The following is a 144,179-nucleotide window of genomic DNA, read 5'->3' on the forward strand; positions in this document are numbered from 1 at the left end:
CTGGTTCCTCTGCCTTTTCTAAAACCAGCTTGAACATCAGGAAGTTCACAGTTCACATATTGCTGAAGCCTGGCTTGGAGAATTTTGAGCATGACTTTACTAGCGTGTGAGATGAGTGCAACTGTGCGGTAGTTTGAGCAGTCTTTGGCATTGCCTTTCTTTGGGATTGGAATGAAAACTGACCTTTTCCAGTCCTGTGGCGACTGCTGAGTTTTCCAAATTTGCTGGCATATTGAGTGCACCACTTTCACGGCATCATCTTTCAGGATTTGGAATAGCTCAACTGGAATTCTGTCACCTCCACTACAATACCTTCCCACAAATTCTAGCTGTCTAGATTTTCTTAAGCTGATCTATCACTAAAATGCAATAAGATCACTAGGCTCAGCTTTGGTTTTTCCTGCCTGTAACCTGGAAACTGCCACCAGGAAGGAAATCGTATAATCACAAACCTTACATCATTTGTTAACCTTCTGTTATGATTTACAGGCCTGGACTATCTATTGCCCAATATTTTAAAATAGCTGTTCCATAGATATTGTTTGATGTTCCAGTTCTTTATGATTCAAAGGCAATTCCTGTAGTAATTCATTCTTATGGGAGAAAGTGGAGGTCTTAACACATTTTAATAACAAGCCAGCTTTCACATTTTGTGGTCTGCCTTCATTTGTAAAGAAATCTGGTTTTAACAACTAAAGGTGATGATATGAAGATAGTTGATCCCTTTTCCAGGCTTCCCCGGTGGCGCTAGTGGTAAAGAACTCCCCTGTCAGTGAGGGAGACGTGAGAGATGCGGGTCTGATCCCTGGGTCAGGAAGATCCCCTGGAGGAGGGCATGGCAACCCACTCCATTATTCTTGCCTAGAGAATCCCCATGTATAGAGAACCCTGGCAGGCTATAGCCCATAGGGTTGCAAAGAATCGGACAAACTGAAGCAACCTAGGATGCACACGTGTACAATCCCTTCTTCAGAGCCAAGCCTACATGTAATGCAAGCACCCAGAAGATCTGAGCCAGTTTGATACACTTAGTTTCTTCCTCCCACCTGCAAAAACAACCCCTCAACTTAAATAATTTCTCCCAGCTCTACTCCCTCCTATTCAATATTCTAAATTGTCTTAAATCTATCTTAATGTCTCCAGTTTCTGTCTTGTGCCATATCCCTATTCTCCACTTCTCAGATCAACTCTCTCAGTCTGATGTACCATTTGACCTATCCTCTAGCTTAAGTTCTTTCCTTACCCTTTGTATCAGGTGGCACGCATTACAAGTGACATAAAATCCAACTGAAATTAGCTTTCAAAACAGATTTTACTGACTCTGTTTATTGACTCAAAGTCTGATGGTAGGTCAGGATTCTCAGTTACCTGAGTCAGTGACTGAAAGATGACCTCATTCTTTTTCCCCCAGCTGTATTGAGATATAATTGATAAATTATATATACAAAAGGTATACAACATGATGGTTTGATATACCTGTTCATTGTGAAATGACTACCACAGTCAAGTTAATTTACATGTCTATCACTTCACATAGTTCCTTTTTGGATTTGTGATTGTTTTTTGGTGTGGTGAGAACACTTAAAAACTCTTCTCTGTCTTTGTTTTCTCTTGCATGATATCAGCTTTATGCTAAGGCCGACTTCACTCGTAAGAGCTGTGTGACAGCAGCACTTCCAGGCTTCTCATCTAAACAAAACAGGTTGGAAAAGGAGAAAGCTAAAGAGATAGTCTTTCTTAGATGTTGCCAGAAAATATCTTTTTCAGTATCTTTCGTCCAAATCAGTCCATCTTTTACCTCTGAACTAAAGTCTTGGCCAGTCCATGGGGTTGCAAAGAGTCGGACACACCTGTGCAACTGAACAACAACAACAAAGCCTTGGCCGGTGATAGGATTAAGCTGCCGCATATGCAATCCCTTGCCTAAAGACAAGAGTGAAGCCAAGTTCTCAAAAACACACGGCTGAGTCAAAGGAGTAGGTACTCAAATGAAACTCAGGTAACCAAGAGAAGGGGGAATGGATGTCAAGGAAGCAGGCTCAGTATCTCCAGTACTTCCTGAACTTTGCTTTTCAGAGCTCCCTTGGTTCCATGTTCTGAAACTCATTGGCCATATTCAAGCCTCTCCAATATAACTTCAGAGTCTGACCCCAGACAAGAAGCGGGTTTTAGAATAAATAATATCTTGGAAATAAATTTATTTCATGACATTTCTCTACAGGGAGCTACATATATCTGTAATGTACTATGTATCATCACTGAGCTGAAAACTTTCATAATACTTACATGAGTACTTAGTTAATTTATCCTCTTTGTGTCTCACTTTCCTTCTTTAAAAAATGAGAGTAATAATTGTACTTATTTATGGAATTTCAGAATAAAATAAGCTTAAATGTATTAGTACACATAAAACATTGAAACATACCTAAATGTAGGAAACATTCGATAAATGTTCATTACTTGTTATTTTATATTATTATTTTTTCATCGCAGCTATACTATTAGTATGAATATTTGAATACATGACAATATAAAGGTCCATTCATGATGTGACTCAATTACAATTACTCTTCCTATATTTATCCCTTAGGCATATCATCCCTTTATCATTTCAAAACATATACATATTACTATTCCCAAAGAATATATATCCATGCCAACTTTGTTTCCCTAGAAATTTACAAGCTAAAATAAATTATGTTGAGACAGGAGGTATATAAAAGGGCCTTTTTGGTTAGACAAAATTGTGAAAACATCTTCTGCTGCTGCTGCTGCTGCTAAGTTGCTTCAGTCCTGTCCGACTCTGTGCGACCCCATAGATGGCAGCCCACCAGGCTCCCCTGTCCCTGGGATTCTCGAGGCAAGAACACTGGAGTGGGTTGCCATTTCCTTCTCCAATGCATGAAAGTGAAAAGTGAAAGTGAAGTCGCTCAGTCATGTCCAACTCTTCGCAATCCCATGGACTGCAGCCCACCAGGCTCCTTCATCCATGGGATTTTCCAAGCAAGAGTACTGGAGTGGGGTGCCATTGCCTTCTCCAGTGAAAACATCTAACAATGTCTTAATCATAAAAATGGTCTATAATAGTTACTTAAAATTAATTTTCAGTTAGTCACTCAGTTCAGTCACTCAGTCATGTTGACTCTTTATGACCCCACAGACTGCAGCATCCCAGGCTTCCCTGTCCATCACCAACTCTCAGAGCTTGCTCAAACTCATGTCCATCGAGTCGGTGATGCCATCCAACCATCTCTATCCTCTGTTGTCCCCTTCTCCCCCTGCCTTTAATCTTTCCCAGCATCAGGGTCTTTTCAAATGAGTCAGTTCTTTGCATCAGGTGGCCAAAGTATTTGGATTAATTTTAGTGTTATATAAAATAAATAAAGCACATAAGTGGCACATCCCAAACAGACCTTGATATGGGAAATCTCCAACTCATTCCTAGTATTTGAGGCAAAGATTCCTGAGAAGGTGGGTTTCAAAAAACCTGAGATGACAGTAAGAAGGCAGCTCAATAAGTAGAGGAAATCAGATAAGCCAAATTTGGACAAGGTGGTAAGCCTAGGGAATTTTTTTTTTTTTTTTTTAATTTTTGAAAAGGAAGGGAAAAGGAGAGAAGGGAAAGGGAAGGGAGGAATATACAACATCCAGGGGGAAAAGATCTGGATGTGTTCCCTCAATCTGCCCCCTACTAGCTATGTACTCTTGGGCAAATAACCCTCCTGATTCAATTTATGCACTCTTAAAATAATAAAAATAATGGTACCTATTGTTGTGTTTTATCAGTTCTAACATTTTAACATCTCTGAAATGAGAAAAAGTATGTCTTATAATCTAAGGGATCTTAGACTCAATGAAATGTGGTATGCTATGATGAGCACTGACTAAGATACTGCATGTAAAGCACCTAGCACAGTATGAGGGCAACTTTCTTATTTAATTTCTTTGTCTACTCCTGTAATTTTTTAAATTAGAAAATACAAAGTTATACCTCATAATTTAAGCAACTTGTCCAGTGTAAAAACCAAATTCTGAAGAAAGAATATCAAAAAGTCTACTAAACATTAATGAAATTAGATCAACAAGAATTAGGAAAGTAAGCTTTAAAATTGATTGCAAAGAGAATTAAGAATATAACTCCATTGGAAATAAATAATATGACAAAAAAAAAAAAAGAATGCAAGGAACTGGGACTATATGTCCTCAGTTTAAAAGGGAAAAAAATGTATTTAAAAAAAATTCTAGGTAACTTTAGAATCCAAGTACCTATGCTCCCTGACCAAATCCAGATAACCACCTGTTTTTTGCATGTAAAGTTTTATGGGAACCCCTCCAAGGTTTTTGTTACATATTGTCTATGGCGGATTTCCTGCTACAATGGCAGAGTTGAGTAGTAGGGCAGAGACAATGGGGTCCACAATGCTTAAAATAATTACCTGGCCCTTCATAGAAAATGTTTGCTGACCTCTCCTTTAGAAAAGAGTTGTGATAGTGATTGTGATAATTTTTCAGGTCAACTTGACTGACCATGACACTGTCAACTTGACAATTATTACTTATTTCTGAGTGTGTCTATGAAAGTGTTTCTGAATGAGATTAGCATTTGAATCAGTGGACTCAGTAATGCAGGTGGACATCACTCAATCCCTTGAGGGCCTTAAAAGAACAAAGGCAGAGGAAGGAAGTATTAGTCCCTTTTTTCTTGTTAGTACATCTCATCTCATCTTCCCTGGTCCCTGGACTGGGATTTAAACCATTAGCTCCCCTGGTTCTTGATTCCCTCAGACTTGAGTGAATTACATCATTGGCTTTCTGGGTCTCCAGTTTGCAGACAGCAATTAAGGTAGTGGAATTTCTTAACTTTCGTAACTGCATGAGCCATTTCCTCATTTTTATGTACACATACTAAATATCTTCTATTGGTTCCATTTTTCTAAAGAACCTGACTAATACAACAACATTTTGACGATATACCCTCAAGCTGAAGCTACAAAAGGAACTACAAACAAATCTTGAACTCTATTTAGTTGAGGTTTTAAATCTTATTTATTTATTTTTGGCTATGCTGAGAGTTTGTTGCTGTGTGCAGGCTTTCTCTAGTCATAGTGAGAAGGGAGCTACTCTCTAGTTTGTGGGCTTCTCATTGCAGTGGTTCTATCACTGCAGAGCACAGGCTCCAGGATGTGTGGGCTTCAGTAGTTGTGCCACATGAACTCAAAAATTGCAGCTGAAGGGCTCTAGAGCATGGGCCCAGTAGTTGTGGTGCATGGGTTTAGTTGCCCTGTAGCATGTGGAATCTTCCTGGACCAGGGATTTAAGCTGTGTTCCCTGAATTAGCAGGTGGATTCCTAACCACGGGACCACCAGGGAAGTCCCTATTTAAATATTCCCCAATTAAATGAATCAAGACTCTCTGAAGAAATGGCAGATTCCACAGCAGGAGAAGAAAAAATATAGTAAGATGAAACTGAAACATCTTATTGTGCAACAAAGTTTAAATTGCTCAAAAATCAATGAGATGTTAAAGTAACCAAGAGCCAGGTCTAAAAGGTTCTCACTAGCCAAATCTTAGAAAAACTGAGAATTAAAAATAACATTTAGAGAAAGAACTGATTTGAGGGCTGGAGAAGGAAAATACAACATCAGCCTGGAGCATTTTGTGATGCTAGGAAGTAGGAAATTCTGGGCTGGGGAGGAACATATGAAAAAGACTCAGAAGCCAACCTGAGAGAACCACAAACGGCTAAGACTGGAACAATTTGAGCAAAACATAATAATAATATAGTATTGGATTATAACCCAAATTATCAAATAAATATGAGTGAATCAATACCAACATAACCAATGATTTAATAAATAAATGAATGTGAACAAATTGAATGGGACAAATATTCCTTACATAAGAAACAATATCTTACATAAGAAGCAATATCTCAACCAATGTATGTGGATATTCCCTCCTTCAAGAAGTGGAGCTTAATTTAAATCCACTTGAGAGTGGTCTTCTTTCCAAAGAAGAGTGTTTAGCTTCTAAAGAATAGAGAAAGGAAAGGGAAAAATAGAAATCTGACAAACACTACCTTAAGCAAATGATCAAAGTTAATGTCATCAGTGATGAGTCAGGTTAATATCAAGTACTACCTAAATACAGTGCAATGAGAAAAGCATCTTACCTCTGTGGTATCCTTCCCCTAAACCCATAACTGCAGTCTAATAATGAGAAAATATAACACAAACCCAAAGTGAAGGACTATCTACAAAACACTGACAAGTAATTTGCAAAATTATCAAGGTGATCAAAAGAAGGAAAGACTGAGAATCCACTCCATATCAGAAGAAGCAAAGGAACTATATTGTCTAAATGAACTGTGGCACCCTGGGTTGGATTCTAGAAAAATTTGTGAAAGGCAAATAAAGTCTCTAATTAATAGCAATATTTCAAAGTTAGTGCTTTATTAGTGTAAGAGGCTAACATCAGGGGAAACTGAGTAAGGAGTATATAGGAACTCACTCTATACTACCTTCACAATTTTTCTATATGCCTAAATTATTCTAAAATTAAAAGTTTATTTTAATAAAGACTGATAATAACAAAGATTTATAACCCATTTAAGAAAACAAGAATGCAAGAGTATATACTGATAGTCAACATAAATGAACACATGAGTGAATGAATAAATAAGAAAGAAGGAAAAGCTCATTCTAACTGCAGAATACCAACTGATACATATAAAAAGAATGATAGCTAGAAAATTTAATTTTACAACCATCAAGGAAATAACTCAAGCGAAACCCAGAAAAAGATGTTATAACTATTGGGTAATATTTCAAGAAGCAAAGGACACTCACACAGTGTCAGAAGATATTCCCACATATTAATAATTTCCAAGGGAAAATGGTTAATATCACCAGTAGTAGGACAACTGTCGTCACCTAACCTCTAATATAATGCACTGAGAAGGACATAACATCACTTATATAATTTTCCTATTAAAAATTTCTAGCCTGGACTTACTCATAAAGAAATAGGCAGACCCAACTGAGAGATATTCTGGAAAACAACTGGCAGATATTTTCCAAAAGCATCTATGGCACGAAAGAAAAAGAAAGATCAAGGAACTACTACAAGTTAAAGGAGACTACAGAAGCATAACAACTAAAGGGCAATGCATAATCATAAATTGAATTTGGGTTGGAAAGGGAAAATATTATATTACTAATGGTAATAAACCATTCACTCTACATCCATTTGTAACTTAATTAGTTATGCCATATATGATGTAGAAAACAGAAAATTATGCTCAAGAATTCTAGGAATTCTATCAAATTACCAATGGTATTTTCACAGAATTAGAATGAAAAAACTCAACATTTGCATGGAGACACAAAAAACTCTGAATAGCTAATGCAATCTTGAGAAAGAAAAATAGAGCAGGAGGAATCAGACTCCCTGACTTAAGATTACACTGCAAAGCTACAGTCATCAGAACAGTATGGTACTGGCACAAAAATAGAAATATAGACCAATGGAATAAGATAGAAATCCCAGAAATAAACCCATGCACCTATGGGTACCTTATTTTTGACAAAGGAGGCAAGATACACAATGGGGCAAAGACAGCCTCTTCAATAAATGGTGCTGGGAAAACTGGACAGCTACATGTAAAAGAAGGAAATTAAAACACTTCCTAACACCATACACAAAGATAAACTCAAAATGTGCTAAAAACCTAAATGTAAGACCAGAAACTATAAAACTCTTAGAGGAAAACATAGGCAGAAAACTCAATGACATAAATTAAAGCAAGATCCTCTATCACCCATCTCCTAGAGTAACAGAAATAAAAACAAAAGTAAAAAGTGGAACCTGATACACTTAAAATCTTTTGCACAGCAAAAGAAACTATAAGCAAGGTGAAAAGACAGCCCTCAAAATGGGAGAAAATAATAGCAAATGAAACAACTGATAAAGGATTAATTTCCAAAATATCCAAGCAGCTCATACAACTCAATGCCAGAAAAACAAATAACCCAATCAAAAAGTGGGAAAAAGACCTAAACAGACATTTCTCCAAAGAAGATATACAGATGGCTAACAAACACTGAAAAGATGCTCAACATTGCTCATTATTAGAGAAATGCAAATCAAAACCACAATAAGATATCACCTTACACCAGTCAGAATGAACATCATCAAAAAATCAAAAAATCCACAAACAATAAGTGCTGGAGAGGGTGTGGAGAAAAGGGAACACTCTTGCACTGTTGGTGGGAATGTAAATCAATATAGTCACTATGGAAGACAGTATGGAGATTCCTTAAAAAACTAGGAATAAAACCACCATATGACCCCACAATCCCACTCCTAGGCATACACTCTGAGAAAACCAAAACTGAAATAGACATATGTATCCCATTGTTCATTACAGCACTATTTATAATAGCTAGAACATGGAAGTGAAGTCGCTCAATCGTATCTGACTCTTTGTAACCCCGTGGACTGTAGCTTACCAGGCTCCTCCATCCATGGGATTCTCCAGGCAAGAATACTGGAGTGGGTTGCCATTTCCTTCTCCAAGAACATGGAAGCAACACAGATGTCCATCGACAGATGAATGGATAAAGAAGTTGTGGTACATATATACAATGGAATATTACTCAGCCATAAAAAGGAATGTATTTGAGTCAGTTCTGACGTGGTGGATGAACCTAGAACCTATTATACAGAGTGAAGTGGGTTAGAAAGAGAAAGATAAATATCATATTCTAACACACATATACATAATCTAGAAAAATGGTACTGAAGAATTTATTTACAGGGCAGCAATGGAGAAACAGACATAGAGAATAGATTTATGGACATGGGGAGAGGGGAGGAGAGGGTGAGATGTATGGAAAGAGTAACATGGAAACTTACATTACCACATGTAAAATAGATAGCCAATAGGAATTTGTTGTATGGCTCAGGAAACTCAAACAGGAGCTCTGTATCAACCTAAAAGGGTGGGATGGGGAGGAGATTGGAGAGAGGTTCAAAAGGGAGGTGATATATGTATACCTATGGCTGATTCATGTTAAGGTTTGACAGAAAACAATAAAATTCTGTAAAGCAATTATCCTTCAATAAAAAAAGAAAAAGAAAAAAATAGTGGCTTACTCATGATATAAATTTCTCCCTTCTTACATTTTTCTCTATTTGCTACATGAATGAATATTATTTTTATAACAATAAAAGACATTATTATTTTTAAAAAAAACTACAATGAGATATCACCTCACACCAGCCAGAATGACTATCATCAAAAAATCCACAAACAATAAATACTGGAGAGGGTGTAGCGAGAAGTGAACCCTCCTGCACTGTTGGTGGGAATGTAAATTGATATGGTCACTATGGACAACAGTGTGGAGATTCCTTAAAAAACTAAAAATAGAGCTATCAAATCATATGACCCTGCAATTCCACTCCTGAGCATATATCCAGAAGGAAAAAAAAGATCTAAAAAGCTACATGCACCCACTGTTCAGTGTGGCACTGTTTACAATTGCCAAGACATGGAAGCAACCTAAATGTGCTTCAACAGAGAAATGAACAAAGAAGATGTGATACATATATACTATGGAATATTACTCAGTCATTAAAAAGAATGAAATAATGCCATTTGCAGCAACATGGATGGACCTAGAGATTTTCATACTGAGTGAAGTAAGTCAGAGAAGGAGAAATATCATATGACATCCCTTATATGTGGAATCTAAAAAAGAAATTATATAAATCAACTTACTTACAAAGTAGAAAGAGACTCACAGAGAACACACTTATGGTTGCCAGGGTAGGTGGGGGAGGGCAGGGGGAAGGGACAGTTAAAGAGTTTGGGATGGACATGTACACGCTGTTATATTTAAAATGGATAGCCAACAAGGACCCACTGTATAGCACATGGAACTCTGATCAATGTTATGTGGTTGCCTGAATGAGAGGGGAGTTTGGGGGACAATGGATGTATACGTGTGTGTGTGTGTGTGTGTGTATGGCTGAGTTCCTTCACTGTTCACCTGAAACTATGGCAACACTGCTTGATAATTGGCTATATCTCAATACAAAATTAAAAGTTTCAAAAAGAATTCTAGGAATTAATACCAAAGAATACTCCAAAGAATTAACAATGTGAAGATACTCACTGTAACATCATTTATAACAGACAAAATTTTGAAAATAACTTAAATGCCTGTATTTAGAGTTCTTTAGGTTGCAACTGACCAAGAACTCAACTTATAAGGATTTAAACAAAAAGAAAATGCACTGGCTCTTGTAACTAAAACAGAGAGAGAGAGAAGCAGGCTTTAAGGCTGTCTTCAGGTTCCAATAATGTCACCAGAATGAATCTTTTGAGTCTGCTTATTCTGAGAGTCGGCTTCACCTTCTAACTGGTCTACTTAATGGTCATCATTTGAACACCACCAAATCCAGAGCATGAAAATCTGTTTTCCTAGAAGTCCTAACAAATGTGTTCTTGCATTATGTTAGTTCTAACTTGGTTACATATCCACCCTGATCCTGATTATATGGCTTTGCAAGAGCAATCTCATGTAAACCATATGGCTAACAATTGGGTAGTAGGAGTTTACAATAGAAATGTGGGGTACAATTGTCACTAACAGGAAGAATTGATACTATGCAATGGACTGGGATTTGCCATGACTTCTAGTGATAAGCCATTGCTTAAATATATTGCAATACATACATTAAATCTATGTTGAAGAAGAATATTTTTACATGGAAAAATTGCCACAATATATTGTTAAGACAGAACAAGTACTAACTAAAAGAATGGAAAACAATTACAACAAAATATTAATAGTGGTTATTTCTGAGTAGAGTGAGTTCATAAATCCTCTCAACTCATAAGCAAAATTTTGTGTGTAAAAGCCATTTAGTATAAATAGGTTTCATAGTATTCATCTAGCTCTCAAAGAGTTATGTAGTTCACAAAAAAAGATCAGACTAAATGATTAGCGCATCCTCGCAGTACTGAAGATGAGAAAACTGGGGTTCAGAGAGGCTAAATGCTCTCCTCTTGGTCACAACAGGAACAGGGTACCAGCTTCAGATCCCTGAACAGACGCTCTTCCCATTTTGCCATGATGCCTTAATTTAGCTGGTCAGGTGACATGGCCCAGGTTGCAACTTCTTGCAAACTAAAATTCTACTAAAAGTTGTGAACTAGATAAGTGAAAGTGTTAGTCAATCAGTCATGTCCGACTGTTTGTGACCCCATGAACTGTAGCCCACCAGGCTTCTCTGTCTATGGGATTCTCCAGGAAAGAATACTGGAGTGGGTTGCCATTCCCTTCTCCAGGGGATCTTCCCCATCCAAGAATCAAACCTGGGTCTCCTACATTGCAGGCAGATTCTTTGCCTTCTGAGCCACCAGGGAACTAGATAAACTATCCTATTTTTAAATGTATTGCAAAAGTTAGGAAGTTTATATGTAAAAGAAGGAAACTAAAGAGAGCAAGCTTTCTCAACTTTGGAACCAAAGATCTCTTAAAAATGTGTTGATCTTTGTAAGGATCAACAAGTTTCTTATGGCAATATTTTTATTATAACATAAAATTAATATTCTAATTCATCCTGATGATTCTTAGCAGGATATGAGCTCTGCAAGGACAGAGCCTTTTTCATTTTTATTCATTGCAGTATTCCCAGTGCAGAGAACAGGGCCTAGCACATAAAAGTATCTGGTATAAGAATTACTAATGAACAAATAAATAATTAATTTCTGCCACATAACTTCTGTGCTAATGCTTGTGTTATATTTACACTGGCCCTAAGTTGTACAGCTTTAATTATTAAAAGCTAAAAAGAAATGGGAAAGGTAGGTTAAGTAAGTAAATGATATGCTTGTGCTTCAGTTCAGTTCAGTTCAGTTCAGTCATTCGGTCGTGTCTGACTCTTGTGACCCATGGACTACAGCATGCCAGGCCTCCCTGTCCATCACCAACTCCCGAAGCCTACTCAAACTCATGTCCATCGCATCAGTGATGTCATCCAACCATCTCATCCTCTGTTGTCTCCTTCTCCCCCTGCCTTCAATCTTTCCCAGCATCCAGGTCTTTTCCAATGAGTCAGCTCTTCGCATCAAGTGGCCAAAGTATTGGAGTTTCAGCTTCAGCATCAGTCCTTCCAATGAACATTCAGAACTGATTTCCTTTAGAATTGACTGATTGGATCCTTGCAGTCCAAGGGACTCTCAAGAGTCTTCTCCAACACCATAGTTGAAAAGCATCAATTCTTCGGTGCTCAGCTTTCTTTATAGTCCAACTCTCACATCCATACATGACTACTGGAAAAACCATAGCTTTGACTAGACAGACCTTTGTTGGTAAAGAAATGTCTCTGCTTTTTAAAACGCTGTCTAGGTTGGTCATAGCTTTTCTTCCAAGGAGCAAGCGTCTTTTAATTTCATGGCTGTAATCACTGTCTGCAGTGATTTTGGAGCCCAAAAAAATAAAGTCTCTCACTGTTTCCATGTTTCCCCATCTATTTACCATGAAATGATGGGACTGGATGCCATGATCTTAGTTTTCTGAATGTTGAGTTTTAAGCCAAATTTTTCACTCTCCTCCTTCACTTTTATCAAGAGGCTCTTTAGCTCTTCTTTGCTTTCTGCCATGAGGGTGGTGTCATTTACGTATCTGAGGCTATTGATATTTCTCCTGGCAATCTTGATTCCGGCTTTTGCTTCATCCAGCCTAGCGTTTCTCATGATGTACCCTGCATATAAGTTAAATAAGCAGGGTGACAATATACAGCCTTGATGTACTCTTTTCACGATTTGGAACCAGTCTGTTGTTCCATGTCCAGTTCTAACTGTTGCTTGCACTTAGTCGAGGCCAAATAATATCCCCATTTACTGTGCAAATAAATAAAGGAAACTGGCTAAACAGTTGAGTCATGACATGGGATTATTAATTAGGTGAGCCAAATTCAAAGACACCCATCCCATAACAAACAAAATCAAATGTAATATTCAATAGATGATTTGGTTTCAGCAAAACAACATCTTCCAGCTTATTGAGTTCAATTTCTAGGTTTTTTATGTTTATTGATTTCCTTCAATTTTGTAGAAACTTAAGCATGAGATATATGCCTGATTTCATATTCTTAAATATTCACCTAATTCCCAATAAACAATTTGTTAACATCAGGAGTCTAAAATATCTTTTCCTCTAAAAATTATCTTTGTATTATTCAAGTTTTAAAGCCAATAAAATAGAACAAATCAAGAATTGGGAATTCAAATCAGTTTTGTAGGACCTACTGTATAACCCTGAGTTTCAAACACCACTGTGGTTCCTTTTTTTTTTTTTTTTTTTTGTGGTTCCTTTTTAATTCATAAAAGTGGGATTAACTTGAAAAGTATTCAGCAGAATATTTATATTAATCAAAAAGTTAAGAATCTGAAATAACCTGGAAAAATATCGAATCCAACCCCTCCAGAGGTATTAGGATGACTTGCCCAAGGTCACATAATAAGCTACGGTAAGAGTGGGCTGAGAACCTAGATCTAATCATTGCATCTACTGAAAAAATGCCAAGCATTGTAAAAATACCTCTTAATGATAATGATGCTTTAACTCAACAGCCTATTGTTCTTAAATTGATTCCTGGGCACTGTTCTCGTTACATTCTTTACGTACAGTGAAAAGCAGCATACTGTTCTGGATTTATACAATCAGGTTTGAGGGCTGACATTAGTGTAATTACTTGGTCCTTGAGTCAGCTGGCAGTGCATCGACCATTAAAATGAATAGCATGTAAGGAAGCAGGAAGATCTTGGCAGGGTATAAATGCACTTAGTAAGAAAAGTCAAATTTGAACCTATCAACCTTGGCAGTTTTCCTTTAAGAGAACACAGAAAAGCCTCAGTGACCATGGAAATTAAAATCGTATTCTAAATGAATGAGAGATGCTGCAAAAATGAGGAGCTGAGAATAATAAGCAGTTGAAGCCTCTATATACCAATCAGGGTTTTTAAGATACAGTTGGGATTCCATATAATAGACGAAGTATTTGTGTGAATAGTAAGACCAAACTATAAGAAAAATTCTCTTCTCCTCATCTTAGACCAATCAATGTGATAGTATACAATTTATATTTAAATGTAAATCTCAAAACTAATTATGATTTCCAAATAGCAGATGGTAATTCACTTAGAAATACAATCAAAAAAAAAAAAAAAGATTCATTTAGCTTGCTTAAAATGTTTTAGCAAACAGGTTGAAAAAGAAAGTTCATACCAGTCATGGGATTCAAAGTACACTGGAAACTGTGGACTCCTCATGGATATTCTAATCAGTTAAATTTACTTAAGGTCCCAAACGAACCAGAATTTTCTGGTTTCTTGCTGAAGTACTCTGAAGACTTACAGACTACCCATGTCAACCCATCCCCATAGTAGTTCCTCTCCAAGAACAGTTCAGCCAGTAAACAATAACCTGGATTCTTTTGCCAAGCATCCGAGGCCTGTCTTTATAGGTACCATATACTATATCATATATCCTAGATGTGTTTCTCTGTCCATGGGATTCTCCAGGTAAGAATACTGGAGTGGGTTGTCATGCCTTCCTCCAGGAGATATTCCTGACCCAAGGATCAAACCCATGTCTCTTACATCTCTGGCATTAGCACTAGGGCCACCTGGGACTGTGGCCTGCCAGGCTCCTCTGTCCATGGAATCTTCCAGGCAAGAACACTGGAATGGGTTGCCATTCCCTTCTCCAGGGGATCTTCCCCACCCAGGGATCAAACCCAGATCTCCGGTAATACAGGTAGATTCTCTACTGTCTGAACCACCAAGGAAGCCCCCTAGGTAATATATATATATATATATATATATATATATATATCCCTAAAATTGAAAACAATTATTCAAACAAATTCTTGTATATGAATATCTCTAGCATCTCTATTCATAGTACCTAAAAGTAGAAACAACTCTAATAGCTACCAGCTGATGAAAGGACAAACAAAACATGGCATATTGATATAGTAAAATATTATTCAGACATAAAAACAGAATGAAATACTCATACATGCTCAACATGAATTAATTTTAAAAACATAATGTTAAGTGAAAGAAGCCAAACATAAAAGGTCACATGATTGTATTATTCATATATTTATGTGGAATATCCATGGAGAAAGAATGCAGATTAGTGATTTCCAGGGATGAGGGCAGGGAGGAATGGAAAGTGAGTGATCAACTAGTGCTGGTTTTCTTTTGGGATAATGAATATGTTCTGGAACAAGATAGTGCCGAGAGGGACTTTTCTGAGATATCGACTTCCCTGAGATAGGGACTTCCCTGACGGTCCAGTGGTTGAGACTTCAGGCTCCCATTGCAGGGGTCCTGGTTGGGGAACTCAGATTGCACATGCCACAGAGCAACTAAGTCTGTACACTGCAACTACTGAGCCCACATACCACAGCTAAAGAGCCAGCACAATGCAACAACAATCCAACGCAGCCAAGTAAAATATAATAATAATAAATTAGTTCAGTTCAGTTCAGTCGCTCAGTCATGTCCGACTCTTTGCGACCCCATGAATCGCAGCACGCCAGGCCTCCCTGTCCATCACCAACTCCCGGAGTTCACTCAGACTCACGTCCATCGAGTCAGTGATGCCATCCAGCCATCTCATCCTCTGTCGTCCCCTTCTCCTCCTGCTCTCAATCCCTTCCAGCATCAGTCTTTTCCAATGAGTCAACTCTTCGCATGAGGTGGCCAAAATACTGGAGTTTCAGCTTTAGCATCATTCCTTCCAAAGAAATCCCAGGGCTGATCTTCAGAATGAACTGGTTGGAATAAATTAGTTAATTAAAAAAAAAAAAAAAGACTTTATGGAAGGCCCAAAGATAGGAAGTTCAACACAGAATGTGGCTTAGCTCTTAGAGGTCTGAAGGTACCATTTGACTTTGAATCAATGCCTGGCTCCTTCAAGAACCACTTGTGAAACAAAAACCATTCCACTCACATCAGTGGAATCTCTATGTAATCCTTTATCTCTGACTCTGTTCAATACTCCTTCAGTCCTAATTAAAGGAGAAAAGGAAAATAAACAAAAATTGTCCTTTCTCCAGTTCAAGTGGAAAAAATCTATTTCCTTCAAGAAAACCCCATCTTACTGCACCAGATCATTTCCATACATTGCAGGCAGATTCTTTACTGTCTGAGGCACCAGGAAGCCCATGATTTCCATAGGTTACCTACTTTTTAAACTAGAATCCATGTTTCCTAACTGCAATCCCAATATTCTTTCCACTGCTGTGTTGAGTGTGTATCATTCAAACAGTAGCTCAGAGAACTGTGATTTGTTTCAATGCACACAAACACACAGATTGGCCTTGGCAACTAATTGGGAAGCTACTGTGATAATCCAGCCAAATGTTGATGAGGACCTAAACTAAGGCATTAATTCAAACCTATAGATAGCAAAATGTAATGACCAATTAAATGTGAAAACTGAGGGGAAAGATAACAAGACAGAGAAGACAAGGAGCTGATAGCACTGAGGCTCTGTTTAGACCAGAGAGACTAGTTATCAAAAGATTATCACCACAAAGTCAAAATAAGGATAAGGTAAAATTACCGTGTGTTCAGACGAGAATTCAAAGTTCAAAACTCATGGTAGGTAGGCAGGAATGGACACAGTTCTTATTAAACCACCTAGTCATAGATGTGTCCTTCTGGCAGAGTGGACAGTAGAAAATCTTAGATAAAAGAAGACTAACCTAGGTAAACCAGGAGACTATGGAATTAAGCAGGGGTGGAAGCCAGAGTAGCTCCTAAACAGTGTCTTCCAGTAACAGATATACGACTAAACGACATACTAAGGAAATGAACTCAACCTAAAGTGAGGGCTACATGAAACAAAGCCCAATGCTAAACAATAGAGCCTACGGAAACTTAGCAAGGAAGTCAAAGTCCCAGGAGAAGCTATCCTGACCAAACACTGGCCAATGACAAGGTGATGTTTTAATTCTATGGGCCTGTAGCTAGTAGGGATGTTCTGAAGTGAGCAGAGATGGGGGGAAAAAAGAAACAAAGAGATTTAAATTTCAGTGCCTCAGAAGTTCTTAACCCTGTTTGTACCATAGACTCTTTTGCCTGTCTGTTGAATCATATGGACTCCTCAGAATAAAGTTTTTAAATATGTAAAATAAAATACATAGAATTACAAATGAAACAAATTACATTGAATGTAATAAATGAAATAAAGCCATTGAAAAATTTTTAAATTTGTAGTATGTAATAATAAGTATGCTTTATTAACCCATTAAACAAGAAGAGTCATTTCAAAGTATTCTACTTTTAAGTATGTGGTGGTTTAGTCACTCCATCGTGTCCAACTCTTGCAACTCTATGGACTGTAGCCTGCCAGGCTCCTCTGTTCATGGGATTTCCCAGGCAAGAATACTGGAGTGGATTGCCATTTCCTTCTTCAAGGGATCTTCCCAACACAGGAATTGAACCTGGGTCTCCTGCATTGCAGGTAGATTCTTTACTGACTGAGATACGAGGGAAGCCCCAACTTTAAATATGGTAAGTATAAATGATATTTTAAGATTTATTATAAATTCAGTGTGCTAGAAAAATATCTGATTTCTACTGATGACAAAGTTACAGGTACTACTAATATTATGGTGTGGTGTTTCACTGCCTACATTCACAATTGAAGGAAATGATAAATTTCAATAAGAAGTTAGTGAAAATTACAATGTAAGTTTTCTTTCATTCAAGTTCACAGGCCCTTTGCCTGCTGAGAACTCCTGATTAAGGATACTCGTATGGTTAAAAACAGATCACAGTCTGCTTGATGAAACATAGATCTAACGCAGGAGCCAGGGAATGCAGAAGGAAAGGAAAATGTTCTGGAACATCAGCAAAGTATAGGCCCAACCCTACCTGTTGTGGGGCCTGGGGCAAAAGTGCAAATGGAGGCTCCCAGCTGTGCAGGACGCACCCACCCACTTCCATCTTCTCTTCCACTATTGCCCGTTTTTCTGCTTCTTTAGAGACCTCAGTTTGAGTGTTCCCAGTGTGTGATCTAGAAAGGGAAATACAGTCTCCAAGCAAGCATATCTCCTGGGTCCCACAAACTCATCACCAATCAGGAGAGGCACAGCCAGAGAAGGGCCAGATTAGAGCACTCCAAAGCACTGGACTTTAGGCAGAGTCCTGGATGCCAGGGTGGAAGGGCATTCCTGAGCAGATGTGTCTTATCTTCAAAGAAAGCAGGTATGCAATGCATGGGCATCATTAAACACTTAAAGGGTCGAGGAGCTGCAAACTTCTGAAATTTTGTCTTTGCTCTTATTCTTATATTCTCCAGGAACCTAAATGGAATTGTTTTCCCATTTCCTCATTTTTCATTATATTCTTCACCTTTCACCAAAAATACTGACTTGCCAACTTTTATTTGTGTCAAATTCTCTATTTCAACTCTCCATATCTCTATACCTTCCCCTTCAGTGACTACACCTAGCTCTGATAATCTTAAAACAGCATTAGAAACATTTAAAAGCCTTATCTAATACATGGCCATTTCTTGACTACTTTTATCTCCACATAGAGAGTATATATCTTCACCATTCATGTATTTAGACAGGCCTGAATTCTCCGCCTACCTTTGTCCCACCTCATCTTCACCAGGAGGGTGGAACAGGGTTCACTTTCCTTTCTCTCTTTCATCCTGCCCCATACTTACACCAGGGGGAAAAGGAGATAATTCGCCATAAAAATACATTAACTGTGCACCAGGAGAGGTTTGTGCATCTGATAGGTCTTCACTGTGGAGAGTGTGAAGATCTAGAGCAAGCTAGGAGCCTACTAGGAGGATTGCATAGAATGACGGAGAACAGAAGGGAAGCAGAATTCCTGTTCTACAGGAAGTGAACTCCCACTTTCTGAAAGGGGACCTGAGGAGAGAAAGAAAATGAAGTCTACAGAAATCATTCAAGGCCAAGTTCATCCTGATTCATTTGGTGAATGCATTCTGGTATTGAGACTAAGCCCATATCTAACTACTGCAATTACTTTACTGTAAACCACATTCCAGCATGCAAAGGGTAACTGAAAGAAAATTGGTATAGGTATACATACTAAGATTAGAAAATAAAACTTTAAAGCAAGAATTATTGTTGGAAATAAAATATATTTCATAAGGATAAAAGATCAATTCAACAGGAAGATATAATAATTCTGAATTTCTTTGCATACTACATAGTCTCTAAACACATAAGGCAAAAATAAAAAAAAAAAGCTGAAATGGTGAAATCCATAGTTAACAGTAGAATTTTTTTTCTACCTCTTTTAGAATGTGATAGAACAAACAGACAAATAATAAGATATATGATTTGAACATTAATCTTGTTCAAATTAATGATTATATATTGAGCAATGGCAGAGTAGATATCTCTTTCAAATATACATGAAATACTTATTAAAAGTGACAATATCCTGGGCCATAAAGCAAGTCTCATGAAATTTCAAACAGATCAATAATATAGAATACTTTCTGACACACTGCAATTAAGCAAGAATTCAATTTTTTAAAGTAACTTAAGACTCCATAAGTTTAAAAATGAATAAATTCACTTCTGTACAACCAATGGATCAAAGACAAAATCTCAATAGAAATCAGGAAAATTTGGAACTGAATGATAATAAAAATTCTACATATAAAAATTTGTGGGATATAGCTAAAGCATTGTTTAGAGGGGAATTTATAGTCTTAAATGCATGCATTAAGAGGAAATGCATGCATTACAAAAGAGGAAAGGCTGAAAATTAATAATTTAAGCAAACATCATACAAAGTTAGAATATGAAGAGAAAAATAAACTCAAATAAAAGAAAGGAAATAGCAAAAAATATGAGCAGAAATCTGGGCTGGAAGAAGCACAAGCTAGAATCAAGATAGCCAGGAGAAATATCAATAACATCAGATATGCAGATGACACCACCCTTATGGCAGAAAGTGAAGAGGAACTAAAAAGCTTCTTGATGAAAGTGAAAGTGGAGAGTGAAAAAGTTGGCTTAAAGCTCAACATTCAGAAAACGAAGATCATGGCATCTGGTCCTGTCACTTCATAGCAAATAGATGGGGAAACAGTGGAAACAGTGTCAGATTTTATTTTTCTGGGCTCCAAAATCACTGCAGATGGTGACTGCAGCCATGAAATTAAAAGACGCTTACTCCTTGGGAGGAAAGTTATGACCAACCTAGATAGCATATTGAAAAGCAGAGACATTACTTTGCCAACAAAGGTCTGTCTAGTCAAGGCTATCGTTTTTCCTGTGGTCATGTATGAATGTGAGAGTTGGACTGTGAAGAAGGCTGAGCGCTGAAGGATTGATGCTTTTGAACTGTGGTGTTGGAGAAGACTCTTGAGAGTCCCTTGGACTGCAAGGAGATCCAACCAGTCCATTCTGCAGGAGATCAGCCCTGGGATTTCTTTGGAAGGAATGATGCTGAAGCTGAAACTCCAGTATTTTGGCCACCTCATATGAAGAGTTGACTCATTGGAAAAGACTCTGATGCTGGGAGGGATTGGGGGCAGGAGGAGAAGGGGACGACAGAGGATGAGATGGCTGGATGGCATCACTGACTCGATGGACGTGAGTCTGAGTGAACTCCGGGAGTTGGTGATGGACAGGGAGGCCTGGCATGCTGTGATTCATGGGGTTGCAGAGTCAGACACGACTGAGCAACTGAACTGAACTGAAACTATTATATAGTGCAGGAGTTCTCAACCCAAATCATTTTCCCTGCCACCAGGGGACTTTGACAAACTACACAAGCTTTAACCCCACCCTTGGAGATTTATAGGTATAGGAGCCACTATTCTGATGGAGAGAGAGCACATTCTTCAGGTGTATTGTTCATGGATATATAGTGGGGGAAAGGGGTTAGAATCATTGGAAGAATAATGTAACAAAGATAAAAATATAAATGCATGAAGCATAAATATATAAATACACTAATTTCCCTTTCCCATGATATTTTTAGACTTTATTACATAAATCAAATTAAAGTATTTGTTTTCTATCGTCGTATTAATATAATAAGTTATCACAAATGTATTGGATTATTGCAACATGTGTTATCTCACTAGGTCAGAAGTCTAGGTATATTGTATCTAAATTCTAGTCCCAGGGTCTTGCAAGACTGAAATCAAGGTGCCAGGCAGGGCTGCAATCTCATCTGAGGGTTCGGGGTCTCTTCCAATCTCACTGAAGTTGGGACAATTCAGTTCTTGCAGTCATAGAACCAAAGCTATCAGCTCTCTGCTGTCAGCTCCTAGAGGCCACCTTTAGGTCCTAGCCACAAGGCTTTTTAAAATATGACAGCTTACTTCCTCAAAGCAAGCAGGAGACTCTCACTCCAGTCTGTTACCATGGTGTCTTACATAAAGTAGTGTAACAACAGATGTGAACTATCACATCACCTTTGCCACTTTGATGTAATCAACCGAGAGGGCCATATTCCCACCATATTCGCAGGTCCAGCCCATACTTGAGGGGACAAAATCATACAGGGGGTGTACACTAGTGCTTGGGAATCTTGGCAGCTATCTAAGCATCTGACCTACCACAGTGTACACTGCAGAAAGGGAGAGAATATAAAAGAATGGGAAAAACTTGAATGGGCAGAGAGTAACTGGACAAGAGGATCGAATTGATTGAGGAGTGAAGGAAAGAGGAGAAAGAGCTGGGCAAACAGTACTAGGGGATAATTGGAGAGTAAAGAGTTTTTTCTGGCAATGGACTTGATGTGAGGCAGACAGAAAGATACAATAAAGAAAGAGGGCTGTAAGGAATTTCTTCAATTAAAAACTTATTCTGCTTGTTGATATTTTCTTTAGAGATTGCCATAAAATATCTTAATTTCTTTCATATTTTTTGTAAGTTGTTTTTCTTACATATTTTTAATTTTTTGCTTTGCTGTCATTCAGTTGTTTTTCTTACATATTTTTAAGTTTTTGCTTTGCTGTCATTCAGTTCAAAGCAAATTCATGCTCAGAATGAAACTCAACATGATCCAACAATATTTTGATTACATTGTAAAGATGAGGCTTAAGATACAAACAAAACTTAAGTCAAATCTGCTGCTGCTAAGTCACTTCAGTCATGTCTGACTCTGTGTGATCCCACAGACGGCAGCCACCAGGCTCTCCCGTCCCCGGGATTCTCCAGGCAAGAACACTGGAGTGGGTTGCCATTTCCTTCTCCAATGCATGAAAGTGAAAAGTGAAAGGGAAGTAGCTCAGTCGTGCCCGACTCTTAGCGACCCCATGGATTGCAGCCTACCAGGCTCCTCCATCCATGGGATTTTCCAGGCAAAGTACTGGAGTGGGGTGCCATTACCTTTATTTACTAAGTCAGTTATTTTTTTAAACCATGACCAATTATTGGCAGCTTCCCTGGTGGCTCAGATAGTAAAGAATCTGCCTGCAATGCAGGAGACCCAGGTTTCATCCCTGGATCAGGAAGATCCCCTGGAGAAGAGCATGGCAACCCCCTCCAGTATTCTTGCCTGGAGAAGTCCATGGATAGAGGAATATGGAGGCTACAATCCATGGGGTCACAAAGAGTTGGACATGACTGAGTGACTGAGCACCTGTAAGAAAACAATTATTCAGCATTATATGCCTAGTCTAAATGATGTTGCTTACTTTAGCTTGTGATCAAGATATTGCCTCTAGTTGACTGACTTGTGTCCTTTTATCTGGTTAATTGACAACTGTGATCACCAGTTTATCCAGATTAACAACAAAATAAATAACTGCAGTTAGTTGCTTTATTAATTTCCTTAAGTGGTTGTACATATTAAAATGGATTCCTATAACTATCTAAGGTAAACAATCAATGTCAGCTTCTGCTGTTATAATTTTATTGTTTCTTGCACCCTGGCAAACCAAGTAGCAAAATAATATTAAGTAAACGATCTGAAAAACCAGGAAAGTAAAATTGAGATATATCAGGAGAAGAGCTAGTATTAAGATCATGCTTCTCAGCCTAGACTGCAAAGTGCCACAGGAGCTATCTTATCCACTGATGTTTTCTCAGAGATTTGCATGTAAAAAGTGCTGAGTGATTCAGTTCAGTTTAGTCACTAAGTTGTGTCCTACTCTTTACAACCCCATGGACTGCAGCATGCCAGGCTTCCCTGTCCATCACCAGCTCCTGGAGTTTACTCACACTCATGTCCATTGAGTCGGTGATGCTATCCAACCATCTCATCCTCTGTTGCCTCCTTCTCCTCCCCCTTCAATCTTTCCCAGCATCAGGGTCTTTTCCAATGAGTCAGTTCTTTGCATCAGGTGATCAAAATATTGGAGTTTCAGCTTCACCATCAGTCCTTCCAATGAATATTCAGGACTGATTTCCTTTAGGATGGACTGGTTGGATCCTCCCAGTCCAAGGGACTCTCAAGAGTCTTCTCCAACACCACAGTTCAAAAGCATCGATTCTTCGGTGCTCAGCTTTCTTTATAGTCCAACTCTCACATCCACACATGACTACTGGAAAAACCATGGCTTTAACTAGATGGACCTTTGTTGGTAACGAAATGTCTCTGCTTTTTAAAATGCTGCCTAGGTTGGTCATAGCTTTTCTTCCAAGGAGCAAGCGTCTTTTAATTTAATGGCTGCAGAGACCATCTATACTGATTTTGGAGCCCAAGAAAATAATGTCTCTCACTGTTTCCATTGTTTCCCCATCTATTTGCCATGAAGTGATGGGACTGGATGCCATGATCTTAGTTTTCTGAATGTTGAGTTTTAAGCCAACTTTTTCACTCTTCTCTTTCACTTTCATCAAGAGGCTCTTTAGTTTTTCTTTGCTTTCTGCCATAAGTGTGGTGTCATCTGTGTATCTGAGGTTATTGATATTTCTCCCAGCTACAATGTTTAATAAATGAAAACAATATTCTATGTCTAATTACCAGTTCCACTTATGGTGCTCATGGCCATATTAATAGTTCAGGATCTGAGTAGAGGTAGAAGACCTACCTATCAGAAAATTAAGGGCTTGGAAGAGTTGTTGGGAAATAAGTTATGTTCTTGCTGGGAGATCATTTAAATAATTTATGCTTTCATTTAATAAATACCGTTTGAGTACTTTCTGTGTTCAGATACCATAATAGATGTTGCAGGGGATAAAGTACACAAGATATGATTTATACTCTCAAGAATCTTTAGTTCAATAGAGAAGATACTTGTATACCAACAATTTTTATACAAGGCTAGGCATGGTAAGTGGTATATATAATACAAATGAAATTGTACAGAACTTTTAGAGAGAGCAGAGACCACTCTAGACCACAGATTGGCTAACTATGGTCCATGAACCAAATTTACCCTGAGGCCTATTTTTAAATGGACAGTGAGCTAAGGATAGTTTTCACATTTCAATAAAACAGGAAAGAATACAGAGGCTGTATATGACAAAGCCTAGAATTCTACCGTTACTTTACATAAAAAGTTTGTGGATGCCTATTGCAGACAAATGAACAAAGAAGACTTCACAGAAGGCACATTTAGTCTGGGCTTTCAACTGACAGACAGAGCTGGGATGGGGGAAGGGCACTTGGAATGGAGGGAATTACTTTTACTCAAGTCCAAGGGGCAGTGGACTGCAGGACATATCTGGAGAATAATGGTGACAAGTCCGTTTGGCAGGACTGTGAGTTTTATAAATGAAGAAGTGGAGGAGTCTGGAAGGGTTGTTTGTGATGAGTGGACTTTGGTACTTGACTATTCATTTACTGAGGACAGCACAGTAGCCAGAAAGAATTTTATGCAGTTTTTGCAATGGCCTCTTTTCAAGAATTTTAATGATGGAAATGATTATTTTTCATAGTAGAACACTACCATAATGTAACTTCTATGACAGTTAACCAGAGTGGAATCTCATTTTTCACTCCAGCTACCAAAGAACTCATGACAGCAATGCATATTCTCTGAACTATAGCCAAGGTCACACTGAAACTCCCAACTAGTTGCTTAAAGACACCTTGCTTTATTATTTCTCATCTCCTCCACCAGCTAGCTCCCTGAAAGTGTAATTTAAAATGGGATTTCAGAAAGACCCAGTGTAGCTTTGTTTCACATGACACTATGCTATTAATGCATGACACTATATTATTAATAATATTCACCAACAAGTCTCAGACCCACTATTTCACCCTCATTTAGTGGCAATCTCCAGCAATCAAATAATTGCACTTGTCTGTCTGGCCCAAGCACAAGACACATTTACACAGACTGTTCTGTTGGTCAGTTCCATTTGCTGACAGCTCAGCAGGAAGGGTTCGCTTTATTCAACACATAAAGCTGCTGCATACAAGTGGAAATCTGGATAGGGAAGGGAGTAAAGAACTGAGAAAGGCAATGGAAAAAGATGTGCAACAATGGAATGAAATAGAGGGTTGGCTGGGAAATCTCCATTATCTAGTCTTTACCCCAATTTCCAACTTTCCCCTGAAATCCTGAGTGCCTCAATTTTCTTCCCTACAGCCTGAGAAGATAGCAGAGTCTTTATCTAGAAATACATGCCATTACTCCAGTCAAACATATTGCAATTCTTCGGTCCTCCCCTCCACTTACATTCTCTGGACTTTATTAATTAGGACAATGGTTCATGTAATTAGAAAGGAAAGTAGGAAGTCAGACTAAAACAGAAGCAGTGAGGAAAAAATAAAGCAAGATAAAGAAAAAGGAAAGAAAATCACAAGAGAAATAGTTATAAATTATTTTATAACAGGCACAAGGGAGGGTGGGATCACCTGACTTGGATGCAAATGAATCCAACAGGAGGAAAGGGTGGCTGGACTTCAGCCTTCTGATTTTCCAGCATCCCCTCCGCTTCCCCACTGCCCTAGGCCCTCACATTCCTACCCAGACCTGTCCTCCATCTCACTTACTCTAAATTATCTCCTTTCTTCCATCCATTCTGTACCAGCATTAGAACATTCCTTTTACTAGTTATAACAGCAAAAGAGACTCTTAAAACACTTCATGAAGGAGTCTGTTGATCACAGCTCAGTATGATAATTATACTAAGAATATTGACTTCCAAACAGGGGAAAACAGGATGAATTCCCAGTGGTATATTGTCAGATCATGGTAGGATCACTGGAGATAAACAGGAAGAGGATAAAAAGGGATAGAATGAAGAAGGGAAAGGAACTAAATATTTACTGAGTGCTATTTAGTTTTACATACAGCATTGTATGAGCAGCTGTCTACAAGAGAAAGTGAAAGTGAGGCTCTCAGTCGCATCCTACTCTTTGTGACCCTATGGACTATACCATCCATGGAATTCTCCAGGCCAGGAGTAGGTAGCCTTTCCCTTCTCCAGGGGATCTGCCCAACCCAGGGTTCGAATCCAGGTGTCCCACATTGCAGGTGGATTTTTTACCAGCTGAGCCACGAGGGAAGCCCATCTACAAGAGAATCATGGGTTAAATGGCTGCTAGTCAGGAACTTGGACTCCATTGACCCAGATGTGAGTAAACTCCTAAAGTGTGGTAAGGAAATACAGGGAAAGGCAATTCTATGACCCTCTTATGACCCCAATATTATATACATCTGGAAAGTGGACAATAAGGATACGCAATTACTGGACACTATCAGGGCTTTGGAAAAGTTAGTCTGCCATTTTGAAGCTCAGTTTCTTCATTTATAAAACAAAGCTGTTGTGGGGAAAATGATCTCTATATTTTCTTCTCATTCTTAAATTAGATGATTCAATGAATTTGGTCCAATTTTTTCCCTCTGTAAGATCATTTCTATAGCAGGTAAACATGCTTTTATTTCTTCCATCTGAAAAAAAAAAAACAAAAGCAGAAAAACCATTCTTAAACTGCTTCTCTCTCTGAGTACTGTCATATTTCTCTAATTCCCTTTTCAGCAAAAATCCTTGGAAGAGATGTCTTATGATCCATATCTCCACTCTTTCTCTTTCCATCCTCTCTTGAATCCACTCCAGTCAGACTTTTGTCCCCATCATGTTGCAGAAACTCTTCTCATAAGTATCACCAATGATGTCTAGTAGTCAATTCTCAGTTGTTTTTTATTGTGGCTATTAGCAGCATTGCAATGGCAACCCACTCCAGTACTCTTGCCTGGAAAATCGCATGGGAGGAGCTTCGTAGGCTGCAGTCCATGGAGTCGCTAAGAGTTGGACACGACTGAGTGGCTTCACTTTCACTTTTCACTTTCATGCATTGGAGAAGGAAATGGCAACCCACTCCAGTGTTCCTGCCTGGAGAATCCCAGAGATGGGGGAGCCTGGTGGGCTACCGTCTATGGGGTCGCACAGAGTTGGACACGACTGAAGTGACTTAGTAGCAGCAACAGCATTTTATACAGTTCCTCCACTGAATAATGTCTTCACTAGGCTTCCAGGACACCACACTCACCTGTTTCTGGTTAACCATTTTCAGTCTAATTTTCTGGCTTTTCTTCATCTCCCAAAATTTCAAATATGAAAGATATCAAAACAGCACTTATCCCTCTTCTTTTCTCTCCACTCATCCAATGGATGATTTCGTTTGTTTCATGGTCTTAAAGATCATCTATGGACTGATGACTCTCAGATCTCTCTCCTGACACAGGACTTGCATATCCAAATGCCTACCTAAAACTTTTTGGATATCTAGTTGATATTTCAAACTTAACAGAACAAAATCTCCCACCCCCTACTTGCTCTCCCTGAAGTGTCTCCAGGCCCATTAAGTGGCAACTTCAGCCTTCCAACAACCCAAGCCTACTGCTTGGGAATCATTCTTGAATCCTTTCTTTCTCTCACATACTACATCTCATTCATCAGAAAATCCTATCAGTTCTTCCTTCAAAATATCAGCAGGAGTCCAGCCACTTTCTTCCACTTCCACGGCTACTATCATCTCCTGCTTGACTGTAGCAATCTCTTATAACAGTCACCATTCATGCTGGAAAGAGATGGCATCCCCCAATGGAGTAACTAAAGAAATTTTAATTAGGGACTGTTAACCAGGATACAGACAGGATTAAGGGAAATTAGCAAATAATGATCAAGTGCTTAGTGTCCAGCATGGCTTTGGGGGCCAATGGAATCATTATTACCCTTAGACATACCTGAAAGAACAAGGAGTGGGAGTAATTACCTAAAGACACACACAACAGGAACTGTACTCTTCAATGGACAAACTCAGCCAGCCTTTGGCAACCACCAGAAAGGAAGAGGGAGAAATGAAGACCATGAACTCACTCTCCTCCTGCTTTCTGATCTGCTGATCAGACATAACTAAACCCCAAGCTAGAAGACAAGGGAGTCCATTGATGTAGTTCATTAACTTCAGCCTCCTAGCCTCTTATGCTCCTCTGGGAAACAGAGCAGAATGGAAAACAATAGAGAGGGATCTTGGGGGGTGGGGAACAAATGTATTTGGCAAAATATCCTCATCTGCAAAACAGAAATAAATATTACTGTTATGAAGTGAAATAATCAACATGAAGCATTTAGCACAATGTCTGGCACATGGATTTTGGGAAAGAAGAAATTTTATATGCCTGGCATTAATTTCCAAAGGTGGATTTTCATGGATTGATGTTTCCCAAACTTCAGATTATGACCAATTAGTGGACTGCAAACTTAATGGGTTTTCTGGACTTTTTTTTTTTTTTTTTGAATAGGAAAGACGAGCATACATCTCAGGAAGCAAATGCAAGTACTATCTCAAAAACATCAATTTCCATTAAGTTCAATTTAAATTCACATTAAATTCAATGTGTGTGTGTGCACATGCACATTCAAATATGTATTTGTTTCCTAGAGTCACAAGCTAAAATATATTTCTTACTATTAATAAGAGTTATGGTCAAAAAGTGTTTGAAAGTCACAATTCAAGACTACTTCTAGATACTCCCTCTAATCTCTCACTTATTCCTCGCCCAAAAGTGACTTACTTGGTCGACAAAATTTGAGAGGAGAAATTGAGTAGATGTGCTTGAGACTTTTCTCACTATTTGGTCATTCCAAGTCCCCTCTACTGTCTTCTCTTATTCTCTATGGTAGCCTAAATAATAACCCCCAAAGATACCAAGTCCTAAAGCCTGGAACCTGTGAATATTACCTTATATGACAAAATCTTTGCAGCTATGATTAACTTAAGGATCTTAAAATGGGGATATTATCCTGGATTTATACAGGTGGGGCCTACATGCAATTATATGTATACTTTAAAGGGGAGGCTGTGAAGATTCAGAGAGGAGAAAGGCAACATAAAGACAGAATAGAAAGGGATTTCAAGATACAGACCTTTCTTGAAGATTGAAGTTATGCAGTCACAAGTCAAGGTATGCTAGCAGATACCACAGGCTAGAAGAAACAAAGAGTGATTACTCATTTATTTATCAGTCAGTAGACTTTTTAAAAAATTGCTTTTAAGGGTTTTTCCCATGCCTTTAGTGTGCTTGCACTCATGAGTGAAGTGTCATGAGAATTGGGAAGAACTTTGCACTCTGACTTCCCTCTGACCTTCTTTAGTAATAATAATAGCTACACACTGAGCAATAAGTATGTATAGAATACACAATATACATCTCTATCCTTACAGAAATTTGGCAAGATAGCCATCATACTCTTGTTTTACAAATGAGAAAATGAAGAATCAGGAATAACTAGCCCAAATGCACATAAATAGTAAGTGACGAAAACAGATTGTGCATCTAGTTTGATTTGCATCCAAAAACAGCTATCTGCACTTCAAGTGTCTCCCTATGTTGTCCACCCCTGGTTTCCTAAGTCTAGGCTTGTGTTCCTCAAGCAAGCTACATATCATAGCTTGTATATACCAAAACCATATGTTAACAGGAAGTTTTAAACATAGGAACTTTAAACTTTTTTCAGGCCAATTTGATCCCAAGGTCTTATGTCTTACTTTTGTAGTTGTTGGGTTAAGAACTAGATTTTAAAAAGGCAAAAAAGGAAGATGTACACTTAACACTAGGATCTGTTTTGGATAGTTTGTTAACAATAAATTTCATTACAGCTCAGGGCTGCCTTGGAGATCCAAATACAGAATCTTTTTACAGAGGAAGAAAACAAAGCCAACAAATTCACATATTTGTCTAATAACCAAAGAGCTCATCAAAGCAGAATTTTATTGCAATGTAAACAGACTTCTGATACTTTCTAAGTTCTAAGTGAGAATTAATTCCAAATTTATTTTCATTATACAAACAACACACTGCAAAATTTTCATTATTGTCTCCATTGTTTTTCTCTTCTCCTTTTATGTATAGATACATGATACCCTGTAAGGCAAAACCAAACATTACTTTTTATTTTGAAAAAGGGAGTAATCTTAAATAGCATTTTTCAGTTGAGGTGATCCTGAGATCCCATGATCAGAATATTAACTGTCCTTAAGTGGTAATTCCATTCCACAAAACCAAACCCCAAACATTCACACAAGTTCCCGTCAAGTCACGTATTTAAATAAAATTATTAAAAAAAAAAAGAATGCCACAGAACAACCCCCAAAACAATATGGCTTGCTCCTTTGATTTTCTAGAACATCTTTTTGCTATACTGTATCGCCACATTTATTTGGCTTTATGGTGGAATCGTAATGGCAGGAATACGGATATTCATTACTCTTGACAGTTACAAACAAAATAAATGCCAAGTGGAGGTGCTAAGATGTAAAGAAAGAAAAACGTTCAGAGTGAAGCTACACAGTATTTGCTCATGCTCTTCTATACCAAAACCCTTCCCTTAGGAATTCCCAAATACTCTAGACCCAGGGGCAAAGAACAAAACGGGGCCGGACTTGAAGGACAAAACGCCGAGAAGCCCCACCTTTGAACCCAATAAGGAGGTGACCCGCCCACCCACCAACCAATCCAAAGTCGCGTTCTCCACCGCCCACTGCATGAGCGACCTTTTCCTTCCCGTCCGCTGGCCCACTTTTACGACAGTTTTCCGACCTAGTTTACGGCCGCCACTGCCGTATTTCCTGGGGCGCCCTTGCCTAGGCGGTTTGTAAGTGCTGGTAGTGGCTGAATCACTTTGTGATAAAGGCATAAACTTGGTGGGCTGGGATGAACCGCGTTCCTGGTGGAAGCAGGAGAACCGAGCAGGTGCCATGGTGAGTTCGGCCTTCCGGCCTCTTGGGCGATCTCAGGCCCAGTTCTTAACCTCTGCTCAAGGTCTGGGAGGAGAGGAGCCGTTGTCTCCCTAATGCGACTCTGAGCTGGGGGTGTAGGGCCTGGGGGAGTCACCCTCTCTAGGACACAAAGCCGTTGGCTCATCGCTCTCGTGCCTTTGTGCCTGCCGTCCCTAGGGCTCGGAGATAAATGGAAACGCATTTGATTATACCTGCTGTGCCCGTCCATCTCCTCGCAGTCCTTTATCTACATTGCACTGTCTTCCCCCTTTTCTCTTGCTGACTGACATACTTCTCGATTCCTATACATATTTGGCCGAAGGCGCTATGAAAAGCTAATCTCTTTGTTAAGCTCACGTTTCACGTTGAATCAGAATTTACGGGAACCCTCTGTAAAGTTCTTTCTCTGGCAGAAACTTTATTTCCATTCCTCTTGATTGAATTTAAATGTGACTTCACTTTCCCTGTGGTGAAGTAGAAGTTTTCAAGGGGCAGGAAATCATCCATTGTTGTAAAAGTAAATAAGCAAATCGACTTGCTTTTTTTTCCTCCCGTAGTGAAAGCCCCATACCTTTACAATGCATTGGATGTAAAATTTGCAGGATCCTTGGGCAGAGTATTTTCATCCTCAAAGTTGTTTGTCCCGTTGAAATAAAACTTGTAGTGAGTTGAAATGGGAGAGTGGGCATGATAGGATAGGGTGAGAATGAGAGAAATAAATACTCACTCTGCTTCTCTTTACCAGGCCAGTACAGTGGTAGCAGTTGGACTGACCATTGCTGCTGCAGGATTTGCAGGTTTGTTTATGCTTTGGGGATAGAACTGAAGTAGGAGACGTTGAGTACTTTTTAATTATTTTGTTGCTTTTGTTTTTAGGTCGTTACGCTTTGCAAGCCATGAAGCATATGGAGCCTCAAGTAAAACAAGTTTTTCAAAGTCTACCAAAATCTGTAAGACTTATTTAGCACTTTTGCTAATTCTTTGCTGTGTATGAAGCCTAGAGCCAGACATCCATGGCATTCTAAGTGATTGCTTTAGACCCCTTCTCTTGCTTCCTACAGGAGAGGTTTAGAAGTTCTGAGCTTTGTAATGGGGCTAAAGAATCAAATGTTACATGATGAATTTGGGGAAGAGATGTTAACAGTTCTAGTATCATGAAAGGTAATGTCACTTTATTGTTCATATATGATTACCTTCAGCATCATCTGCTCTGATCACAAACACAGAAGGATCTAGGGATCTGAAGTGACCCATGGTTACTGTGTGGCCTTAGCACTCCATAACAGCTTACTTGGATAACACAGCAGTTAATTGGGCTCTGGGGTATGACTGAATGTGATAATACCCTCTGTGGTCAAAATTCAGAGTGAATATGATTTTGACAGTCTGTAGAGAATTGCCTTTTATTGTTGTGATTGAGTTACATAATGGGTAGGCTTTACCAATATGATTTCTGATGATTCTGATTTCTGATGCATCGAGGTCAATGGACCCAATAGCCTGATTTTCTTAGTACTGTCTTAAAGTCTTGTTTTAGTAGCTGCCTTGAACCTCAAAATATCCTTGAACAACTTGCTCAAAAGATCTCCAGATCCTATAAAGCACTTATTTTAAAACATTTAGTCATAGTCTGAATCAGGTTTTTATTTGAACATGGCTAGCTTGGAATACCTATATGCAGGTCAGGAAGCAACAGTTAGAACTGGACATGGAACAACAGACTGGTTCCAAATAGGAAAAGGAGTACCTCAAGGCTGTATATTGTCACCCTGCTTATTTAACTTATATGCAGAGTACATCATGAGAAAGGCTGGGCTGGAAGAAGCACAAGCTGGAATCAAGATTGCCAGGAGAAATATCAATAACCTCAGATATGCAGATGACACCACCCTTATGGCAGAAAGTGAAGAGGAACTAAAAAGCCTCTTGATGAAAGAGAGAGGAGAGTGAAAAGGTTGGCTTAAAGCTCAACATTCAGAAAATGAAGATCATGGCATCTGGTCCTGTCACTTCATAGCAAATAGATGGGGAAACAGTGGAGACACTGTCAGACTTTATTTTTCTGGGCTCCAAAATCACTGCAGATGGTGACTGCAGCCATGAAATTAAAAGACGCTTACTCCTTGGAAGGAAAGTTATGACCAACCTAGACAGCATTTAAAAAGCAGAGACATTACTTTGCCAACAAAGGTCCGTCTAGTCAAGGCTATGGTTTTTCCCGTGGTCATGTATGGATGTGAGAGTTGGACTGTGAAGAAAGCTGAGCGCCAAAGAATTGATGCTTTTGAACTGTGGTGTTGGAGAAGACTGTTTTGAGAGTCCCTTGGACTGCAAGGAGATCCAACCAGTCCATCCTAAAGATCAGTCCTGGGTGTTCATTGGAAGGGCTGAAACTCCAATACTTTGGCCACCTCATGTGAAGAGTTGACTCATTTGAAAAGACCCTGATGCTGGGAGGGATTGGGGGCAGGAGAAGGGGATGACAGAGGATGAGATGGCTGGATGGCATCACCGACTTGATGGACATGAGTTTGGGTGAACTCTGGGAGTTGGTGATGGACAGGGAGGCCTGGCGTGCTGCAATTAATTTAATTCATGGGGTTGCAGAGTCGGACACGACTGAGCAACTGAACTGAACTGAGCTTGAAATAATCTTCCCTTCACTCCCGGAAGAACTGGGTTTGCGGCACTGTTATTTTGTCTTATCTTTGATCTTTTAGGTTATCTGGCGAGGTGGGAGGTTGGAAATGGATGTTTAATGATCATTAAAATACCTGTTGCTGCTTATAAGCTAAAATACCATAGAAATTACTCTTAAAAGTTTTCTGCTGGTTCTGTGAACATTTACAGACATTTTTTAGCAACTTTCAGTTTGATAATCTTTTCCTACAAATGCATTTCCTCTTTCAGGCCTTCAGTGGTGGCTATTACAGAGGTGGGTTTGAACCCAAAATGACAAAACGGGAAGCAGCATTAATACTAGGTGTAAGGTAAAATACTTTCTTACATTTTTAATATTTTTCTTTCAAATTTAGAGCTGTAAGCAAATATCTAAGAAAGATCTCTCTTTTATTAGGAGTTATTATTTTTGGCCACACTGTGTGGCATGTGGGATCTTAAGTTTCTCAACTAGGGATCAAACCCATGCCCCCTGCAGTGGAAGCAGGGAGTCTTAAACACTGGACTGCCAGGGACTTCCATCTATTATATACATTTTTTAAACCTTAACATTCCCTACAAAAGTCCAAAGAGAAGGCCCACTGACACAGAAGTACTTTTTAACTCACTGGAGGTAGGTTTTTCAACAGATCATCAGTACTCAATGTTGTTCTCTATAACTGAGTGACACATTTTGTGGTGAAAATTTTCATTTCCAGATACTTAAACATGCTTTCCAATAACAGGATTGCTGTCATAAATAGTTTCAACTCAATTTTTGAGAATACCTTATTTTTCTAAGCTCTGTTTAGTTCTGTGATTCAGAATAGTCATCTTCCTTGTGATAAAGAAGAGGCTAAGTAGCTTTTCATACTGTTTTATTGACTTAATCCAGTTGCAGTTTTCAACTTACCTTTAGTTTTTTAATGTGACCCAGAACTAGTCGGAAGTAAACAATACCTTTTACTTTTTTAAATTAGCCCTACTGCCAATAAAGCCAAAATAAGAGATGCTCATCGACGAATTATGCTTTTAAATCACCCAGACAAGGGTAAGTATCATTAGAGTTGTTAACACATTTTGTTGGGGTGACTAATTGTTATTAATGGGATAATTTTATAGCTAAATCTTGGTTGTTGTAAGGAAAATGCTTTGATTTGTTTGTGAGCAGTCTCCCAAGCTGGGTCTACTTGCTGTTTTGGTATCTTAAAAGAATAAATACTGAGTGGAAAATTTACTTATAGACTAATAAGCAGATCTAGTAACTACTGTCATTTGCAAGTAGTGGTAAGCATTAACCATGTTTTCAGACCGGCAGTTGTGATGTGTCTTAAATACTGCTAATTACTTTTTGGGGTGGGGCATGAGGGATGTCTACATTCTTAGGGAAAATGTTGAATTTCAGTTAATGAAACTAACAACCCCTCCCCCCACCCAATCCATTTAGACTTCTTAAACTAGTGGTTACCTAGTTAGAGAATTATAGGATATATTTATTAGTTTCCGATACACTTCTAAGCAGCCTAGGCTCTGTTGAAAGATCAAATGGAATACCAAAATATAGACCACAAAATCCATTAATCAGTGTTTAAGTCCTTTTACTTTCATGTGAGAGGTCTCTCATTAAGAGTTTTGGCTTCAATTGGGGTGGTAAATATTTGGTATTTGACTTCATAACATCTTTTACAAAACTTAGCTGGTATTAACTGTATACTTGCCTGGAGAATCCCCATGGACAGAGGGGCCTGGAGGGCTACAGTCCATGGGATCACAGAGTCAGACACGACTGAGTGACTAAGCGCACACCAGAGAGCTTCTGATTCCTTAGGTCTAGGGTGGAACCCATATATTTGCCTCTTAACTAAGCTTACTGATTGCTTGATGGTTTGGGGCCACACTTTTTTGAGACTCACTCAAATCACAGCTCCAGTTTAGTGGGAAAGCAGCTGTAGGTGATACCATGAAGGGACTGTTGATAACTGGAAAAAGAACTAGAGTGAGGTCTTCCAACAAAGCCCAGAAGCCTCTGACAATTTCATGATTTTATAACAACACAATAAATCAGTGTTCATTTATGAAAAAGGTAACTTACAAACTATTTCAAAGTCATGAGAATTTTTAAAAATCTCATTTAAGCTTATTCAAAAGGTGCCACTGTGTGTGTATATAAATCTCCCTCATCATTTCCCATTGATCAAATATATTAACTGTTTTTAGTCATCTGGTTCCAGTGTCATAGCTATTTTTTAAAAAAATCAAAACTTCATTTCTGCTCATTTCATCTTAAACAGAGGAGTTCTTGAAACAAGGTAATAGCTTTTCACCAGGCAGAAACTGAAAAATCCAATATTATAACTATTCCTTTTTTCTTTCTTTCTATAGGAGGATCTCCTTATATAGCAGCCAAAATCAATGAAGCTAAAGATTTGCTAGAAGGTCAAGCTAAAAAATGAAGTAAATGTATGATGACTTAAGTTCTTATTCTCTTAATGCGTTCCAGCTTTTTATAATAAAATGCCTCAAACCTACAAATTTTAGAAGTTATTTAGCACAAGCTAAATCAAAGCCTTGGTATAAATCTGTTTATACTTGAGGATTTTAAATCAGATTATAGATTATTTGTAGATTATGGCTAAATGCATACCATTTAAGTGTTGTTCACTACTCATTTTACAAATAATTTGCTACCTATTTCAAGACAAAGTGAAGAGTCTCTGCCCTAAAGGAATCCCCAATCTAATAGAAGACTGATAATTAAAATGTGATAAATACGATGGTATTATTAGCACAGGTTATTGGAGAAGGAAATAGCAACCCACTCCAGTGTTCTTGCCTGGAGAATCCCAGGGAGGGGGGAGCCCGGTGGGCTGCCGTCTATGGGGTCGCACAGAGTCGGACACGACTGAAGCGACTTAGCAGCAGCAGCAGCAGCACAGGTTGTTTTAGTAGGGACTCGTCTCACTGGGAGGGAAGGCTGTTCAAAGTACAGAGGACTCTCTAGTCACTTAGAGCCCTGAATTTTAAAGTGAGTTTAGCCACAACTTTAACCTAAGAAACTGATGTAAGGTATGTTATTTACCTCTTTGTCAGTGATAAATCTGAATTGTTTCAGATTTCATATATTAAAAACCGTAACAGCATGATAAAAGATTTGAGTACATGTTTTTAATGAAGTATGTGCATTTTATTTAGGTAGCCCCTTAAAGAGACTATTTATAAATTAATTGGTTATTTACATAATCAAGTTAAACATTTGCCAAAACACAGTAGGCAGAGCACTACTTTGTAGATACCAGGTGACTCATTTTCACAGCCTACTGGGAAATCACAGGTGATTTTGGAGGTATGAACTTGAAAATAAGAAATCTGCTAATAATGAGATTACTAGCCTTTTATTTCAATCTTCCGGACTAATCAAAAATTGTTTATGAACAAGAGTTTAGTATCAACTAAAAAGCAAATTTTTCAGATACAGAAAATACGCCCAAAGGCAATCACGCATTAAGTTTAAAAAGGAAAAGTTCATATGGTAGGTATACTTGAGTGTTTAATGCAAAAAATAGCATACCTGTTTTAAGAGAGGTATTAAGAACAATGGAATCCACTTTAAAATACTACTAAGGAGCACAACAGAGCACATTTTTCTTTCACAATGATCAGTGTTTCTTTTTCTCTAGGCTTAACTTTTAAGAATCTATTCATTGAAAGCTGTTAGACTTACCATTTTTCTTGGGTAAAGAAGTCATGAATTTGAGGGCTCTAGATCATGATAATTTTTACAAAATACTTGTGTATCGTTACTATTTATTGACTATGATGTGCTAGCACTGTGCTAAGCATTTCCCCTCTATCTCCACAGTAGTTACTATTAACGTACATTTTACAAGTTCAGCGAGGTTAAGAAACTTGCCCAAAGCAACATGCTGGGTCAAGAAAGCTGATCTTTTGCAAACCCAAAGATCTACGCTGTTAACCTCTACACTGTACCTTTCACAAATATGATAACCCAGGGATGTTTTCCTTGGTGGTCTGGTACTTGTCATTACACTTACACCTTGGGGCCTTTTATCGGTTGCTCCTTTCAGATGTAGACACTTAAAAGGGAGAAGATTATGGTTGAATATAGGACTAGGGGAATAGGAGATAACAGGTTTCAAGTCAAAACTTCTGCTATCAATACAGGCAACTTTGAGCAAGGAATCTATATGCTTAGAGCTCTGCTTCCTTATGTGTTGGCGGGTGGGAGGGGATGACAAATTGTGATGATTTCTCCACATTTTGTGAAAGGGAAAATGAGAAACTATGCTGAGTTGCACAGCTGCTCAAACTATAAGCCCAGAATATGTTCTCCAGCTTACTATGTTTACTTATAATTTAGTTCTCTATGTATTAGTCCTTAAAAGATGCCTATTTACAGCCATAATATTTAGAACTAGCATACCAGAGGTTTAGTTTTCCTACTGAGCCCCTTTCCTTTTGCCTTCACTGGGCCTCTAGGTTGTATTAAGATGAGTCCTAACTGCTTCATAAGCTTTATAAACCTGCCTTGCTGGTGATGAAAGTAGGCTATAACAACGGGTGGTCCTGAAGTTAAATCTATTCCAACCCATAAGAGTTTTATACAAATTCTCTTGCTTTCAAGTATTTTACAAATGATGGGAATTCCTATGGAAGCATTTAATACAAGTCATGCAGACCAAAACCATTCAAGAAATAATTGATAACCTGTGGGAAAATAGATGGAACACAAGTCCGTATCTATATATTGTGATGTTTGGTTTTATATTTTTCTCTGCAGTTCTTAATTTCTTCTGCTCTAAATTACAACAAGAAGGGTAAAAGGCAACTAGATGTAAAATGAGAAGTGGAAGAAACTACCATCTTAACACAAGGGTAAAAACCTAAACATGTTGGACTATTACACATTATAAAGCTTTATAATATTCAGCACACTAGAAATTTTATGTCCTACTTTAAAGACCTTGTATCAGAAGTCATTTAGATTAATCCAGACAGAATGCCTTCATTTAAAAGATAAGTTTAAACATTTTTAGGCTAAAATACTGAGTTTAACTGTTTCAATGAGAATTTATAAGGCATCTTTCTGTTGATAACAACCTGTTAACTTTTTTTGCACTTCAGAAGTGTGTCTTGCAGTCATATTTTACTCAGCATAAATGATTCCCCCCAAACATGTTAATTCCAAAGAAAATTAAGCAACTGGCTCCAAAACTTAAGGACATAACATGATAGAAGAAAAAAAAATCTATACATCTGAGGTTAAAATTAAAATGCTAGAATATGTTTTTAGTTAAAGAATCCTGGACTGAGAGAACCTTCAGTACCAGGAAACTTAACCTTAAGCTCTGCTATTTGTTGTTGGCACTGTTGTTCAGTGCTGTGTATCTGCTCTGAGTCAGCTGTTGCCTTAGCAACAGGATATAGGAAGAGCTTCTCTCCACCTACTATTCCCGACCCGATGACAAGGTCACATAGTCCAATATTAAGATATAATCTTGAACAAGTTAACACTTGCTGTGGCCTTAGTGGTGTTTTAGTTAATGGAATTTCAAGTGAAATGTTTACGTGACTTTCTTTACAGCCTGAAAACAGCAAGGTGAAAAATGAAGCTCAAAGATGTTGCAGTACGAGCTCCAGCAACAGTGAAGCATAAATTAGTTCATCTAGAAAAACTATGGAATAATTTTTATAACGAAAATTGTCTCTAACCTAGAAAATGAGTAGCTACATTTGACAATCCAAGTAAAATAAGGTACAAAATACCAAAACATCCAGAAAATACCCCTGTAATTTCACTCTCCACCCCCCACAAAATACCACTCATTAAAACACAAACTTGAGAAACTGCTAACTAGTATACTTAATAGTGGAGCTTTGACATTAAGAATATTAGTAAAAAATAATTTTGCCCTTTATTTTTAGATTGCATACAACATAGCTGGAAATGCCTGGGATCGATACATATATAAAAACAAACACATTTTAATTCAGCATACTCTTTTAGAGTACATAGGACTATAGTTAAGTGTCACACAGTATATGACATATGACTAGAACCAAGTTATATTAGAAAGGCCCTTATAGGATCTAGTTGGATAAAACAGAATATAGAAAAGGGTAGTACAACTAAGATAGTCACTCCCAATTCTGTACTTCAGTACCTGAAACATTAATATAGAGGATACAGATGCATCTGAATCTAAAGTGATCCACTGATAAACCATTTTTTATAAAACTGTATCTCCTTTATAGAGTATGCACCTCCCTCATCCAGTAATTAGGGGTTTTCTGGATGATTAGACTCAGAAAAGATTCACTGCTTGGATGTCCAGAGTAAATGATTATACCTTAAAATGTATTATTAGGCTGAACCATAAGAAACTGTCGCTTTTGTGGGTCAGAAGTGGTCAGCTCTTGGCCATTTCCTATGTTTCAGCATAACCGACATTTTCAACTAGCAGCTGAATACAGTTTCAAATTACCACCACTTGCAAAAAGTTTTACTACAGCAGACTGCAGTTATTGCTTTATTCCAACAGTCCTCTGAAATTAAACCCAAATGTTATCATAGGTTAATCATGGGTTATAATGACTATTACACATTCAAGCATCCTTAATAAGAAACTAAAACTTAAAAATAAGGGGTCAGAAAATTCAGTATATCAGATATCCTTATAAAGGGTACAAGGGATCCAAACTGTAAATAGCAAAGATAGGAAGACTGAATGAGACTTTACAATGAACACTCTACTTGCTACCTTCTGGAATATTGCTAAACGCATAGATCCAGTTCAAATCAAAGTTCCTGGAAACTTAGAAAACATAAGTAATTTTCCTTTGCTCGTTTCCAATAACAACCAATCATTTGACGTAGGACTTACTGCATTATATAACTAGTTTTCCATCCACCTGTCTTTAGTTAACTAAGGTCACTGTAAGCACAGCCTATAAGAATACTGACTAGTTGGTTTCAACCTCAAAAGTCAATCTGTTTACAGCAAGATTAAATTAACATACCAACTTTGCAGACCATTCTCAGGTTAAACACCAAACTCATAGCAAACAGTAGCTACAAAAATACTTCCAAGGTGACGGGTCCTAGCCACAAAAGAATGGCTGACCAGAAGAAAAGAGTAAAACACCAGCTTAGTGTTTTCCTGTTTAATTTTTTTGCTTACCTGTATATATCTATACTTGCTTTTTAAAGAGTATTTACTTAAGCAATCTCCCTCAGCCTTGTCCTAAGCAGTGTCTCAGTGGTTTGAACTCACTGTAATATTCTTTCTCTCATCTTCACATCAAAATACAGTAACTACTTAAAGAGTTTTATGTATCCCTACTATAATTTTACCAACGATGACTGACCTGTCAACAGAAACTCCAATACCATTTTGCAAAACAGTTTTAGGCCTAAGGCATCCCAAGTTTCAGGAAATGATCATTTTTACCCCCCATGTAATCTCTCCTTTTGATTTTTAGTTCAGATATCATATATAATTTTGTATATATATGCTAAAACAGTCTTTAACCTGCAAAGAACCTTTAGAATTGGTGGGGGGATGGGAGGGGGTCATGGCAGCTGGCAAGTTCTCCCATAGCAACATTTCATGTAACTAATAGCCAAAAAAGATGCACCTCTTTCAAAGTTTGGAAGGCTACCTCTATAAAGAATAGTTACCTTTGGGGACTGGGTTTTCACTTCTAAATCTGAGCATATGCTATTAAAAAAAAAAAAAAGCCTATCATGATGCTGTAGTATGTATTCTTAAAGGATACTGGGATTAGTCATTTGTAAAAAATGAAATCTTAATATTTATATCCTAGATTATGGTTGTCAGTTCTAAAAAAACTCCTTGGGCTAACCCCACTTTTAAGATGATTCTGTGTTTCTTTCTTTCTCATTGAACCAGTCTTTACAGAACAAGGAGGATTTTCATGAATATATTCTACTACCTGGAAGAAAATGAAAAATCATTTTCTTTTTGCCATATTTACCAATTTGGAGATTACTGAAAATTCCCATACCTTATAGTTAATTTATAATTCTACTATTAAAGAGAAGAATAATAAAGCCAAAAATGTTACTTGTTTTTAAAGTCCAAAGACTGCACTGTTCACACTACACCTTACTTTAAAATTTTCCATTATTAGGGTTTTAGGAAAAAGCATTTGATATTTTCACAGCTTAACCTCACCAGTAATAGATTTGAGGGCTAAGGTTTATATACAATGACCTAGCAAATATTTTTAGCTACACCCTGAATTATCCTTCAGTTGTAAAATCACTGAAGTTTTTTTATGCACATAACAAATTAACACAAGTTATGCACATAAAAATACTTCTCAGATCCCAAGTGAACAAAAGGGCTCCCTCTTCTTGCTCAGTAGTCTTTATATAATATTGTGGAGCAAAACCCTCCCACAAATCCACAATTATTATCAGCTTGCAAACTTTTACTTTGTGTAAAAGTTTGTATAGTCCTAACATTAAGCCATCTGGACAAAATATTTACAAAAAATCCAATCATTAATATGAGAACCTTTAAAATTATTACCTTGAAAGCCAAAAATCAGTGACATTCCTTAAAAACTGTTCATTATACTTTATAAAAATAACAAAGAATCAAAGGCAAAAGTAAAACTCTGGATTTTACCCCAATGCCTTCCAAAAGTTGCCTATGACTAGAATTTTGTTACAAAGACTTTCCTAATATCAAATCTCTGAGACCAATTCCCTAAACCATTCTATTCTAACATACTAAATTTTTAAGTACTAAGACTTCAGAGGATTCATTACAAAATGACCAACTAATATTTTAATACTATTTATGAACAAGTATAAATGCATCTTAAAAAGCAATCAGAATACTACTCTAGGCCTTTAGGTAGGTCCAACTACTTTTCAACAGTTGGTTTAAAAAGTAGAAAGTTAAAAATCAGCAAATGGAAGATCAAAAGTTTATTTACTACCTGCATACAAAAACATATTGCACATCAAACAATCAAAACCAAAAAGAAAAAAAAAAGAAAAAAAAGAAAAAAGGGAGAAAAAAGAAAAGATACTCTACTGAAGACTAACATGTAGTTTATACAGAATAAACCTTCTGGAAATTGATCTTTTCAGTAGTTCAGGTTATGTCTGAATGGACATGACTAATTCAGCTTAGTGTTTTAACTAAAGCTATGTTTGATTTTTTAAATACTGTACACTTTAATAAATAAACCAAACAAAGCCTCAATGTAGAACAGTCACTGCCAATAACACCCAGTGTCCCTGCAGATGAGTGTTTAACAAATGTATTCCAGTGGTCTGCAGATTTTCCTCTACAATACAGCATTTTAAAAACACATTAAAACAGACCAGTTTCCAGACTAAAACTAATGAAGAAATTACAATTCAGTGCAAAATATCTTAGACTGCATTTCATTCTAGTTTTCCTCAGGTGAAGAAGTGGTTGCATATTATTAAAAATGTAACAAAAGCAGCTAATGCTTTCATAAAGAATATTAGGTTAGGGATCCCACCCCACCCACCTCCCCCCCATCTCTGCCATATTTTGAAAACAAAATAACATTTCCTATAGCCAGCAACTTTTTTTAATGTTACATATACTATTCTCAAGGCACATCTGATGATATATAACACAGTAGGTGTCAAAGTATGTTTAACATATGATTTCTTCAGGATCCCTCCCCTTTCTGAATTCCAAATGGAGGAACTGAAAGTGCGATGGAAAGACTGGCGATCCATATTCTATCTTTGGCAAGCTTGTACAAGCACTATTGTAAAATGTAATGTAAAAGAACTGTAAACTAGGAACTTCTTCAGTTTATGAAACACCATTCAGGACTGCTGCGTCTTGAGTATTTTCTTCTTTTAAGGTATTAATCTTTTCTTCTCCTGGAGTACGCTGTAGCTTAGAAATTTCATCGCCAGAAGCACTAGTTGGGCCATTTATTGCCTTTTCTGAAGGACCATGCTCTTCAATCACATCTTTTGCCTGCCAAAGGGAGACAACTTTTTCAACTTCTTTATAAATAAAATCTATAACTGAGGAGGAAAATAACTACATAAACATCAATTAGCTAATAAATAATTTTAGTTTCACATACCACAATGATCTGAATTAAAACATTCTTAAAATTAAAAAAGAAAAAAAAAAAAAAAAAAACCCCAATGTATTCCACCTCTCTGGGTCTTTCAACTCTTTATCTCTAGTAGCTAGCAGTACATAAGCCACAGGAAGAATCTGTACCTGTTTATTGAAAACTTGCACCTAATTTCATTTTAACCACTGGAAAACTCACCATATAAAAAGACATAAACAGTTAATACCCTAAGTAAGGCAAACAACCACCTATTTACTCACCTTTTTTGGAAACTCAAATTTACGTATCAAATCCCTTAAAATATTTCCAAGAATTAAAACAAAGGTCTTTATCCACCACTTGAAGAGGGTCTATTCAGCCTGTTGCTCCCCAAATTAAGGTTAACATTCTCTATGCCCAATATCTTTTACAAATGCTATTTCTAGTTCTAACTGAAAAGTATTTCAGGCTCAAGCATGCATATCTTCAGTTACCTGGGGCCAAAAACAAAATCAAGAGTAGTCTTTAACTAAAACATTACTGGTCTAGTTGGGGAAACAAGTGATCATACAAGTTAAGAAGTAAAAAATAAAACTAAACCATAACAAAAACAAAACCAAAAAAGCCAAAACCTACAGGTTAAATTCTCCTTACCATTTCTTTCTTGTTTTTAGCCAAAGTTTCCCTTGGGAGGTTTCTTTGTCTGCTCTGAGACTCAGCTCTAGAAATATAATCTGCAACTGTGACTGTTGAAGATGAGAAAAAAATTACAGGTGTTGAAAAAATATTTCTAAAGTTTATTTATGGATAAAGAGTAATTTTACTTTTAAAATAGACTAATGGTGGGTTACCCAATTTCAAAATTTTCTTAAGATGGGTACCACCTCCAACCAAAAATGAAATTTGAAAAATATGCCTGTGGTTTGGTGCTGACTATAGAATATTTCAAGCTGGATATAGAGGACGCCTAGATTAAAGTCCTCTTTCACAAGAATCCAGCCATTTGCTTCTGGTTAGTCTACAGTTGTGGGATAAGTTTGATATAAAATTCCACAACTAAGAATAGGAAATGCCACATTCTAAGCCCAGATAGTGTTTGCACTTATCATTTGGGGGGGGGGGGGGGAGGGAAAGGGTAAATTGGGTGCAGATCATGGTGTAGCATGCGTCAATATGAAATTTTCATCAAACATGTAATATTTAATAGTTCTGTTTTTTTTTAAAGCATAGTAAGATTTCCAAGTGTGTTTTATGGTTCCTTTTTAGTATTTCACACTAGAAACTGTTCTGAGTAATATAAAAAAATTCAAGCAAACTAAAGATTTGTCCACCATCTTAAAATGGGGACAATGATCATGGTGGAAAATGTCTACCCCTAATTCAGTAACTATCCCCTTTTCGCATTTTGCCAATCTTTCAAGGGACTGACCTATTTGCAATGGTGGTAGGGATTGGGGAAAAGAAGGGAAAAGACTAAACAAAACTAACACCCTACCAGCAACCCAATGGCAACAAACTACCTCTGGTCTGCTGGGACCGGCCTCATTTTAAACCTCAGAACTTTCTCTTCAAGGACTTGCAACTTAGAATTCACTGATTTGAAGAAATATCAAAATAATCAGTCTCTTCCTTTCAAAGAATTTGTTTTCTCTCAGAAACTGATGAAGAAAAATCCCTGATTATGTAAAATATGGTATAAATTATGGGAGCAAGTAAATTATGTAAGAATTAAAACTTCGATAAACTTAATATGTCACTACATACACTGGAGAACTAATCCATTAAGTTCAAATTACATAAATCATTTTAATATAAGACTGGACTGTATTTACATTTCTCTTAGTTATGCATTAAAATGCTAACACCTTTATAAGATTCACGAATTTCTAGAATTATTATATGAATCTTTTTAAATCTCAAGGAAACAACTTAATTCAGAACTAATAAACATCTTTAGAAACACCACTAAAAGATGTTTCATGTCTTAGACTGTTTCCCTCTATAAGAAACTCAATATGCTCATTTTGGAGTTTTATAAATCATTATTTAAATTCACTGTAAATGAATCTATGGATAAATTTAATAGTTTCCGAAACTGGGGAGAGGGATCAAACCCACTTCTTTATTATGTCTACATATATGGAAGCACAAGCATCCTAGAAAGTATTGTAGTTTGGAGAGCACCATAATGAATTCATACTGTTTCCATGGTTCAGACTTCAGTGACACCAGGAAGAACTCAGCTACCTGGAAACCTTGATGCACAGGCGCACACACTGCTAAATCTGAACTTATGGTAATTCTTAGAACGTTCGCCCACTATACAGACATAGAACTTCGATACAGTTTATCAATCAATAGGCACTTAGCTGGAAAGGTAAAAACCAGTGCCCATCCTCCACCAAACAGAGGTAAAATTAAAAATAACCTTAGTTGATTCAGAGAAAAACCTGTTTATAGCCAGATAATAGTCTGTTTATATGCCTCATAATGCAAGCCACTTAAAAGTTCAAAACAGATAAGCACTTATATAGGAAAAAAATTGAAGCAATTTGTGTGGCATAATTTGGTCTCCAGAATTTCCTCTAAGGGATCCAAAATTAATCAGTTGTACACCAGTACACTGTTGCACTTTGCTAAGTACAGTAAGTACTCATTGCTTAATACTAAAGGCAACAAGAAATTTTAAGTAAATAAGAACAAATTAAATAACTATTTATTTCCAAGAATGCTGACATTAACTTTTAGATACCCTAGAACTGCTGCCAGAGCCAAAGGAGAAAATGATGTGTTTGTTCCACCTATCCTATCTTCTGGGGGTGTGGGTATGTGTGTGTGTTGGGGCAGGATGAGAAAGGCAATGAGTTCTAAAGAGGAAATCAGTACTTCCAAAGAACAGAGTAAAAACAGGAATAAATGCAGTAGAGAACACAAATCACTGTCAAATTATTTAAAACTCCAATTACTCAAGTTCTGATTAATACCATGCAGAAATCTCTTCCTCTTCTTTATCAAAGCCTTTTATGTTATTCTATGTCCTTTGACTTAGTAATGAACCACCATCTACCTAGTTACTAAATTATGTTTTAATTTATCCTATCTCAAGCCCATACTAGTAACTTAAATTTCCTTATTTATAAAGTATGGCCAGAAACTGGTATTCACTGCTATGCCAGCTTCAAAAACACAAACTAAATACAATCTCTTCATCCCAAAGATATTTCTAACACTAAAGAGAGAGAAAAGAAGATAAAAAAAAAAAGAAACATTTCCTCAAAACCTATTGTGACAGTATTTAATGTCTTGTAAATTTACAACTATCGCTAAAACATGAACTTTTTTTTTCCCCCTAAGAATGGGAACTAATCCCCTTAATCAGTTTTCTCACATGTCTCGACAACCACTAAATTTAAAATACTAAATAAAGATACTAGAATTTATATTCTTTATTTGGGGGAAAACACAAGAATTTGCTTTGGAAAGAATGCAAAATTGATTAGTTTAACAAAAGGGATTTATTTCTGGTGCACACAATTTCTCCACTGTGAATATACATGTGATTCTCTGTACACAAGAAATGGAATTATGTTCAAGATAGTATAGACACAGCAAACAAATTTCTTTTAAGTTACTAAAAACTATATCTACTTAAATTAACATTCTAAAACTAAGTAAGTACTATTAATTTGAATAGTTAGTAGGTGTAAGGGAAAAGGCATCACACTACAATAAACAAAAACATAACATGCATTCCTCTTAATAGGAAAAAGACACTTTCAAGTATTTTTCTCATTTATACTTTTTAAACTGTGGGTACTAGAACCCCCACAAAAATGAGGTGCTGAATCCCGATACAGTAGCAGGCACCATGCAAAAGCTGTCCAGTTTTGCCAATCATCCAAAATCACAAGCTACAACATAGTCCCTGGGATGGCAGGTCCCAACTCAAATGTGCAGAATCTGCCAAGTGGACAAAATAATGGTCTTTTCAACAGTATTTTCATGTAAAAAAATTGAGACACAACATTAGTTCAATTAGACAGGTTACATTACGGTGTGAAGGAAGAATGCATTTTCTTAATAGTAGTCTTATTAGTTGAGAAAACAATTTATGCAATGCACATCTTGAATGTATATACACACATGTGTACATGTTAAGTATAATATATTTAGAAAGCAGACACATGACATTTTTTTTTCATGCTTATGACCTGGTGGTGTCAACAGGTCCACTCAAGTTACCTGGCTGTCTATCTTCTGCCTGACCCCTGAAACGACGCCTGCGGCTACGATTGCGTCGCTGGGGTTTTTTTTCACTATCATCTGTAATTGCAAAGTTCACCATGAAACTATTCTGACAAAAACAATGCAAAAAACAAAGCAAAAAAAAAAAAAATTCTTGCCTTCAAAGATTTAAGGGGAAAGAACCTTTTAATTAAACAGGAAAGATAAAACAATACATGCTATTCACAGGAAAAATACTTTTGTAGTTTTAAACATTCCTACTAGATTAACAGATGGAATTATCATCCAGAAATTAAGAGGGTTTTTAACTCTTGATAAACAAACTCTAAGACTTAATTTATCATTCAGGAATAAAATTTTCCTCTCCAACAGAGTTTAGTTTTTACCAAAGTTAATGACATTTTAGCGCTTTGGAAATCAATGCCTACAAAGTATACACACTTTCATTAGTGTCATTTATAATAATACTTAAAGAGGCAAGATGAAAGCCCAATTCTGGCTTAGAAGATTGAGAGTATTAAGTGCCCTGCAGTTTGAATATCTGTATTGTTTTAATGGCATCAAAGGGCACTTTAATAAACCCTCCCAGTTTCAAACAGTTTGGCTATACAAATCTGAAAACTAGACATTTAAGACAGACACAAAGCCATCTACCTACTTGAACACTAGGAAAAATTCAATTTGTGAATTGCATATTTTTTTAAAGGCATCATATATTAACAATAGTATACAGTAATATAAATCTTTTCCCTAAATGCTTACATACCTAGCCCATTTTCATTAACTGAAGCTGTATCGGATTCAGTCATCCCATCCATCAGAACAGCATCTTCATCAGTCCTTCGTCTACGAGACCGCCTACGACGGTTAGTACTGTGATGAGATTCGCTGGCATCAGTGTCTGCAGTCTGATCTGATTCTGTATTATCAAGTAAGCTGTATGGATTGCTGTCTGGATCTTTGAGCACTAAATGCATGTCAGAGGCAAGAAATATTTGTTTAAGAGAGCTGCAGTTATTAGGAATGTTTTGACCTATATTGAACTATATCAATTAATAATAAACTTCAATTTTCCCCCAATAAAAATACATCCTCTGTCTTCAGACAAAATGTTTTCTGTATCACTATTTTACCTGAAAAATAACAAATATGAAAAAACTTTAAACGGTGATGAAAAATTAAAACAGAAAATGAGTGAACACCTTGGCTTTCTACCATTTCTCTTTGACTTGTCTTAAAAACGTATTAGGAACTAATATACATGTTACTTTTTACATTCACATACCTAGCTAATTCTGTACAGAGGCTAAAGAAACAAAAATGAAAACAAATATTCAGCTAATGTATTTCCAAATAATACGCAACATCTGCACTCTATAACAGAAATTTATTATTACAAACTGAAGCAAGCAAAAGTCTATACAAAAAAAGGCAAACTAAAAAGTTTGAAATTCTAACTGGTTATAGGAAAATGTGGGAATGAATGCTGACTAGTACTCCCATCTCCAGAAAGAAAGAGTACAGGTGGGATATGGTAGGGTAAGAGTGGGAAAGGAAAGGTTTGTAAGACATAAATTATACGGGAAAAAAAATACCCATCTTACCTATGTGCATTATTGCTTCCAGCAATCAAATTATAGAAGAAATTCACCTAATCACGATTTTTCCTAAGTTTCCTTTGGTAACAGCTAGCAAGCTAGCATCTTTGCAAAAGACACTAAGTTTATCCATTAATCATAAACACTAGGTAAAGTACATTTACTTTGAAATTCAGCAAACTGTAATGTTAAACCTTGGTAACAGTGAGCAATGTTCTAAAATATAAAAACTATTTCCCTAAAGTCTATAAAATGAACTTAGGACTTAAAGATTATCACTAGAAGTAGAGAGTACTTTTTTAAAAGTTCTTTAAAAAATGTGATTTGATTCACTTTTTTAAAAAAATTAAGAGTGGTTTTCCTACAAATGCCATGCAATAATTGTTATGGTTATATCCCTGATATAATCTAATCCTTGACAATCTTTCCCCAACTCATTATGCTAAGCAAGAACATTCTGTCAACTCCTACACCACCGCTTAAGTTATAGCATTTAAATTTTCAATGAGTAAAAGGTTTCTTATAGTATCTCAGTCTTCTAGACACTCCTCTTTACAGGTGAACTCCTCAAACAATAAAAGATTTTTTAAAAAGGTGATTTCACAGTTTTTTCCTGTTCCAAAGTGGTGGAGTAGCAACAAATGCTTTTCAGTTGTACACAAAAGGTATTTAGATCTCTCTATACATTAGAATTATCTGGGTCTCTCTGGGAAACAGAAATATATAACCCAAAAAATTCTAGAGGGGGAAAAACATTCTAATTACCTAAGTGTCCAAAGTCTGAACATCTGACCAATGAAGCAGAGAAATCAGCTCCAACTAAAATTACTCTGATCTGAATATTCTGGCTAAACTTTCACTAAGAGACACTCTATAGTGCCTTTCCTTATGTTGTAGTTGCGTGTGTGTGTATGCATGCATATATACATATTCTACTGTTTTCCTGAGACAGTTAAGCAAAAAGAGAAACTTCCAAAAATGGGGGGTGGGAGTCCTGGGAAATGAATTAACTTTTATGAAATTATACTGTTTACAAAGAAAAGATTCTGACAGAGTATATAAAAGACTACCAGAACTGATGGAAGATTTGCCACCACGTGGTCCACCACGACCTCGACCCCCTGAAACACTTCTGCCTCTTCCTCCTGGGCGTCTCCTGCTGTCACGCTGATGCCGACTCTCTCGGTCATCTTCTCCCGCCAGTGACCAATCACTCAGCTCATCTTTACGCTCAGATTCAGTTTCGGATGGGTTAGACAGCTCAGAGTTTGTACCTTGGGAAAGAAGAGAACATAAGCATACTATATTTCTATTTTAAAAAAGGAGTGAAATTTTTCAAAGAATTTCTTGCAAATCATTGTTTAAATAACACTGATATATGAAAATGCATTTAATACAGAAAATATTTTTAAAAATTTTTTCCCACTTTTATGTCTTTAACAAATTGCTAGTATAATTTAAAAAAAAAAACACTATCCAAGTATTTAAAAGCCAATTTAATGATATTTAGAAAAATGAGTAACAATTGTATTGTATATTCTATCACTTGATTCTAAGGAGCATTTTTTTCCCCACATTTAACAGCTCTGAAATCAGGATATTTCTTACAATTGATTATCTCATAAACTGGGAGTGCATTTTTAGTGACTGTACATAAAATTTATCTCTTTTGCACAATAATGTCTTAAGTTAGAACAACACAATGTTTCAAATCACTGAACAAATTTTAGGTTGCTCTGGGTGAAGAAAACTTCAACATGACAATAAGAGATGAAGCCATTACCAGTGAGAGAAAAATTCAGCATAACTTTGAAAGTTAACTACAGACTATTTCTAACATCCCAATGACTGAATTTAATACTTTTAAAAAATGTAAACACCACAAAGATTCTATAAAAGCCTACAATATCATATAATATCACAATTTATGTGTCAGATTTATATGACCCAATCACTAACATACTCATTTCCACTTCTCTGTTAGTTCTGGGATGGCGCTTTTTTATCCTTTCATCATAGAGATATCCTATGCTTTTCAGAAGTTCATTTTACAAAAGACTTACACTAGTATCTGTTTTCACAAACCAAAAGAAATCCAAAGAGGATTTTCACTTTTAAGGGAAAAAAAAGGGCACGAAGAGAAAATAGCCTTCAGTATTCGCTTTGCAGCAAGCCACTGCAATTAAAAGAGGCAGCAAGCAGAGCAAGCAGTGAGAGCAGCATCCCCCAGCTCCTGCTTCAAGAACTAAACTCAGCATCTCAGCATCAAGCTGACATATCTTTGAACCATATTGGTGAGCATCTGTGCTTTATTTTATTTCCTGCATCTATTAGCAAGATGTGTCCTAAAGTAATTGCTTCTTCACTTTATGCCATTTCAGCTTACAAAAGGTCTTCCAGGAAAACTACTTTCTGATAATGTGGGAAACTATATGTGCAAATCTATCTCCATAAAATTAAAAGCCCAGTTCAATGTCTGTAGCTTCAGACCAATTTAACGGAAAACAGACATCTCCCCTCATTTCCTTAAAATTAATGTAAAATTAATAAAGTATTGCCATGTGTTGTTTTCTTTTTCCAATGTGGATTTACTTCCACATTGGTTTACAGTAAAGGGGTGCTCTCTTATACCTCTAAATGCCCACGGAAGCCTAGGAATGCACATATCAATTTTCTCCTGATAAATTAATTTACCACGTGATTAATGCACATATCAATTTTCTCCTGATAAATTAATTTACCACGTGATTATGAAGTTCTTATGCTAAACTCTCAAATATGGACAATTTCAAGATAAACTAAAAATACCCTATATTTAACTCCATAGTCATTTAATGATAAAAGCAAAATACAAGAGCTCTTCAAGGACTAAAATGTAAAGTTGAACAAAGCCTACCAACTTCCTTTCTCCTTTAAAGAGGACTCTTCTTTTTTCTCCATATACCATATAGATGTAGCTAGTAATGAATGGATTAATTTAAGAAAAATGTAGCAAGTTTCTAGTACTGACATTTGCATCTTTGTTAAGATGAGTCTCATATTAGAAAATGAATCAAAACACTTATTTTTCCAAAAGATAAGAAAGAATTTTGTTAACTGATGTCATGGTTTGGAGGAATAAGGGTAATGTATCATTTCATGAGTAGTTTAAAACAAAACAAACAAAAAAGCCTTGGGAATTATAAAAACTTCTGTTGAATTTATTTACAAACCTACATACCCTGCCTGAAAACATTACCAAATTTTGAGGTTAAATGAGTATCTCATTTTAAAAGGTTTTAACAAAAGTTCCTATCAAATTATCTTTAAAAATACAGTGTAGTATTTAACTCAATATCATGAGCAAAAAATTTTCATAGTTTTAATTTAAATCTAGCATTCAAGATGCTTATAGAAGGTATCTAAAATCATAAATAGGTTTCAGGAGATAAAGACAACTATTAATGTCAAAAAAAAAAAAAAGGCTAATGAACTGCTAAGTTCTCCATTTTCTTCATATTAAACATTTCTGAGATGGCAAAAGGAACTTTGCAAATGCAATTAAGGTTAAGGAAACAAGTTTGGGGATTATTCTAGACTATTCAGGTAAGGCCAATTTAATCACATGAATATTAAAAAAAGAGAGAACCATTCTCAACTATGGAGAACCAGAGAGGTGGCTGAATAAGGACTCTCTGTAATCTGTTGTTGTTTAGTTGTTAAGTCAAGTCCGGTTCTTCTGTGACCCCATGGATTGTAGCCCACCAGGCTCCTCTGTCCATGGGATTTCTTAGGCAAGAACACTGGAGTGAGTTGCCACTTCCTTCTCCAGGGGATCTTCCTGACCAAGGGATTGAACCCATGTCTCCTGCATTGGCAGGAGAATTCTTCACCACTGAGCCACCAGGAAAGCCCATCTACCTGTAATTATTGGCTTTTTAAGATGGAGGAGGGAGGACCTAAGCTGAGGCTGGAAGTATCAAGGGAACAGATTTTTTTCCTAGAGCCTCCAAAAGGGAATACAGACATGCCAACACTTAGATTTCAGCCCAGTGACATTCATGTCAGATTTCTGACCTATAAAACCATAAGACAACAGTACTGTTAAAGGCTTTGAATTTTTAATTTGCTGTATAATCAACAGAAAACTAATAATCTGTTGAAGTCATCACAATCATTCCAATCTCAATTTTGTAAAATACAAATTCTTGAATCCAGAAATTAGGGAGGGGGCTACAAGAAATAATGATCCATAAAACCAATCCAATTTGTAATAGCTCCAACAAATGAAAATTGTTTTCAACAGAATATTAAATCAGATTTCCCTAAAACTTCTAAAATCACCTTATGAAGATGGTTCACATTCTTTTAAATGAACATGTATGCTGAACTTAACATTAACAGCTAAAGTACCACATTTTATCAAATCTGCCATGCCATCCATTGTAAGTCATAATATTTTTTGTGCCACTTAAGAAAATCCTGCCAATTACAGTTCTAAGACAGCATCCATTGTAAAACACATCGTAAGTTCAGAGATGTTAAATTCAGAAAATGTTTCTTATATAGATTATATATATATTCATCACCTAAAAAATCTTCTGCCATTAAGTAGACAACAACATCTGTAACCAAATTCAAATAATTTTTATTTCTCTGGAGCCCATTTAAGTTCAACAGCTATTTCAGAAAATACAATGTTACTCGTTCAAAAAGACTCAGAGGTAAGAGTGCCATCTACTGAACAATTTGCATAGAGTTCTTCAATCCAAATGTTATTCCTCTACCTTCTCATTTAAATTTATTATCTACTGTCAACAAAAGCATTTTGCCAAAGAGGGACCTCTCATCAATAAGCTGACTTCCCAGAGGCTTATAAAATTCTTGGATGAATTCATCAACCAAAAAACCAAATCTGATTATTTGTACTAGTAACCTGTACATCTAAAATCATTCAGTATGTACTTAATCTCTATTTAATTACTATCTTTTGTGTTAAATGTTTTGAGGACTGCAATTCTCAATCCTTCACATACCAAACACATTAACTGGAATTTTTCTTTTCAGGTTACAATACAAGGTTAACTTTAAAATAATGAAAAAGCAGGAAGGGAAAATTACCATTCAACTCTACAACAAATGAAATATAGTACCAAACTGACTCTGACATCGTTAGATGATCCTTCAAACATGAAATATGGATGTGGAATCTGTACACTATAAACTTTCATGTATTTCTTCCCTAAATGCCTTCTATTCTGGAAAACGCTTATGAAATATTTTCCCAAAGCAGTTTGGATGAGCATAGGGGAGTAGAGAAGACAGAAGAGGAGAGAGAAGGGAACACAAAAATCAGGTCACTGCTAAGATCCAAGTCCAAATGCAGAAAAATGGAACAACTCCAAAGCTGAAGAAGAAGTAAGAAATTTAGGATTAGAAAATTGTTGACCATCACCATCCACTGGCCCCTTCCTACATGGGTTAAGTCCGATCTTCAAAGTGAAATGTATTTTAGAAAAATGTTCATTTACGTTAATTAAGTTCTAACTTTTAAAGCCCTCATATTATTGAAATCCTGTATTTCACAAAATAACTGCAGATGTGAGATATTAATATTCAAAACTACTAAGTGAACCAATATAGTATATTTTAAAAACTAGTACAGATTTGCTACATATAAACACAGCACAGTGACTAGTGTATTTTTTACTTTTCCTTTTCCTAAAGGGTAAGCAAAAGGTAAATCCTAGTAGTATCACCACCATCACCAGGTTTTTATTGGAAAATGTATATAATTGTACAAGGTAACTATCTGAGAAAACCAGTTGTATATATATTTAAATATTTAGAATAAACATGATCATGAGCTATAAATTTAACAAAAACATGTTTCATTTCATTACATAGCTACTTGAACACTACAAATCTTGTACAGTCATTAATATAAAATACAGTCACTACTATTAAAACGTGTACCTTAGAACTATCTCCTACCCTCAAAACCAAGATAAAGTGATGAACTGAACAACAATAACCAAAATGTACTGGAGCACCTAAACTACAACTACTACCAAAAAGAAAAAATTTTTTTACCATAACCGGAGGTGTAATTAGGGCCCCGACGACCTCTGCCTCTTCCACTATAAGACCTAGAACCTTGTACAGAAGAGACGGTACTTTCATCAGTGGCATATCCTTTCTCTTTTTCAGGCCCTCTGGTGGAAGAAGGTCTGAAACCCATACCAATCTGTCGAAGTTGTTCATCAATCTGTAGTCGTTCCATTCTTAGCTGTTCTACTTCCTATAATGAAAATGAAAAAGGATAAATCTTACATGTATTTCTTTTTTCTTCTTAAAGCCTAGAGTTGAGCTATAGTCTGGTCCTACCACTGAACGCAGCTGTGATCTTGGGCAGTTATTTGGCAATGTAGACTGTATTCCTAGTGAACATAATTTACAAGGTCAATTCAACAAGCATTTACTAAATGCCTTAGCATCATGTGCCAACCATGCTAAGTACTACAGGTATACATATAAAAAAGACAAGGACTCTTCTCCTTCAGGGGAATGTTTACAGATGAGCATTAAAATAACCTAGGGGATGGTTAACAGACAACTGCTGAAATAACCTATTTTAATAGCTAATTATCAGACCTAGTCTTTAAGGAGTATCAAACTCTGCTAAATGAGGTAAAGTACCACCTATGACAGGTATTACTAATAAACTACTTTCCTATCAAAATAGTGACAACTGAGTTGTGGCCTAGCTGAACTGGTAGACTTGGTCATTCAGAGATTGAGGTCATTACAGAATGTGAAAGTAAGGTGTCTATGGAGAAAGCTCTTGGCTAAAAAGCAGTAGAGTACTGCAAAGACAAGTTTTTCAAAGAAAGGAAGGACTTAATCAAGGGTGCTTTGAAAATATTAACATAACAATGATCTGAGTAACTAAAAGGAAAACATAACTAGAGACAGCAGTTCAAGTACCATAAACAACAAAAACACAGCAGGAATAAGAAGAATAAAAAATGACAATTCCAACTTACAATAATTTATAGGACATTTCTTTTCCAAAACCTTTTCTCTTTATTAACCCAGATAGACTAAACAACAATGGTTAAGAGTTATCAAATGATATATATGGAGGTAGTTCATGTGATTCAGAGAGTACCAGTAACCATCAGGTGTCAACTCTGCTAAGTGCTACAGGTATACAATATAAAAAAGACATGGACTCATCTCCTTCAAGGGAACGTTTATAGATGAGCATTAGTAACCAAGAAAGTCCACATCATTCCCGATTCTCTCTCCTATTTGTAACAAATGTTAAGAGTGGTCATGTCTTAAACAGAAGGAAAGAAATATAAACGTTCAGAGGGAATGAGGCCAATCATTTTACAATGGCAAAGGACCTTTTAATATTCTCACACAGAAAGCAAAAAAAAGGGAAATATGAAGCTGAATTAACAAAAATTAAGATTTAAAAATTTACAATACTAATATAAAATTAAAGTTTAATGTGAGAAGGAACATGATATAAATATGAACACTATACAAACCTTTAGATAAGCAATATGATACTCTAAAAGCACTTGCACATTTCCAATGCTTTCTTTAGTGCCAACAAATACAAATGGAACCATTCCCTGTAAGAAAATACAACATCCCAATATTTAGTATTTATGTCCTCTAATTCAAGCAAATCTTTAAAGTAAATAAACCAACTTTCAAAGAAATTTTCCATCAAACTGGAATGAATTTACAGATTAGATGTATTTTTAGTAGTGCTTGCCTTAAAAACATAATAAAACACATTGGGCAGGTTATCCCTGTAATATATGCTCATATAGCAAAACTTTCAACATCTGTAGGTTGGAAGTACTTCGTGACCATTAACAGAAGTATCATGTACAAACTTTCACACTGTAAAATAAAGAAATTACTGATAAGGGCAAATAGTCACCTTAAGTTACTAAACCAAATGAAAGGATTAACCCTGACCTGTTTTACTTAGTTGAATTTCAAAAGGTGGTTTTAAAAAGTGAGAAGGAAGGGAAGTAAGATACCTAAATGATATTTGTTTTTGTTTTTTTTTTCTTTAAAGAAATAAACTTTCAGCTTCCTATTGGCTAAAGAAAATGAACAGTCTAAGGAAACTCACCCAATCACTTTCAATGTCCTTCACTTTCTTGATTTTATAGAATCATTCCTAACAGTTATTTAAATAACCTGGCTTAAGAACTTTGGGTTCTAAATACAGAAATAAGTGTGCCTTAACTTTTTATTCTATATTGGAAATCACTATGTGACTTATTTTCAAAATAATTTTTTAAAAATTTAATTAGTGAATTTTAGTATGGGAAATTAAAAAGAAGAAAGGCACTAGGGCAGGTGCTAAAGCTCCAGTACAGAGTACAGCTATCATGGAGCTGAAAGCTGCAGTGACTCTAGAAGAAGTAATTCCAACTAGGAAGGTATGAACAAGGGACTCTACCTTAAGCTTAGGAAGTGAGAAAGCCTTGAGCTATCCTCAAGAATTCACATGCAGAAAACACAGGATGCAAAGTGAACAAAAGATAGGAGGGGAAAAAAAAGAGCTAGAAAGTTTTAATCCATAATGTAATTCTGGGACTATATTACTTACAATCATTTTAAAGAAATATCCCAATTCTACAGTTGAGAAAAAAATGTGCTCAAAGTCATAAAATCGGCAATTAACCCAACAAATTTCGTATCCAGTTACTTAATTCCAAATAATATCCACTTGTTAACTGCCATAATATATGTTCAAGAAAAAGGTAAAGGGAATCACAATCTCAGAAAAGATACCAAACGCTCCTGTAATAATTTCACTGTAAAGTATTTGTGGAGGTGATGGAATTCTAGCTGAGCTATTTCAAATCCTAAAAGATGATGCTGTTAAATATGCCAGCAAAATTTGGAAAACTCAGCAGTGGCCACAGGACTGGCAAATGTCAGTTCTCATTTCTATCCCAAAGAGAGGCAATGCCAAAGAATGTTCAAACTATCGCACAATAGAAAAGGCAGAGGAACCAGAGATCAAATTGCCAACATCCGCTGGATCATGGAAAAAGCAAGAGAGTTTCAGAAAAACATCTATTTCTGCTTTATTGACTATGCCAAAGCCTTTGACTGTGTGGATCACAATAAACTGTGGGAAATTCTGAAAGAGATGGGAATACCCTTGAGAAATTGCATGCAGGTCAGGAAGCAACGGTTAGAACTGGACATGGAACAACAGACTGGTTCCAAATAGGAAAAGGAGTATGTCAAGGCTGTATATTGTCACCCTGTTTATTTAACTTATATGCAGAGTACATCATGAGAAACGCTGGGCTGGAAGAAGCATAAGCTGGAATCAAGATTGCCGGGAGAAATATCAATAACCTCAGATATGCAGATGACACCACCCTTATGGCAGAAAGTGAAGAAGAACTAAAGAGCCTCTTGATAAAAGTGAAAGAGGAGAGTGAAAAAGTTGGCTTAAAGTTCAACATTCAGAAAACGAAGATCATGGCATCCGGTCCCATCACTTCATGGGAAATAGATGGGGAAACAGTGTCAGACTTTATTTTTTTGGGCTCCAAAATCACTGCAGATGGTGACTGCAGCCATGAAATTAAAAGACGCTTACTCCTTGGAAGTAAAGTTATGACCAACCTAGATAGCACATTCAAAAGCAGAGACATTACTTTGCCAACAAAGGTCCGTCTAGTCAAGGCTATTGTTTTTCCTGTGGTCATGTATGGATGTGAGTTGGACTGTGAAGAAGGCTGAGCGCCGAAGAATTGATGCTTTTGAACTGTGGTGTTGAAGAAGACTCTTGAGAGTCCCTTGGACTGCAAGGAGATCCAACCAGTCCATTCTGAAGAAGACCAGTCCTGGGATTTCTTTGGAAGGAATGATGCTAAAGCTGAAACTCCAGTACTTTGGCTACCTCATGCGAAGAGTTGACTCATTGGAAAAGACTCTGATGCTGGGAGGGATTGGGGGGCAGGAGGAGAAGGGGACAACAGAGGATGAGATGGCTGGATGGCATCACTGACTCGATGGACGTGAGTCTGAGTGAACTCCGGGAGTTGGTGACGGACAGAGAGGCCTGGCGTGCTGCGATTCATGGGGTCGCAAAAAGTCGGACACGTCTGAGCGACTGAACTGAACTGAAGTGAACACATTAGCAAAGTAATGCTCGAAATCCTCCAAGCAAGGCTTCAACAGTACATGAAACCAAGAACTACCAAACAGATGTTCAAACTGGATTTAGAAAAAGGCAGAAGAACCAGAGATCAAATTGCCAACATCTACTGGGTCACTAAAAAAGCAAGAGAATTCCAGAAAAACATCTACTGCTTCACTGACTACTCTAAAGCCTTTGACTGTGTGGATCACAATAAACTGGAAAATTCTTCAAGAGATGGGAATACCAGGCCACCTGACCTGCCTCCTGAGAAATCTGTATGCAGGTCAAAAAGCAAGTTAGAACCAGACATGGAACAATGGACTGGTTCAAAATTGGTAAAGGAATATGTCAAGGCTGTGTACTGTCACCCTGCTTATTTAACTTATATGCAGAATACATCGTGTGAAATGCCAGGCTGGATGAAGCACAAGCTGGAATCAAGATTGCCAGGAGAAATATCAATAACCTCATATATGCAGATAACACCACTCTTACGGCAGAAAGAGGAACTTTCAGAAAGTGAAGAGCCTCCTGATGCAAGTGAAAGAGGAGAGTGAAAAAGCTGGCTTAAAACTCAATATTCAAAAAACTAAGATCATAGCATCTGGTCCCATCACTTCATGGCAAATAGATGGGGAAACGATTTTAACAGCAAGAGACTTTATTTCTTGGGCTGCAAAATCAATGCAGATGGTGACTGCAGCCATGAAATTAAAAGATGCTTGCTCCTTGGAAGAAAAGCTATGACCAACCTAGACAGCATATTAAAAAGCAGAGACAGTACTTTGTCAACAAAGGTCCATCTTGTCAAAGCTATGGTTTTTCCAGTAGTCATGTATGGATGTTGAGAGTTGGACTATAAACAAAACTGGTGCTGAAGACTTGATGCTTTTGAAATGTGGTGTTGGAGAAGACTCTTGACAGTCCCTTAGACTGCAAGGAGATCCAATCAGTCCATCCTAAAGGAAATCAGCCCTGAATATTCATTGAAAGGATTGATGCTGAATGTAAAACTCCAATATTTTGGCCACCTGATGCAAAGAACTGACTCATCGGAAAATATGCTGATGCTGGAAAAGACTGAAGGCAGGAGAAGGGGAGGAACAGAAGATGAGATGGTTGGATGGCATCACCAACTCAGTGGACATGAGTTTGAGCAAGCTCTGGGAGTTGGTGATGGATGAACAGGGAAGCCTGGCATGCTGCAGTCCATGGAGTCGCAAAGAGTCAGATGCGACTAGTCGAACCGACCCCACATAAGCTATATCAACTTTCAGGTTTATTTTCACGTTCAATGCTTTGAAAATTAAAAGGTTCTGTTTATTTAGGCTTTTGACTTTTCTTTAAAATATTAAAAGATATAGCAAAACAAATACATGCAAACCTACACAGCAACCAGATTAAAACTGAGCAGCATTGGTTTCTTTCATAGAAAGGCTCAGTGTGCCCTCCCCTTCCTCTTTTTTATCCCAATCTGTTTGATAATTTACATAATCTACTTGGTGTCTTTTAGCATTTAAATTTCTTAATTCTGGCACAGAAATGGGAGGTAAAAATGACCAAAACTACAAAGTAAAGTGTACTAATTTATGAAGGACATCCTAAAAGAATCAGCTTGCAACAAGGTGGTAAATACTGGAAAGCAGCTAGGAATAAGTCAAGCTAAGGGAAGACTAGATATTACTATCAAGCTAAGATATTTATAATTGAGTCATTTAATGACCTTGCTCAGTAAACACCTTAATATTCAGACCAATTTTATCCAGGAGTTATAAGCCAAACTGTTATTGTTGTTTAGTTGTTAAGTCATGTCCAACTGTTTTGCAACGCCATGGGCTGTAGTTCACCGGGCTCCTCTGTCCATAGGATTTCCCAGGCAAAACTACTGGAATTGGTTGTCATTTCCTTCTCTGGGGCTTTTCCCAACCCAGGAATCAAACCTGCATATCCTGCATTGGCAAGCAGGTTCTTTACAACTGAATCACCAGGGAAGCCTTGTATGCCAAATGGGTCACCATTATTTTACACATTAAATACATCAACAGAGATGGTGTCAATTATAATAGTATGACACCCTTGATTTTAATGGGGTCATCACCAACCCTCCAGGTGGGTATGGTTGTTTGCTTAATATGAAGTTAAAATTACTTAAGGTTTACATCAATTTTTAAAGCTGTGTAGGATATAATCACAGAGAAGGCAATGGCACCCCACTCCAGTACTTTTGCCTAGAAAATCCCATGGACGGAGGAGCCTGGTAGGCTGCAGTCCATGGGGTCACTAGAGTCGGACACGACTGAGCGACTTCACTTTCACTTTTCACTTTCATGCCCTGGAGAACGAAATGGCAACCCACTCCAGGACAATCCCAGGGACGGGGAAGCCTGGTGGGCTGCAGTCCATGGAGTTGCTAGAGTCGGACACGACTGAGCGACTTCACTTTCACTTTTCACTTTCATGCATTGGAGAAGGAAATGGCAATCCACTCCAGTGTTCTTGCCTGGAGAATCCCAAGGACGGGGAAGCCTAGTGGGCTGCCGTCTATGGGGTCGCAGAATCGGACACGACTGAAGCGACTTAGCAGCAGCAGCAGCAGGATGTAATCAATCTACAAGTACTCATTTGCAAAACAGTCATTTGTTTTTATCACCACATTCTAACTAATTAAAAGAATCAAGGAAATGGTATCTTTCACTGGGACCTTTACAACATCCAAAATATGGTGTGAGGCTGTTAATCTTAGCAAATATCTTCAGTTTCCTCCATGTGTCTCTTTAAAAACAAAAAACTTTGTCCAATAAGCAAACAAACTCCCCAGTTACCCACTGTGCAAAACTGAAGAAGTTGTGAATGTACTGTTTTCTGGGAGATAATTTTGGGGGTGGGGGAGGGGGAAGTCTTTGCCTTATATTCAGACATGTAACTATATAGAGTTGACCACTAGAGCCACAAAGGTTAGTGATGCTTAAAGTGGTGGATGAGAAGTTTAAAAAAAAAAAGAAGTACAGTGGACAAGACATTAACATGTAGCAAAAAGACTGAAAACAAATTTCAGAAAGTTGGCATCAGTTGCTGCTGCTAAGCCGCTTCAGTTGTGTCCGACTTTGTATGACCCCACAGACAGCAGCCCACCCAGATCCTCTGTCCCTGGGATTCTCCAGGCAAGACTACCGGAGTGGGTTCCCAGTTCCTTCTCCAATGCATGCACTCATGCTAAGTCACTTCAGTCGTGTCCGACTCTGTGCGACCCTATGGACAGCAGCCCACCAGGCTCCTCTGTCCACGGGAGTCTCTAGGCAAGAATACTGAAGGGGGTTGCCATTTCCTTCTCCAAAGGCATCAGAATGACCAGCAATGTTAAAGCTTAAAGATTTCATTTAAGAAATGGTCAGAGCTTACAAAAAAAAAAGTCAAAAACCTTTATTAAGAATTCCTTCACAGCCAACTGTTTTGTTTAGAGTACCAAATTCTTTATACTCTAAGTACAAAAAAAAAAAACTGATAAGATTATCAAACTAGAGTCTTTTTTAAATCAAAAATTGGCCTTTTTACTGAAGCACTGAGAAACAGAACTTTAAAAAAAAAATTTCACTGCAGAGGCAGAGTAGTTCACTGGATATAACTTTCTTAAAACAATTTTCAAAATATAAAAGAATGGGGGGGGGTAGACACAGGCAAATTATGTTTTAAATACTTACATCTTCTCTAGGTAGTTTATTTTCATTGTCTCCTTCAATTCTCACCCGAACCACACCAGATTTGTCTACTATTTCTTGAATAACTTTGCCATTTTTCCCAATTACTTTTCCTTTAATAAGAGAAAACATATATAATAATAAATTAAAAACCAACACTGCTATCATTTCCACATCAGCCCAAATAATTTATGACTTGCTATCAAATTATAAAAACCAAGCAAAACTGCATCTTTTTATTCTCAAGTAACTCACCCTAACGACAACTGAGAAACATATCCTTGGTATGAAACCTCCTTCTCTTCAGTATGGCTAAGGTTGCTACTATTAACTGAGATCAAAAACTCTACTCACATGTAAGATATTTTCAAAGTCCAACTATTTTTTAATATGTTCTATACCATTTTTATATTTTTAAAATATCAAGTCCAACCCATTTATTACAAAAGCTTGAATTATAGAAATGAAGGCAAAAAGAAAACTTTTATTTTGGTATTAATCACATCAATTTGTTTACATTTATGACATATTACATATATTATTATTAAAACAACTAACAATGTCATCAACCTGGCTTTTTAAAAGACAACTGTGACTTGAAGATTCTTTTTAAATGAATATTCTCTTCACTGAAATAAAATATTTACCTTTAACAAGTATTACATTTTACACCTGTAAGTGTTTAAAGTACTTTAGAACTATACAACTACATACAAAATGTATATGGGTTGCTGTCTTCCTAGATATAAAATACTGTGAAATGACACAGAATTCAAATTATTTACCTTCTCCACACTTAACTTGTTAAGTCTGTCAAATAACAGAGTATCTGACAATTAGAGAAACTAAAAGGAGGATATGAAGATGCTCTTCACCTAGGGAACTCACTTTTTATAAAGCTAATATACACCCATAAAATAACAAAGCAATACTGGGTAGTGTTACCTGGTAACAGAAGTAAATGTTCCAGTAACCATTACTATAAATAGACGTATACTAAGTTAACAGTAACATCTTACTTGTTATTAAGTTCAAATCCTCAGTTAAAATGTTACACTATACCAGCAATCTATTTCCACAATAAATTAATTTTGGCTGAAACAGGTTATAATGTAAGTTCCTCCTACTGTATGCTTGACAGAACAGCTTCCAATAAAGAATAGATAGGGGGGAGGGGGACAAACAAGGGAATAATGGCAACAGTAAGCCAGTCAATACAACAGACGCTATTATAGGATTTTCAAACCTCCTTGCCCAATAACCCTAAATTTAAAGCAGCAGCAACTGAACAAGAGAAAAAACAAAATAGAGTAGGACAGGGAATTCACATGTTGCATGTCTTCTCAGAGCAGCCCTAGCAGCAGCATATAAAAGCAACCTTCATGTTAACACAGTGAAGCTCAAGCAGCCACTCCATCCTTGACCCTGCTAAAAATAAGCAAATATCTTTTCGAAAAAAACAAAAATCAGATTGTTACATCATACCCCCTCCCCAAAATCTCTGCCCCTTACTTCTTGTGAACTATACCAGTGGTGAGTGAATATCCATCACCCTTCTGGGGTCTGTGGCAAGGACCTACCTGCAAGTTTTATTTAGTCCCACCAGAGACCGTCAATATTTTAACTGATCATTTCCACAGTTTAAATTCCAAATCATATTGACAAACTGAAGCAGACCTGTGGTATAATTTGAGCACTGAGCATAAATGCTGAAGGGACAGAGTAGAGAAGTGATTAAGGAAGGCTTCCAGGAGCTGAAGTTTCAATTCATTTTCAAATCAATGTTCACATAATACTTTTGATTTGGGAGGGGTGGGAATGGTCAACAAGTCTAGAACTCTTGGAACCTGAATATATGTGAGAATTCTCTCTGAAACTTACCCACCAAGTAGTCCTCATTTCCTTTTACTTCTCAGTCCTCTTTTTCTCTTTCACTTTGACTAAGAATGTACTATTTTTCAAAAGACTGCTTCACCCAGAAAACATTTTAGAGAAAGATGTAGTACTACTATAAATAGACAGCACTCAACTCTGGTCTTTATACTACTTCTGAGTATTTAACCAATGTATAACAGTTGCTGCTAATATTTATTTTCTATATAGTAAACAAATAACCCAAATAAAGCCAAACAAGCCAGGGTAGAGGAAAACAAGAGACATGTTAGGTTCTCACATCACTGAACAGATAAACAAAGAGAAGAATCTGAGAACTATAAATATATCCAATTTCCTATTTCTCAAATATGAGAAATTTTTATTTAAGGTTAACACTACCACAAACTCTGTAAGACCAATGTTATCTTCTACAGAATTGTTGGATTGGAAAGAACCATGACTCCCTTGGACACACTCACCTCCAAATGATTTTTACAAGTGAAGAAATCTAAGTTAAATTATGTTCTGTGAAAGCAGCAACCAAAATGTTAGTACTGATAGCTGTCAATAATGGGAGCATTATATAAACAATCAAGGGGATCATTTTCAAAAGCATCGTTCTTGCCAAAGGTGATTTCCCTTGACAGAAATGAATATCCGGTAACGTTTTGTATCTTACCATTTATTTAAATTATATAAAATTCATAAGACTTGTATTTAATTTTAACCTCTTAACTCATCATCTCCAGCCACTCAGTACACAGTGACTGCTAACAATACATGTTAACAAGTGGAGCTAAATTAGTAGTATATCACAGACATCCAAATGTTTAGGCAGAAGTGAAAAACTTTTTCTATAGTTGAATACCAACAGACTGTCCAAATTCTTGTAGTGTACGCTATTATCGCAAATACACTACTTGTTATTGGCCAAAACAAACATTTTTAATAGCACAAGTGTGCTGTTGTTTTTTAATTTTCACCTACTAATGTTTCAGACTCTGACAAGTAAAATGTATATAGAATCTTTTCCTAAAGGTAGACAAGGTGTACTTATATATAAATGGAGCCCAAGGGGCTCAATTTCATTACAGTCAAAAAACTAAGGAGACTCAACAGATGACCAAAAAGTCATAAAAAAAATCATCCCCCTAGAAAATGTCATTACTTTGTGTTGATGCTTATATTAAATATAGAATCACTAAGTATAATTTAACATGTGACCAAGATTTCTGTGTTTCAGACTGCATCTTAAAGGATAGATCACACAGATATAGAGAATATTATTAACAAAGCTATTAAACAACTGATTTCTTAAGTTATAATGCTCATTAACTGCAGCTTCAAAAGCAAAACCTGTTGTCACTTAACTTACAACCCACGGGCACAGCAGTTTTCATCAGAAGTGTCAAAAACTTTATAGTGAAACCTCCCCTAATATTATCACCATCCTTCTCTTCTGCCCACGACTTCTTATGACTTCTTATCCTTATTCGAGGTTTTTACAACAACTATCACTTCTCAAACCCTACTGTGTAGAAGTTTATTACCCTATTGTTAGTCCACTCAAACTTTTTCTTCTGCACCAAACAAAAGAAAACAATTACCACAAATACCTTCTCAAAAAAGTACTACAACTTTGATGGATGTATGAAAGATAAAAAGACATCAAGCAAATGAAAATATTAAGAAAGAAGCGAAGGGGATGAAAAAGCTTAAGAAAAACTGTAATGCCAAACTGTTATTTAAAAAAAAAAATTTCCACATAACTTAGAAGGTAAACGTTATCAGGAAAGGCTAATTTTTAATTAAGTCATCATATGTAATTAAATAACATTTAACTTAACATTTAGTAGAAGTACTTACCAACAAGATTCCTAGGAACCTGAATAAAATCCTCCACAAATTCCAAGAAACCTCTAGCCTTTTTTACAGCATCAGCACTCTGCGGAGTAGGGTGGGGGAACAAACATGAAATTCAATCTTGAAGAAACCCACAATCCACAACAAAAATACAAGAAAGAAAAAAGAAACTGAACTGTCATGCTCCAGTACAAGATTCTGCTCAGAAGACCAAAGTGCTATTTCAAGTCAAGTATTCATAAAGTACTTTTCCAAAAAAAAGAGTAATCATTAAAGAACTAGGGCAAAAAGGCTTTTACAATCAAAATGTTAGACATCTTTACAGTCCCTAAGACGTCTAAAACTGTCTAAACATTAAGCTCCTGAGAAAACTGAAAGAGTTTAACGTACTTATGTTATCGAAATTTTAACCCCATCCTAAATACATCTGGCCCACACTTCTATGCTGGATTCTCCAGGTGAATTAAAAAAAAAAAAAAAGAACTGTTTATACTGTATGTGCTGTCTGCATTGTTTTCTCCTTCTCAATGTAAGAAACGATTTAAAAGGCTGTTTTTGTAGGGATGCATTTTAAAAATCACCTACTAATATGATCATTAAAATTCCTAAGCTCTAACAGTTAAAATTTAAAAAAACTAGAAGACGGGGGGGGGGAAGGTCAGGTTGTGTTCTGTAAAAGGAATTTATAGTTCTCAGTAACAATTAACTTCCACTTTTAATGTTTGTCCTTTAATAACCATAAAGCAAGTATGTTGTGTGCTCACTACATCATACATAGCAAAAATTTAAAATCCATATTCAATCTTCATAAACTGTTATGGTAAGCACTATTATTATTTTCATTTTACAATGTGGAAAACTATGCAGGGGAACTGCCTAACTTTCTCCAAGTCTTCTCAAAGTGGTAGAGACAAAATTCCAATTCCAGTAACATGGCTCTTAAAGCCTTTCATCTTAATCACTTTGGTATATTGCCTACTTCTAAAGGTTTCAGAAGTAAAAATCAGATCTCCAGTCACATTCACTATATGACTTAAATGAAAAGTCGAGACTTAAAATTATCACACCCAAAAACTCATCTATTTTACTCTAATGTGAAGGATGGTCTTAATGAAGGAAAGCTTGTTTTATTTCTCAGATTATGTTCATGCCCACACAGCTGTCACAATTAACCAGTGACAAAATATTTAATTCTACAAAAGGTATTATATACTATTTACAGCTGCCAGTACCTGACATAATAAACACTCAAAAAATACTTGAATAAATTATTTGTAATGCACATAAAGCTGAGAAATTCAGAAGCAGTTGATTAAGGAACTTTGGAAAACAGTACACATTAAATATCCAATAACCTTTCAAGGCCCTGTAATTATATATATTAGCATATTATAATATTATAATATATATACTAATATAGTATCTTTAATCAACCTACATGTAATGATACGAGACTTGCAATTTTAAACTATTCCACCCAGAAACTAAAATTCCAGACAACCGTTAATATGCTATAGTAAAATTACCCAAGGTGGGGGACAAGCAGCATACCTCTCCGTAGATTCTAAATGTTCCAGTATCTTCATCTAGCTCAATAGCTGTAACTCCAGGAACCTTTCTAGCTTGCTGTATGTTACTACCATGTGTTCCTATCGCCAGGCCCATCAAATCTTCTCTCACAACAAATTCCTCATGAAAAGCTGCTGCAAGTTGCTTTGTGCACTAGTAAAAGAGGCAAATTAGTATTATAAAAGATAAAACTTTTGTACACCCATGTTCATAGCATTATTTACAATAGTCAAGAGGAGGAAGTAACCCAAAGGTCCACTGAATGATGAATGGATAAACAAAATGTGATATATGCACACAATCAGAATTATTCAGCCCTAAAAAGGAAATTCTGATACATGCTACAACATGGACAAACATTGAGAACATTATGCTTAGTGAAATAAGCCAGTCACAAAAAGATAAATACTATATGATTCCACTTACAAAAAGGTTATCTAGAGTAGTCAAATTTGTAAAAACAAAGTAGAATGGTGGTGGCCTGGAGCTGGGGGAAAGGGAAATAGGAAGTTGTTTAAATGGACACACAGATTCAGTTTTCAAAGATGAAAATGTTCTGCAGATTGATTGATCAACAGTGTGAATATATTGCTCAATACTATGAACTGCACACTTAAAAATGGTCAGGATGGTAAATGTTATGTTTATTCTACTACAATTAAAAAAAAGAAAAAAGAAAAGGGAAAAAAGAAAAAAGGTAGTTCACTTGGTCATGTAATGGAAGGGGGAAGTCTGATCATTCTACTTAATCATGGTCACAGAAAACAGTAATTCTAAAACAATTTTCCAGAACTACTCACACAGGGAGCTCTCCAACTCAAATGATTCCTATCTCAAAACTTATTCACGTATCACTTGTTTGGAAGTTTGAAATTAGTTAAGGGCACTCACGTACTTGTTATAAAGATTAACAAACCTCAATTTTCCTAAGACTGTGCGTTGGGAGCACACGTATGTGTGGGAGGGAGTAGGGGCAACAAATCACCTAATAATGTGGCAGTGAAAAGTAGAAGAAAACAGGAGTACCTCAGGACAGAACAGAGAGAAGCAATGACAGGCTCTTTTTTAAAACTACAACCCATGTGACCTCCTCTCTTCTTACCCAAGAGTTGTTATACTAATGAACTAGTTACTGAGAAAGTGCATTGACTGATAGCTCACAGGACAATTAAAAAAACCAGACTAAAGAACTAGCAATAAAGTTCTGCTGGTAATCCCTAGTGAGTTTCTAAGCTCTTTGGCACCATTCAGGTATTTAGCAGCTAAAAGGTTATGTCTGATAAAAGTAATAGAGAAAAGTAACTCTAAGGACACAATAATTCCAGTTATTAGCCACAACACAGCTCCCAAGTTGCCTTACCTAACAGTCATATAGTTTCAGCCATAGAACTTGAATAATATACTCAGGAAACTAAATGAGAAGCACAAAAAATCTTTTACATGTAAACCCACTTACTTCTAAATGTTTAGTGGCCTCTTCATTTCGGGACATAAGCATCAATTTTGTACGAATACTTCGCAAATGCATGTCACTCAAAATATTTACTCTCTTCACAGTTGCTTCACTGGCAGACTATAAACAAATAAGTTACTCATTCAAAAACTTAAACCCTTTTTTTAATACAAACACAACCTTCCAAATAAAGCCTCCCTTGATTTTCATCTACTGTATTCTCCTCACCTAACATGCACCGCTTCCCACAAGTAATCTTACTTGCTTTCTTAATTTCCATATTACTTAGATCTGCTCTTCAAATTATAATGGGGGAAGGAGGGATATAGAATCCCAGATCCCATATGTTAAGAATTTTATGATGTAAAGAATGCTGTATTCAGATTTTTCCTCCTTTCTCCAGGGAAGATTTACAAATTAACAATTTTATAACTGCAAAAACTTTTTTCTCTCACACTGTATTCTAATAAAGTCACCATAAAACAAGTTATCTTTTATCTTTGAAATATTTAATTATAAAATATGTACAATGTACAGTTTAATAAAGTGAAAAGTGTTAGTCACTCAGTCCTGTCTGACTCTTTGCAAACCCCATAGACTGTAGCCTGCCAGGAGCCTCTGTCCGTGGAATTCTCCAGGCAAGAATACTGGAGTGGGTTTCCATTCCCTTCACCAGTGGATCTTCCCCACCCAATGCTGGGTCTCCTGCATTGCAGGCAGATTCACAATATTCACTCTATACCTTAAAATATGGAGTTATCTTACCAGTATCATTAGCTGTGTTGTTTCTGGATGGTAAAAAATTCTGCATGCTCCTACGGCTTTCTTAAAATCTTTATGTGCATTTTCATTAGCACACCTAAGGAGAGAGTAATTCACGTGTAAGACCTAAACAACAGGTTAAATTTAGAGGGCAATTATAATGAAAAGTCTTGTGTTTCATACTGACACCACCCACTGAAAACTTCTGTCTGTTAAAAACATCTTCTATCAAAGTTTTAATCGGGTGTTTGGGGTAAAAAAAGATTTTTGTAGCACTGAAAAATCCCCTTAATTCACAAAGCAATTCAACAGTAAACAAAATTACTCACGCCTCTCTCAAATCCTCAGGAACATCCACTGTGCATTTAAAGAAGGTATTTTTTTTGACAGTTTTATTTTGATTGACAGGCCGAAGTCGTTCAAATGTGACTATTTCATTGTAAGTGGCATCACAAGCAGCATATTCAATGACATAAAACTAAAAGACAACAAAACACTTTAAAAATCCCATCCGAACAAAAATAATGAGCTTTAAATGAAGTTCTAATTACTTTGCTTGGATTAAGCAGTAGACCCTCCCCCTTGTGGCACAAGTACTAAGCACAGCTTAGTTACATCAACCTGATTTGCCTAAACTAGATTAGAGGTTCTTACAAGCAAGAACTCTGGTGGTCCTCACATGCTTGCAAAATACCTCTGGAGAGCAGCTTTGGTGTTTGCAAATCCAGAACACAAACAGAAATTAATGATCTGATGAATTTTTGAAATACATGATTATTTCTGAAATAGGCTTTTTAACAACAAAACTAAGAGTTGGAGTAACAGTTACAGAAACCAGGAGTCAACATATTTCCTTGAAAATTAATCACAAAGCAAGTTTTAACATAACTTACTTCTCCTTTCATCATTCGAACTTTAGCCAACCACCATCCACATGGTTCTTGATCATTTGCTCTTGAATATACCTGACAGGAAAATTAAAAAAAAGTGCGCTTATTCATTTATCCCAAAAGATTAACACTGTAAATAATGACTTTTTATAAGTGCAAATTTATGTTAAATTCAAGAATCAAAAAATGTTACTGTGAAAAAGATGAAACTGCTACATAAGTGTAATGTAATAAGAACTATATATGCATAAGGCAGAGGAATCAGAGATCAAATTGCCAATATTCACTGGATCACAGAAGCAGCAAGAGTCCAGAAAAACATCTACCTCTGTTTCATTGACTATGCTAAAGCCTTTGACTGTGTGGATCATAAAAAATTGTGGAAAACGCTTAAAGAGATGGGAATACCACACAATCTTACCTGTCTCCTGAGAAACCTGTATGTAGGTCAAGAAGCAACAGGTAGAACCTTCTATGGAACTGACTGGTTCAAAATTGGGGAAGGAGTACAACAAGGCTGTTTACTGTCACCCTGTTTGTTTAACTTATATGTAGAGCACATCATGCAAAATGCTGGGCTGGATGAGTTACAAGCTGAAATCAAGATTGCCAGGAGAAATAACAACCTCAGATATGCAGATGATATCAATTTAGTGGGAGAAAGCAAGGAGGAGCTAAAGAGCCTCTTGATGAGGGTGAAAGAGTAGAGTGAAAAAGGCAGCTTAAAATTCAATATTAAAGAAACTAAGTCAAGGCATCCAGTCCCATAGCTTCATGGCAAATAGAAGGGAAAAGGTGGAAGCAGTGACAGATCTCCTCTTCTTGGGCTCTAAAATCACTGCAGATGGTGACTGCAACCATGAAATTACAAGACAATTGCGTCTCGGTAGGAAAGCTAAGGGAGAAGGCAATGGCAACCCAATCCAGTGTTCTTTCTTGCCTGGAGAATCCCAGGGATGGCGGAGCCTGGTGGCAACCTACTCTTGCCTGGAAAATCCCATGGACGCAGGACCCTGGTAGGCTGCAGTCCATGGGGTCCCGAAGAGTTGGGACACGACTGAGTGACTTCACTTTCCCTTTTCACCTTCATGCATTGGAGAAGGAAATGGCGACCCACTCCAGTGTTCTTTCTTGCCTGGAGAATCCCAGGGATGGCGCAGCCTGGTGGGCTGCCGTCTATGGGGTTGCACAGAGTCGGACATGACTGAAGCGACTTAGCAGCAGCAACAGGAAAGCTATGACAAATCTAGACAGCATATTAAAAAAGCAGAGACATCACTTTGCTGACAAAGATCTGTTTAGTCAAGGCCATGGTTTTTACAGTCGTCATCTATGAATGTGAGAGCTGGACCGAAGGCTGAGCACTGAAGAACTGATACTTTCAAACTGTGGTGTTGGAGAAGATGTTCTTGAGAGTCCCGTGGACAGCAAAGAGATCAAACTAGTCACTTTTAAAGGACACTTTACCTTTTTTCAGAATGGGATAAAACTCACTGCAGTTATTATATGTATCCAGTGAACCCTTACATAAATCTAAGCTAGAGTCCAGGAATCTTATTTTTCCTATATCCTAAATATTCAATACTTTGCTATCTTGACTAGAAAGGAAAAGATGATAAAGAAATGCACAAAATGCAATGGATTAGTCAATCCAATTGGTTATATGAAGTGGTGTAATTATAGCACAAAGATGACAATACTAGGGCTTCCCTGGTGGCTCAGCAGTAAAGAATCTGCCTGCCAATGCAGGAGACAAGGGTTTGATCCCTGGTCTGGGAAGATCCCCCACACGCCATGGAGCAACTAAGCCTGTGTGTTTCAACTACTGAGCGCACCTGCTGCAGCTGCTGAGGCCTGTGTGCCTGGAGCCTGTGCTCCACAAGAGAAGCCACTGCAATGAGAAGCCCATGCACCACAACTAGAGAGTAGCCCCCTGCTCACAATGTTGAGCTTTAAGCCAACTTTTTCACTCTCCTCTTTCACTTTCATCAAGAGGCTTTTTAGTTCTTCTTCACTTTGTGCCTTAAGGGTGGTGTCATCTGCATATCTGAGGTTATTGATATTTTTCCCGGCAATCCTGATTCCAGCTTGTACTTCCTCCAGCCCAGCGTTTCTCATGAGGTACTCTGCATAGAAGTTAAAAATCAGGTTGACAATATACAGCCTTGTCATACTATCACTTTCTAAAAACAATTCTTAATTTCAGCATTTTATCAACACTGATATCAGATTTAAAATACATCTTATTAAAGTTCTAGCTTATCCTCACTTCTGATACGTAAAGCATCTGTAAAGCATCAGAATGCCATGCTCAAAGATGAACCGTGTTGACATAAGCTTAAAGACGTGTGCTTTACACTATGTGAAACTGTCTGTGAGAAACATTTCTTTATAATAATACTTATATATGTTTATTAGTTCAGTTCAGTTGCTCAGTCGTTTCCGACTCTTTGCAACCCCATGAATCGCAGCACGCCAGGCCTCCCTGTCCATCACCAACTCCGGAGTTCACCCAGACTCACATCCATCGAGTCAGTGATGCCATCCAGCCATCTCATCCTCTGTCGTCCCCTTCTCCTCTTGCCCCCAGTCCCTCCCAGCATCAGAGTCTTTTCCAATGAGTTAACTCTTCACATGAGGTGGTCAAAGTACTGGAGTTTCAGCTTTAGCATCATTCCTTCCAAAGAAATCCCAGGGCTGATCTCCTTTAGAATGGACTGGTTGGATCTCCTTGCAGTCCAAGGGACTCTCAAGAGTCTTCTCCAACACCACAGTTCAAAAGCATCAATTCTTTGGTACTCAGCATTCTTCACAGTCCAACTCTCACATCCATACATGACCACAGGAAAAACCATAGCCTTGACTAGCCGAACCTAGAGATCAAATTGCCAACATCTGCTGGATCATGGAAAAAGCAAGAGAGTTCCAGAAAAACATCTATTTCTGCTTTATTGACTATGCCAAAGCTTTTGACTATGTGGATCACAATAAAGTGTGGAAAACTCTGAAAGAGATGGGAATACCAGACCACCTGACCTGCCTCTTGAGAAATCTGTATGCAGGTCAGGAAGCAACAGTTAGAACTGGACATGGAACAACAGACTGGTTCCAAATAGGAAAAGGAGTACATCAAGGCTGTATATTGTCACCCTGCTTATTTAACTTGTATGCATAATACATCGTGAGAAACGCTGGGCAGGAGGAAGCACAAGCTGGAATCAAGATTGCTAGGAGAAATATCAATAACCTCAGATATGCAGATGATACTACCCTTATGGCAGAAAGAACTAAAGAGCCTCTTGATGAAAGTGAAAGAGGAGAGTGACAAAGAAAACCTCGAGAACAACAAGTGCCCTTTCCAACTACTACCTTAGAAAGGCAGTTCAGCTAAACAGACTAATGTTTTTTCTCTCTTGTTGGTCTATAGTAGATGGCTGCCTCAAGCTTGAATGCTGAAAAATGGGTCTTAAAAACATCTGTTCTATTTCTATTTTCACCAAAGAATAACTGTCTAGAATGACTTCCTATGTAATTTTACCTACAAAAAAAAGAGAATAAATCATTGTGGACTGCCTTGCAGCTTTCTCATTACATTTTATTCATCTCTGTAAACTTCAATAATAACTGTATCCCTGAAAGACAAAGCCACTCTCATAAAGCCAAATGAAACTAAGTTCCTGGGGTCTGAATCAAGGTGCTATGAATTTGCCTCCATTTTAGTACTGTGAGTCAAAGCACATCCTTCACAAAATGAACACTGTACTCAATACAATAAAAACTCATTTTAAAAACTCAGCATTAAAAACGTGTCCTAGTGTACAATGGCACCCCACTCCAGTACTTTTGCCTGGAAAATTCCATGGACGAAGGAGCCTGGTAGGCTGCAGTCCATGGGGTCACTAAGAGTCAGACATGACTGAGCAACTTCACTTTCACTTTTCACTTTCATGCATTGGAGAAGGAAATGGCAACCCACTCCAGTGTTCTTGCCTGGAGAATCCCAGGGACGGGAAGCCTGGTTGGCTGCCGTCGATGGGGTCGCACAGAGTTGGACACGACTGAAGCGACTTAGCAGCAGTATACTATGCCCAAAATGCTGATTACTGGATTTATTTATGACTATGTCGTTGGAGTAAGAGCACCTCATAGAAATTCCCTTACTTCAGATTTCAATTCACTTAAATCTCCAAACTATCTCAAAGAAACATTTCACACTCTAAGGCAATGGCCCTCATTTCTCTAATATTTTAAGTTTCTTCAAATCTAAGAAAGAGCGTTAGAAAAGCAGAAGACTAAGGGGTGCCCATGAGACATCTAAAAACACAATAGTAACCACACTGAAGAAGGTTATAATATCATGGAATAATAAAATTCCAGAAGTCTATACTATACAGTTCAGTCTCTTTCTACCAAATTAATTCAAGTCAACCCTTGCCGCTGCTGCTAAGTCACTTCAGTCGTGTCCGACTCTGTGCGACACCATGGACTGCAGCCTACCAGGCTTCTCCGTCCATGGGATTCTCCAGGCAAGAACACTGGAGTGGGTTGCCATTTCCTTCTCCAATGCATGAAAGTGGAAAGTGAGAGTGAAGTCGCTCAGTCGTGTCTGACTCTTAGCAACCCCATGGACTGCAGCCTACCAGGCTCCTCCGTCCATGGGATTTTCCGGGCAACAGTACTGGAGTGGGGTGCCATTGCCTTCTCCCCAAGTCAACCCTTACTTGCCTCCAAATTCTAGCACATAACCAAATTATGACTTAAATAGCATTCCATTCCGGATCCTAATGTGATCAACTTTTCATTCAAGTTAATAATGTTCAACAAGGCCTTTCAAAGTTATAACCAAATAGAAATAATGTGAAAACCAAAGTAGAGAATTTTTTACCAGTTTTTATCAAGTTCTAAATGATGTCAAGCATTAATCTGAATACTTAATCATAATGACCTATTTTACAACTACATGAAAAACATTTGTTCACTACTGTTCACATCTATTTCATCTCATTACAATCTATGAATAGAAAATGTACATTAGGAAAGCAAGCTTAACATCTAGAAAACACTAAGGTGCTTTATTTACTTACACAACAAACAGTATTATCTCATTAGCATTCGTGGCTGATACTTTAACAAATCATTTCCCCCAAAGAAAAAGATGTAAGTAATAAAGAATATATTCATTCATCCTTTAACATTATGAGCATTTCCAACCACAAGGACTAACAATGCTGACTTGGTATTATGAGAAAGACTGACTCTAACTACACACAGCTATAATTTTCAAAGTGGTTCCAAGAACCAAACTGACACATTTTTAAAAGTAAGATGTAGGACTTCTCCTGGTGGTCCAGTGGTTAAGAATCCACCTGCCAATCAAGTGGACAGGTTTGATTCCTAGTCCTGGAAGATTCCACATGCCTTGGGAGCCTGTGTGCCAAAACAATTGAGCCCGGCACTCCAGAGCCCTCAGAGTGCAACTACAGAAGCCTGCCTGCCCTAGAGCTGGTGCACCTCAACAAGAGAAACCACTGCAATGAGAAGCTCGAACACTGCAACTAGAAAGTAGCCCTTGCTTACTTCAACTAGAGAAAGTCTACGTGCTGCAACGATGACCCAACACAGACAAAAATAAAAAACAGAAATATATTTTAAAACTTTTAGAAAGGCAAAATGTAAATTATACATGTATATTGTACTTTTTTATATAAGTAAAATATTAACTTAAAAATTACAGTTAAAAAATTGTACAGTAAAGGGACTTCCCTGGAAATCCAGTGGTTTATGTATAACTCAGTGCTTACACTACAGCAGTGTAGGCTGGATCCCTGGTTAGGGATCTAAGACTCCACATGCCACACGGTAAGGTAAGGGAGTATCCTATCAAATTATTCTTATTCCTTTTACCAAATTTTTCAAGGGACTTATCATAAGATTATAACTAAATTATAAAGATGTAGAACCATAACGTCTATCTGCCATAAAAGATGGAAGAAAATGTATATGTCACAAGAATAAAAACCTGTTAATCTGTATTTCAACCAGATTTCACAATTTCAAAAGAAAAAAAAGTTTTAAAATATCAAATATGTTAAACTCAAGAGGAAAAACTTGTCTTATAAAATTACAGATTAGCTTGAAATGTCAGGCTTCCTATGTAACATGTTTGCTGCTGCTGCTAAGTAGCTTCAATCATGTCTGACTCTCTGTGACCCCACAGACAGCAGCCCACCAGGCTCCCCTGTCCCTGGGATTCTCCAGGCAAGAACACTGGAGTGGGTTGCCATTTCCTTCTCCAATGCATGAAAGTGAAAAGTGAAAGTGAAGTCACTCAGTCGTGTCCGACTGTTAGCGACCCCATGGACTGCAGCCCACCAGACTCCTCCATCCATGGGATTTTCCAGGCAAGAGTACTGGAGTGGGGTGCCATCGCCTTCTCCGTAACATGTTTATGTGTCATTAACTTGCTAAATAAGATAATAAAAACAAAGCATCTCACACGTGAACTCACTGGGAAAACATTTTTTCTACTGGCTTTTCAATATGCCAGAATATTATACCATATATCCAGCTTAAGAAAACCTAAGGAACGCCTCATTTTCCCATCATCTCCAACTTTACCAGCTGAGAATTATTTTTTGGCAATCTTTTTTTTTTTTTTTTTTGCCATGCCACATGGCTTATGGGGTATCTCAGCTCCCTGATCAAGAATCAAACTCAGGTCCTCAGCAGTGAAAGTGCAGAGTCTTAACCACTGGACCACCAGGGAATTACCAATTTTCTTAGCAATCTTTAGTTAGCAAAATCAACTGTTAAGTGAATACTTAATCAAAAAAATTAATTATGAGACTAAAAAGATTTTAAAATATACACCATTACTGTTTAAGAAATCAAATACAAAGCCACTAATTAGGTTTTTAAAAAAAAAAACTTTGAATCTTAAGACTTTTCAAAACCAACTTTCTAGTATAGGCTGTATAGTGTCTTCTTGAGGCCATTCCTAGACATGCTAACTTATGTTTTATAATATCATGTAAATCTCACAGGCTGGCTGAAAAGGCAAATCTCAAGGAACCAAACACGTTTGTAAAGTGGTAAAATTTTAGAGTAAGCCAGGTGAGATTGTGACTTGACCAATAAGAATGGAAAGTTCAGATGGCTGAATTTTTTTAAAACAAAAGTATAGCTGATTTACAATACTGTGTGTCAGATGTACAGCAGTGATTCAGTTTTGTGTGTGTATATATATATATACACACACACACTTTTTTTTTCAGATTCTTTGTCATCATAGGTTATTACAAAATACTGAATATAGTTTCCTATACTATACAGTAAGTCCTAGTTGTTTATTTTATACATAGTAGTGTGTATATTGGAGAAGGCAATGGCACCCCACTCCAATACTCTTGCCTTGAAAATCCCATGGATGGAGGGGCCTGGTGGGCTGCAGTCCATGGGGTCACTAAGAGTCGGACATAACTGAGCAACTTCACTTTCACTTTTCACTTTCATGCATTGGAGAAAGAAATGGCAACCCACTCCAGTGTTCTTGCCTGGAGAATCCTAGGGACGGGGGAGCCTGGTGGGCTGCCATCTATGGGGTCGCACAGAGTTGGACACAACTGAAGCGACTTAGCAGCAGCAGCAGCAGTGTGTATATGTTAATCCCAAATTCCTAATTTATCCCGTCCTCCTTCCCAATTGGTAACCCTAAGTTTTGTATGTCTGTGAGTCTGTTTCATAAATAAGTTCATTTATGGCATATTTTAGATTCCACATACAAGTGATATCAAATGTGGAATTCCCTGGTAGTCTAGTTTAAGACTCTGCACTTGCAATTCAGATGGCATGGGTTCAATCCCTGGTTGGGAAACTAAGATCCCACATGCTGTGCAGCACAGCCAAAAAATTAAAAGAATTTTTTTAAGTGATATAAAATATTTGTCTTTGGCTTACTGCACTAAGTACTATAACGTCTAAGTTCATCTATGTTGCTGCAAATAGCATTATTTCATTCCTTTTTATAACTAATACCCAGCTGTATGTACATACATACTGAAGTGTGCACAAATACACACGCATATATATAATTCCATTATCTTCTTTATCTACTCACCTATCAATAGACACTTAGGCTGCTTCCACGTCATGGCTATTATAGTGTTGCTATGAACAATGAAGTGCCTATTATCTTTTCAAATTAGTTTTCTCCAAATATAAGTCCAGGAGTGGGACTGCTGTATCATATGGTAGTTCTATTTTCAATTTTTAAAAAAGCCTCCATAGGGGCTGCACCAATGTGAATTCCCACCAACATGCAGTAAGGTCCCCTTTTCTCCATACCCTCTATTTCTTCTTGATGTGTGCTCAGTCATGCTAGACTCTTTGCAATCCCATGGACTACACCGGCCAGGCTCCTCTGTCCGTAGGATTCTCCAGGCAAGAATACTAGAGTGAGTTGCCATTTCCTTCTCCAGGAAATCATTGCAACCCAGGGATCGAACCCAAGGCTCTTATGTCTCCGGAATTGGCAGGCAGGTTAAAACTAGTGCCACCTGGGAAGCCCATACCCTCTTCAGTTTTTATTTGTAAACTTTTGATGATGGTCCTTCTGACCAGTATGAGGTGATATCTCATTGTAATTGTGATTTGCATTTCTCTAATAATTAGCCACACATGATGGTGTGGGAACTCACCTAGAGCCAAATACTCTGGAACGTGAAGTCAAATGGGCCTTAGGAAGTATTACTATGATCAGTTAGTGGAGGTGATGGAATTCCAGCTGAGCTATTTCAAATCTTAAAAGGTGATGCTGTTAAAAGTGATGCACTCAATATGCCAGCAAATTTGGAAAACTCAGCAGTGGCCACAGGACTGGAAGAGGTCACTTTTCATCCCAATCCCAAAGAAAGGAAATGTCAAAGAATGTTCAAACTATTGTACAATTACGCTCATTTAACATGCTAACAAGGTATTGCTCAATTCCTTCAAGCAAGGCTTCAGAATGACATGAAATGAGAACATTCAGATGTACTGGAGAACATTCAGATGGATTTAGAAAAGGCAGAGGAACCAGGAATCAAACTGCCAACATCTGCTGAATCATAGAAAAAGCAAGCAAATTCCAGAAAAACATCTACTTCTGCTTCACTGATTATGCTAAACCCTTTGACTGTGCACATCACAACAAACTGTGGAGAAGTCTTAAGAGACAGAATACCAGAACACCTTATCTGCCTCCTGACAAACCTGTATGCAGAAGCAACAGTTAGAAGTGGACATGGAACAATGGACTGGTTCAAAATTGGGAAAGGAGTACGTCAAGGCTGTATATATACGGTCACCCTGGTTATTTAAATTCTATGCCAAATAAATCATGTGAAACACCGGGCTACATGAATCACAAGCTAGAATCAAGATTGCCAGGAGAAATATCAACAAGCTCAGATATGAAGATGATACCACCCTAATGGCACAAAGCAAAGAGGAACTAAAGAGCCTCTTGATGAGGGTGAAGGAGGAGAGAGGAAAAGCTGGCCTAAAACTCAACATTCAAAAAACTAAGATCATGAATCCAGTCCCACCACTCCATGGCAAATAGGGACAGGCTTTATTTTCTCGGACTCCAAAATCACTGTGGATGGCAACTGCAGCCATGAAATTAAAAGACACTTGCTCTTTGGAAGAAATGCTATGACAAACCTACACAGCATATTAAAAAGCAGAGACATCACTTTGCTGACAAAGGTCCATCTAGTCAAAGCTATGGCTTTTCCAGCAGTCATGTATGGATATGAGAGTTGGACCATTAAGAAGGCTGAGTGCCTAAGAAATGATGCTTTCGAATTGTGGTGCTAGAGAATGAGAGGGTAACAGGCAGGAAGGTCAGGGGTCTCCAAACGGAGAAAATAGCCTGCAAGTGTCAGACATTTTTTTAATTGGAGAAGGCGATGGCACCCCACTCCAGTACTCTTGCCTGGAAAATCCCATGGATGGAGGAGCCTGGTGGGCTGCAGTCCATGGGGTTGCTAAGAGTTGGACACGACTGAGCGACTTCACTTTCACTTTCCACTTTCATGCATTGGAGAAGGAAATGGCAACCCACTCCAGTGTTCTTGCCTGGAGAATCCCAGGGACGGGTGAGCCTGGTGGGCTGCCGTGTGTGGGGTCACACAGAGTCGGACACGACTGAAGCGACTTAGCAGCAGCAGCAAGCGACAGGAAGAAACAAGCTAGTGTTACATTTTTTTCCCCCTTCTCTATACAAATTTAAAAAGAGGTTTCCCTTAAAACTCTGTGTTGCCATAATGACAACTGGTTCCACCTGAACTTAACTATTCTCAAACCTTGAGCTAACCAATGCATTTTTCTTATGGAAATGTTTCGTCTTAAACTATGTTAATGTACCATGCATTTACCTCAGACTCTGTTTTCAAGTTGGTTCCAACTAAAGGCTCAGAACCATCATGACAAACCAGTATGTTATACTCATACGTTCTCCTAATCTATGTTAATGAAACTATATATTTGTATGGGGATCTGCCTTTCTTCAAGATTCATGTCAACCATTTTATGGCCTGGCATGACAAGATTATCTCAAAATGCATCTTGTGGGTGAGGGGCCTGGTGCCATTCTGAGTTTTAAGACCTTTCCTTTCTTTAATTAGCAGACTGCTAATAGGTATATAACATCCAGCTAAAGACTATCAGGGGGGTACTCTTTCTGCCCCGTTCTGATGTCTTTGTCAGAAGCTTTCTCTCTTTTATACTTTAATAAAACTTTATTACACAAAAGCTCAGAGAGATCAAGTCTCATCTCTGGCCCCGGACTGAATTCTTCTCCTCCAGAGGCCAAGAATCCTGGCGTCTTTCGTGGTTTAGCAATAACCTTTCAAGAAGACTCTTGAGAATCCCTTGCACAGCAACACAATCAAACCAGTCAATCCTAAAGGAAATCAACTCTGAATATTCATTGGAAGGACTGATGCTGAAGCTGAACCTCCTATACTTTGGCCACCTGATGTGAAGGGCTGACTCACTGGGAAAGACCCTTGATGCTTGGAAAGACTGAAGGCAGCAGGAGAAGGAGACAACAGAGGATGAGATGGTGGCATCACTGACTCAACGGACATGAGTTTAAGCAAACTCTGGGAGATGGGGAGGGACAGGGAAGCCTGGTGTGCTGCAGTCCATGGGGTCACAAAGAGTCGGACACGACTTAGCGACTGAACCACCAACATCATTCTAATGGCAGAAAGTGAAGAGGAAATAAAGAGCCTCTTGATGAGGTGAAAGAGGAGAGTGAAAAAGCTGGCTTAAAACTCAACATTCAAAAAACTAAGATCATGGCATCTGGTCTCATCGCTTCAATGGCAAATAGATGGGGAAAAAGCACAAACAGTGCCCCATTGTATTTTCTTAAGACTCCAAAATCACTGCAGATGGTGACTGCAGCCATGAACTTAAAAGATGCTTGCTCCTTGAAAAAAAAGCTATGACAAACCTAGACAGTGTATTAAAAAGCAGAGACATCACTTTGCAGACAAAGGTCAGTATAGTCAAAGCTATGGTTTTTCCAGTAGTTATACACGGATATGCTCGTTGAACCAAAGGCTGAGCACTGAAGAATTGAGTCTTTCAAACTGTGGTGCTGGAGAAGACCCTTGAGTGTCCCTTGCAAAGCAAATAAATCAAGCCCAGTCAATCCTAAAGGAAATGAACCCTGAATATTCACTGGAAGGACTGATGCTAAATTTGAAGCTCTAATACTTTGGCTACCTGATGCCAAGAGCCAACTTACTGGAGAAGATCCTGATGCCGGGAAAGACTGAAGGCAAGAGGAGAAGAGGGTGACCGAGGATGAAATGGTTTGATGGCATCACCAACTCAATGGACATGAGTTTGAGCAAACTCTGGAAGATAGTGAAGGACAGGGAAGCCTGGCGTGCTGCAGTCCACAAGTTCACAAAGAGTCAGACACAACTTAGCAACTGAACAACAATAACAATAATTAGCTGAGGTGAGTATCTCTATGTTGCCCATCGGTATATGTCTTTTGGAGGAATGTCTTTTTAGGTCTCTGTCATACAGCTAGATTTTAGATAAATGCCTGAATAGCTAATGAAAAACCCCCTCCTGTATCATTTCTGTTCTAAGTCAATTAATAATGGCCAAATCAAAGTCATCTTTCTGTTCTTCAAAAAGAAATGGTTCCTAGAGCTGTAAAAGTAAGAGTTGGTAATTTGGCACAAAACTGACAATACCCTGTGAATATAGCACGATATATTAGAATAACATATAGGACAAAAACTTAACCTGGTAACCAACTTCCTAACCATCAAGCTATAGGAAACTTGGAAAGGTTAGGAAAGATATTCATAGAATTTCAAAGAGGCCCTCAAGAAACTGTTATTTGAAACTGATATAAGTGTTTAAAAAGTCAGTTAGTTATATATTTCATGGTTAGTGTCAGCTGTTGTTGTTTGGTCACTAAGTCGTGTCTGACTCTTTTGAGACCCCATGTACTGTAGTCCACCAGAGGGTCCTCTGTCCATAGGACTTCCCAGGCAAGAATACTGGAGTAGGTTGCTGTCTCCTTTTCCAGGGGCTCTGCCCCACCCAGGGATCGAACTTATATCTCCTGCATTAGCAGGAAGATTCTTTACCATTGAGACACCAAGGAAGCCCAGTGTCAGCTGTTTTCACTGCTACTGTCGTACTGACAACTAGCAGAAACAGAATAGTGGCCAAAAGAAATGATACAAATCAGCTTATTTATAAAACAGAAGCATAGACTTAGAAAAGGAAAATGGGTGGAAGGGGTAGTTACAGAATTTGGGATGGACAGGCATACACCAGTATATTTAAAACAGATAACCAACAAGAACCTACTGTATAGCATAGGGAATTCTGCTTAATGTTATGTGCCAGTCTGGATGGGAGGGGAGTTTGGGGGAGAATGGATACATGTATATGTAAGGCTGAGCTGCTCTTCTGTACACCTGAAACTATCACAACAGTGTTAACTGGTTATATTCCAATATAAAACAAAAAGTTAAAAAAAAACAACCCTAAATGCTCTTTAAAAAAAGAAAAAAAAAGGGGCCACAACTGTGGAACTACTAAAATGGGTTATCTTGGAGGCCACACTGGGGAAACTGGCAGACCTGAATAAGTGAAGAAATAAGTTCTTAATGGCAAAAGTCACTAAGCACAGACTGCCTGGGAGAAAACACAATATACAACAGATAGCAGCTTACCCATAAAATGTAAACATATTTGACATAAAACACTACATGGATCAAGAAGTAAAAACAGACAATAAACAGAACAAGCAGCTAACAGTCATAAAACTAATTTAAAAGACACTGCGTATCACTAGCATTCAAGGTTCACAAAATACACAAGACAACAACTTCCTTCTACCATGTTTATGAAATCTTACAGATGAGATTAATATTAATCCAGTCAGTCAATCTATGAGGAGCAAACATCTTGAGCATTAGCAAACTTATGAAGTGGTCATTCAAGAATCATTTCTGGAGGACAAAATTGTACATTTTGGTACTATCAATAACCAAGATTTAATACTATCATAAGAAGATGATTTACATAAGAACACTAAATGTGGATTTGAGGTGGGGGCAGGAGGGGGAAATAAAAGCAAAAAACCTGAGTAATTTCAATGTTTTCTAATTATAATACATCTGTACCACCCAATACCATGGGGTGATGAGGAAAATAAGGTTAAATCTGTATGTGCAGATAGGAAAATGTCTATGATATATTAATTAACTGAATACAAAAATTTATAAATAAGGCATAGTCCCAATTTTTATAACTTAAAAAAAAACACATATTCTTTATAAATGCAAGGAAAAAAACTTGAAGAGACTCAACTTTGGTAAATGAGATTTAAGCTGGGATTGGCAGATAAGCACACCAACATGCCTACAATAAGAGGGAAGTTCACTTGTTAACCTTAGGGAATTCTGTACCATTTCACTTTTTATATGAAGCTTTGTGACTCTGAATTTAAAAGAGGCGGAGCTTACATAAAGTTATATGGCTCAAAATATAAAGTACTAATAACCATAGTTCTTAAACATTTCATATCCTAAGAATAAATTCCTAAACTCATGGTGGCAAAAACTAAAAATAAATAAATAAATCCACAGGTGGCAAGATTAATTTTAAACTTTTTCCTTATATGAATTTTCAAAAATTAAAGTAACATCTTAATTCCAGACCACCATTCTCATATTTTTAAGGAACAAATTTTCCCAAGACTGAACCATAAAACAAAGTGAAATAAAACACCCTGTAATCATTAATTTCCAAATCACTTAATAAAGTTTTGTATACAACTGGCTGGGAGTATCGGGGCCCAAGCCATAAAAATGGTCCAGCAACTGGACACGATCTTCCAAGACTGAGGAAAGCACACTGTAACAACAATACCCTCAGCATTCCGTCAAGTTTTCTCTTTAACCTGAGCCTTTACACTACCAATAACTGAACAACAATTTTTTTAAATATGAAAAGCACTACTCACAGAACTGATGGCCACACATGGGGCACCCTGACACAATGAAGTTATAACCTGCTTTGAAAAAAGTGTTAGTCGCTCAATCGTGTCCAACTCCATGGATTGTAGCCCGCCAGGCTCCTTTGTCTATGGGATTTTCCAGGCAAGAATACTAGAGCAGGTTGCCATTTCCTTCTCTAGGGGTGTTCCCGACCCAGGGATTGAACCCAGGTCTTCCACATTGCAGGAAGTTCTTTACCATCTAAGCCACCGAGGGAAGCCCATAATATACTTTGCTTTTAGCAAAAGCAGAAGAATGCATGCTTAGTCGCTCAGTTGTGTCCAGCTCTTTGCGATCCCATGGGCAGTAATCTGCCAGCTCCTCTGGCCATGGGATTCTCCAGGCAAGAATACTGGAGTGGGTTGCCATTTCCTACTCCAGGGGAGCAGAAGAATTAGATCAAGTAATTAAAATCTAGGCAGAATTTTAGAATGTGAGTTAGGGGTTAAAGTCCTACAATCTGACTTCCCAACATAACATCTACAATTAACTCAAAAGAAAATTTATCATTTAAAAAATTATGAAGCATAAAAGTGGCAAGTAACTAAATTAGCTCATATGCAAAGCACTCAGAACAATGTGTGGCACAAAGTACGTACCGTTAAGTGTTTATAAAAACATTTAAACAGCTGTTTCATCACTAAAGATTGACCTGTGTCCCCAGTTCTCCCACCCTAGCCTACATAAACTAGGCACAAATGACATCTGAAAATCTTTCAACACTATCAAGACAACTGTTTATGAGAAATACAGTTAGCGTATTTGAGCTCCTTGGAGGTATCAATTTCTTGAAAAATCAAAAATCAAATTTTCTCTCTCCAACAAATTCATACTTCTATTTCACAATTATTTCAAAATTTCTGTTACATAAGAGCAGACATATTAATCAAAAATAAATATGTACTGAAGACATTCAGGAGCTACTAATTGTGACAAAAACAAGATACAAAGAAATACAATTTTTCTTTTTTAAAAGAGAGGAAAGGAAGAGCCTGAGAATATGTAAACCATGAAATATAGGATTTTATCTCTAGGAAGTGATTTTTGCTTTTTCCCCTTTTAAATCTTTCTGAATATTAGAATATTCAAAAAGGCAGTATGCTTATTATAACATTTCACATTGTTACATATGAACTATATTAATGATCACTATAATAAAGGATAAATACGAACATTTTACAAAAATGAGGAAAATGCTGAAGACAAAATAATTAGCAAAAAAAAAAAAAAAGGAAAATAATGACCAACATCATATAGTTCTCTCCACCAGATTCTGTGGAAAACAACTCAAATGCACTATCATCTTTAATTCCCAAATTATTTTTATTCTAGTGGTTAAAAAAAACAAACTTGACCAGGGCTATAAAGCTAAAAACAAGAGCATTGAGACATTAATCCCAGTTCCGTCTTCCAAAACTCAAGTACTGCTACATTACACAGCCATTACCAATAGGAAGAATAGAGAAAAGGAATTTAGACTTATTCTCTATCAGCTAACAGATTTTACTACAAGAATATCTATTTGAAACAAAAAAAATAGGTACACAAGAAAATAAACTTATAAATACATACCTCTACTTCATCTCCTTCACTAATTTCTTTTTTTATATCAGGTGGTGGTGGTAATCTAACTTCATTGAATGGAACCTGGCGTTCTGGTTGCCAACTGAAGGATTAGAAAATAAATGAACATGAACTTTAATATATACTATTCTAATACTCCTTAATATAGAAGCTATATAGTCTATGCTTAGCACTGTAAATTTTTCAAATCAATCATTTAGCTTTCCCCCCCCCTCAAAAAAACCACCTCTGCAGACTGTTGAGCTAGAACAGATTTTGCATAGCTCTTGATAAAGTTCATAGGTAATTAACGTCATTGATAGTAATTACATACTACCTTCCTAATCATTCATCCTAAGGTGACAGCACATACATCATTCTGCAAATGAAAAAGGCTAAGCTCACAGTAATGACTCAGATTTAAAATAATTTCATTCTACACTGCTACACTGTGATCAATTTACTGCAAACATTTTTACAACTAAATGACCTGTCAAAGGAACACAATTCCAAAGATTATAAAATATAAACTGCATAATTCCTTTTTAGTGTACATGTTCACAGAAATACAGAAATCCAGTCAATATTATTCTGAACAGTAAACTACAAAAAGATTTATTTTTCTTACAATTTCTTTTCTACAATGAACCCATATAATTAAAACCTAGAAAAAAGTATTTTAATCTTTGTAGTAAATACAAATGTATTAAAACTACTGCTTTAGCTGTGCTTTTTGTGTGCTATATTTTATAACTAAGTTGATAAAATTAAAATGCTTTCCTATTTTAGGTTCTAATAAATCATTCATATGCCTGGGAGGTACAACAGCACATAATATACTCCTATGGCTTCTAAGAGTCGGACATGACTGAGCAACTGAAATGAACTTAACCGATGGGCTTCTATATGCCAACGATGGGCAAAGAGAGACAAGTAAAAGATATTGGAGTGCTTTCTTTTCATCTTTACTGTCTAAATAACAGGTGCTCAAAGACAGGAATCATCTCAACACTTGTTTCTACATGAAACAGCTGTTGGGCAGATAGCTCTTCAGGCAGTTCCAGAAACAGCTTAAAAGGGAAAGCTGCCCAATTCTTTTCTGACTTTCAATTATATAGTGCTTCTTTATAATCCTTCCTAACCAAGCTCAGCACACATCTTTGACATTTTTAGCACAACTTTATCTAACCTTTACAATATCTATAAAACTGTATATTATTCCTTAAGACTAATCAAGCAATTTAAGGCAGCCTAATATATTTATTAAAAGGGCATTTGGAAAGCCTTATACAGTGTCATTTAAAAATTCTGGGTTTTAAGAAGTATGCATGTTATAATTACATTCATGCCATCTTTTTTTGCAAAAACTGATTCATGTTCACATGTGTGATTTGGCAAAGAAGGAGTCTTGGAAAAAGTGACAAGTGAATGGTGAGCAAAAAACCAGGTGAAGTCATCAAAAACCAAAAATCATTTTAACTCAAAAAGATAATCAAACCAAAGAACCCCCTACCCAAAAGCACATTCATTTTCTGATTGCAAGAGGAATACCCAAAAGCAGCAGTATGGTACTACCAATCTTCAAAATTAGGATCTCTATCAATAAAAAATAACTTACTTGTTCTCAAAAACAACTGTGAGGGAGTCTTCATGAACATCTTTGATAAATCCCTGTAAAAAAAAATTAAAAGGAAATAAATATTCAATTAAATGTTACATTAACTCTAAACCACTATATTAGAGATACAAAGACAATATGGAATACTGATAACAACTCAGCTTGGAATAGGCTGATCAGGTTTTGCTTTCCATCTCCATCATTTATGAGTTGTGTTGACCCTGCAAACTACTTAACCTCTCTTTCATGATCACAACAGATATTAAATGACACTGTATTACTGTCAATGAGAATTGCAATATTCTCAGCCTTTGCCAAATGCTCACACACTCTGAACCACTAGGCACTTAAATTCTTTTCTAAAATATCTTTATCACACTATACTCCATAATATACAGTATCAACTAGCTAAATAAATACACACACAAACTTGTAGTACTTATTTAAAACATGTCCTCATCAATTCCCAAAAATATTTAAACACTATGTGTCAGATATTATTTTAAGCAAATCAGCAAAATAAAGACTAAGAAACAAACTGACAGTGGAGAAACCAAAAGCAAATAGATCAGCACTACCACCTCGGAAAATCTTTGGAACTAAACAAAGTCTTAAGAGAGGAGAAAGTAACAGATGAGGCTGAAAATCATTTTACTTTCTTTAATAATGCAGGATAATCAATCACAAAATATGTAAGTCATGTATCTAGTCTCTCAATGCCCTCCTCCCACATTTGCTACTCAATTGTATGATTCCGTAATTTGGCCTGGATCACTCTTCAGCTCCAAATGCCTGTGATCAATTGAGTGCAATGGGGTATTTCAATGCATATATCTTCATGCAAAGCCTAAAACTCAAAGATACTTTACAGAGTGCAGTAGTAGCTTCTGACATGCAATTCTAAAGACTGTTCTCCTCTCAAAGCTAGAGATGCCATTCAGTTCAAGCTGTGATTTTTGTAATCACACTACAACAATGACTTCTCGGCCAGTCTCTACTTCTACTAGTTTATCTGCACATCTACCTTCAGCAATCATTTTGGTCACCAGCAAATCTCTCTTTATTATACTCTTGCCATTTGTAAGATACAGAATTTGTAAGGTAAGGAATATTTTCAAAAACTGAGAATTACCAAATTCATGAATATTAGAGTAAGACGTATCTCTCCATAGGAGATTAGCCAAACTTTCACTAATGCCTTCTAGTAATTAACGAACAAAAATAAAAGAGTTTGAAATGTTCCATTAATCTTTATCATTTCTATATAATTTGTATATTGGGTAAGTTCAACCAGAGCTCCAAATCATTGGAAAATTCTATTATAATAAAAATCTTTTCCTATCTAAAAATCAGTGCTTATACCTCTCCCCACTCCTACTTTACATACACCACAAACATCAGCATCAGTTTTGAGTGCACACGTTTTTAACACTTACAGGAAAAAGGGTAACTCTGGAACCTACTCTTATTGCTAGTTATCTTTCGGGTATGAGATTAAATAAATTAAAAACGTGATACCCAAGTAAGGTGTATGTGGACTGTAATGAACAATTAAAGGACATGTTCTAATCCCTATACCCTAGATTCTTGGGATAAAGAACTTCTAATGGCCAGATCTCTATAAAATTGACACACTGATACAGAACACAGTAAACACTTCTCAATTCACGAGAATAACGTGTTCCCTAGATACTCAAAGAGATGGCAGGTTAGGTCTCTGCCAAAATGAGAGTCAGGAGATGCCAAATAACAATGGCAACATTTTCCTGCACATGACTTTATGACTAAGTATCCATAACTTCTCTCTTCCTTGTTAGTCCAACCTTTGGGGAACTTGGTCTCTCTTCCTATTCATACTCATCTGGCCCAGAACCCTATTTCTCAGAATACTCTGACGTTTCCTTTTCTTCTCTTCATGTATATACAAACGCAGAAGATTCCAAGCCATCATAAAATGATCCCTTAACTTGTTCATTCATACAGCCGGGTATATATTTACAGTTCAATCTCTTAACTACAATTTAAAATAATCATGGATGTGACAAGGCACTTTAACATATTTAAAGTATAATCAAAACGTTTTAGAAAGCCATCCCTAAAAAAGCATTATACAGTAAAATAAAAACTTGATACCTGATCAAGTATCAACTTGATACTTGATGAAAAAAGCATTATACAGTAAAAACTCAGGAATGCCAAAAATTTTATGTAAACCAGGAGTAAGGGAGGGATGGAGGGAATAGGAGGAATATCTGAGCACTTGAACTAATTGAAGAACTGTTTTTTTCAAAGGCAATTCAAAATAAAATAACCTAAAATAAAAATTTAAAAGACAACTCAAAGATTCAGTAAGGTCCCAAGTTAACCAAAATTAATTTTCCTTTCTAGCTAAAAATAAACAGCTGAAAAATAAAACAGACAAAAAAAATACTCTTCTAACAATAGCAAAGTCCTAGAAATACCCTCAACAACACAAAAACTGCACACAACCTATGTGCTGACATGTGTAAAACTTAATTATTAATGAATTAGAATATTTAGGAAAATGTTAACCACATCTCATTTTTACATCTTGATATTTTAAACTTGTCAATGTACACTTAAATGGAATTCCACTGAAACACTAAGGACAGTAATTCTGTTGAGGGAAAAAGAAGTTGAACTTTAATAACAAACAAGAAAGCATTCAAAAGGACAACTTTTAAATGACAGTAGGGAAAAACAAGAAAACACTATCCATACCAAATACTAAAATTTATTTTAAAGCTACAGTAATAAAGACCAAAAAAAGACAAGGTATTTGGTAATTTTTAGGTGGGAGCTTAAATAGCCGGTAGAAAGAACAAGGTGCGGGCTCCAAATATCTGCCTAACTGAAACACACATTTTTCAAGTTACAGAACACTACAGCTGAAAAACAGGTTTTTCAATTCAATGAGGGTAATCATAAGGGTGACACCACCCTTACAGCAGAAAGCGAAGAGGAAATAAAGAGCCTCTTGATGAAAGTTGAAGAGGGGAGTGAAAAAGCTGGCTTAAAATGCAACATTTAGAAAACAAAGATCATGGCATCCAGTCTCATCACTTCATGGCAAATAGATGGGGAAACAATGGAAACCATGAGAGACTTTTATTTTCTTGGGCTCCAAAATAACTACATATGGTGACTATAGCCATGAAATTAAAAGACACTTGCTCCTTGGAAGAAAAGCTATGACCAACCTAGACAGTATCTTAAAAGGAAGAGCTTGCCAAACAAAGGTCCATCTAGTCAAAGCTATGGTTTTTCCAGTAGTCACGTATGGATGTGAGAGTTGAACCATAAAGAAAGCTGAGTGCCGAGGAATAGATGCTTTTAAACTGTGGTGTTGGAGAAGACTCTTGCCAGTCCCTTGGACTGCAAGGAGATCCAACCAGTCCATCCTAAAGGAAATCAGTCCTGAATATTCACTGGAAGGACTGATGCTGAAGCTGAAACTCCAATACTTTGGCCACCTGATGCGAAGAACTGACTCATTGGAAAAGACCCTGATGCTGGAAAAGACTGAAGGCGGGAGAAGGGGACAACAGAGGATGAGATGGTTGGATGGCATCACTGACTCAATAGACATGAGTTTGAGCAAGCTCCGGGAGTTGGTGATGGACAGGGAAGCCTGGTGTGCTATGGACCATGGGGTCGCAAACAGTCAGACACAATTGAGCAACTGAACTGAATCATAGGGGGGAAAATCCTATAGTTTAAGCAACAATGAACACGGTATGAATGAATTTCAGGAATTCAAAGGTTGAGGTTATATAGTCAAAAATCAGAACAGAGGCATTACGGACCCTGGCTATGGGAAAGCCACCAAGAAAATATGCAGACCTTCCACATCCCACAATTTCTTTTAAAGACCTTCCAGATGCCTCATTCTCACTGTAGAGAAAGGGAAGCTGAAACTATATACAGCCTCCAAGTTTTACTCCCTAGGAGATTATAAATGCTGAACCTAAAATTTCATCTTTGGACTTCCTGGTGGTCCAGTGGCTAAGACTCTGCTCTCCCAGTGGAGGGGGCCTGAATTCAATCCCTGGTCAGGAAACTAGATCCCATATGCTGAAACTAAAGACTCCACAAAATATTTATTTTTAAAAATAAGTATTAAAAAAATCTCATCTTCTGTCTGGAACACTTTCCATTAAATCCTTATAAATTAAATGACAGAATGCTTTTGCTAATTCATATTTTTAAACTCCAAAAAGTCAAGTCTAATAACAATACCATTTTGAAGAAATAAGGCACCTTTCCTAAAAAACCTATTTAAAGTCCCAGAACAAAACATCAAAATCTAATTTAGCTACCTTGTTTAAAATATGATTAATTTATCAGAGGCTCTGCTTGAGTGATGGCTTAGAAATCTACAGAGATCCATAAATCCCTTTGAAAACATTCCCACTAAATTCATTAGGAACACATCATACTAGTCTAAAAAAATTTCTTGGCCTGCAAAGTGTCATTTCAAATTCACATGCTACTTAGGTTTCTCAAAAATGCTGTAATGACCTCCTATTACTGCAATTCTTTACAACACAAAATTTACTTATCTTATAAGGAGGGAAACAGAAACTTAAAAAAGCATTCAGGGTCTTCCCTGGTGGCTCTGTGGTAAAGAATCCACCTGCCAATACAGGAGACACCGGTTCGATCCCTGGTCCAGGAAGATCCCACATGCCATGGAGCAACTAAGCCCGTGTGCCACAACTACTGAGATTGTGCTCTAAAGCCAGGGAGCTGAAACTAGTGAAGCCCAAGTGTCCCAGAGTCCACAAGAGAAGTCACCAACACAATCAGAAGCCCAAATACAGAGTAGCCCCCACTTGCCACAACTAGAGAAAGCATGTGCTGCAATGAAGACTCAGCATAGCCTCCCCCTAAAATAAGTCAATCAATCAATAAATTTAAAAAATCTTAATACTCAGCAAACTACTAACAGAAGTCTTACAGCTTGAATCCTTAAAACAAGATATAAGTGGAAGCCCATACCCCAAAATCCGAGACTTACACCCTAAAGCTGTTAACTCTTAAACTTCAAAATTCTTGTTAGAAGCATTTATTGATGATCAATTACTGAGCAAAAAAGGCCATCAAGAAACAGAATAATCTTCATAAATGGAAACTATATTTTTTCCTTAATATTTATTTGGCAGGGTCAGTTCTTTGAGGCAGCACACAAGATCTTCACTATAGCATTTGGAATCTTTAGCTGTGGCATGTGGAATCTGGTTCCCTGACCAGGGACAGAACCCCAAGTGCAGAGTCTTAAGCCACTGGACCATCAGAGAAGACCACCATAGAAGTCTATGTTTTTAATGACTCTAATCCCAAGTGTCTGAGGAGGCCTTACAAATAGCTGTGAAAAGAAGAGAAGCGAAAAGCAAAGGAGAAAAGGAAAGATATAAGCATCTGAATGCAGAATTCCCAAGAATAGCAAGAAGAGATAAGAAAGCCTTCCTCAGTGATCAATGCAAAGAAATAGAGGAAAACAACAGAATGGGAAAGACAAGAGATCTCTTCAAGAAAATTAGAGATACCAAGGGAACATTTCATGCAAAGATGGGCTCGATAAAGGAAAGAAATGGTATGGAGCTAACAGAAGCAGAAGATATTAAGAAGAGATGGCAAGAATACACAGAACTGTACAAAAAAGATCTTCACAACCAAGATAATCACACACGATGGTGTGATCACTCACCTAGAGCCAGACATCCTGGAATGTGAAGTCAAATGGGCCTTAGAAAGCATCACTATGACAAAGTTAGTGGAGGTGATGGAATTCCAGCTGAGCTATTTCAAATCCTAAAAGATGATGCTGTGAAAGTGCTGCACTCAATATGCCAGCAAATTTGAAAAACTCAGCAGTGGCCACAGGACTGGAAAAGGTCAGTTTTCATTCCAATCCCAAAGAAAGGCAATGCCAAAGAATGCTCAAACTACCGCACAATTGCACTCATCTCACATGCTAGTAAAGTAATGCTCAAAATTCTCCAAGCCAGGCTTCAGCAGTACATAAACCGTGAACTTCCAGATGTTCAAGCTGGTTTTAGAAAAGGCAGAGGAACCAGAGATCAAATTGCCAACATCCGCTGGATCATGGAAAAAGCAAGAGAGTTCCAGAAAAACATCTATTTCTGCTTTATTGACTATGTCAAACCCTTTGAATGTGTGGATCACAATAAACTGTGGAAAATTCTGAAAGAGATGGGAATACCAGACCACCTGACCTGCCTCTTGAGAAATCTGTATGCAGGTCAGGAAGCAACAGTTAGAACTGGACATGGAACAACAGACTGGTTCCAAATAGGAAAAGGAGTACATCAAGGCTGTATATTGTCACCCTGCTTATTTAACTTCTATGCAGAGTACATCATGAGAAATGCTGGGCTGGAAGAAGCACAAGCTGGAATCAAGAATGCCAGGAGAAATGTCAATAACCTCAGATATGCCGACGACACCACCCTTATGGCAGAAAGTGAAGAGGAACTAAAAAGCCTCTTGAATAAAGTGAAAGAGAGTGACAAAGTTGGCTTAAAGCTCAACATTCAGAAAACTAAGATTATGGCATCTTGTCCCATCACTTCATGGGAAATAGATGGGGAAACAGTGGAAACAGTGTCAGACTTTATATTTGGGGGCTCCAAAATCACTGCAGATGGTGACTGCAGCCATGAAATTAAAAGACCTTTACTCCTTGGAAGGAAAGTTATGACCAACCTAGATAGCATATTCAAAAGCAGAAACATTACTTTGCCAACAAAGGTCCGTCTAGTCAAGGCTATGGTTTTTCCAGTGGTCATGTATGGATGTTAGAGTTGGACTGTGAAGAAAGCTGAGCGCCGAAGAATTGATGCTCTTGAACTGTGGTGTTGGAGAAGACTCTTGAGAGTCCCGTGGACTACAAGGAGATCCAACCAGTCCATTCTGAAGGAGATCAGTCCTGGGTATTCTTTGGAAGGAGTGATGCTAAAGCTGAAACTCCAGTACTTTGGCCACCTCATGCGAAGAGTTGACTCATTGGAAAAGACTCTGATGTTGGGAGGGACTGGGGGCAGGAGGAGAAGGGGACGACAGAGGATGAGATGGTTGGATGGCATCATCGACTCAATGGATATGGGTTTCCACGGACTCCAGGAGTTGGTGATGGACAGGGAGGCCTGGAGTGCTGCAGTTCATGGGGTCACAAAAAGTTGGACACGACTGAGGGACTGAACTGAACTAGGACATTACAACTGATGGCTCAATTACTGAAGCAAATTTGTGATAAAATATTCCATTTCTAAATAAATAAATGTATTTCTGAACATAAATTGACAAAGAACAGACCTGTGGTTGCCAAGGGGGAGTAGAGTAGAGGAGGGATGGATCGGGAATTTGACATTAGCTATGCACACTATTATATACAGGACAGAAAAACAACAAGGTCTTATAGTATAACAGAGGGAACTATATTCTATATCCTGTAATAAATCATAAAGGGAAAGACTATGAAAAAAACATATATGCAAACCAAATCACTTACACTTAGCTGTACAACAGAAACACAACATATTGTAAATCACCTATACTTCAATAAAATATTTTAAAAATAAACTAAAATAAATCATCAATATATTAAGGTGGACAGGCTTCAGTTTATTAGATCCTATACGGCCTTTCCTCTGACTGGGTAAACTCTCCATTTTCCCAACCTCCACAGTTAAAGTTCACTGCTGCAGATAAATGTAATTATAAAAATATAACCCCTGAGAAAGGAAAAGGTTAATAGCATAATTTATGCAAAATTTGACCTCAGGTTTTTGTTTTTAAAAAACTGACAAAATGGATGATCACTTGTTAGTCTTTGATCAATTATCAGTTTAGTGATTCTCTGGCCCCAGTCTACCTTCCCAGCTCATCAATTCTAACATTCTGAGTCCCTAAAATCAGGATGCTTCCTAGAATTGATGGCATCTTAAAATAGCAAACAGCTGAATGGCTGTCAGGATATAAATGTCACTGTTAAGCATGCTCAAACTTGGTTTGCTTGCAATTTTCTGTGGCACTTGACTGCAACCCCTTGATAATTCAATCTGCAAACCAATGAAGTACCATTTTAGGAAGGATTTAGGTTTCTTACCAGAAGGTTGTTATGTTGACACCTTCTGATAAAATCAAGAAAGCACCAGCATCAAAACTTGCAGAGTGAGTGAAAATTCTTGGAAGAAAATCCTGGAGATAATAGAGGAGAGCTCTTTTAACGTATGCTTGCAACATCAATGCTCTCCGTGGCTCTGAGGAAAATATTGTAAGAAGAAACACGATCATCTGAACATAAAGATGTCACAGCCAATTTATTTTGCTTGTACTTTCCTTTTTATGAATCCAAGTGTTCAAAGATAATCTTTCAGTAAGTATACAAGAGTTCTAAAAGATAAAACTATGACTACTCATAGATCAATTGGCAACATTTGTTCTTAGTGCCTCTTACAACTGATGCCATTCTAAAGAAATCGTATAACTCTTCCACTGATTTCCCGAATCTACTTACAGAAAAATAACCCATTCTCTGGACTCTAAGACCCAAATTTCAACTATACACACATCTTCACCCATGGCTTACTTTTGTACCTAAAAATATATCAATAGTTAGAATCATCTGCTGTCCTGTTTTTGCACTTTACACTTGTATGATCCATTTTACAGAATTAAAAGAAAAAAAAAGTGAATACAGCAAACTATTTCTTAATCAGGGTTCTAAAAGAATATAATATAGTTCAATCACTAAGGCATTCATTGTGTGTAATGAACTAACTCCTCAGCCAGGCATATAGAAAAATACTAGCTATGCACAATCCTTGGAAAAACTGAAAAAAACAGCGTTTCTCTGCTTTATAATTCAGATGAGAAACTCTATTAGGTTGAGAAAATTGACTTAGGGACTCCCAAACCAAGGTGGTGATATTTACCTAAACAATTTTACACATAAGGGTCTCATTCAATCTGCAAACTGAAGGAGCCGAAACTTCTTCAATTAAGGTCATTTCCAAGCACTCAAAGACATGCCAGAAGTACTTAAAACTACTCCTCCCCAACAAAATACCAGATATTCTTTCTACAATTCTTAATTCAAGTAATTTATAAAGAATTTACAATAAACACCTTTATGTTTCTGGACTGTGTATACTGGTAACAGATACAGAGAGAACTCCTTATTAGAGAAAGGAAAAAAAAACTTAAGTGTGCAGTATTACTGGTTTTACTGTTAAGATTGGTCTCAGATCCATTAATTATTATGTGGTAGGTAAAACTAGAGAGGGACCAAAGCAGTAAGGTAAGGAAAATAAGACTCCTAACTGGCTTTATCTGCCCAAAAGCAAGTCACAATATCCTCCTTTATGGACTTTTTATGGTATTCCCAGAGCACCCTAGAGACTTTTGGGAACAGTTTTCAGAAGGTTCTATCAACACTGAATGGGACCCATCTCTCCGAAATGCTGGACATCTTCCTCTCCTCCCAATCCCAGATAGTACTTAATTTCCGTATGTGCAGAAATAGAAAAAAATCTTCTTAAAACAGAGATTATGTAACACATGGTGCTAGCACAACTGCCTATGAATAGTCAAAATAAGTTTTAATGTAGTAAACATGAAATAAATGAATAAAACACTACAAGCAAACCTAAGGAATTATATGTATAACCTGGACACTGGCTGTCTTAATCAGGCTGGACACATCGAAGCCTTAACAGGGAAATAATAGTTCGGTACATAAAAAATAGAACTTCTCTATGGACAGGGATACCATAAAGTTAACAGATTACAGACGAAGAAGGGTTACTCTTACAATGAGTCCTCAGTTCAGTTCAGTCGCTCAGTCATATCTGACTGTTTGAGACCCCATGAACTGCAGCACATCAGGCCTCCCTGTGCATCACCAACTCCCAGAGTTACTCAAACTCATGTCCATTGAGTCGGTGATGCCATCCAACCATCTCATCCTCTGTTGTCCCCTTCTCCTTCTGCCTTCAACTTTCCCAGCATCAGGGTCTGGAATGAGTCAGCTCTTCGCATCAGGTGTCCAAAGTATTGGAGTTTCAGCTTCAACATCAGTCCTTTCAATGAATATTTAGGACTGATTTCCTTTAGGATGGACTAGTTGGATCTCCTTGCAGTCCAAGGGACTGGCAAGAGTCTTCTCCAACACCACAGTTCAAAACCATCAATTCTTTGGCTCTCAGCTTTCTTCCCAGTCCAACTCTCTCACATCCACACATGACTACTGGAAAAACCATAGCCTTGACTAGACAGACCTTTGCTGGCAAAGTAATGTCTCTGCTTTTCAATATGCTGTCTAGGTTGGTCATAACTTTCCTTCCAAGGAGTAAGCGTCTTTTAATTTCATGGCTGCAGTCACCATCTGCAGTGATTCTGGAGCCCCAAAAAATACAGTCTGCCACTGTTTCCCCATCTATTTGCCATGAAGTGATGGGACCAGATGCCATGATCTTCGTTTTCTGAATGTTGAGCTTTAAGCCAGCTTTGTCCCTTTCCTCTTTCACTTTCATCAAGAGGCTCTTTAGTTCCCCTTCACTTTCTGCCATAAGGGTAGTGTCATCTGCATATCTGAGGTTATTGACATTTCTCCTGGCATTCTTGATTCCAGCTTGTGCTTCTTCCAGCCCAGCATTTCTCATGATGTACTCTGCATAGAAGTTAAATAAGCAGGGTGACAATATACAGCCTTGACGTACTTCTTTCCCAACTTGGAACCAGTCTGTTGTTCCATGTCCAGTTCTAACTGTTGCTTCCTGACCTGCATACAGATTTCTCAAGAGGCAGGTCAGGTGGTCTGGTATTCCCATCTCTTTCAGAATTTTCCACAGTTTATTGTGATCCACACAGTCAAAGGTTTTGGCATAGTCAATAAAGCAGAAATTGATGTTTTTCTGGAACTCTCTTGCTTTCTCCATGACTCAGTGGATGTTGGCAATTTGATCTCTGGTTCCTCTGCCTTTTCTAAAACCAGCTTGAACATCTGGAAGTTCACGGTTCATGTACTGCTGAAGCCTGGCTTGGAGAATTTTGAGCATTACTTTGCTAGCATGTGAGATGAGTGCAATTGTGTGGTAGTTTGAGCATTCTTTGGCATTGCCTTTCTTTGAGACTGGAATGAAAACTGACCTTTTCTAGTCCTGTGGCCACTGCTGAGTTTTTCAAATTTGCTGGCATATTGACTGCAGCACTTTCACAGCATCATCTTTCAGAATTTGAAATAGCTCAACTGGAATTCCATCATCTCCACTAGCTTTGTTCGTAGTGATGCTTCCTAAGGCCCATTTGACTTCACATTCCAAGATGTCTGGCTATAGGTGAGTGATCACACCATCTAGATTATCTGGTCGTGAAGATCTTTTTTGTACAGTTCGTCTACGTATTCTTGCCACCTCTTCTTAATATCTTCTGCTTCTGTTAGGTCCATACCATTTCTGTCCTTTACTAAGCCCATCTTTGCATGAAATGTTCCCTTGGTATCTCTAATTTTCTTGAAGAGCTCTCTAGTCTTTCCCATTGTATTTTTTTCCTCTATTTCTTTGCACTCATCCCTGAGGAAGGCTTTCTCTCTCCTTGCTATTCTTTGGAACTCTGCATTCAAATGGGTATTTCTTTCCTTTTCTCCCTTGCTTTTCACTTCTCTTTTCTTTCACAGCTATTTGTAAGGCCTTCTCAGACAGTCATTTTACTTTTTTGCATTTCTTTTTCTTGGGGACAATGAGTCCTAGGAAATCTCAAAAAGTGAAAAAGGATATCCCAGAAGTAAAAGGGAGAAAAACAAGCAATACATGGAAAAGCAAATCCAAATGGCCAGCAAACATTAAAATTCACAAGTATGGATTTGCAAATCAAAGTTGCAATCAAATAACCCTTTACACCCAATAAACTGGCAAAAATGAAAGACTGTAATAAAGTCTATTTCTGGCAAGAATGTAGAGAGGCTGGGATTCACTGACTGAGAAAATACTAAAAAAAAAAAAAAAAAAGCCTTTTGGAATGTATCTGTTAACAAGAGTTAACTGATAAATTTCCCTTCCATCAAGCTATCTTATTACTCTTTGAAACCTATCCAAGAAAATATACATGGAATGGCATATATGTTTGAAACAAAGTGTTTATTAACTAGGGATGGCTGGATTTCATGGTCATTATGTGAAACATGTAACCATTAAAAAACAAATTACATTCCCAGAGAAAATGGCCAAGATGTTAGATTATCTTATTTTTATAGAGCAGTACTGAGAAACAGCTACAATTGTATCTGAATTTGTATCTATTACATTCTGCTGCTGCTGCTAAGCCGCTTCAGTCCTGTCTGACTCAGTGGGACCCCATAGACGGAAGCCGACCAGGCTCCCCTGTCCCTGGGATTCTCCAGGCAAATCTGGCATGATGTCTACTCGGCTATGAACAGGCTACCTAAATGATGGATTTTGGATGGACAGAGTGAAGGGAATCCAAATATGCAGGGCAGGGGTGGGAGTGGGGCGGTGGGGGTGGGGGGGGAGTGGCGGGGATTTAATTATAATAAAACAAGTCTGTATATGCTCAATGAAAATTTGTATATGCATGAATAAATCTTTTTAAAGAGTTGAGATATAGCTTTAATACTGTCAGTCAGCACTTTTTCCAGACAGCACATATATATACATAACCACTCCCCACATCTTTTTAATTTTTCCATCTCAAGAGACCTCAAATCCACATTCTAGGTAATAAACTTGTTTGTTTAATTTTTACATACAACACCTAAAAGATCTGAGTTGTAATTTGATCCCAGTAACAAGCACATTCAAGAGTGCAATTGCAATCAAAAATTTTCTTATCTTCAAACAATATACTTTTATTTAAAGGATCTACAAGTTTTGAGAAACAATGTATTAAAAAGCAGAGACATCACTTTGCCAATAATGGTCAGTACTGTTAAAACTATGGTTTTTCCAGTAGTCATGCACAGATGTGTGACTTGGACCACAAAGAAGGCTGAATGCACAAGAATTGATGCTTTCAACTGATGCTTTCAAATTGGTGCTGGAGAAGACTCTTGAGAGTCCTCTGGACTTCAAGGAGATCAAATCAGTCAATCCTAGAAGAAACCAACCCTGAATATTCACTGCAAGGACTGATGTTGAAGCTGAACCTCCAGTACTTTGGCCACCTGCCGCAACAGTCAGCTCACTGGAAAAGACCCTGATGCTGGGAAAGACTGAAGGTAACATGAGAAGGGGGCAGCAGATGAAGAGATGGTAGACAGCACTGCCAATTAAATGGACATAAATCTGAGCAAACTCCAGGAGACAGCGGAGGACAAAGCCTGGCATACTATATATAGTACATGGGTTTGCAAAGAGTTAGACACAACTTTGCTACTGAACATGAACAACCTCTACATCTGAAAATTATTACAAATCAATGGACACATGCTATATAAATAAAGTCCACAGATTTACTAATTACATGATGCATTACAGAAATTATTGCATCATTATGCATCAGGTTCTATTAAGAAAAAAAGTTACTCAAAGCAAGCCTTCAGCATCCATTAGAACTGTTTAACTGTTAATTTAACTGTTCCGAATGAAAAATGGCAATGAAAATGTGAGGATTTCATAAAAATACATAAATATCTACTAATACTCACATACTAGTAATGTTCTAAGCTTATTAATTTCACAAGTTTATAATATCCAACAGTTTCTGAAATGGAAAGACTTGCAGGTTTCAAATGGCCACACTAAACTATAATGACTTTGTTTTTGCCAAGAGTTGAAGTTGATTTTAGTCCTATATTTTCCCTGTTGGCTCACACAGTAAAGTCTGCCTGCAATGCAGGAGACCAGGGTTCGATCCCTTGGTTGGGAAGATCTCCTGGAGAAGGAAATGGCAATCCACTCCAGCATTCTTGCCTGGAGAGTCCCACAGACAGAAGAGCCTGGTGAGCCCCAGTCCACGGGGTTGCAAAGACTTTGACACAACTGAGCAACTAACACTTCATAGTTCTGAGACAGTATCTTAACTTGAATCAGTGCATTAAAAAAAATTTTTTTAAGTTCAGTTTGAAACAAAACTCAGAAATAAAGAAAGTTAGTTTTGTATATATGTTGTTTACGGACTTTCTTGGTGGCTCAGACAGTAAAGCGTTTGCCTACAATGCAGGAGACCCAGGTTCAATCCCTGGGTCGGGAAGATCTCCTGGAGAAGAAAATGGCAACCCACTCCAGTATTCTTGCCTGAAAAATCCCATGGACAGAGAAGTCTGGTAGGCTACAGTCCATGGGGTCGCAAAGAGTCGGACACGACTTCACTTTCACTTTCTTTTCATTGTGTTTATATAAAGATTAAAAAGCCAGAGTGTCCAGAAACCAAGAACAACTGATTCATTTGTTCATTCAACAAATATTTACTGACAGTCTACTAACATACTATTTATATATATATCAAGTCACTAGAAAACATGGCTTGAAAATAACCTGAAAAACTATTAAAGTAAAAAGCAATGAATCAAGAAAGAAGTTTTATTCTGGGGGAGGTGGCGGGCAGCACTGTGCAGCCTATGGGAATCTTAGTTTCTGGTCCAGGGATCAAACCCCTGCCCCTTGCACTGGGAGAGCGTAGTCTTAACCACTGGACTGCCAAGAAGTCAAGAAGTTTTACTACTATTAATTAACAGAATAAGAAAGGCACAAAGACAAGAACCTGAAAGATGAAATTCCTGATTCTGAAGAAATACTGACAGGGGAAATGCCATGTAGCTTTGTCAACAATAACTATAAATATCAGTTATCAGTGGGGGAGACCTCTAGTCATGCTCCCAAAAAACCTAAGCAAAAAATGCTGAGGCCAGAATATGGAAGACAAGTTATAACAACTGATATTTAACTTAGATTTAACTTTGGTCCCATTTTTCATGGCTTCTCAGCCTCTTTAATGTCAGGAAAAATAAACTGAAGAGACTATTGTACATATAAATATATATGTTCAGATTAACAAAAGTAATGCTTTGCATTGCTTAATTTTGTTTTGTTCAAGCTCTTCTTTATGAAGATTTGGTTCAAGAAAACTTCATACAAACATCACAACAGAACTTACTACTATTAGCTAAACATTTGCCAAAGAATTTTTTTCAAGCCTTTGATAACTACCATGCAAATATTACCAAGAGGTGCCACATCGTAACAAAATTTGAACAGGAAGTTTCATTATATATATATATATATATATATATATATATGCATTTCAAACATTTCCCCAAATACCTAACATAACCAATAATATAAAGCTAACAACTGAGGATGTATAAATCATAACTATCCAGCACAAATTATAATCTGAGCCATCATCTAGTTTTTAAACTTCTAAGTATATTTAAATAAAATGTTTATTTCAAATGTAATCAGTATTTTAAAACAATGGAGTTCCAGGTGGTGCAAGCGGTAAAGAATCTGCCTGCCAATGCAGGAGAGAAAAGAGATGCAGGTTCGATCCTTGGGTCAGGATAATCCCCTGGAGAAGGACATGACAACCCACTCCAGCACTCTTGCCTGGAGAATCCCATGGACAGAAGAGCCTGGCAGGCTGCAGTCCATGGGGTCTCAGCGTCAGACAAGACTGAAACAACTCAGCACGCACGCACATGGGAGTCTTGCATTCCTTTTTTTCATATTAGTATGACTTTTCCAATTAAAGCACATCTCAATTCAGACTACATTTCAGCCCCATGGATAGTGGGTACCAGATTGGAAGGGCAGATTTTTGTAATAAAACATAGTTCAAATCATTTCTCCAAGAATCCTCCCAATGCAGTCCTCTTGACTCCCACTGTATTCACCAGAATAATTTATAACTTAACAATAATTTGGTAAGCCATATATTCATACTTAAAAATCATATAATGGCTAAAGAAATGAGGCTCTCTGGGAGTCAGAAACATCAATCTGAATCTTGAATCAGCCTATTCATTTTATGGATATATTCACTTAGCCTCAGTTTCCTTAACTGGGGTAACACCATCTCTTTCACTGTGATTGAGAGGAGTAAATAAGATAAATTCAGGTAAAGTACCTGCACAGTATAACAGTCTGAAAAAAGCTCAGTCTTGTCAGACTCTTTACAACCCCATGAACTGTAGCCTGCCAGGCTCTTCTATCCATTAAATTCTCTAGGCAAGAATACTGAAGAGTGTCGCCATGCCCTCCTCCAGGGGCTTTTCCCAACCCAGGGATTGAACCTGGTCTCCAGCATTGCAGGCAAATTCTTTACTGTCTGAGCCACAAGTGCTCAATAAATTGCTGCTATTGTTAGAGCTAGATAGAACCTCAGTGAACTAAAGACCTAGTAGATTCTACCACTTGATGAACTGTCAAAAAAAAAATCCAAGTGCCTCATACTGCAGATGAAAAATCTAAGGCTTCACAACTAGCCAGTACAAGATTTAGGGGTCAATCATAGAAAGTATACTGCAGTTCAACTACAAAAAAGCAAGTTTGCTACATCCTTAACATTGTGGTAGAGAACTCAGTTCCTGAATTATTATCCAGTAAAAATGTATAAGCCTCAAAGAATACACAGTAAGTAACGAACATTACTTTGTTTGTATAGTCAAAGCTATGGTTTTTCCTGTAGTCGTGTACAGATGTGAGAGCTGGGAAATAAAAAAGGCCGAGTGCAGAAGACTCTTGAGAGAGTCCCTTGGACAGCAAAGAGATCAAACCAGTCAATCCTAAAAGAAATCAACACTGAATATTCATGGGAAGGACTGATGCTGAAGCTAAAGCTCCAATACTCTGGCCACCTGATTCGAAGAGCCAACTCACTGTAAAAAGACCCTGATGGGAAAAGATAGAAGGCAGGAAAAAAGGATGACAGAGGACGAGATGGTTGGATGGCAGTGCAGACTCAATGGATGCGAGTTTGAGCAAACTCCTTGAAATAATGAAGGACGGGGAAGGCTGCAGTCCATGGGGTCACCAAGATTGGACACGATTAAGCAGACTGAACAACAACAACAAAAAACAACAGTGCTTCCCTAATGGCTCAGACTGTAAAGACTCTGCAATGCAGGAGACCAGCGTTCAATCCCTGGGTAGGGAAGATCCTTGGAGAAGGGAATGGCTACCCATTACAGTATTCCTGCCTGGGAAACTGGTGGACTAGTTCATGGGGTCACAGAGTTGGACACGACTGAGCAACTAACACTACTACTACTACTCAGTTCAGTCGCTCAGTCATGTCCAACTCTTTGCGACCCCATGAATCACAGCACGCCAGGCCTCCCTATCCTTCACTAACTCCCGGAGTGCACCCAAACTCATGTCCATCGAGTCAGTGATGCCATCCAGCCATCTCATCCTCTGTCGTCCCCTTCTCCTCCTGCCCCCAATCCCTCCCAGCATCAGAGTCTTTCCCAATGAGTCAACTCTTCGCATGAGGTGGCCAAAGTATTGGAGTTTCAGCTTTAGCATCATTCCCTCCAAAGAACACCCAGGACTGATCTCCTTTGGAATGGACTGGTTGGATCTCCTTGCAGTCCAAGGGTTAATGGACAATAGTAATAAACAATAGTAAATTATTATTTTACTTACACAATACCCACAAATATCTGATGATGTATAGAAAAAAATATGGAAAAATATGTTTTCTGTAAGTAAAGCCAAGGTCTTGACATCGTCTTTAGATAGGGAAGATCAAGGCTTACTTTTTTTGCTTTTGTGTTTTCAGATTTTTCATTAATTACACATTGTTCTTGTAATACAAAAACAAAACTTCATGGGAAAATTAATTTTTAAAAATTAAGTGGTCTTTTCACTTAATTAAATCCTAGTTCTTTTTAAAAAACTTCATTTTAAAACATGTACAACTAAAAATAGCTTCAAAATATCTTAAACTATGTTTTTAACCTAATAGTGTCCATAATATAGTACAGCAACCATCTTCTTCTCAATTACTAATCTCCACAAAGAAATCAACAATCTTCTATACCAACTTTGAAAAGTAAGCACATTTTCAAAATACAACTCTTTTACTATAAGTCTATTGGCCATCATCGTTAGCAATGATAAATCCGGTGTATAATTTAATTACTCTCAAATTTCAATATTAAGCTAAAGCAAAAAGCGAACTCTGGAAATATCATGGTACTTTAAAATGTTTTGTAGTTGATCAGTTACATAGTCAAAAGCAGAAATTACAGAGCTTTAAAAATAATTCTATCTTCTAAAGAGATGAACTGAAAATTCCTTCAGCCATCTTAGAGACCACACATTTCCATGGAATACCATGGAAACTTTCCTCTCCAAGTGCAAGAAATTGAGTGACTGACTTTCAACTTCTATTTAAAATTATATTCTGCCCACGGCTATGCAAGTTGCAGTGCTATTACAAAGCTTAAAATCATATACATCAGTTAAAAAGCATTTTAATGACTCCAAATGGGTACAAGGTTTTTTGAGGGGGTAACGAAAATGTTCTAAAATAAAACTGTGGTAATGGTTACACAATTCCATAAATATACTATCAATACTATCAGAGAATGTAAATTCTATCTGAAAGCTTTAAAAAAATAAATAATAATAAAAGCATCTTAAATGGCACAGTAGTATAAACCCTATGATGCTGCGCTCCAGATAAAAAAAGGCTATAAAAACAAGTTTTGTATATAAAATTACAACCCCTATCAAGTGATTAATTACCATATTTCCTATTTTTTCAATCCCTATAGTTACCTAGCTTCAAACAAGAGTTAAGTTATCTCTTTGACAACCATAGATCTACTGTTTTTAAGTAAAAAGAGCTGGATGCAAAAGAAAGTATTTGTGTAAATATTTAGGGGAGGAAAAAATACTATCCTATTTTACATTCCATCTTCAGCTTTTCACTGGTTCCAACTAATTTCTGAAATGAAGTCTCAGTTCCAGTAAAAACCTTTAATCAATGTCTACAGAGCACTGCCTCAACCACGATGATACTGGCCACTAACCCCATGACTCTGAAACTCTTCAGTGGTAATTCACATTCACAGTCAAGTGTGTGGTGGGAGGGCAGGGCAAAGGGGGGAAAATGACAGGAAAATCAGAACCACCAGTATATTGAAAACCACCGCTGAAAGAAAAAAAATACACCAAAATGTTAACTATTATTCTAGCTTTTTCTGATAGTTTCTAAAATCCCTCACTGACCATGTATTACTTTCTAAATTTGAAAAAATTACTTTCACGTTAAACTAAAGAACCCAAACTCAAAACAGCATTCTGTATGATTCTATGTTTAGGACATTATGGAAAAGGGAAAACTATGGGGACAGAAACCACCCTAGGTTCCAGGGGTGAGGAGAGAGGATGACTACAAAGGGACAAGATAAAAATTTAGGGGATGATGGTATTATTCTATCCCTTTAACCTATTGGTAGTGATTACACACTACACAGTGTTACACGTTACACAGTGTTCTTGCCTGGAGAATCTCAGGGACGGGGAAGCCTGGTGGGCTCCTGTCTATGGGGTCGCACAGAGTCGGACACGACTGAAGTGACTTAGCAGCAGTGATTACACAGCTGGGCTTCCCTTGTGGCTCAGAGGTTAAAGCATCTGCCTCCAATGCGGGAGACCCGGGTTCAATCCCTGGGTCGGGAAGATCCCCTGGAGAAGGAAATGGTAACCCACTCCAATATTCTTGCCTGGAGAATCCCATGGACAAAGGAGCCTGGCAGGCTACAGTCCACGGGGTCGCAAAGAGTCGGACACGACTGAGCGACTTCACTTCACTTCACACAACTGTTAGCATTTATCAAAGCTTACATATCGTCAAAGATGATGTTTTTAAAAACATGCATTTTACTATAAGCAAATTAATCTAAAAAAATTCATGAAGCTACAATTAATAAAGTGCTTATGCGGTGAGCCAGTTTTTTCCAAGTGGACAGTTTCATGGGATAAAAATATTACAAACTATTGAACTACTTCAAACGTCTTATTTTACACAAAACAATATAGGACCAGGGATATTTGGTCAACAGTGCATTGCTAGATAACCTTAAATAAGCTGAAGTATGTAGAGACCTAAAATTCCTATTTGTTTAACTTCAAATGTAGGGCTCCTTCCACTTAATCATCCTTACTCTTCCAGAGTTCTGAGGACCATAGCTTCCACAAAGTACAAGTGGATTACTGCAGGACATAAAATTCAAAACATTCAACTGCTACCTCAGTAGATTCAAATGTGGCTAGGGTCCTTCCCAACCTCTGCCAAAGAACCACCTTACTACACTTTGTTAGCAAAATAGGTGTAATGGACTCAAAAAGTCTAAGAATCAAGCAGATTTTGTAGAGTATGGATAGGTATCATCGATAAACTAGAGTTCCAAAACAAGGACCAAAGCAAAAAAAAAAAAAAAAAAACTAAACTAAAACTATGCAAAACCAACGTAAGATGGTAAACAATCTTTACTAAAACTTGCAAACTGTCGATATTATTGAACCTTTTAAATTTTTTTAAAAACGTAAACGTTTAGCAGATGAACATAAAATATACTTGCATAAAAAGAAATGGTGTTGTATCATCTATTATCGACATGCTGAAAATAATTTGTTAGAGCAAAGCAATCTTTCCTGTGTTTCGCTATGCCAGGAAAAAATGCGTACCTCCACTACACAAGAATTCAACACCCAAATGGTGAGAATAATGCAAAAATGATGAACCTTATCTACCCTTGACGGTGAAGTATGATAAGCCCACCCTTTCTGCAGTATGCCACAACTGTTATCTGCAGTCTTTCAAAGAAGGCAACCATTAGAACAGGCTAATGAAGTACCTACTCAAATTTTACTCAGGGCTTTTGTATGACAAAAAGTTGTAAACCTAGACTGATAATGGAACTACTCACTAATTATGACTCCTTTCCACTAGTCACTGTTTACACTTTATGTTAACCACCTAAGGAGATTTAAACTTGTAAAAAGCTTAAAAAGATCCTTTAGACGCCAACAGTGAGTGATTCTCCACTATGCTATAACCACGTGACAGCTAAACCAATTTCACACAGCTAATTAGTAAACTAGAAAAGGAAAACGCTAAAAATAGGAATTACGACCACCAAGTAAGAGAAAATTCCGTGGAAGATACGAGGTACGCTGAAACTAAACTCAGAATACATTCTGCGTACTCACAATACTACTCCTGTATTAGGAGAAGGCCCTTCATAAAAATAGCCAGGACTCTCAAACATTTGAGATGCTGGCTTAGTGAGATTGACTGACAGACAACAGCTGGGAAGAATTTTGTATTGATCTTGTAACATCGCGGCATTACTTTGGGAGAAAGGGAGAATCGGGAGAAGGGACTGTTATAATGGCAAGACTAAACTTGTAAGGATTTCATTTTCAACTATGTGACCCCTACACTGGAAGCCCCTAATAAATTCCTCTACTCTCGAATTCCTCTTCCGTTTTCCAGACTGGATCCCACAATAATGCACCTCCTTCTTCCCGAAGAAAAACAAAAAACGTGTGTGTGTGTGTTGGGGTGAGGGGGAGGGAGGGAGTGAATCAACACCCTCTAAAAACACTGGATAACTGAAAGACAAACTAGTTACCTCCCCACCTGTGTCTTCTTAATCCCTCTCACATTTTAAATCTTAAAGCCTAGAACTCTCGCCTTTTCTTCCGTAATAGAGGGGCTAAGGCGCCGCCCAATTTCCCAGGCAAAAAAAATAAAATATTTCTACCCGCCACATTTCAAGGTTTTCTAGTTTTCTCTTCGATCCTCGTCTTCAATCCTGCACTCGCTCTCTCTTCAGACACTTAAGTTTATTAGCCCAAAACCCTAGTACAAAGGTGAATTCCTAAGATTCCGCAAGGCACCCCCCAAGGGGGTGGGGAGGGGTCGTCGCCGCGGGCCGAGGCGCTCTCGCTCTGCCCAGTCCGAGGGGCGGGGCAGTGACTGTGACCACACAATCCCACCACCTCCTTTTCACGACTCCCCCCACCTCTGGGCGCTCGGGCCTGCTCCCAGGAAGCTCCCTGCGGCCACTCGGCTTCTCCTCACCGGCCCGCGAACGGCCACACTAGCATCCAAGAAAAAGGTTCATAAGTAGGAATATGCAAGAGATGTCTGACGTGTTGTTTCAAAACATAACGGAGCCCGGGCCCCCGAGACCGTTAAACCGCGGGTGGAGGGGGGAGAAGCGATGAACCCAGTGGCCTCACGCTTTGTCCTGGCCGCCTTTTTCGACCCCAAACGCCATTATGTTGAACCACCAACCCTCCCCCAAACCGACCCGAGCCCCCAGAAGAGCCAACAAAGCAGCAAAAGGGTCAGTACCTTGTAGAAAGCCCCGTTGGAGCCGCGAACCTCCACCGTCAGCTCCGCCATGTTGGAACCGCAAAGGCCGCTGGGAAGAGATTCTAGAAACTTTCCAACCAGAGGGGAGGAGGGGGGAGGGGCGTGAAGGAGGCGGGGGGAGGGGCGGGGAAAACAGGGCGGGACTGGGATCCCCCGCCCCACACCCCTAGGGTCTCACCGTGCCGCCCCGGCTCTCCCAGTGGGATCCCTCCGTTCCTTACATCACTAGCCCCCAGCTCCGCCCGCCGTCGCCAACGCCCCGTTCGCCTCCCGACACAATCGCCCGACCTTTGGTGACCCGCCCTACGTCTCCGCCCCTAAGTGCCGGGTGCTTGCCCGCCCCAGCCAGTCGGGGCCTCCTGCTGCCAGGGAGTGAACTGCCCCGGCACAGCTTGCCCCACGCTTCTGCGTTCCGCCAGGCTGGGCGCATTGCCCTGAAACTTCTTGAGGTGCTGGAAGCCCTGGAGTAGCTTCCTTATCTGGTGAAAAGCAACTCTTGTGGCTTCAGTTGCACACTAGCACAAACTTTAGGGGAAAGAGGGAACCTAAAAGTGTACATACCATGTGCTGTAAATTCTGTAGCCTCGCTTTCTTTAAAAAAAAAAAAAAATTTATATTGGTGGCTTCCTCCTGACTCCCAATTCCTCAGTTGCATACCTCCTCACACAGTTCATTCAGTCCAGCCCTCTCCCCACCTGTTAACCACTTTCAGTTCATTCAGTCCGACTCTTTACGACCCCGTGGACTGCAGCACGCCAGGCTTCTCTTGTCCATCACCAATTCTGCTGTTTAAAAAGTTAAACTAAGTATTTCCAGTTCAACTTAGATGTATTCATAACCCGGGAGGTAATACCATTGTTAGAAGTAATCATGAAAACAATAGAGCTGTAGAGCACGTTTTTCCCCTACTGCAGTGCGTGGGAACTTCCACACACAGGATCAAAGCAGAACCAATTCGTATGGCTTTTCTACCAGAAAATCCCATGGACAGAGAAGCCTGGTAGGCTACAGTCCATGGGGTCGCAAAGAGTTGGACACGACTGAGCAACTTCACTTTACTTGCTACCAGAACCTACAGCAATACCATTAAGTGTTATAATGGAGATACTTTGAATATTTAACAATACTGAAACTTTTTCCGAAAGCAAGGCCTTTGGAAATAGTACTGGAAGTATTCTTTTCTATGTGTTGTATTACCGTTTTGACAGGAAAACCCTAGAAAAGGATGCTTTGCTGACACACTACGCTCTTAAGGAAACGCCCACGGGCCTAGCCCTGGCCTTTGTGAGCAAGGGGGTCCTTTAAAATGCACGTAAAATTCCAAATTTATGGACATTTCTAAGTGCTCCATATTGCTATGGATGGAATGTTCTTTTTAAAATGTTCATCATTGTGAGGAAAACACAAGCACACTAATACATCAATGAGTAACAGCCACCATTTATTAAGGGTTTCATGTGTGTATGACACTTTTTATCATCATTTTGCTATGATCCTTCAGAATTAAAATACCCTAGTTTCCTTTTTCCCCCCACAGCTTTATTGAAGTATAATTCACATACCGTACAATTCATCCATTTAAGGTGTACAATTAAATGTACAATTCAGTTTTTAGTACATTTACATAATTGTGTAATCATCAACCACAATCAATTTTAGAACATTTTCACTATCCTCCCCCTCAAAACCCTCTTATCTGTTGACATTCCCCATTGCACCCTGTTGTAGCCACGCATTCCGGTAAACAAACTCACTCGGACAATGCAGATAGTGGAGTGCGGTTTATTACACCTGCAGGCCCAAACCAGAGTCTCCTCTTAGCCAAGGACCCCAACCAGTCTTTGTGAAAGCCTTATATACCCTAAGTGTATGAGGTTCCCTGAAACTAGTCTGAACAAAGGAAAAAGAAAGATACAATCAAAGTTAACCCATGATTCATATGCCTTAAGCCTAGGTAGTTAGTTAAGAGTGGACAATTATCAATAGGCTTGTGGTCTTACCCCAGTAAGCATAATAGAATGTATGATTCTGTTTGGTTACACAGATAATTAGGGTATTCTTTTAGGCACGGAGAGCCCTGGGGCTCTTTCTTGTGGGGCCTGGTTTTCCAGTTGGTATGTCACTTCCATAGGTACTGGGCATACAGCTCAAAGTCCACAGTCTGGCCCAAGATGGAGTCCTGCTTTCAGAGAGAGCCTGTTCTGTTTCCTCCTTCAACCCCAATCCCCAAAACCCTAAGCAACCACTAATCTACTTTCTTCCTTTTTTTCTTCCTTCTTCTTTCCTTGGCCTTCACATTTGTTCCTGAATGTCAGTCACTTTGGGTAAGGCTATGAAAGTTCCATTTGGACTAAAGTCAAGTTATTTTAATTTTGAAGAATAAAGATTGTTCCTCTTCAGGCCTTGTATGCTAAAAACATTTTGAGTTTGGACACCCCCAACCCATCTCCACTAACTCCTGCTATTAATAGATAGAACTATGACTTTCATTAAACAACAGAGATTTATAGCAACCAGTCATATATCTAAGATCACATAAGATCTAAATTAGCAGAACTGGAATTTAAGTCACACCTCTTTCCATTTCCAAAACTCATATCATGACTCTTGTTTGTTGTCGGCATGTTATGTTCATAGTGGAATAGTACACAAGCTTTAAAATTTTGATATAGATCTGTATTCATCATTTTGAAAAGACAATCATTATTAAAAGGAAAAGAATTACATCTAAATAAAACTGGGAAATAAGTAAAATTTTTAAAAATTTGTTACAAAGGAAAAGTCATAAAACAGCAAGCATGTTGCTGCTGCTGAGTCACATCAGTTGTGTCCGACTCTGTGCGACCCCATAGACGGCAGCCCACCAGGGCCCGCCGTCCCTGGGATTCTCCAGGCAAGAACACTGAAGTAGGTTGCCATTTCCCTCTCCAATGCATGAAAGTGAAAAGTGAAAGTGAAGTCACTCAGTCCTGCCCGACTCAGCGACCCCATGGATTGAAGCCCACTGGGCTCCTCCATCCACAGGACTTTCCAGGCAAGAGTACTGGAATGGGTTGCCATTGCCTTCTCTGAAAACAGCAAGCATGCTGCTGCTGCTAAGTCACTTCAGTCATGTCTGACTCTGTGTGACCCCATAGAGGGCAGCCCACCAGGCTCCCCCGTCCCTGGGATTCTCCAGGCAAGAACACTGGAGTGGGTTGCCATTTCCTTCTCCAATGCATGGAAGTGAAAAGTGAAAGTGAAGTCGCTCAGTCATGTCTGACTCCTAGTGACCCCATGGACTGCAGCCTACCAGGCTCTTCCGTCCATGGGACTTTCCAGGCAAGAGTACTGGAGTGGGGTGCCATTGCCTTCTCCTAATGAATGTGCTCATGTGTGTATGTGTATATATATAGTGATGGTGCTGGAGAAGACCCTTGAAAATCCCTTGGACTGCAAGGAGATCAAACCAGGCAATCCTAAAGGAAATCAACTCTGAATATTCTTTGGAAGGACTGATGGTGAAGTTCCACTATATGGCCACCTGATGCAAAGAGCTAACTCATTGGGAAAGGACCTCGATGCTGGAAAAGATTGAGGGCAGGAGGAAAAGGGAGAGATACAGGATGATATAGTTGGATAGCATCATTGGCTCAATAGACGTGAATTTGAGCAAACTCCAAGAGCTAGTGCGGGACAGGGAAGCCTGGCGTGCTGCAGTCCATGAGGTTGCAAAAAGTTAGACACAACTTAGTGACTGAACAACAACAAATGCACTGTTGTGTTGTTTAGTCCATAGTGAAGTGAAGTCGCTCAGTCATGTCCAACTCTTCGCAACCCCCTGCACAGCAGCCTACCAGGCTCCTCCGTCCATGGGATTTTCAAGGCAAGAGTACTGGAGTGGGGTGCCATTGCCTTCTCTGTCATTACTCCCAGACATAACCAATTAGATCATATCTTCTTTTTTTCAATAAGTAGTCAGCACTCCTCAAATAATGCAGAACATTGATTTCCAGGTACTTATCTCTGTATGCTATTTATCCAAATAGATTTACATTGGAACTGAGCACTTTAGAAATATATTAATAGCAAAAATATATTAAATACTCATAATTGGACCACATATGTCTTTCCTTGTCTTCTATATAGATATACTTACTCATTCATTAATTCACTTATAGTAATACCATCCAGACATATGAATATTAATAGCCTGAGAACAAAATCCTGAGCATTAACTTCTGTTGTATAGGCATTAACTAGGTCTCTGACCTCAGAGGTACAGGATTTAACCAAATCATTTATTCACACACACCTCAGATATGCATTGGTTCAAACTTTGCATCTTTCCATTCATGCGTACCTTTGTTTACTGATCCCCTAATTAAGTCACTAATAATAATAAAGTCAATGTGTAAAATTCAAAAAAACCCTAAAAACAATATCCTAGAATATTACTAAGGTCTATCTATAGGCTTATTTTTCATAAAACTAAGATGCTACGTCTTTTTTGCAGCAGATCACAACATTATACACAAAGATTATCAGCTTACTTGCTTCATGTCCTTCCCATATTTATACTTTATATACTATGCCTGTCCTTCATTCACTTAATTTTTCCATGTTTTAAAGATGGTACATATGGTAGCCAGCCTCCAAGATGGCACCCAAGGATTCCTGGTTCCTAGTACTTGTAGCCTGGCAGTCTCCTCCCATATTAAATCACGCCTGGCCTCTGTACCCAATAAAATACTTGACAGGCTGACAGTGTATGACCTCTGAATCTTAATTATACGTACATTGAGCTTTCTGCCTCCCTTTCTCTTGTATTGATTGCTCTTGGGGAACTCAGCTGTCCTGCTGTAAGGACACTCAGAGCATGACAATAAGGACTCACAGTTCTGAGGAGAGGGCCATGTATAAAGAAACCGTGGTCTCCCTGCCAACGACCAGAATGAACTTTCTAGTCCTCTGAGTAACTCATGGAGGCAGATCCTCTAGCCCAAGCTTTCACATATCTGTAGTCCTACCTGACATCTTGACTGCAACCTCACAAAAGACCCTAAACCAAAACTGCCCATTAATCCTCTCTAGATTCCAGCCCCATAGAAAATGTGATGCATAACAAATATTTACTGCTGTTTTCAGTTGCTCAGTTGTAGGGTAATTTGTTACATAATAAAAAAACTGATACAATACAATGATCAACTACCAAGTGTCATATCTCACAATGAGGACATTGATACTATATTCTCTCATCCTATTTACTCCCCTTTCAAGGAGTTATGACCTAGCTCTTTATCACTGATGAAAGGTTTAAATTAACCATGGTAAAAATAAATATAATGTTAAAAACACTGAAAATGAATAAAAATTCTCCATCATTTTTAATGGACCTCAGGTTACTCATAAAACTTGGTTAATTACCACTTTTGTCCCTGCATGGCATCCTTTGGTCTTCCCCAGTGGCTCTGTTTAGTCCATAAGTCATGTTCAACTCTTTTGCGACCCCATGTACTGTACCCCAGGAGGCTCCTCTGTCCAAAATCATGTCTCCTGCATTGGCAGATGGGTTCTTTACTACTATATATATATATATATATATATATATATATATATATATATATGACTTGGGTTCAATCCCTGGGTTGGGAAGATCCCCTGGAGGAGAACATGGCAACCCACTCCAGTATTCTTGCCTGGAGACTCCCTATGGACAGAGGAGCCTGGCAGGCTCAGGTCCATGGTGTTACAGAGTCAGACACAACTGAGTGAGCATAGCACAGAACATATACAAACATATATCAGTTCAGTTCAGTCGCTCAGTCGTGTCCAACTTTTTGCAACCCCATCAATCACAGCACACCAGGCCTCCCTGCCCATCACCAACTACCAGAGTCCACCCAAACCCATGTCCACTGAGCCCGTGATGCCATCCAACCATCTCACCCTCTGTCATCCCCTTCTCCTCCTGCCCTCATTCTGTCCCAGCATCAGGGTCTTTTCAAATGAGTAAGCTCTTCGCATCAGGTGGCCAAAAGATTGGAGTTTCAGCTTCAGCATCAGTCCTTCCAATGAATATTCAGGACTGATTTCCTTTAGGATGGACTGGTTGGATCTCCTTGCAGTCCAAGGGACTCTCAAGAGTCTTCTCCAACACCACAGTTCAAAAGCATCAATTCTTTGGCTCTCAGCTTTCTTTATAGTCCAACTCTCTCATCCATACATGACCACAGGAAAAACCATAGCCTTGACTAGATAGACCTTTGTTGACAAAGTAATGTCTCTGCTTTTCAATATGCTGTCTAGGTTGGTTATAACTTTCCTTCCAGGGAGTAAGCGTCTTTTAATTTCATGGCTGCAGTCACCATCTGCAGTGATTTTGGAGCCCAGAAAAATAAAGTCTGACACAGTTTCCACTGTTTCCCCATCTATTTCCCATGAAGTGATGGGACCAGTTGCCATGATCTTCGTTTTCTGAATGTTGAGCTTTAAGCCAACTTTTTCACTCTCCTCTTTCACTTTCATCAAGAGGCTTTTTAGTTCCCCTTCACTTTCTGCCATAAGGGTGGTGTCACCTGCATATATGAGGTTATTGATATTTTTCCCGGCTCATCCAGCCCACTGTTTCTCATGATGTACTCTGCATATAAGTTAAATAAGCAGGGTGACAATATACAGGCTTGACATACTCCTTTTCCTATTTGGAACCAGTGTGTTGTTCCATGTCCAGTTCTAACTGTTGTTTCCTGACCTGCATATAGGTTTCTTAAGAAGCAGGTCAGGTGGTCTGGAATTTCCATCTCTTTCAGAATTTTCCACAGTTTCTTGTGATCCGCACAGTCAAAGGCTTTGGCATAGTCAATAAAGCAGAAATAGATGTTTTTCTGGAACTCTCTTGCTTTCTCCATGACTCAGTGGATGTTGGCAATTTGATCTCTGGTTCCTCTGCCTTTTCTAAAACCAGCTTGAACATCAGGAAGTTCACGGTTCATGTATTGCTGAAGCCTGGCTTGTAGAATTTTGAGCATTACTTTACTAGCCTCTGAGATGAGTGCAATTGTGTGGTAGTTTGAGCATTGTTTGGCATTGCCTTTCTTTGGAATTAAAGAGTAGTAATTAAAACAACTTTATCCATAAAATTGATTAATATGTGCCCATTAAAAGAATAGGATAGAGTTACAGTTCCCAAATTGTGCCACCAACAGACACCAGGACATGACAGTGAATTCACAGAAGTGCCTGAAGATACATTACATTTTTGGGTAAGCACAGTAATGTTTAACACCTGTTGGACTTTGTGCACACTGCTATCCCAAGGTAGTTCAATTTCAATATTAAGTTATGCTACATTCCATTTGGTGATTCTATATCTTTCAAACATGAGCTTTTAGCAATTCTTGTAACAATAAAGCAAAAATAAATATAGAACAGGAAATGAGGGTGGCAATGTCCACTGTGATTCCAGGAGAGGTGTGTAGTGACCACTGTGGATGCATATCCCATTAGCAAGAAATTGGATTTTTCAAGAGTGAGGTTAAAGTATTTTTTCTATTAGTTTACACTTTATTTTCCACCTATGTATTGAATTGTTATGATGTAAATGCTTCCTAAGTTTTGACATCTTACTACTTAATAACAGAATCATTAGGTATTTATTTAGGCAGTGTAGTGAGCACTGAGTTACTGAGAATGCTATGAACCAAGAATGCTTGGAAAGTTTTGAGGAAAACAGTAGCCAGAAAGAAAAACACCAATACAGTATACTAACGCATATATATGGAATTTAGAAAGATGGTAACAGTAACCCTGTGTACGAGACAGCAAAAGATACACTGATGTATAGAACAGTCTTATGGACTCTGTGAGAGAGGGAGAGGGTGGGAAGATTTGGGAGAATGGCATTGAAACATGTAAAATATCATGTATGAAACGAGTTGCCAGTCCAGGTTCGATGCATGATACTGGATGCTTGGGGCTGGTGCACTGGGACGACCCAGAGGGATGGAATGGGGAGGGAGGAGGGAGGAGGGTTCAGGATGAGGAACACATGTATACCTGTGGCGGATTCATTTTGATATTTGTCAAAACTAATACAATTATGTAAAGTTTAAAAATAAAATAAAATTAAAAAAAAAAGAAAAGAGTACATCTGTGTTTGCAAAGATGAAAAGCTCTTTTACATATATTGTTAAGAGAAATAAGCTGCAGAATAGTGTGTTTGTGGGAGAGGGGAGAATTGGTTTCTTGTGTTTTACTTTTATGTGCATATACTACCTTTTGTAATTTTTTTAAATTGTTATTTTTAAAATAAAGTAACATCCTCCCCCACAAAAAAATGATCAAAATATCAATCACCAAGATCCTTACTTAGGTATGGTAAGGTATTTCAAATTTGTATTATTTTTCTCTTGCTTCATAAAAAACAAATTACCACAGATTTAGAGTTTTAAAGCAGCACTATTTCTCCCGTCAGATTATGTATTCTACCACACCTTCCCTCCTGTGCATAGATCTTCTCCATCACTGAAGCCTTAAAAGACTGAGGGTTCCCCAAAAGGAAGGAATTTGTATCCAGACTGCCCTCTGACTCAAGACTACCACATCAACTACTGTCAAGACTTCCAGCTTGAGGGGTGGGAAAATGTCTTTGGTTATCCAAAAGAAGACTTAACACCAGAGTATATGCTAATGAATTTGGCAATAAGGAGCTCATGATCTGAACCACAGTCAGCTCCTGATCTTGTTTTTGCTGACTGTATAGAGCTTCTCCATGTTTGGCTGCAAAGAATATAATCAATCCGATTTCAGTGTTGACCATCTGGTGATATCCATGTGTAGAGTCTTCTCTTGTGTTGTTGGAAGAGGGTGTTTGCTATGACCACTGTATTCTCTTGGCAAAACCCTATTAGCCTTTGCCCTGCTTCATTCCGTATTCCAAGGCCAAATTTGCCTGTTACTCCAGGTATTTCTTGACTTCCTACTTTTGCATTCCAGTCCCCTATAATGAAAAGGACATCTTTTTTGGGTGTTAGTTCTAAAAGGTCTTGTAGGTCTTCATAGAACCATTCAACTTCAGCTTCTTCAGCATTACTGGTTGGGGCATAGACTTGGATTACTGTGATATTGAATGGTTTGCCTTGGAAACGAACAGAAATCATTCTGTCGTGTTTGAGATTGCACCCAAGTACTGCATTTTGGACTCTTTTGTTGACCATGATGGCTACCTCATTTCTTCTAAGGGATTCCTGCCCGCAGTAGTAGATATAATGGTCATCGGAGTTAAATTCACACATTCCAGTCCATTTCAGTTCGCTGATTCCTAGAATGTCGACGTTCACTCTTGCCATCTCTTGTTCGACCACTTCCAATTTGCCCTAATTCATGGACCTGACATTCCAGGTTTCTATGCAATATTGCTTTTTACAGCATCGGATCTTGCTTCTGTCTCAAGTCACATCCACAACTGGGTATTGTTTTTGCTTTGGCTCCATCCCTTCATTCTTTCTGGAGTTATTTCTCCACTGATCTCCAGTAGCATATTGGGCACCTACTGACCTGGGGAGTTCCTCTTTCAGTATCCTATCATTTTGCCTTTTCATACTGTTCATGAGGTTCTCAAGGCAAGAATACTGAAGTGGTTTGCCATTCCCTTCTCCAGTGGACCACATTCTGTCAGACTCTCTGCCATGACCCACCAGTCTTGGGTGGCCCCACGGGCATGGCTTAGTTTCATTGAGTTATACAAGGCTGTGGTCCTAGTGTGGTTAGATTGACTAGTTTTCTGTGATTATGGTTTCAGTGTGTCTGCCCTCTGATGCCCTCTTGCAACACCTACTGTCTTACTTGGGTTTCTCTTAACTTGGACATGGGGTATCTCTTCACGGCTGCTCCAGCAAAGTGCAGCCGCTGCTCACCTTGGATGAGGGATATCTCCTCACCGCTGCCCCTCCCGACCTTGAACGTGGAGTAGCTCCTTTGGAGCTACTCCACGTTCAAGGTCGGGAGGGGCGGTGGTGAGATTTAGTTCAGGGGGGCGGTGGTGAGGAGACTTAATTCCAATTTAATTCAGACTTAAATTGAAGAATGTAGGGAAAACCACTAGACCATTCAAGTATGACCTAAATCAAATCCCTTATGATTATACAGTGGAAGTGAGAAATAGATTTAAGGGACTAGATCTGATAGACAGAGTGCCTGATGAACTATGGAATGAGGTTTGTGACATTGTACAGGAGACAGGGGTCAAGACCATCCCCATGGAAAAAAAAAATGCAAAAAAGCAAAATGGCTCTCTGCGGAGGCCTTACAAATGAAAAGAAGAGAAGCGAAAAGCAAAGGAGAAAAGGACAGATATAAGCATCTGAATGCAGAGTTCCAAAGAATAGCAAGAAGAGATAAGAAAGCCTTCCTCAGCAATCAATGTAAGAAACAGAGGAAAACAACAGAATGGGAAAACTAGAGGTCTCCTCAAGAAAATTAGAGATACCAAGGGAACATTTCATGCAAAGATGGGCTCAAAAAAGGGCAGAAATGGTATGGACCTAACAGAAGCAGAAGATATTAAGAAGAGGTGGCAAAAATACACAGAAGAACTGTCCAAAAAAGATCTTCATGACAAAGATAATCACAATGGTGTGATCTCTCACCTAGAGTCAAACATCCTGGAATGTGAAGTTAAGTGGGCCTTAGAAAGCATCACTACGAACAAAGCTAGTGGAGATGATGGAATTCCAGTTGAGTTATTTCAAATCTTGAAAGATGATGCTGTGAAAGTGCTGCATTCAATATGCCAGCAAATTTGGAAAACACAGCAGTGGCCACAGGACTGTGGTCAGTTTTCATTTAAATCCCAAAGAAAAACAATGGCAAAGAATGCTCAAACTACCCCACAATTGCACTCATCTCACACGCTAGTAAAGAAATGCTCAAAATTCTACAAGCCAGGCTTCAGCAATATGTGAACTGTGAACTTCCAGATGGTCAAGCTGGTTTTAGAAAAGGCAGAGGAACCAGAGATCAAATTGCCAACATCCGCTGGATCATGGAAAAAGCAAGAGAGTTCCAGAAAAACATCTATTTCTGCTTTATTGACTATGTCAAAGCCTTTGACTGTGTGGATCACAATAAACTGTGGAAAATTCTGAAAGAGATGGGAATACCAGACCACCTGACCTGCCTCTTGAGAAACCTATATGCAGGTCAGGAAGCAACAGTTAGAACTGGACCTGGAACAGCAGACTGATTCCAAATAGGAAAAAGAGTACGTCAAGACTGTATGTTGTCACCCTGCTTATTTAACTTATATGCAGAGTACATCATGAGAAACACTGGGCTGAATGAAGCACAAGCTGGAATCAAGATTGCCAGGAGAAATATCAATAACCTCATATATGCAGATGACACCACCCTTATGGCAGAAAGTGAAGGGGAACTCCAAAGCCTCTTGATGAAAGTGAAAGAGGAGAGTGAAAAAGTTGGCCTAAAGCTCAACATTCAGAAAAGGAAGATCATGGCATCCGGTCCCATCAGTTCATGGGAAATAGATGGGGAAACAGTGGAAACAGTGTCAGGCTTTATTTTTTGGGGCTCCAAAATCACTGCAGATGGTGACTGCAGCCATGAAATTAAAAGACGCTTACTCCTTGCAAGGAAAGTTATGACCAACATCAGTTCAGTTCAGTTGCTCTGTCGTGTCTGACTCCTGTGACCCCATGAATCACAGCACGCCATACCTCCCTGTCCATCACCAACACCAACCTAGATAGCATATTAAAAAGCAGAGACATTACTTTGCCAACAAAGGTCCGTCTAGTCAAGGCTATGGTTTTTCCAGTGGTCGTGTATGGATGTGAAAGTTGGACTGTGAAGAAAGCTGAGCACTGAAGAATTGATGCTTTTGAACTGTGGTGTTGGAGAAGACTCTTGAGAGTCCCTTGGACTGCAAGGAGATCCAACCAGTCCATTCTAAAGGAGATCAGCCCTGGGTGTTCTTTGGAAGGAATGATGCTAAAGCTGAAACTCCAGTACTTTGGCCACCTCATGCGAAGGGTTGACTCATTGGAAAAGACTCTGATGCTGGGAGGGATTGGGTGCAGGAGGAAGAGGGGATGACAGAGGATGAGATGACTGGATGGCATCACCGACTCAATGGACGTGAGTTTGAGTGAACTCCAGGAGTTGGTGATGGACAGGGAGGCCTGGCGTGCTGCGATTCATGGGTCGAAAAGAGTTGGACGGGACTGAGGGACTGAAGTGAACTGAGCTGATATGCTAATGAGGTGATTTAAGTTGGTGCTCCTAGATAGCCTTAGGATAGGGCTGGTTCCAGAAAGACCAAGGAACAATAACAGAGGGTTAGGGTTTTCAGCCCCAGCTCAAACTCTGGGAAGGAAAAAGGACAGACAGGGAGGCTGGAAATTAAAGCTGTTTAAAGACTCTTGAACAAGGGCATTTGATGATTATCCTGGTTGGTGAACACATCCCACCTTCTGGAAGAGGGGAGCGTCTTAGTTCCCTAAGAACTTTTTACCTCTTCATGTGGCTATTCATCTGTAATATACTTTATAAGAAACTGGTTGTAGTTCAGTCACTCAGTCATGTCTGACTCTTTGTAACATCATGGAATGCAGCACGCCAGGCTTCCCTCCCTGTCCTTCACCATCTCCCGGTGAGTTGGTGATGCCATCCAACCATCTCCTCCTTTGTCATCCCCTTTTCTTCCTGCCTTCAGTCTTTCCCAGAATCGGGGTCTTTTCTGATGATCCAGCTTTTTGCATCAGGTGGCCAAAGTATCGGGGCTTTGGCTTTAGCATCAGTCCTTCCAATGAATATTAAGGATTGAGTTCCTTTAGGATTGACTGGTTTGATCTCCTTGCAGTCCAAGGGACTCTCAAGAGTCTTCTCCAACACCACAGTTCAAAAGCATCCATTCTTCAGTGCTCAGCCTTCTTTATGGTCCAACTCTCACATCCATACATGACCACTGGAAAAACCATAGCCTTGACTAGACAGACCTTTGTTGACACAGTAATGTCTCTGCTTTCTAATATACTGTCTAGATTGGTCATAGCTTTTCTTCCAAGGAGCAAGTGTCTTTTAATTTTATGGCTGCAGTCACCATCTGCAGTGATTTTGGAGCCCAAGAAAATAAAGTCTCTCACTATTTCCGTCGTTTCCCCAGCTATTTGCCATGAAGTAATGGGACCAGATGCCATGATCTTTGTTTTTTGAAGGTTGAGTTTTAAGTCAGCCTTTTCACTCTTTTCTTTGACCTTCATCAAGAGGCTCTTTAGTTCCTCTTCACTTTCTGCCATTAGGGTGGTATCATCTGCATATCTGAGGTTATTAATATTTCTCCAGACAATCTTGATTTCAGCTTGTGCTTCATACAGTATGGCATCTCACATGATTTACTCTGCACATAAGTTAAATAAGCAGGGTGACAATATATAGCCTTGATGTACACCTTTCCCAATTTTGAACCAGTTCGTTGTTCCATGTCTGGTTCTAACTGTTGCTTCTTGACCTGAATACAGGTTTCGCAAACTGGTAAACATAAGTAAATGTTTCTGTGAGCTGCTCTAGTAAATTAATAAAACTTGAGGAAGAGGCTGTTGGAATCTCCAATTTACAGGCTGATCTGAAGCACAGCTGACAACCTAGACTTGGGGACTGGCATCTGAAGTGAGGGCAGACTTGTGGCACTGAGTCTTTAACCTATGGGATCTGATGCTATCTCCAGGTAGTGTCAGAATTGAGTTAAATTTGCAGGACGTGCAGTCCTTATTCACTTAGAATTGGAGAATTGTTGGTGTTGGAAAAAACATCTGAGAGAGTAACATGTTTTACGAAAAAATCTATCAGCATTTAAATGTCAATCATATCTTTAAATGAATAAATCAGGTCCATTGGGTTGCAAAAGTGAAAGTGAAGTTGCTCACTCATGTCCAACTCCTATTGACCCCATGGACTATAGCCTACCAGGCTCCTCCACCCGTGGGATTTTCCAGGCAAGAATACTGGAGTGGGTTGCTGTTTCCTTCTCCAGGAAATCTTCCCGACCCAGGGATTGAACCTGGGTCTCCTGCATTGTAGGCAGACGCTTTACCATCTGAGCCACCAGGGAAGTCCCTGGGGTTGCAAAGACTTGGACAAAATTTAGAGACTGAACAATAGCAATGCATCTTTAAAATACTTTCACAGTCACATCTATACTTGTGTTTATACTGGGCACAATAGCTTAGCCAACTTGACAGATAAAATTAACCATTATAATCTCTGACCTTTAGACTCCCTTTTAAAGGGCTCACCTGATTAGGTTAGGCCCACCCAGGATAATCTTTTTTTTATTAATTTTGACGTCAATTTCTTCAAAACCTTAACTGCATCTTCAAAACTTTACCTTTGCCATATTCTATTGGTTAGCAGCAAGTTATTGGTTCAACCCACACAAAAGCATGGACAACCAGGGAACAAGAATTATGAAGGCCATCTTAGAATTCTGCCTGTGTGTGTGTGTGTGTGTGTGTATGTATGCTCAGTCGTGTCTGACTCTTTTTTGACCCTATGGACTGTGGCCTGCCAGGCTCCTCTATCCTTGGGATTTCCCAGGCAAGAATATTGAAGTGGGTTGTCATTTCCTTCTCCAGGAGATCTTCCCAATCCAGAGATTGAACCCATGTCTGTTGCATCTCCTGCATTGGCAGGCAGATTCTTTACTACTAGCACCACCCGGGAAGCTCCTAATTCTGCCTGCTGCTGCTGCTGCTGCTAAGTCTTTTCAGTCGTGTCCGACTCTGTGCGACCCCAGAGACAGCAGCCCACCAGGCTTCCCCGTCCCTGGGATTCTCCAGGCAAGAACACTGGAGTGGGTTGCCATTTCCTTCTCCAATGTATGAAAGTGAAAAGTGAAAGTGAAGTCGCTCAGTCATCCCGACTCTTAGCGACCCCATGGACTGCAGCCTACCAGGCTCCTCTGTCCATGGATTTTCCAGGCAAGAGTACTGGAGTGGGGTGCCATTGCCTTCTCCGAATGCTGCCTACTACGAAGTAAAGAGAGCAGAACCTAGTGGTGACTCTCAGAATCTGTGAAGCAGTTTTTACAAGCCAACCTCTCTCCAGACTATTTCTCTCATTTATTCATTCATTCATTTATCCATTCATTCATGTGCAAGAAAACCAAGCACATAGTAAACAGTATTGACTGCTGTCATTTTTATTTTTTATGGTTTAAACAATTATTGATAGTATATGCCCAGTGCTAGGTCTAATATATACCACGTACTCAACAAATGATTGTGATGGTGTCAGATAATCAACAAACCATTGCAAGTTTAGAAGTAGGGACATCACTTACCTTTGGGTTTTAGAAAGAGAATTTTTATCAGTAAAGAGGAAGATTTAAAAATCATAGTACAGAAGGCAGAAACCAGTTAAGTCTATTGCAAGCATAGAGGAGAGATAAGTAGAGCCTGAACTAAGTCAATGAAAGTGGAGAAAAAGAGATAGAACTGAGATATTTAAAATGTTGAAGAAATGGAAACTAGTGGCTAGAGATGATGAGCAATAAGCAGAAACTCAGGATAAACTTACTTAGATATTTGGATACATAATTATGCCATTAATTTAAAACATAAGGGAAGATCCCTGAGGGAGATAAGAAGTTCTGTTGGAGAAATAATTGCTTTGGAGGGGTCTTCAAATATTCAGTGAAGATTTTAGTAGAAGTCTACAGTAGAGATTAAGTTTCAGGAGACTCCAGTGAATATTTAGCATTTAAGGAAAGCTGATGAGATTTCCTAGGTAAGGTTTTTAAGACAAATTTTAATAAGAATAAATGCAATTTATCAATGGGACTATTTGGGAAAAGAGGTTATAGACCACAGGAGAATATATTATCCTATTAATATAGACTAAACAATGCAATGCAGGAGACACAGGAGATGAGGGTTCAACCCCTGGGTCAGGAAGATCCCCTGGAGAAGGAAAATGGCAACCCTTTCTGGTATTCTTGCCAAAAATATCCCATGGACAGAGGACCCTGGTGGGTTACAGTCCATGGGGTCACAAAGAATCAGACACAACTGAGCGACTAAGTAGCAGCAAGTATTTAATAATAATATCAATGAAATAGGAAACGAAGTGTCTGACTAATATAAACTAGACATAGATTCCCCTACAGCAATGATTTATTTCTGCTTCTGCACTTTAGCAGGCTTAGTATTCAAAATATTATGGGTGGGCTCTAAATATGAATGAATGCATTCGATAGGACAGGGCTTCCCCGGTGGCTGAAGCAGTAAAGAATCCACCTGCAATGCAGGACACACAGGTTTGATTCCTGGTTCTGGGAAGATCCCTTGGAGAAGGAAATGGCAACCCACTCCGGTATTCTTAATCGGGAAATCCCGTGGACACCAGAGCCTGGTGGGCTACAGTCCATAAGGTTGCAGAGTGGGACAAGACTGAGCATGCTCACACGTAAGCCATGCAACAGAAATAATAACAATAAATACCTAATCTATGTAACAACATGGAAAATGCTTAACAAGATATGAATAAAAACTAAAGTAGGATGTAAAAGTTGATCTGCACAGTGATTACAACTATGTAAAACATGCACAAATAGATAAGAATAAAATGAGCTTAAACAAATGAAAAAAGTTTGTTAGGGTGATTGAAATGTTGCTTTTTTCTCTGCATTTAATTGGAGTTAGATTCATTCCCTGGTGGCTCACATGGTAAAGAATTCACCTGCAGTGTGGGAGACTTGGGTTCGATTCCTGGGTTGGGAAGATCCTCTGGAGAAGGGAACTGGCTACCCACTCCAGTATTCTGGCCTGGAGGATTCCATGGACAGAGGAGCCTGGCAGGCCACAGTTCATGGGGTCGCAAGGAGTCGGACACAATGAGTGACTTTAACTTTCACTTTACTTTCTATAAGTAAACTAAAAGCATATAGGAAAAGAAGGCAAGAGAACTCTCCATGCAGGCCCAATTCTATTGTGATGTCAATTCACCTCTCTGAGGGAGTGCTGCTGTGCTGAAACCCAAAAAAGTTGATTCCAGATTTAATCAGGTAGAAAGAAGACAGTAGTAAAGGGGACAATATACTAGTCAGAGAAAAAAAGATTGTGTGAAGGCCCCAAGGGCAGAATGACTGGAGCATAGAGTTACAGGGAAGATGTGGCAAGACATGAACTTTGCTAGAGATCCCAAGCAAACAACCAAGGGCTTTAAATTTTATATGAAGGAAAATGGGAACCTATTAAAGGTAGAATAAACAAAGATGTGGCTCACACAAGACTAGAAGCTCAGGCTAGAGAGCACACAGTTTCATCAAAATGTATTACTATATGATGTTCCACATTCATTTTATATTTTCCTATAGCCCTGTCTAAGAGTAACAATAATTTTCCAAAATGTTTTTTGATTCATTGTTTGTCCCCAGATTTAGCCAATGACAACCTCTTCAAGTGGGCTTGTGAGTTCTTTTAGTATGGCTCATCAATGTTTGAGCAAAATGTACTTTCTTGCACAAGTTGTTCTAGGTTCACTTTATGCTTTCCAGTGGTGGTAGAGTCAGCTATTTCTCCAAGGAACCCTGGCTCCTTTTATTAGGGAATTGCATTTAAAAACTGAGGTCTGGGTGGTAAAAATATATCTTATCATTTTATTTATTTCAGTTCAGTTCAGCTGCTCAGTCATATCCAACTCTTTCCGATCCCATGGGCTGCAGCACGCCAGGCTTCCCTGTCCATTGCCAACTCCCAGAGCTTGCTCAAACTCATGTCCATTGTGTAGGTGATGCCATCCAACCATCTCATCCTCTGTCGTCCACGTATCCTCCTGCCTTCAGTCTTCCCCAGAGTCAGGGTCTTTTTCATGAGTCAGTTCTTCACATCAGGTGGCCAAAGTATTGGAGTTTCAGCTTCAGCATCAGTCCTTCCAGAGAATATTCAGGATTATTTCCTTTAGGATTGACTGGTTTGATCTCCTTGCAGTCCAAGGGACTCTCAAGAGTCTTCTCCAATACCAGAGTTCAAAAACATCAATTCTTTGGCACATAGCTTTCTTTCTTTCTTATAAAAAAAAAAATAAGTATGTTTGGAGGCATTGCATGGGCTGTGGGATCTTATTTCCACAACCAGTGGTTGAACTCGTACCTCTTGCAGTGAAAGCACAGAGTCTTTAACACTAGGCTGCCACAGGATTTCCAAATTCCTTTAAAATACGAAATTTCATCAAAGATAGTTTTAGAGACTAAACTTGTTTTTAATACTGCAGGATTTTATTCTTAGGTATAAAAGATGAGCTAGGATGCTATGGACTCCAAAAAGTTTCTTTTTCGGCTTTGGTAGTTCTGAAAACTAGAAGTTAGCTTGTTGTAAACACGGACTTGAACTTAGACTTTCATTGTAGCTTAGTATTGTAGCAAAGACTTTGAGAAACACATGCAATTATTTGTATCAACTTTAACCTATTTTCCCATAACTATTAAAGAAGAAAAACACAACTACCTTCTAACAGTGTGCTTCCCTCCCATCAACACAGGCTAAAGTTTCTTAACATTTAAATAAATCCTTCTTAGTACAAAGTACTTTAGTCTATTCCTTATTACTTTGTTTTACCGTTTTAAAAATGTTAATAATGATCTGGTGAATTGATTCTATGATCTGACAATGAATCAGATACTGAGCAATTTTTTAGAAGTACAAAATGCCCATGATGATTTCAAATAATTGAGTTTCATATTTAAAATATTGATTCTAACAGTAATACTCTTCTTGAGTTTATTAATAATGGCTGAGCACTCATTACATGCCAGACACTATACTCAGCACCTTTATGTATATTGCTTCATTCAATTCTCTCATTAGCCCTTAGAGGTGGCAATTATTATTTTTCATTTTAAAAAACAGAAAACTACAGCTCAGAGATGTTAATTAAAACCATCTAACAAAATGAAGGATCAAGTTAGACTTTAAAATCAGTCTTTCTGATTCTAAAGTTTATGCCCTTAACTGCTGTATTACAACATCTTAGTAGTATTAGCAAGCCAATTAAGGTGGAATGTGCATAAGAGTTAGATGATAAGAGTTGCCTAAAGAAGATGGTGATGGAAGTCAGCTTATGAGCAGAAAAATGATGTGATAACTTGAGGTTAAAATAGGAATCTAAACTTGAGAACCCTATCTTGTCTATTGACCTTCTGAACATTCTTCCACTTTTCTTAATCACCACTGGTGCTACCAGACCTCAGACTTTCAGTCCTGGACTCTCCTCTTAACACATAGGATACCTTCTCTTTCTTTTTAAAAATTATATAGCCTCTCTTTTAAAAAAAATTGATTAATTTTATTTTTGGCTGTGCTGGTCTTTGTTGCTGCTCTCAGGCTTTCTCTAGTTGTGGTTAGTGGGGGTTACCCTTTAATGTGGTGCACAGGCTTCTCATTGCTGTGGCTTCTTTTGTTGAGGAGCATGGGCTCTAGGGTGCACGGGCTTCAGCAGTTGTGGCACATGGGCTTAGTTGCCCTGCAGCATGTTAAATCTTCCCGGACCAGGGATCAAAACCATGTGCCTTGCATTGGCAGGCAGATTCTTAACCACTGGACCGCCAAGGAAGCCCAGTTATCTCCTCTTAAACTTTTCTTTTTGCCAAGATTTTATCTAATTTGAAGAATCAATTAGTTCTCAAGGAATTTTAGAAAATTGCTGTGCTCCACTTCCACCTATAATCATTTCCCCTTTCCTGTGGACAACTGCTTTTAATTTTTTAGCTTATTATTTTGCCATCTTTTATATTTCTAAATCATATGCAGGCATTATCTTTTGACTTCTCTCTGTTGAAGAGGAGGCCTTGGGTCTCATCTTTTTCCTGCCTCACCTATAACATGCATCCTTTCTGTTGTTTTTCCTTCAGTTTAATCTTGTTGAAATTTAGCTTATATCAATTATCTATTTATCTACTCATATATTCAGAGCTGAGACACAAGATAACGAAGATTTAAGGATGACTTTATACTTTTCCTAGAGTTCAATTTTTTAAATTTAATATTCTGACTACTTATCAGCAATTCAATTCCAAAGTCTCTCCCAGAGATGCTTTTACCTTCTCTAAACTAGACTGATTATACTCTTCGCCAGATACACAGCTATCATTCTGAGATCTCCCTTCATCAACATCCTGGGGATTCATTTCACCTCTCTTCTGTATTAGTGCTCCTTGTTTACCTCAATTGCTTCCTCAGAAAGGATGCAAGGAAGTAAATATTTCTATGACTTAAAGTATTTTTATTCTGCATCATAGCTGATGACAGTTTGGCTGGCTATAAAATTCTAAATTGGAAATCATTTGCTTTCAGACATTTGAAGTGCATTGCTCAAGTATCTGTTTCCAATGCTGCTACTGAAAAGTCTAAAGAAACCCTAACCCCCTATCTTTTGTGTGGGGTCATTCTTTTAACTGGAGAAGGGAATGGAAAACCACTTCAGTATTCTTACCTTGAGAATCCCATGAAGAGTACGAAAAGGCAAAAAGAAGGACACTGAAAGATGAACTCCCCAGGTCAGTAGGTCCCAATATGCTACTGGAGATTGGTGGAGAAATAACTCCAGAAAGAATGAAGGTATGGAGCCAAAGCAAAAACAATACCCAGTTGTGGATATGACTGGTGACAGAAGCAAGGTCTGATGCTGTAAGAGCAATATTGCATAGGAACACGAAATGTTAGGTCCGTGAATCAGGGCAAATTGGATGTGATCAAACAGGAGACGGCAAGAGTGAATGTTGACATTCTAGGAATCAGTGAACTAAGATGGGCTGGAATAGGTGAATTTAACTCAGATTACCATTATATCTACTACTGTGGGCAGGAGTCCCTTAGACGAAATGGAGTAGCCATCATGGTCAACAAAAGAGTCCAAAATGCAGTACTTGGGTGCAATCTCAAAAACGACAGAATGATCTCTGTTCGTTTCCAAGGCAAACCATTCAATATCACGGTAATCCAAGTCTATGCCCCTACCAGTAACACCAAAGAAGCTGAAGTTGAATGGTTCTATGAAGACTTACAAGACCTTTTAGAACTAACACCCAAAAAAGATGTCCTTTTCATTATAGAGGACTGGAATGCAAAAGTAGGAAGTCAAGAAATACCTGGAGTAACAGGCAAATTTGACCTTGGATACAGAATGAAGCAGGGCAAAGGCTAATAGAGTTTGCCAAGAGAACGCACTGGTCATAGCAAACACCCTTATCCAACAACACAAGAGAAGACTCTATACATGGACATCACGAGATGGTCAACACCGAAATCAGATTGATTATATTCTTTGCAGGCAAAAATGGAGAAGCTCTATACAATCAGCAAAAAGAAGACCAGGAGCTGACTGTGACTCAGATCATGAACTCCTTATTGCCCAATTCAGACTTAAATTGAAGAAAGTGGGGAAAATCACTAGACCCTTCAGGTATGACCTAAATCAAATTCCTTATGATTATACAGTGGAAGTGAGAAATAGATTTAAGGGACTGGATGTGACAGACAGATTGCCTGATGAACTATGGACCGAGGTTCGTGTTACAGTACAGGAGACAAGGATAAAGACCATCCCCAAGAAAAAGAAATGCAAAAAAGCAAAATACCTGTCTGAGGAGGCCTTACAAATAGCTGTGAAAAGAAGAGAAGCGAACGCAAAGGAAAAAAGGAAAGATATACCCGTTTGAATGCAGAGTTCCAAAGAAGAGCAAGGAGAGATAAGAAAGCCTTCCTCAGTGATCAATGCAAAGAAATAGAGGAAAAGAATTCAATAGGAAAGACTAGAGAACTCTTCAAGAAAATTAGAGCTACCAAGGGACCATTTCATGCAAAGACGGGCTCAATAAAGAAAAGAAATGATATAGACCTAATAGAAGCAGAAGATATTAAGAAGAGATGGCAAGAATACACAGAACTATACAAAAAAGATCTTCATGACCCATGTAATCATGGTGGTGTGATCACTCACCTAGAGCCAGACATCCTGGAATGTGAAGTCAAGTGGGCTTTAGGAAGTATCACTACAAACAAAGCTAAGTGGAGTTGATGGAATTCCAGTTGAGCTATTTGAAATCCTAAAAGATAATGCTGTGAAAGTGCTGAACTCAATATGCCAGCAAATTTGGAAAATACAGCAGTGGTCACAGGACTGGAAAAGTCCAATCCCAAAGAAAGGCAATGCCAAAGAATGTTCAAACTACCACACAATTGTACTCATCTCACATGCTAGCAAAGTAATGCTCAAAACTCTCCAAGCCAGGCTTCAGCAACACGTGAACCATGAACTTCTAGACGGTCAAGCTGGTTTTAGAACAGGCAGAGGAACCAGAGATCAAATTGCCAACATCTGCTGGATCATGGAAAAAGAAAGAGAGTTCCAGAAAAACATCTATTTCTGCCTTATTGACTATGCCAAAGCCTTGACTGTATGGATCACAATAAACTGGAAAATTCTGAGAGAGATGGGAATACCAAACCCCCTGACCTGCCTCTTGAGAAACCTATATGCAGGTCAGGAAGCAACAGTTAGAACTGGACATGGAACAACAGACTGGTTCCAAATAGGAAAAGGAGTACGTCAAGGCTGTATATTGTCACCCTGCTTCTTTAACTTATATGCAGAGTACATCATGAGAAACACTGGGCTGGAGGAAGCACAAGCTGGAATCAAGATTGCCAGGAGAAATATCAATAACCTCAGATATGCAGATGACACCACACTTATGGCAGAAAGTGAAGAACTAAAGAGCCTCTTGATGAAAGTTAAAAAGGAGAGTGAAAAAGTTGGCTTAAAGCTCAACATTCAGAAAACGAGGAACATGGCATCTGGTCCCATTACTTCATGGAAGATAGATGGGAAAACAGTGAAAACAGTGTCAGACTTTATTTTTTTGGGCTCCAAAATCACTGCAGATGGTGACTGCAGCCATGAAATTAAAAGACGCTTACTCCTTGGAAGGAAACTTATGACCAACCTGCTGCTGCTGCTGCTGCTGCTAAGTTGTTTCATTTGTGTCCGACTCTGTGTGACCCCATAGATGGCAGCCCACCAGACTCCCCCATCCCTGGGATTCTCCAGGCAAGAACACTGGAGTGGGTTGCCATTTCCTTCTCCAATGCATGAGAGTGAAAAGTGAAAGTGAAGTCGCTCAGTCGTGTCTGACTCCCAGCGACCCCATGGACTGCAGCCTACCAGGCTCCTCTGTCCATGGGATTTTCCAGGCAAGAGTACTGGAGTGGGGTGCCATTGCCTTCTCCGATGACCAACCTAGACAGCATATTAAAAAACAGAGACATTACTTTGTCAACAAAGGTCCATCTAGTCAATGCTCTGGTTTTTCTAGTAGTTATGTATGGATGTGAGGATTGAACTATAAAGAAAGCTGAGCACCTAAGAATTGATGCTTTTGAACTGTGGTGTTGGAGAAGACTCTTGAGAGTCCCTTGGACTGCAAGGACATCCAACCAGTGCATCCTAAAGGAGATCAGTCCTGAGTGTTCATTGGAAGGACTGATGTTGAAGCTGAAACTCCAATACCTTGGCCACCTGATGCGAAGAGCTGACTTATTTGAAAAGACCCTGATATTGGGAAATATTGAGGGCAGGAGGAGAAGGGGACAACAGAGGATGAGATGGTTAGATGCATCGCCGACTCAATGGACATGAGTTTGGGTAAACTCCGGGAGTTGGTGATGGACAGCGAGGCCTGGTCTGCTGTGGTTCATGGGGTCGCAAAGAGTCAGACATGACTGAGCGACTGAACTTAACTAATTCTTTTAACTATTTTTGTCTCAAATATTCTGGAATTTCATGATGATGTATTTTGATGTGACTCTATTTATATCTATGGATGCACAGAAGGTATTGTGTGTCTTTCTTTTTAGGTCATGTTCCTGAATTAATTCATGACACTTTCTCTCCCTTTTCTCTGTTCTTGCTCTTAGAATTAATAGAATGCTTACTATTTGGATGTGGTATCTCCTAAACTGATATTCTAATTCTCTTATCTTTTGTCTCCTAGTGCACATTCCTTAATATTTTTGCTCTATTTTCTGGAAGATTTCTCCAACTTCTCTATTGTGTTTTTCATTTTTATTATCATACTTTTCAATTTCAGAGGCTCTTTCTAATTTTCTAAAATAAATAAATTATATAATTGCCTTAGCCCATTTGTGGTATAATAAAATATTACAGACTGAGTGGCTTATAAGAAACAAATTTATTTCTCACTGTTCTGGAAGCTAGGGTGTCCAAGACCATGGTGCTGATGAATTTGGTGTCTGGTGAGGGCCCACTTTCTCATAGACAACTGTTTTTTCACTGTAAGCTCTTGTGGGGGGAAGGGCATGGAATCATTCTGGGACCTCTTTTATAACAGCATTAATCCCATTCATGAGGGCTTAGTTCTCAGGATCTAGTCATTCCCCAAGGCATGTATGCAATGTATGTAATATAGTATATATATGTTTTTACATTCTTCAGATAAATATACATATATATGCAAACATAAACATTTCTGTTATGTTTGGCCATATTAATATATTATTAAGTAATGATCTTTTGTAAGTTTGTTCACGTTGCATTGTCTCTGTATCTTTCAAGTTAACCTACCTTACTGTTCCAACAGATGTTTTACCTATTTGCTTATGGCCTTGGTCACTGACTTCTTTAAAAAGGGCTCATTTACACTCTCAGTGAAGCTGAAGCAAGATCATATCATACAATCCCTGTACAGTTTCTATTTTCCTTGGAAGGTATATGTAACAGAGGCAATACAGCCTTTTCTGTATACATCTAGGTTCAGGGTTTTCAGAACTAAACAAGAAACAGGAAATTGCTTAGGGATGGGTGATATAAACTGTAAGGAAAAGCAAGGAAATATTTAGCAGAGATGTCAGGATAGCAGTTCTTGGGATGGGTGAAAGAAAGATTTTCTTTTTTTTTTTATAACATTAATATTTATTGCTTTATATGAATACTGTATTGAAAGCCCAAGCATTCAGTTTACACACAGAAATTATACAATTATATACCGCTTCACAAAGGCAGTGAACACATTACATTCTACAAAATCTACTTTACAGAAATTTAAAAATTCTAAATATCAAAAGGTACAGCTGAAGAAACAGGTATAAATTTGGCAGCCAGTAATTTAGACAGGGAAGTTGCAGCTTGCGCATGACTTTTAAATATGTGAATTTGAAAATATTGAGTTTAGAGTAACCATTGTGCTTTGTGTTGATCTGAAAAATATAACACTGGCTGTCAAAGAAGCATGTTCAAAAATATTTAATTCACTTCAAAATGTCATACAAATTACGGTGGCTTCTATGCACCCCTAAAGCTTCAGTCATTTAGCTCCGGTACATTACTAAAGTAATATATTAATTTTTCCAGTACAGTGGTGTTTCATACCATTGACATTTGTATACTCTAGAATAATTTAGAAAGAAATGTGTAATATTCACAAGGTTCAGAAAAGCAAACAAAAAGTAAAGGAACCAGCCTGGTTCTTCTGAGATGGTCTCATGTCAGCTTTATAAGCATTCATTCTACAAAATAGTAAGCTAAATGTTTGAACACAATTTCCAAGATAAAGCACATTTTCTCATAAATAATGAAGTCTTTTTCTCAGGCACCTCAGAAGTATACAAAAGAATTTAGTTTGAACAGATCTCTTGGAATGTGTTTAACCTGGTATTTCAACAGACATAATAAGATTTCCAGGGTTTCACAGGGGCCAGATTTTATCTGAATTACTCAGAAGAGAAAGAAAATGTCTTCTGAAAGAGGTGAACTCAATCATTACCAATAGAAAAAGTATCCACTGTATTCATCTCTTATAGAAACAGAAAAATATAACATTTCCTCCTTAGAATAATATATATATGTATATATGACTTAAAGTTCCATTGTACATAGTCAAACAATAAAATCTGGAAACCAGCATGAAACCCTATAGTTCACATGTTAAAATGCTCAAACTATGACCAAAATATGAAAACTACCAGAGCTGTCAGAAAGAGACAAGACAAAAGCTTTCTTGCATATGTAATAAACTAAGTGTGATAATCTCCAAAAAAGTTTTCAAAATTATAATTATTTCCAGTTTAAAATTTTTAACCCTAAAAAAAAAAAAAAAAAAAAAAATCTATACACAAACCACTGATTTGACCAGACCAAAAAAAAGTCAGCGGTAAGCAGGACCCAGAGGAGCTGATATTCACAGTTCTCACATGAATAACTTTCAACCTGGGAGGGATAAGAAAAGAGCTTCTAAAACACTAATGATGTTTTATGTTTTAGGTTAATGGCCTTCTCAGTGTTCATTCTATTGTTACTTTTATTCTCTAGATTGACTTATTTTTACATGCTTTATGAATGTATGATACATCTGAAATTTTTAAAGATGATGTGCAAACTTAAAACATGATAGGCATTTGCAGTTTTACTGTAAAATTCCTTGTATTTTGAATTTAACCACTTTTGTTAATTTTGACTATACTATTTATAATAAGGCATTTTGAAAGATAACTGCAGATGATGTATACTTTGAATTAGTTTTGAAAAGGTTTGGGATATAACTACTTTGTAACACATGTGAAATTTAATAATTTTTTTTTTTACAATTTCCAATATAAAGGAAATTTTGAAGTCCAAAAGATGGAAATACATATCTTTTAAACATTTTACTGTCCAATACTCTCAAGAGTTAGTAAGACAGGAGAGAGAATTGGTTTTATAAAATATTTTTGAAACAGGCCATATCATTTCTAATGATATGAAATGTGCATCAAAGAAAATTATTCTAAAACTCTATAAAGCATGACAGTATCAGAGTTCTGGTCAATTAAGATAAGAGGAATTGGTTAGAACCCATATAATCTGCATGTGAATTTGATTAAAATTGTTTTGCTTCAAATCTTTCCTTGGTGATGTTAAGAGGAAGATACTCCTAAATAAACATGTAGATGCAGTTGAATCAAAATGGGAAATAAGATATCCACTTTAACTGAGGGTAGATAAGAAGATTTTTCGTTTTCTTAGGTTCAATGAATTTTTCGTCTGGTTTAACTGTTCTCGTTTTTTACTTTTCTTATGAACTCACTTATTCATTCTGCTCCCTGTGAATAAGTTAACAACTTTTAAAAAGGAGTTGCAGTAATACTAATGGTATCTTGATATTAAGAAGTCTTAAAATCAGGGGATGTACAGGGTGTAATGGATTCTGTCCACTGAATAAAGCTTGATTTTTATTCATAAGTAGGTTCCCCCCCACCACTGCCAGGCATTATCAGATATACTGGTTAATATAATCTAACCAAATATAAATTTGTATAGAGTAAAATATAGGATTTTTGAAAATTCTAGTGTGACATTAAGAGTAACTGATACTTATAATCTTTTGTTCACTCATCAATTAAACGTTTCTAGAATATATACAACATGTTAACTATTTGCTAAGTGCTAGCTATGTAAAGAGCAAGAAAATATATGGTCAATTTCTTTCAATGTCATATTCTTTTTTTTCTCACTTTTATTTCAATAAACATTTTAAAATGTTTACAATGTTGTGTTGTTTCTGCCATACAACAATGCAAATCAGCCATAATTACACATATGGGCATATGTTGAGTAAAACTTTAAAATTCTGTGGATTCTCCATCCTCTGGGGAGAAAAGTGAAAAAGGGATATAATTCTTGAATCTTCAATTTCCATTGAATTCTCTATGTATTTACTAACTACATTGTACATAGCTTTAATATGAAAATAGTAACCATGATACTGTTATTCATAGATCATATTGTTGCTGAGTGGCTCAGCATTCATAATGAGAAAGAACAAATAATATATAACTTCACTTAGGAAATGGCTTGAGAACTTATTATTAATATACCCAAGCAGTCTTGATATTTTATTATAATTTTGTTTCCTGAAAGTCACTTACAGATATATTTTATTTCTTCTTCTGATCTTGCTTTGCAAATTTTTCTTCTACCATGACAGGAAAATAGAAACATTTTTTTCTTCTCTACTAAGAATTATCTTCTTGGGGAAAAGGTTGTCCTTGGTAAGGTGACATTTTGGGGGAATAATACATAATTAACTGATAGCAACTCAACAAGTGTACTAACTCTGACTTTCATCTTCTTGATAATCCCTCATTCAAAGACACCGGTTTTCCAGGTAAACATACTGTAAAGGCATTTTAATGATACTGTTTTGTTATTATTATTATTATTGCATCTTCCATGCAAAAATTTTATTTTACATATCACACAGCTTACAGGTTCTTAAGTTCCCCCACAAGGGATGGAATCTATGCCCTGTGCAATGGAAGTGCAGACTCCTAACTACTTCATGAGAATGTTGTGAGACAAAAACACCTTAATACTTAATAATTATAATTCAATCCTATCTCATGAAGATACATATTCTTTGTACATCATGAACTCTTTGGGAGAAGAATTTTATATTAATCAAATGTCTAATTTAAACACCTAGCAAAATGCCTGGCCTGGCATATAGTATATAGCCAATTTTTTTCATTTGATTGAATGGTACTAACAATGGTAACGGGTCTCATAAATAACAAGACAAGTTGGAGACCTATTATAATTGGATATTTCATTTAAATGCTTCTTTTTAGTTATCATTACTTTCATTTTTCTTTAGTTGCATAGATGTCAAGATGGTCAGTATATATTGGATATTAGTGTACAGTATGTTTTGAGGCTTTCAATTATGTTGGTTCAATTGAATTGTGAAGCTGTTACACAAAAGGTAAATGAGTACCTCTCTTCAAGAAATTACAATCTAATTGAAAATGTACAAATGCCTTTACAAAAAGGACTAAGAGAATTTTGAAAACAACGAATAAATGTGATGTATTAGAGGGCTTCCAAATCTTTTATATCTTGATTAAAATGTAAGATATACATTTTAGATGGTCAAGCATGTATACATATAAATAACTAAAAAAAAAGCTTCATAAAACAATAAGTACTTTTATAGTTGCATTCTGGTTTTTTATTTTATCATATTTCATTGTACTTTGTTTAATTTGCTAAAGCTGAAACTCCAGTACTTTGGCCACCTCATGCGAAGAGTTGACTCATTGGAAAAGACGCTGATGTTGGGAGGGATTGGGGGCAGGAGGAGAAGGGGACGACAGAGGATGAGATGGCTGGATGGCATCACTGACTCGATGGACGTGAGTTTGAGTGAACTCTGGGAGTTGGTGATGGACAGGGAGGCCTGACGTGCTGTGATTCATGGGGTCACAAAGAGTCGGACACGACTGAGCAACTGAACTGAACTGTTTAATTTTTAAAATTCTGCAATCTGCCAACTAAACTTTAGCTTAGTTTATGACCCAAAATTAAGTCATGGCCTGCTTTCGGAAAACATTGAACTTGTTAGATTACTGCTACTGCTGCTAAGTCACTTCAGTCATGTCCAACTCTGTACGACCCCATAGATGGCAGCCCACCAGGCTCCCCCATACCTGGGATTCTCCAGGCAAGAACACTGGAGTGGGTTGCCATTTCCTTCTCCAATGCATGAAAGTGAAAAGTGAAAGTGAAGTCGCTCAGTCGTGTATGACTCTTAGCGACCCCATGGACTGCAGCCTACCAGGCTCCTCCATCCATGGGATTTGCCAGGCAAGAGTATTTTTCATTTATCTATGATAGCATGCCTTCTATGCTTTCAGTGTTTCAATCCACAAAAGTTATGGAGAAGATATAAAATGATGACACAACGGCAATCATTTTGTATGAGGCAAAAATTGTTTGACAAGAACATAGTTGATAAAGCTACAGGTTTCTAGAGAGAATAATCCAGGGCAATAAGTGTGAACCAGGCAAAGTTAACTAGATAACTGTGGGAACAAGAATGGTGACAAAAGCATTGTCCCTAGGAGCAGGGAAGATACTGAATAAAAGGGCATTAAATGAAACAAGAGCAGAGCTGGAGACAGAGTGGGAACATGGCTGATTCAAGATATTTGAAACATGAGATCAGCTAAAATAAGCCAAGAGAAATACAATTTGACTTGCTTGTGGTCACTTGGAATGACCTCAAAACTAATACTTGCTAAAATATTTTAGAATGAAGGACATATAATAGTCAACCTAAACATTAAGCATATTAAATACAAGACCCCATACTACAAATATGGTTTCTGAGATTATGTTGTTTGACTGCAAAGTAGTCATTTAGATGTGTTTTTTGCTCTGATGTTTCCTTGTGTGATCTCAAAGTCACTGTGAGTTGCTTTTTTACATTTTAATTTATTTTAAACTATCTTTACTAATACACATAATATTCTTGTAGTCAACCAGTTTGTGTCACACCAAAAACATTAATTTTTGATATAATATAAAAGTAAACATTTGTTCAGTGCTTACTATATGTCAGGCATTGCTATAATCACTTTGCACATGTTCACTTGTCCAAACCTTGGAGCACCATTTTGAAATAGAAGGTATTATTACTCCTTATTTTATAAATAGGTTAACATAAACAGAAATAATCTGCCCAATCTCATACAGTTAGCCAGTAGCAGAATTTGGCCTTAGCTCCCTTCTTCTTTTCTTTATTCAGTTAAGTTCAGTTCAGTCCCTCAGTCGTGTCCAACTCTTTGCAGCCTCATGAATCGCAGTACGCCAGGCCTCCCTGTCCATCACCAACTCCCAGAGTTCACTCAGACTCACGTCCATTGGGTCGGTGATGCCATCCAGCCATCTCATCCTCTGTTGTCCCCTTCTCCTCCTGCCCCCAATCCCTCCCAGCATCAGAATCTTTTCCAATGTACTGGAGTTTCAGCTTTAGCATCATTCCTTCCAAAGAAATCCCAGGGCTGATCTCCTTCAGAATGGACTGGTTGGATCTCCTTGCAGTCCAAGGGACTCTCAAGAGCCTTCTCCAACACCACAGTTCAAAAGCATCAATTCTTTGGCGCTCAGCCTTCTTCACAGTCCAACTCTCACATCCATACATGACCACCGGAAAAACCATAGCGTTGACTACACGGACCTTTGTTGGCAAAGTAACGTCTCTGCTTTTCAATATGCTATCTAGGTTGGTCGCAACTTTCCTTCCAAGGAGTAAGCGTCTTGTAATTTCATGGCTGCAGTCACCATCTACAGTGATTTTGGAGCCCCAGAAAATAAAGTCTGACACAGTTTCCACTGTTTCCCTATCTATTTCCCATGAAGTGATGGGATTGGGGTATAGCTGATTATTATTGCCAGTTCAGGCTTAAATTGAAGAAAGTAGGGAAAACCACTGGGCCATTCAAGTATGACCTAAATCAAATCCCTTACGTCTATACAGTGGAAGTGAGAAATAGATTTAAAGGATTAGATCTGATAGAGTGCCTGAAGAAATATGGACAGAAGTTTGTGACATTGTACAGGAGACAGGAATCAAGACCATCCCCAAGAAAAAGAAATGCAAAAAAGCAAAATGGCTGACTGAGGAGGACTTACAAATAGCTGTGAAAAGAAGAGAAGTAAAAAGCAATGGAGAAAAGGAAAAATACATCCATTTGAATGCAGAGTTTCAAAGAATGACAAGGAAAAACAAGAAAGCCTTCCTCAGTGATCAGGGCAAAGAAATAGAGGCAAACAATAGAATGAGGAAGACAAAATCTCTTCAAGATAAGTAGAGATACCAAGGGACCATTTCATGCAAAGATGGGCTCAATAAAGAAAAGAAATGGTATGGAGTTAACAGAAGTAGAAGATATTAAGAATAGGTGCAAGAATACACAGAAGAACTATATGAAAAAGATCTTCATGACCCAGATAATCATGATGGTATGATCACTCACCTAGAGCCAGATATCCTGGAATG

General features: G+C 38.0%; 2 protein-coding genes and 1 non-coding gene across 7 annotated transcripts; 1 reads left to right on the forward strand and 2 right to left on the reverse strand.

Moving 5' to 3' along the window:
• Positions 1-31,029: 31,029 nt before the first annotated feature.
• On the forward strand, positions 31,030-36,416 carry DNAJC19 (DnaJ heat shock protein family (Hsp40) member C19). Its single transcript, XM_055568964.1, has 6 exons — positions 31,030-31,208; positions 31,972-32,023; positions 32,103-32,176; positions 34,137-34,216; positions 34,865-34,935; positions 36,267-36,416. Exons 1-6 carry the CDS (start codon positions 31,206-31,208, stop codon positions 36,335-36,337), a joined length of 351 nt encoding a protein of 116 aa, XP_055424939.1. The 5' UTR covers positions 31,030-31,205; the 3' UTR covers positions 36,338-36,416.
• A 6,433-nt stretch (positions 36,417-42,849) lies between these two features.
• Positions 42,850-112,531, reverse strand: FXR1 (FMR1 autosomal homolog 1). 5 transcript variants are annotated; one of them, XM_055568958.1, is made up of 18 exons: positions 112,516-112,531; positions 112,274-112,363; positions 89,894-89,946; positions 88,285-88,378; positions 72,128-72,199; positions 71,564-71,712; positions 71,238-71,331; positions 70,476-70,592; positions 69,002-69,172; positions 67,454-67,532; positions 63,716-63,825; positions 57,376-57,462; positions 55,910-56,117; positions 50,908-51,111; positions 49,006-49,206; positions 48,237-48,317; positions 44,649-44,740; positions 42,850-43,906 (listed from the first exon to the last, which is right to left on the reverse strand). In XM_055568958.1, the coding sequence occupies exons 2-18, from the start codon at positions 112,322-112,324 to the stop codon at positions 43,736-43,738; spliced, it is 2,034 nt and encodes a 677-aa protein (XP_055424933.1). In that variant the 5' UTR covers positions 112,325-112,363; positions 112,516-112,531; the 3' UTR covers positions 42,850-43,735. The 5 variants fall into 5 exon arrangements, with proteins under 5 accessions (XP_055424933.1, XP_055424935.1, XP_055424936.1 ...); XM_055568960.1 differs by lacking the exon at positions 112,516-112,531 and having other exon boundaries at positions 55,910-55,972; positions 56,060-56,117; positions 112,274-112,421; XM_055568961.1 differs by lacking the exons at positions 48,237-48,317; positions 112,516-112,531 and having other exon boundaries at positions 55,910-55,972; positions 56,060-56,117; positions 112,274-112,419.
• A 13,798-nt stretch (positions 112,532-126,329) lies between these two features.
• TRNAC-ACA (transfer RNA cysteine (anticodon ACA)) lies at positions 126,330-126,401 on the reverse strand. The gene has a single exon. It is a non-coding gene; the product is annotated as a tRNA-Cys (tRNA).
• Positions 126,402-144,179: the final 17,778 nt, after the last annotated feature.

The sequence above is a fragment of the Bubalus kerabau genome, chromosome 2 (assembly GCF_029407905.1).
Source record: "Bubalus kerabau isolate K-KA32 ecotype Philippines breed swamp buffalo chromosome 2, PCC_UOA_SB_1v2, whole genome shotgun sequence".
Lineage (NCBI taxonomy): Eukaryota > Metazoa > Chordata > Mammalia > Artiodactyla > Bovidae > Bubalus > Bubalus kerabau.

Excerpts from the sequence above, each read along its gene's own strand:
- DNAJC19 (XM_055568964.1), top strand. Across the intron at positions 32,177-34,136 it reads TTCAAAGTCTACCAAAATCT|GCCTTCAGTGGTGGCTATTA; the intron begins GTAAGACTTATT and ends TTCCTCTTTCAG. Across the intron at positions 34,217-34,864 it reads GCATTAATACTAGGTGTAAG|CCCTACTGCCAATAAAGCCA; the intron begins GTAAAATACTTT and ends TTTTTAAATTAG.
- FXR1 (XM_055568958.1), bottom strand. The coding sequence starts at position 112,324 with ATGGCGGAGCTGACGGTGGAGGTTCGCGGCTCCAACGGGGCTTTCTAC. Across the intron at positions 71,713-72,127 it reads TTCGAATGATGAAAGGAGAA|TTTTATGTCATTGAATATGC; the intron begins GTAAGTTATGTT and ends GTTGTCTTTTAG. Across the intron at positions 71,332-71,563 it reads CCTGAGGATTTGAGAGAGGC|GTGTGCTAATGAAAATGCAC; the intron begins GTGAGTAATTTT and ends CTCTCTCCTTAG.